Here is a 141,342-nt window from a genome sequence, read left to right as displayed (position 1 = left end):
CCCCTGTGAAGGGCATTTGTACGTGTGGGAGTTTATCCCTTGGAAACCACTGCATTATTTTCAGATGGTATTTCCAAATTTAAAGTTAGCTGAATCACCAGGGACCTTTAAGGAAGAATTCACTGTATTTTTGGGAACACATCCTTCAATCTTTCTCTGGACTGAAGCTGGTGACACTTTTATCTGAGAAAGGCAAGGCTTGAGATAAACGTTTCAAAGCATTTTACAAATGAGCTAAAGCTGGTTTTTGAAAGGTGGATACTTTTGTCTGCACTACATTGTAGAACCATTCAGAGGTTCCCATTAGTGAGATCTGTACAAAAGTGCTATAAAAGATTTTTCTCCACCAAGATTTCTGCCAGAAGATAAAAGGGAAGGAGGAAAGTGGAGGCAAACTCACCATTTGGGTTTTAAATACCACTTGCTTCTTGGCATTTAGAGTCCCATTGTGCCTTTAGCTTGGTTTACTACCTTGCTATTTACCAAAAAGGACGTTAAAATGTATATTTATGGTCTGTGCATTGCACTGTAATTATCTGCCAGGTCCACTTGAGCACTGCCTCGTGAATCTAACAGCATATGCAAATGAGAGTTGATTTGCATGATGATTTGCATGTGCGTGCACAGTTTCTGGATGCAAACTGCTTGACACAGAGGTGGCTGCGATCCACATAGCTTGCACTGTGCCCTGGCTGCTGGGGGTAAAGGAGCAGATGTGGCTCTTCGCTGCATGGCCCCAGTGTCCCTCTGGGGAGTCCCTGGGCCCTGATGGGGTGGGGGGGCTCAGCTACAACCCCAGGATGGGGGACACATGGGGACAAGTATATCCTCGGAGACTGCTCTGCAGATCCAGTGCTCCCCACGTCACACGTGAGCTTCATGAGCAGCTTCACAAGCAGGCAGCCACGTTTTGGTCCGGGTCTGGGGGGGTCGGGGATGTGTGTGGGTGCCTCACAGCTCTGGGGCGTGGTGGCAGCAGGGCGATGCCTTGTCGGTGCACCTTCCTGAGGCCTCGCATACAGAATAACTGTGTTTTAAAAACATCTAGTTTGGCTACTTCTGAGTATTTTGCAGTGTGTTTCTGTCCTGATGCCAGGGTCAGTTATTGCATTGCACAAGAACTGAACTTTCTCCAGAATTCTTTTCTCAGCACTTCTTAATAATGAGATTTGGGTATTTTATTAGAAGGGAAAACCAGCAAAGATGATACAAAGCGCATGATAGCAAACAAATGATTTCTAAATAATTTTTCCTCAAGATTGACTCTAAATCTTATCCAAGACAGTTATTACAGCTGAAATTCACTGACTTTGTGCCCAAGATCAGAGATTTGATGCATTTTCACAGAAACTAGTCAAACAATGGTGACAATGGAGGAATGAAGCTGATCTGTAATCTGGGGCCCTCAACATCAGAAGGACATTGGACCAGCTCAAGCGGGTCCAGAGGAGGCCACAAAGATGATGGCAGGGCTGGAGCACCTCCCAGTGAGGACAGGCTGAGAGAGTTGGGGGTGTTCAGCCTGGAGAAGAGAAGGCTCCGGGGAGACCTTAGAGCGGCCTCCCAGTACTGAAAGGGGCTACAGGAAAGGGGGAGGGACTATTTATCAGGTGTGTAGGGTTAGGAGGAGAGCTAAGGGTTTTAAACTGAAGGAGGGCAGATTTAGATTAGCTATAAGGAAGAAATTCTTCCCTGTGAGGGTGGTGAGGCCCTGGCACAGGTTGCCCAGAGAAGCTGTGGCTGCCCCCTCCCTGGAAGGGTTCAAGGCCAGGTTGGACGGGGCTTTGGGCAACCTGGGCTAGTGGAAGGTGTCCCTGCCCAGGGCAGGGGGTGGGACTGGATGGGCTTTAAGGTCCCTTCCAACCCAAACCAGTCTATGATTTTTGTAGTATCATGTATCTTTAATAAGATAGATAATGTAGACATCTATAAATAGATCTAGATATCCAGAGAGAGAGAATATAGAATTGGTGTCCTTTCTGCAATTTAGAGCCTTCATCTGGCGTGGGCTGTAACTTCCGGCAATCCCTTGGGGCTGTTTTCTGCCATTATTTCTGGGCCAATATTTTCTTTGGGAAAACCAAGATTAAAAAGGCTCTTTTTCACCTGCTGAAACTGTTTTTGGCTTGATCTGGCACCATGGGGGATGCTGGTGTGATGCACGAGGCAGAGATCCCGGCGGCTTCGCAGCCACATCTTGGACTCAGTGGCGAATGTGCTCCTTCATTCCCCAGCCCCTCTTTTTAATGGGCTGCGGGCAGAGAATTTTTTTGTTAAGTGCAAACCCAAAGAAGACAAAGAGAGGGCTGGGTGGAAAACACTGAACTAACTGGCCCTGGTCTTCCCTGGTGAAGAGAAATAGCACCGCACTTACTTTAAACTTTGCAAATGCTTCTGGCGCTGGGAGCGTGGCAGTGCCTCGAGGACCTGACAGTTTACACGAGACTGCTCTGAAGTGCTGAAACGAAACCTTGGCCTCCTCCAGTCATCTTTCTGGTAATTAATTGTCAAATGTTCAGGGGGTAATTTGCTTTTTATTTAGGTAGATCCAATAATTCAATGCTTAGATGGATTCAACAACCATTCACTGTATGTGCTAAAGATGCACCTAAGGGCAGTCTGTCATTTGTCGTGCTTATAGCTAATGAATGAAAAAATGTCATAGAAAAGAAACGTAAAGGCAACAGTGGCAGAATTTAGAGTGATTAATGCTTTGAACCCAGACTTGAAGTGCAGCAAGTGCTTTCAGTCTTGCTGACTGAATTAAATAATCCAAATTAGTAATGCATTTTAATATTTCTTTTTTCCTGTGTAAAGACATTAGAGTGCTTTTAGCAAATGAAGTAAAGATTTTTCATCCATGTTTGAAACAAAAATGAGCACTGTGCCATGGCATGCCCAAAGCCTGCAGCAAGCTCATGGGGTGGGTCGTGCGTGGCCATCCCGGCAGCCTCTCCCGTACCGCCTGTGGGTCTGACTGCCCTGAAAAGGGCTCTGGGTGCTCCGGGTGACAGCGGCCATCTGCACACACCCGCGAGTGGTGCTGTGGAGCCAGTGTTGAACTTGGGGTCGTTATCTGTCCCTCAGAGAGAGGAGCATCCCTTCCCGCTGAGAGCCAGGGCCGTGTGGGGTGGTCTGGGAGTTTTTCCTCCCGGGTGCCCTCAGCTCTGGCCTCTACAGGGTTTGCTGCTGCCGGGGGAGCAAACGTGGCCCACGTCACGAGCGGAGGTTTTCCTGAGTGGGTGCACATGTGTTTTGGGGACATTCTCTATGAGCATGTGTTTCATTTCCTCTGGAGAAGGGAAAGGATTTGCTAGTTGAGATTGATTCTTGAAACTGGCAAAGTGTTTTTTTGAAAAGTAAATTCCCCCGGATCTGCCTGGTGACAGCTAGTCAGCGGCGGGGGGGGGGACGGGGGGGGGGGGGGACGGGGACGGGGGACGGGACTGGGACCAGTTAGTGCTGCTGCAGTATGTGCTGGGTTTCAGGCCATGACATCCTCCTGCATCGGGATGTCTGTGAGGCAGGAGGGGTTTTGCAGAGCCACCCCCAGCACCTACAGGACAGGTTTCAGTGCTGGATGGCAGCTGCAGAAGCGCCTGCAGCCTCAGACTGCTCCACTGGGAATGCTGTACTGTGTCCTGTGCCTAAGCAAGCCTCTGTCACAGAGGGAAAAATAAGAGTATTTCTCCAACTTTTGTTAGGTTTTTGTTTGTTTTTTTTTTTTTAAACTTCTTAATATATACCTACAGGCTCACTCTCTATGGAAACATTGGAAACCAGATTTTAGCAGGCCTTGGGGACTGCAGCATTACCCATCTTCTGTAAATACTGTAGAGCTGTGTGGAGTTGGAAACCCTTTTATGATTGCAGCTCAGCTGAACAACAGCGCTGCCCTCCTGGTGTGCTTCAGGATCACTTCACTTGTCAGCTGGGTGGAAGGCAACAGCTGTTGGAGCATTTTGCTGTAAGTGTTTCTTGAGAACAAAATGCAGGAAATGGAATGTACTGGATTTTAAATACATCTCATGCATCGAGATCAGAGTGAGTGTTGCAGGGAAACTAGTATTGCTCCATACCACAGAGATGCTTCTTTCCTCCCCAGAGATCTTCCAGAGACTTAGGCTTGGAGTACTTGACGCTACAGAATTAATGGAAGTCTGTGTCTTGGAAATGAAGCTCCAGCAGTGGAGCAAAACTTACCCCAGCCCTTTAAATCTGATAATGCCAGTTGTCAGCATCCAAAGGCCAGACACTCTCTTGACAGCTCTTAATTCCACCCGAGTGGCCATCAGTATGAATAAGACACGTCTCTGTGGACATGCAAATGTGTTTGGTCCTATTTAACGAAGATAAATGTCTTAATTAAGATAACCAACCGCCTGGGGGATATTGAAAATTAGATGAGCGTGAGCTCCACAGTGAGAGCTTGGCGCAGATGCTCTGGCGGCTCTTCCAGAGAACCGCAGTCTCTGACGGCCCTGACGGGATGCGGCTCTGCAGCTCTTGCCAAGGCCCTCTGCTACCCAGGGTGCTCCCCATGGGGAAGGATGGCGTTGGCCACCAACCCAAGCCTTCGTACCCTGGTTCAAAGCAAACATGCTCATTTCCCACCCTGATCTGTCTCAGCCAGCGAGCTGTTAAGTGTTCTTGACAGAGCAGCTTTAACTGTCCTCGGTGGAGACTGACAAAACTTTGATGAGTTTCTGTCTTCAAACTGTCATTGCATCCATTTTTTCATTCCCTTCATAAAAGCCTTCTTAAAAATCATATTTTTAATAATGACTAGGCAAGTGCTGTGGCCTGTCAGAGCTGTGGAGGTGCTGGGCTTGTGGGGGGCCATGGCTGAGCAGCTCAGAGGCAGGAGCCAGACACCGGAGATGATGAGCCCCTCTGGGGTGGGCCACTGTCTGAGCCTGCACAGAGCTGCAGAGCCATAATAATGGGATTATTAACATCCTTTGGTTTATTACTTGGCTTTTGGGTGCTCCATGGAGCTTGCAGAGAAGAGTGCCTCGGGCTCTTGGGCCAGCAGCAGCTTTTCCCTGTAGCAGACTTTGTGTCTCAGCATTTCTGTGCAGTGTTTTTTGCACAGGAGGTGTGAGCTGGCTGTGAGCTGAGGAGGTGTGCTCGGCAGCAGCTCCCTGTGGGCACCGCAGGCAGAGCCCTCTGGCCTGTCCCTCCTGGGGAGGTGGCAGCTAGTGATGGCTGTAGACTTCCTGGATGGTCCCTGACACTGGAGGAGCTGAAGGAAGGAGAAGGAGAGGGAGAGTAGGCTGTTGCTCGGCGTGTTTCAGCACACGCTGTTGGGACTGAGGAATGGTGAGCAGGGCTGGGACGCAGTGCTAAAGGCAGGGGACACCGAGGCGGAATGGCTGTTTCACATTGGAGTGATGGAATGGGAAGGCACGTGAAGTCGTGTCTGTGTCTGCTGCGTGGTCAAGGGAGAGACACCGACATGCGCCGAGGTGGAAGCTGCCTCCTTTTTGCTCCCCTCACCATAGTGAATCTTGAACGCATTTCATGCAGTGTAACTAGTGCGCAGTTGCAGGGTGCCCTGTGCCTCTCTGAACATGGCTCTCGCCTCCTGAGCCCAAACTGCAGCAGAAAGCGCGGCTTCTCGGGGGGATGCTCACCTGGGTCCCTGGCGCCAAGTGTGCTCAGCCACTGAGACAGGGACTGGCGTTCTTGGCTGTGGTTTAGAAAGCTCTGCACCTTTCCTCTGAAGCAGCTCACTCTGCTACTTGGCAAAAGAGACTCAACTGTTCCTTGAGGGAGCAGAGCCCCAGCTTAGCAGCCTTTTCTGCAGTCCTGAGATCCTCTGAACTGCCCCACCACTGAAATGACTGAGTGTGAGGGGGCTTTCAAGAAGCCTCCAGGTTGACATGCAGCCTTTTTTTTTTTAAAGAAACAAACAAACAAAAAAGTCTTACGTAAGTCAAAACATTTGCTAGTGCATGACTAATGCCTTCCCTTCTCTCCCCTCCCCTGGACTGGTAACAGAAGTTCACAGGAATTATATAAATGATTGTTTCCTGTAAAATGTTATACATTGTTCATAGGTCTTTTGGGGACAAACCTCGCATTCTGAAGTCCATTACCCTGCCGTGTTTACTAATAGCTTTGGATCCGGCTGACGAATTTGCTCAGCTGCCCCACTGCATTTCTGAAATGAGCTGGTAACAACAGAAGTCCAAACCTATTGTTCATGGCCTGGCTGGTGCAGGGTGGCTTTAGGCCTGCCAAAGTCAACTTAATGGGGACAATTATCTACGTTTTAAAGCAGAGGTTATTGATGTACAGCGCTGACAGCTGAATGCTGGTGCTGGGGTGCAGCAGCCTCCGGTGGCACTGGCTGTGCCCCCCAGACCCCGTGACCCCCGTGGGGACGTGCACACTGGCAGCAACCACAGTGACAGCACCGAGGATATGCAGCTTTTTGGTTTAAGGATATGTATTGGCGAGCTCCTGGAAAATTATGTTATGGTTGGTTTGTCTTATGAAAAGCACAAGGAAATGTTTTAAAGACCTGACAGTGAAACCGGCCTCCAGACATTATTTCATTCAAGCCGTACTTCCCCATTCTGGCAGTGCTTCTCTGCAATAGCTTTCTAACTTCTTTGCTCACTTGTTCGTCTCTGGCTGGTTTAAAGCCTTGGTGGGTGCTGTGCAGTGGACCAGCACAGGAGGGCAGCGGCCAGGGGGAGGATGAGGTGCTCCCTGCCCATCGTTGGGTGCTGGCAGTAGCCCCAGCACCTGGCTCCACAGCGGGGGACCCACAAAGCCAGGTGCAGGCAGCTGCCCTCTGCCCAGCTGAAGGCTGCCAGCCTCCCCTCCTGCAGCCCGGCGGGAGCAGTGCTGCTGCCAGTCTGCCCAGTACCCCCAGCGGGGAACAGGGCTGAATCACTTCTATGCTGAATTTTTAATGATACCTCTTGCGTGACTTTGGTTCTTGTTTGCCTGCGTGTATCTCTCAATTCTGGACATTTTGGGACTGTGTCTCTGTTTAGACTCGTGTCATTATACAGTCTACAGCAGAAAGGCTCTGGGTGCCAGCAAGGGTTCCTCAGCCTGAGGATTTCAGGATCTTTTTTGAAACCGAGCTTCTTTGCACAAGAATCTGAGGAGAGTGGGGTGCGTATATACTGACTGCTGCTGTTTTTCCAGACAGTGGTTCCACAAATCTGCATGATGTGGAGCACATGCAGGTGAGACCTCTCCCTTGGGCCCCAGCCCGATGCACAGCAGTGCTGTAGGCCGCAGTGTCCCTGCCTCCAGCTGCCCCGTGCTGCTGGCCGTGAGGCTGGCACCCCTGCCAGGGACAGCAGAGCCAAGTGCTCCAGGCAGAAGGAGCTGGGGCCTGAGCGCCCAGAGCTCCCCAGGTCCTGGGGGAACTGGAACGGAGACCCCGCTGCCACTGCAGCCGGGCTCAGGCAGTGCTGGGGAGACAGGGCTGGTTTGTTTCTTGTGGCCGATGCCTTTCCCCTGAGCACTTGTCTTCCCTCAGCTGTGGCTGAAGCAGCTGGATGGGCGCAGTGTGTCTCTCGGGTTTCCAAATACCCCACCACTACAGGACCTGCTCTGGGTTTCTGCCTTTCTGTGGTGCTGGTGTTACTAATGGACTTCTGCTTTTAGCTGGAGTGCTGCAGGCTTCTGTGCCAAGGTAGAAGCTATGGAGTTAATTAAGCAATTACCTGGTGTTTCAGTTGTCAACAGATGAGACTTTCTGGTTTTTACTGTTGGCGTCAAACCCTACATGCATCTCACCTCAGACTCATCGGCAATAATTTGTCCAAACTTCTCTGCCCAGCGGGCCAGGGGTGGGTGCATGAGGTGACGCGAGGGAGCTGGGGCACCCTCCTGCCCTTCGGGGCTCTCCCTGCCCCTGTACCCGGGGTTCAGAGGTGGCACAGGGCACTGTGGCGGCCCCTGACCGCTGTCTGGTGCGAGCCAGCACAGCCAGGGCCGTGCTCACTGCTGGTGCAGAGCGTCTTCCTTTGGACAGCAGAACTCCAGCTCCTGAGTGTCTCCAGCAATGATCTGTGCCTGTGGTGGGGAGTCAGAAGTTATTTTGGGGAGGGGAATAGCTTTTGTACTGTGGCTGCTGGAAAATTGCGCTGTGTTTGGTTTGCATGGGCTGTGGCATGAGACCCTGGAGAAATAAGTCCCTTCTGCTGAGTAAGATGTATCATAAATGAATAAATGTCATACTGTCCTGCTCCTGATTTCTCTATTTCTTATTGTAATGGCTCTTGAGATGGATCTCTGCGAGCTGACTCGTGCTGGATCTGAGTAAAATGTCTGCTTTCGGCTTGCACCCCTGTGAAAATAAGGAGGAAGCAAACAAATGGCTTGCAGACAGCAGAGCAGGTATGGTCAGCCTGTGCACAGGTGATGTAGTTTTCAGAGCCTTCCCTGTCAGAAAAGGGGCCACAGAACGTATCCAACCATCCAGCAGTGTAAATCTGTCCATGTGGAAGGGACTTTATCTTCCCCCACCTCCTCAATGCTAACTTCAGTGTGTCTCTTGCCATTTTTCAGCGGCTGCTGCTTGACATCCCTCTGCCCTTATCCCATTAGATGTTTGCCAGAGAACTGTGATTTACTCCAAATGAAATTTTAGTAGTAAAAAGAATAGAGTCACTCTATTTTGTTTTTTACTTTGAAAGCAGGACAGTGAGCAATACTGTTTACCAGGCTCCGGTTAATTTGGCTTTTACTCTATTTTGCAGTTATTCACCCGCATTTCTTAACTGTGCTGTTCACTGCAGGCATGGATAATGGAAGAAATCACAAATCTTGCTGCACACTATTAAGCTAAGGGAAACGCCATGAATCAGCAGCATCGGCTGGGATGCTCTGAAGAGTTCTCTGATTCCACATAACCCCCTGTGCACCAGGACCCCACCGCCTGCTTCCGCACATCCTCAGCACGAGCTGGTGTTTGCCGAGCAGAGGGGTTTAAATCCCAGTAGCGTAGTGTGGGCTGAAAACCCTCGTGTTGGGAGTGAGGTGGGAAAGGGACTTTCAGCTTTTTTGGGAACAGCTTAAAGAGCTGAGGTTTCCACAAAATCAAATGTGCTATTTCTTCCTTGAAGTTAGATGGAAAAAGAAAATATCACTAACCATTGCTAAGGAGGAGGAACTTGCTTTCCCATTTTTATTGTCTCAATACCTCACTTCTCCAGAAGAGACTTTCAGTACAGTAACAAAGTGTTTTATAGCAGACAACATTTTCTGACTACTACCAGTGAGCAGATGTATAAGAAAAGAAGCGGCAGTAGTGAGGCTGATTAGCCACGATAAATTATGCAATCTAGAAAACATGTCAGCCACTGAGTGTACAGGATGTCTGATGGGCAGAAAATCTCATTACTGAGCTGGGGAGAGCGGCCAGGCACCATTTTATTCAAAATACAAATGTGCAAATTTGCCACGATGAAAGGCCAAGCTGTCGGAAAACGCTTGCTGTTTACATCTCGTTGCAAATTTGAAAGTAGAGCCCATTTCAATATAAAAGATGTCACAGGCTGGGATTTGTACTTGAAGACAGTCTTACTTTCCCTATGGGAAATTCAGGTTTGTGGCAGTGACATCCAACAGTGCGGAGCCTGGATCTGAATCCCTGCAAGCATGGCCAGCCCTCTGCAGAGCCAGGCTAAGAAAAGCCACAGGGGCCAACAACAGAAATGGTTTTCCTGCAGAAGATGGTGGAGAAATTTTCCATATTGTGATAATAATTCCTCTCCTCTAGAGCTGGTGCTAACGGACTGGTGGAAACCACTGGTTTTGTCCTTTTTTTCTATGGATTCTGGCATCTGCAGTGACCCTGGTACAATTTACAGCCAGTTTCAAGTACTTCATAGAATCCTATCACAGAATGGTTCGGGTTGGAAGGGACCTTAAAGCCCATCCAGTCCCACCCCCTGCCCTGGGCAGGGACACCTTCCACTAGCCCAGGTTGCCCAAAGCCCCGTCCAACCTGTCCCTGAACCCTTCCAGGGAGGGGGCAGCCACAGCTGCTCTGGGCAACCTGTGCCAGTGTCCCACCCCCCTCACAGGGAAGAATTTCTTCCTTATAGCTAATCTAAATCTGCCCTCCTTCAGTTTAAAACCCTTAGCTCTCCTCTTACCCCTACACCCCTGATGCAGAGTCCCTCCCCCTTTCCTGTAGCCCCTTTCAGTACTGGGAGGCCGCTCTAAGGTCTCCCCGGAGCCTTCTCTTCTCCAGGCTGAACACCCCCAACTCTCTCAGCCTGTCCTCACAGGGAGGTGCTCCAGCCCCCCCATCATCTTTGTGGCCTCCTCTGGACCTGCTTGAGCTGGTCCAATGTCCTTCTGATGTTGGTGCCTCCAGAGCTGGACACAGCACTGCAGGGGGGTCTCATGAGAGCAGAGCAGAGGGGGAGAATCCCCTCCCTCGACCTGCTGGCCACACTTCTCTTGATGCAGCCCAGGACACAGCTGGCTTTCTGGGCTGCAAGTGCACATTGCTGGGTCATGTTGAGCTTATTGTCAAACAGCTTAATAAGAAGTGTTATAAAAAACCACGTGGGTTTTCAGGACTTGGGTCTCTTTAGCAAATAATAGCTTCACCCAGAATCAGTTTTTATCAGCGTCAAATTAGTTGTGAATTCATTTCAAATGACCCAGACAGCATTGGTTGGGAAAAAAAAAAAAAAAAGAGAAACTGTCTGTGGGGATGCTCACTGCTGATTCAGCATTTCAGAGGCTTTACACAGAGCACTGAACACTGTGCTTGGCTCCCTGCCCTGCCCTGGGGCTGCTGGGTCCTCTTGGTCCTCTTCCTCCTCCTCCTCCTCCTCCTCCTCCTCCTCCTCCTCCTCCTCCTCCCCAGGCCGTGCTGTGGGCACTTGCTGCTCCACAGTGCTCCTTGGGCCACACAGCCTTCACCCACCCAGTGGGTGCCCAGTTGGTTTGTGCACTGCAAAGCAAACCCCCCAACTCTTCTTCTACTTCTGGTTTAAGCCAGATTCATGCCTCTTGTTCCTTTTTGCATGTGGCTGGTTGGCAGTTGACCAGAGAAGAGCTTTGCGCATCCCAGTTGTTGCCACTTTTCCATTCATTCCAAGCTATTAAATACTTGTACGCTGTTTTTAAGCAGTTACTCTATTTCTCCCCTGAGACAGCTGAATTTCAGAGCTGGGAGAAGGATGACCCCAATGTAAAGTTTCCATATTCAGTTAAATTCACCAAGGAAGCCTCTGTATAAATGTAATTGAGATCTAGCAGTAACGCAGGAGTTTGTGCCTTCAGGTCTGCTCTACGGGAAGGAACTGAATGGTTTCTTGGAGGCTTGAACAGTTGTCTGTTGAGGAGCAGCCACAGGAATAGATTTTCCTTTTAGTGAGCAATATGGAGAAAACTAGCTTAAGTAAAAATTCAATTTTTCTTACCCTATATTCATGTAGAGAAGGAAAGACGGTTTAGGAGGTGCAAATTTATGGTGAAATTATTTACAGAACAAGAAAACTTGAGCATGACCTCTGTGACCATCTGCCACACTGAACTTCCACTGATTTATGCTTTCAGTGGATTTTGAATTAATACCATTATTTTCTTTCTTTTTTCTTCAGCAATTACAAGCAGAGCATCAGCTGTCAGTGAGTTCTTCAGAGTGCCACGACTGCGGGAGGAGCTGCACTGCCCAGTCAGTATGGCTCTGTGGTGGGGAACAAACATTCATGTTAGGGTTTTTGGATGAGAAAGGTAAACATGCAGAAAGAAATCATGCAGAAAGGTAGTAATGAGAAAGAAATAATGCAAGAGCTAGCTATGCTTGATGGCTGGCAATGACGACAACAAGCCCTTTTTGCCTGTTAAATGATTTCTGGGAGTACCAGACAGCATGAGAGTGGAGGAGAAAACAGATGATTCTGGGACTGTATTGGAATTTGTACTAGGAAATTAATTTAAAATGATCTGGAGAGGGTTTTGATGGGAAAAGTTATGAGAAAGGCTCTTGCTCATCTGGTTGCTTCTTTATGGCGCCATTTAAAAGTTTATGGTCTCTTTGCCAAAGCCTCTGAGGGACAATGCAACTCCCTTCACTTGTGCCGCCAACAGACTGGCATCACGCAGAGACACTGGGCCAGGAATTGGATCTCAAGGTGCAGCTTCCAAGGAAAAGGACATTTTGGCCACAGCCCTGTTGCTGCTCTTGGCATTGGCAGGGGGACCCCTGTTCCAGCCAAGGGGAGCAGATCCCCCTGGCCCATGAGATGGAGAAGGGGAGCAGTGCTACCCCAGCACTGCCAAGGCTGAGGGCCTCTCAGTGTTCAAGAACAGGGGAAGGCACCAATGACGTGATAAATACAGCAGCAGAATAAACCAAACGTGATCTTTAGCAAAAAAACAGTCCTGTGGATGAGTGTTTCAGTGGCAAATCAGCAGATGTCTGGCACAAGAGGCTCAGAACAATTTGTATCTGAACTCTGCTCCCAAGTCCTTTGGCTGAAAAGGCTAAATCTGTGCAGGAGAGCTGAAATACCACCTGAGAATGTCAATTATTGTATTGACATTTTTGCCTTCGTGTTTCACCTATTTTACCCATTTTTCCTCTGCATGGGAATGCAAAATGTTGTTTCCTGTTTGATAGCTACTGTCTGCTACCTTAATTGCAGCTCTCACTGGGGGTGAATACAGAGGACTGAATGTCCTGCACACCCAGAGACACGGAATAACTGCATAGGAAATTAATAAAAGAAATTTAGCACTGAAAAGTAAAGTAATCTCATGCTGAGAAACAAAGGGTCTTGGCACTGCCTTTCCTGGTGCTTGGATGCTAATTACAGGGTCTTTTTGCTGGTGCTGTTTCTCAAAAGCACACAGCATCCTTGCTTTTCTCTAAGTAGCTGAATTAATTTTGTTCAGATTTTTTTGAGGAGAAAAAAAGAAAGGAATTGCACCCAGGCTGAGAACGAAGCAGCCAAACAGGGAGTCTCAAAAAGCTGGCAAAAGAATAAGCTGTTGGAGATGATCAAATAGAATGGAAAATATTACAGACCTGCCAGTGCATCTAACTGTGCACTGCTTATCAGTACGGTAGTTTTTATATTGGCATAACTCAGAGCTAGTGAGATTACTCATGATTTTCATAACACTTATTGGATCAGCATCCGTGTCCAAATGGGAGGTATCTCCATGTGCTAGAACAACGGCTCTCTAACGTCAACAAGCATCTGCTGTGGCAGAAGACCAAAATCAGCAAAGGCTAATTCATCGATGGCTTATTATTTGAATTTGTGTCTCTGTCTTGAGTCAGGGCTGCGATGGGTTCGTCTGCTGCTTCCTCCTCCCAAGCTGCCTGTCAAGCACTTGCTGGCATTTCATGCTGCCCTTAGGTCAGGTCCAACTTGATCCGCATCGGTTTATTAAGAAATGCCCAGAGTGATTTTACTCATCGTGTCTGTCTCAAAACAGTTCAAGACAAAGTTTAAATATTATTTCTGGCTCCTTCAGCCACTAACTCCAACAGCTTTTTCATGGAAGTTTCCATGCTTCCCTGTAAAACTGTAAAATTTTTTTCCACTGATTTACATTGGCCTAGAAACACTGAAAAAAAAAAAAGAAAATATTTTGTTTCTGCTTTCAAGGCATTTCTGTGTGAAACAACAAGCTACTCACAGACCTGTGGCACAGATAAATAGTGGCAGAAGGGAGCTGACTGCAGTTCGGCGTGGTGTTGCCTGTCAGGATAACCTCCACCGGGGGTGATAAATACATTTCAGCACACGTTGTGAACATTTTGACTAATGAAAGGTTATTAGCATTTCTCTGTTGTCTTTTGTGCTTGGAAGGCACTGACCGAAGCTCTCGGTATCACTGGCTGTGCTTTGCTCATCAAGAAAATGGTCGTGGGGTGGTGGGACCATCATTACACTGGAGGCTTTTAGCCAACAAATAATGACATGAAGGAAAACATAGCACCTCTGAATTGGCCTCTGCTGTCCATGGGCTTTGAATCTCACAGTGATTTATACATGTTTGAAAACATAACGGACACTACAGGGTGGCCCTGGAAGGGGGCTCAGGCCTTGGGTTCCCTCCCAGCGACGTCCCGTTCACGCGATGGGGCTCGAGCCGAGCCTGCACAACATCATTGCCTCCCAGAGCAGGGTGCTGCTCCTGTGCCCCCCATGCTGCCCCACTGCTGGGCCAGCACCTGCAGCATCCCTGATGGCACAATTAGTCTAATTGCAGAGAATGTTTAAGGCATAAAAGTTAAGGCCAGGCTTTGAGTGGAAGGTACTCTTTGTCTTGCGAAAGCTTATTTCATGGCTGCTGAGGTCTGTTTATCTAATGTCTCTTCAAATAGTTCCTGGTTTCTCTGTTCAGCAGACTCAGACTTCCCTGTTCCATCAAGGAAGAGTTAAGAATGGGTTGCAAACACCAGAGCCTAATTAACGGTGCTTTTAAATCCCATTTGGTAATGGCTGCCTGGCCTGATGAAGCTCGGGGAGGTTTGATGCTGTGCTGAGATGATCAGGATGAACTCACCCATTTTGAGGGGGAGGGAGAGCCCCGGGTGGAAATGTGGACGGTCAGCCAACATGGCTGCTGTCACCTGTGCTGGCAGAGCCACGGCAGGAGGGAGTGGGACAGCAGCTTTGCTGAGGGCAGAGGTGAAGGCAGCCGGTGGGACATGATGCCAGGAGAGGGTGATGTCCTTCAACTGCAGCATGGGGCGAGCCCAGGCTGCTAACGGCACAGCTGTCCTGTCTTCAGCTCACTCCCTTAAATACACCTAAACAATTGCAAGGTGTGTGAGGGACGTTCTCGCCAGCACATTTACCCAAGGAAGGATTGTGTTGGTACTTAGAGCCTCTGAGGAACCTCCCTGAGCTCTGCTGCAGGCAGACCTGCTCCCCATAGCAGCTACAGGGAAACCTGCCTGGTGAGGCACGGGAATTGCCGCAGATCCTGACCTTTTCAAAGCCCTGTCGCAGATGGCTGCTCCCCTCCTAAGCTGGCACAGTGAGGTCAGCTGGAACATGCTGCCCGCTCTTGCCCAGCATGGGCTGGAAAAGGGAATTTATCATTGCGTGATGCTTTGTCTGTCCTGCAATGAGAAGGTGAGGTATAATTAAAAGGAACTTCCCTAGATTTTGGGCCTTTGTGTCTTACACAGAAAAGGGACTCTGTGTGAGTGGACTATGATATGGATCACAATCCAAATATAAAATTTGCCCCATCTCAACTTTGAAGATCATATTTTTGACATCTCGAAGAGATGCTACAGCATTACAACAAATTTTATTCCTTTTGAAAACAAAAAATACACCTCAGGAGAACTTTTCACATGAGGGCAATGTATGAAATGTGTAATGCAATGGTTTTGTTCTGGTTGTGTGTTCAGGCGTGGCAAAAGTGGCAATATAAATTGTAGACACTAAAGCAGTCATCCACATTCACAGCTTTACAGCCATCATGCAAAGCCCCTGATCAGCCTGACAGCTGAGGAACAGGGGTGGTCCTTGTCTGAAGTTGAACAAGTGGGTTTTAAAGCTGGGAATAGGCCTGAACTCTCTAGAGAGCCAACTCTGAGCAGAGCCAGCACTGTTAACCCACCAGGGAACAAGGAGTGGAGCAACAAACACCAGCAGTGGTGCTTTGGCAGCAGCTGGTGCCGTGGGTGCTTCGGGTAGAACATCGAGTCCACTGGAACCGTGTCAGGAGGCAGAAGGTCCTGGTGTTGGGCCGGTGCATGTGCAGGGTGCCTGGTGGTGCTGACCACGAGTGAGAGCTGGGGATGCTGATGGCGTCCACAGCTTGGGCACCAGAGCAGGGTCATCACTGTGCAGAAACCCCGAGGAAGGGAGAGAGGCTGTAAAGTGCATGAGTGTCTTTCAGGACCCCAGTGTCAGCTGGAAATGCTGATCATTGATTTGGAAACTGCCACTAAAGATGAATTGCAGTTTAAATTGCATTTTGTAAAAGCAGCCATAAAACATCTTGCCGCGCAGTGCCATCTCCTTTATAAAGTGTCTTATTGTGCAAAATACCCTCGATACTGTGTGCTTCAAAGTGGTGTGGATCGTTGCTATCTGGTGATTCTGTTTGCTTGCAGTGCTCTAACTTGCTGGGTTCAGGGATCTCTGAGGAAATGCTGGGAACACAGAATCAAATGCCCTGGTGCCAGCAGTGCCCGGGCTCCGCTTGTGTGTTCCTCTGAGGTGAAGCACAGAGAATGCAGTGGGTTTTGGTCAGGTTAGTATACTGAACCAAATAGCATCAAAGTCATAGGACAGAAGTGTTTCCTGACAGCCACTGCAAGGAATCAAATAAGTAGCATTCACAAAGTTTAACTTTCCATTCTGCTTCCAAGCTCAGTTACACCACCCAGGACATCAGGTCGATGGTAGGAGCAAACAGCAGCATCGCTTATCCACCAGAACAGCCCCTTCTCTGTCTCTGCCACACTAAATAGCCTTTTTTGTCAAGCCCTTTGCCAAGCGAGTGGTATAGGGAGAACTAAAGTATTTAATCAACAGTTAGAGGCTGTGAACGTTTAGTGGAAAGGCTTGTAATTTTTGCTCTAATGTATTATCTCATTACAAGTCATCTATTAATTTCAGGAGGCATTTCATATACTGCTTGTTTAAAAAACAGGAGGTCCATATTAGAGAAATGCCTGTGGAACTGAAGGCCTGTCTGTGTTTTGTGTGTTTCATTCCCTTGCCCTTTGCTGGGCTGCCAGAAACATTGTTAATGGAAAATGTTCCTGGCTCTCTCCTCCAGCTCAGCTGACTCCTCTGAGATGAACTTCCAGCGCCACAGGTCTGACTCCCTCCCGCCACTCAGCCTGTCCCGCATTTCGTTGTTTGTGCTACAAACTGGTGCTCTTTCCCAGGTGAAAAGCACCACATGAGCTCATTTTATGTTTGCTAAGGACAAAGCATCTCAAATTCACAGTAATGTACATCAACCTCCAGATTTGCTATTTATGTATTTCTTATGGGGTTTTTTAGCCGTTCTTTAAATTAAAAAGATTGAGCAGGGTCTTTTATACCCTTGTAGGCAGATTTTATTCCATGCTATTCTTCACTACCTGCTGTTCTCAGCTAAACCACTCAACAATTAAATGGCATGCACAGACCGGACAGTGGGTCCTTTCCTTAAGGTGCTGGTGAGCCAAGCGCTGCCGTGGTGCCGGTCTGCCCAAGCTGACCCATTCCATTCGTGTTCTGTTCACTGGTCCCACGAGCTGCTAATGGCCAGGCAGTGCTGGGCATCCCTGCTGGGCTGACAAGATCTGGTCCCAGTACTAAAACTGCATCATCTTCCTGCCATGAAAAATCCTTGAAGCAGAAACGTTAAATTTCTTCGGTGCCTCCTGTCTCTGAAAAGGATATGACAGAAAACAAATGTGGATAATCTTGTTAGAGTAATGCTATTATTTTTTAATGAACTGTTTCAGATTATGCCTTGAAGTAAGAAGGGGAAAAAGCGTAAAATTTCCTGTTTCTGATGGTTCTTTCTGTCTCAGAAAAGAGAACTTTGGCACAAGTACTAGACATTTGCTAGGAATTGGATGCTGACAGTGAGCATTGGAATGTCCTGGTTTTCCTGCCTGTGAAAACAGAAAATGCCATCATGCTGGAATATTAAGAGGATAAATACATTGAAATTAGCGCAGTACTTCAAATATTTATGTCCTGGTCTTGCAAGGTGTAATGCACTGGTGGTCTGCACCAGATCCTGGGAAGGTCACAGAAGAGCGTTTGTACCCCTCGAGGATGTGTGAAGGAAGAACCAAGCATTGCTGCACTGGCAGGAGTTTCATTCTTACCCTGTCCCAGGCCAGTCCTAATGCTGAGCACCCCACTGCAGGATGTGAAAGAAGAAAGATTTATCTTTGCAAAATAATACCATACTTCCAGAGTGAACTTTTGTGTGAAGTAATTTATGTCTCATTTAAACTCTTCTCTTCAGCTTCATGTCTGAGAAGTCTGTCTGCATTTTTTTCTAATAGTCAATAGAAGTTCTTAAATGACAATCTGGGTAATAGTGGCTATTATTAGAAGATTAAGGCAGCCAAATTGAGTACACTCTAGAGGGACTTTTGATCCCAGCTTTACGCACTTCTTTCCCTATAAAACACTAAGAGCAGACCTTTCAAGCAATGGTGGTGTGCTTCGAAAAGGGGGGGGGGGGGGGGCTGAAATACCACTGCAGCTCCCAGCCAGAGTTTCTCTGCTAACTCCTTCTGACTCTGACGCCGTAGTGTGAATAGACAGGTTCTCCCCTGATATCATCAAAAATGAGAAGATGAGCAGTGAGTCACTCTCGTGGGTAGTTCACCCTTAGCTTGCTCCTGGCAGCTTTCCTGTGGCTCCTGGGCCTGTGCCTGCCCCAGGGCAAGAACCCTGCTCCCCACCCCCGACAGGCTCTCCTTTCTTCAAAAGGCCGCAGGAAGCATTGGTGGAGGAGGAGGGAACGATGTGATTTCTTCTGCTTCTTAAAGGTCTGATTTAGCGGGAAACTGACTGAAAACAGGTTCCTGAAGAAAAAAAAAAAATGCTTAGTGCTACCAGTTACTAATAAAATAAATGTCACAGCTGGATACTTGAAGCATAAAACTAGGGTAGAAACATCTTACTGGACATGTTCATACACCCCTCTGCCTCTGCAATGACTTTATTTAAGCCCCTGTGTTTGAACCCTTGTGACTTGCTAAATGACAAAGGTTGTATGTATTGACTAAAATATGTATATATTTATAGTTCTTAATCTTGACTGCTTACAAATCTTTAAAAGTAGAAACAAGACCAAATATAAATTACTGGTATGTTCAGGTGGTATTGGTTTTTAGCTAAAACTATTTATTACAAAAAGATGATGCCTGTTGATGTGCCAGCTATCACGTAAGTGACCTTGGACACTAAACTGTAAGCTCCCGCTGCGGTGCTAGGCCTTCTTGCACGCCCATGACTTACCCAACAGCTGCCACGTGCTACGTCTTTGCTGTGTTGCTGCAGGCTTTTGGCTGATGGTCTGCCTTCAGTTCAGTCCAGGGAAGAATGAGTAAAGCTCTTGGACAAGCGCTGGGTCTTGGCTGTATTTTTGGGCCAAACCTTGTCTTGGTTAACTTGTGTTGGTGTGATGGGCTGTTCAGGCTATCTGCACTGGCAGATGTTAGATCTGAAATGCCGTTATTTTGGTTGGCATGGTGAATATTTAATTCAGATTGCTCTTGAAAGGATTGCTTTGACAGGGACTTCATATAGTCCCATCTCAAGAATTAGTACTTCACGGTGGGGTTTTTTTTGTTCTAAAATTCTCAACATCAAACTAAATTTAGTCATGTAGAAATCAATAAATTACTGCCAACTTTAACATAAGGGCAGAGTTAGGTCAATGTTAAATGTTTTTGAACAATCTTATTCATGGTATTTAGGCTCTTCTCCTCTTTAGTTGGGAATGACATGACGAAAAACTTTCCACTGCTTTAAATGTTAAGGAATCTCTGAAAATATTTAGAAACAATCAATTCAAAATGTTCTATGGTTTGGGTTTTGATATTTTTTTTTAAAGTACAGTATGTTCTTTTGCAGATTTTCATCCAAGCTACATGTTCGTGTCCCAGAGGCTTGTTTCCATGGTGCATTTGTATTTCTATCGCAGAGTATGTCCAGTGACACAAACATATGAGAGGCAGATCTTAGTGGAGTATTTGGTTTTAAGAGCACTCTACTAAGGGCAGCTGAAGACAAGCCCTTTGTCTGTCAGAGCATGGAGAAAAAAAACAGTTCTGTAAGCAGTGCTGGAGCTGGAGCACCGTTTGGGAACAATCACTTTTCACATTATTAAGTTGTGTGCAACCAGCTGGGAACTATGTAAAACTCCACTTAGAGATTTCCTTTGTCTTAACAGTACATATGAAAATAAGGAGCTTTTGGAGATTTGTTTCATGTATTCCACCTCCTACTAAACTTTTCCATACATTTCTCTCTGCTAACAGAACAGGGCAATAAGCTTACAGAAGTGCAGGTTGGTACCTACTGCTATTTTAATTTAAATTAATATTTCAGGGGGTTGGAAGGAGGATATATGTTCTCTGTTTTGATGTTCTGTGTATAATAACAAGTTGTAACTTGGTAGTTCAGAAAAATAAACCAGTTCAGTACTGCTACACCAAAGTCCAAAGTGCCAATAAAACAGTGGGAAGCATTCTTATGGAGGAGGATAACTGTCCTCACGCTGCAGGAGTCCTTGGGTTTAAATCTGCTCCCGGGGACCCGCCATGCTCAAGCAGGCTCCAACTGAGCAGGCGGGAGCATTTTCCCTGACTGAATTCTCCTGGTGGCCCAGTATGACTTGGGGGGGGCAAGAGGTTCTCGTGCTGCTCCCCGTGGTGGGAGCGCAGCTGTGGGACAGCCTGTGTGTTTGTGCCTCGTGGAGAAAATGCTGGCAAAAACCGTGCTCCTTTAGCTGCCAAGGCTGGGAGAGACATCCACGGCTCCTCCGGACAGAGCTCCAACTGAAACGTCCTTTGCTGCCTATACAGGGTGACTGCCCCTTTGTGGGGTGAGAGCCCGGGCGAGACAGCCCCTGCTCCGTCCCTGCCACACCAGTGTCTTGCCAGATTCCCCAGTACTGGCCACCGCAAACCAGAGGCATGGTGAGACAGCTCTGCTAAACACTGCCTGTGGGACAGAGCGAGCCCCAGCCCTGAGCTCAGCCCTTGCTGCAGGCTACAGGGAACATTTGGCCACGCTGCTTAGCAAGGTGGATGCTCCCTGACTTCTGAGTCATACAGGTGTTTTTGGTATAATGGAGACGTATTCAGGTGAAAGCACAGGTTTTCCAGTTCTTTTTATATGGTGCTTTTACTGTGGAAATCATTTAAGTTCCTTTTTATTCCATAGCAGCCTGTTGATGGTGCTCAGCTATAAACTGATTGCCCTTTGCTGTTCATCAGTCTACTAAAATAAAAAAACAAACATGCTGTAGTAATGAAACCCTTGTGTCCGTTCCTAGAGAGGATGAGTTAATTGCCAACCAATAAGCTCATGTCAGAAAGTGTGTGAACCTGGAACAAGATCTGCAGAGTGTGGAAGGGAAGAGAAAGAACAGGAAATTGAAAAAGAACCATAAGGGATTGATACATTAATTTTTCACAGCTCACAGAGAAAGCAGAAGAAATGGATTCCTTAAGGTGAAAAGAATGGGCACTTAAATGGCAATGAAATTATTCTGTAAATGCTAGCACTTTTGGCAAGTACCAGACAGTAATCAGATCCATTCAAATATATAAATTCAGAGATTAATAACGTGTAAGGCCAGCAGAGACCATGATAAGTTCTTCTGACCTTCTCCCTCATGTGGGTCATGGAGTACCTTTTATATATATATATATATGTGTAAGAATTATCGAGTGCCAGTTCATGGAGCTTGACTTTAGTTTATCTGATTTAAAAATCAGACTAGCACAAATCAGGAGTAAGACCATGGAAATTACACTGCTACAAAACCCCATCTTACAGGAAAAATCAGGCATGCCCTGGTAAATGGCTGGCTTCTGACATTTGGATTGTACTGAGACAGTGCAGTTTGGTTTGCAGTTTTATCCTGTGTGACTCTGGCAATGTGCTAACTTCCCCCAGACTCCCAGGCAATTATTGAACCTTCTGAAAACACACCGGCAGTACTCAGCCATGACCATTGCTACCTGCCATTTTTTTTGTTTTTCATCCGTAAGGCCATGTATTTTTAACCTGGATTTTGCACTGTCCCCTCTGTGGAAATCAAAGAGCCAGATCTCTGCCCAGGACAGAGGTGATGGTGATGATGCCCGTTCCCATGGCAACCCAGCACAGCCCTGTGCACGCCTATGCAGAAGGTCATTCCCATAGCAAAGGGCTGACGTACACCTGTACATAATTGGAAACCAGGACTGATTGTGCGGTAGTAGAGTAGGTTGATGGTTGAAGAGAAGTCACCTACTGGGCCATTTTTCCACATCTCATTGACACGGGGCCTTAGATGTTTCTTAAATGCACACCTCCTGGAAGATTCGACTGAAGACTCTCATCTCACGGAATCACTCAATAACACACCTCATTTGTCACCCGAGTAAACAGCTTATCACGGTGGTTGAGACTTGTGTTGCCTCCATAAGCTGTCCACGGGAGTTCAGTGAACAGACAAACACGTAGAAAGCAGTGCCATTATTTCAGCTGCTTTGGAGTTGTCCAAGTTATGAGGTAACTTCTGCAGGTGTGTGAAAAAAGGGGAGAGGATGGTATTGAAAATTCCTGGTAGATGATGGATGTGGTGCTGAAAAACTACATCTGTTAATACTCATTCATAGTGCTGAAGAAAGATGCTCTTTGCTATGTAAAGCCAAAGGCATCCCCCATCAGCAGAAGTAGGTAGCCTTCTTTAAGCAAGGATATCCCGGAGCCATTAGACCTTGAAGAGAGCACATTGCCACCTTGGTAAGCAAACTCAAGGTTCATGTATCCTTTAGCGGAACTACCCTCATTAGGATACTAAAAATCACACCTGTATGTCAAGAAGATCCTTGCCCAGGTGAAGATCCTTCCCCTGAGCATGTGTAGAAGTATTGTGTCAGCAGTATTATAATCGTAACCACTCATCATAGAGTGGATGGACTTGGAAAATTACTAACTCTGCAAGTTTTGTGTATAGTGTGGCAAGTTCTGTTGGTGTGCTTGATTTGTGGGAAACCACTGAGCACCGAGGCTTGCACAACCCTGAAATGAGTAGGCAATGTCTCTCCTGAGTGCGGGGTTATTGCACACTGGGTGATGAATCCGCTTTTCAGACAACAATAGGGTTTTAAAATTTCCCAAGTAGGTGTTTTATAAAACATCACCAGAGAATGAAAAGTTACCATGTTCTGGCTGCGACACGCGCATTTACAGTTCAAAAGGCCTCTCTGGTGCTGAGCCGGGAGCTGGGCCGTGCCGGGGCCGCGCTGGGCACCTGCGGATGGTCGCCCCTGGCCCGGGTTTCGTGTTGACAGCTCCGCTCCCCGCCGCTCTCTGGGGGCTCGGACCCGCGGCCGAGCGGCCCCGGGGCTCGGCCTCAACCCGCTGGGGAGGGCGGGGAACGGTCACTGCGGAGGGCGGCCTGGGTGCCTGTTGGAAAGCGACGGGCACCGGGGCGGGCAGTCGCAGCCGAGGCGCCGCCGGGCGGCCTGGCCGCGGGCCGGCCCAGCCTGGGCCCCGCGCGCCCGACTACAGCTCCCGGCTGCCGCGGCGCGGCCGGAAGCGCGGCCCGCTGGCGGCGCGCGCGGCTCAGCGCGCGGGATTTGGACCCGTTGGCGGCGGGGCCGGGCCGGGCCGGGCCGGGCCGGGCCGGGCCGGGCCGGGGAGGGGAGGGGAGGGGAGGAGGAGGGTGTGAGGGGAGCGCCGCGCCGCCATGGCCCTGGCGCTGCCGGTGCCCGAGCCGCCGTGGCCGCAGAGCCTGTCCCCGCTGAAGGTGCGTGAGGCGCGGCGGGGCCTGCGGGAGGGCGGCCGGGGGACCTTGGTCCGCGGGTGCGGGGCCCCGCCGGCAGCGGTGGGTGAGCTGGGCTTTCCCTTGCAGGCGGTGGATGACCTGCTGCGGTGCGGGATATGCTTCGATTACTTCAGCATCGCCATGATCATTCCACAGTGTTCGCATAACTGTGAGTACGGCCGCGCGTAAAGATCTTCTTCATCCCATCCTCCCCTCTCGTGTGCTGAGTTCATCAGTGCCAGCTGCGATCGTAGAGGTCGACACAAAACTGTTATTTCCTTTTCACTGTAAATCGGCCTTCTCTCCTGTGAATGATGTATTTTACAGAGGGTCAGTTAATGCCTCACTATTGGCCCGTTGGTTGCAGTTTAAATTTTCTTGAGTTTTAATAAAAAGTGCACAGAAACAGCAGTTTAAAGAAAAATTGCTCGAGTAGGAGCAAAGGTAAGTGGGGCATTTGTGGTAAGTCAATAAATGGGTGGTGAGGTTGCTCCTTATTCTATCCTGTGACTTTGTGGAATTTAGAATTAATGTATTTCACATAAATGCCCCTTGCCATACATTCCAGGGAGTACTGGGGTGGCAGTGATGGGAGTGTGTCTTGGCCCTGTGGCTCCGTTTAAGCCTGACGTCGTTCATTTGGCAGATTAAGGCAGACAGGTAGGGTTGAAGAAGGTGTACTCAGAGAAATTAGGAGTGAATGGTTTTGTTTTCATACATCTTGCCCAGGAAACACAACGACCTTATGGGCCCTATGGGCTTGCAAAATCCTTTTGCACCTGAGATGAGTGACAAAACTATTGAAAAATGTTCTCTGAAAAGGGTTTTATCCTTTAGTTTCAGAGACAAGTCATCATTTGACCATTTATTATTTACTGGCATGTAGAGCAGAGGTTACCAATCTTTTACTTCCTTTATAAAATACGTAGCTCTTATACTTGCAGCTTAGCCAGCGAGGACACTTACCTCTGAGAAGCTCTTTTGGATGAAAGCTGTGAAGCAGCCAGCAACCCTTCCTCATGGTTATGGTTGCAACTTTCTGACAGGACAAACACATGTTGTCTGGATTAATGCATTTAAACACCCCCTATTCCTACAATTCTTCATTTAATAGCTTTCATAATATCTTGAGGGGGGAACAAAATGCAAAGCCATATGGCAGAGAACATTAAGTGTTACGAGCTAAAATTTTCCATGCTGCTCTGTGTGCCTCAGGCTGGTATCTGCTGGAATGTGGTAGCAAAGCAGTTTATTGAAAGCTAGATTAGGGGGAAGTACGTTGCCTTTTCTTGTGTTAAAATCTTATACTTGTTTTGTTCAGAAACTACAGCACTTCCTCTTCCTTACATGAAGGAGGACATTGTAGTTTGGCAATGAAATTTAGTTTAGCTTGGCAAAACTATCACTATTGAAAAGAGCATATTTATGATGGGGGGCACTGGAAGTTCTCTACAGTAGCTGGTGTTACAGCCTGCTTGTGACACAGCTGGGCTCAGAGGCCCTTAACTTTGAAAAGAAACTGTCTACCTTATTTTTTTTTTTTTTTAACAGATTACACGTCTAATTTCTCCCTGCAAATTGCAGAAAGCCTAAGTCTTCTACAATAAATCAAGATTTCTTGAAGTATTTTCTACTCAGTTGTCTCTGTGTAATCTCTTCAGACCACTGGGATTGTACAATTGAAGGAAAAAGCCCTCTGCCATTAGTGAGAAATTATTTGTGAATAGATGAAAATGAAACACGTTTGTTTGCAAAATTTTTTTCTGTTTCTCCTTTTCTTAATGATGTTAATAATCTATTACAGGGCTTCTAAACATTCCTATAATGGTTGCATCTACAGCAAGTTAAAAATTCCTCCTCTGCTTATTCTTGGGTGGCTGGTAGCATTCAGTAGCTGTCTTGACAGTAGTTGTTTAACTTTCACAGTGCTTTAGGTTTTATTGATGTGTCTGTGGCTATAGCTGTTGGAGGGAGCTCTTTTTGTCATCCAGGATTTTCCTTTCTTTAAATCTCTGAAGTTACTACTATGCTTCCAGCTAAGCAGGTTTCAGAATTACTTCCTCATTTAAAAAAACACCTATGGTCTTCGAAGTGTGGTGTGTAAATTGTGGCACTATTGATTTTTCTTGTGCCAAGCTTGTTTTATTCCTCTTTCTTACAACCTTGCTACTTCCAGGTTAAACTCAGTAGAGATTTTTTATTTACTGGCAGTGACTTGTATGCTTTCATTCTGTCATTGTCATTAAGTATCCAGTGATGGTTGTCGGCTTAAATTCATACTTGGGGATTCTCTTCTGTATACTGAAATACGGGGCTGCGGTTGTGTCTTAGAATTAGTTTGGTAGATGCAGTTTTACAGGTGTCTTTGGTCTGTTGGTGCAGGTGGAAGTGACCTCAGTGGCACCATTCAACTCTTGGTGTGTGTACCATCTACAGTAGACAAGAGACCTGTTTTGTTACCCCAGGAATGGCAGGCTGAGACCTGAGCCATGGCAGGGCTATTTCTGCCACAGGAAGAGGAGGCAAGGGGGAGAGAAGAGACGAGGACAGAGAATTTTGAGGCCGTTGTCTTCTCCGCACTGGCCCAGAGCCAGCCCTAGGCACAACCATTAAAGCAAAGAGTTTGTGATTTATTATCCTTCAGCTACCCTGGCTGTGAGCAGCGATGGCTGCAAACGTAGGTCGGCCCCATTGCCTACTGAATGTGGTGGGGTGTCGGATGCTGGTTCAGTTGATTCACATTCATACAGTCAAAGTTTATTTATTTATTTTTTTTTAAATGAATTTCTCCCCCCATATCACATTTTACTATTGGGATGGTTTAGGCCCTGCCGGGACCGGAGACCACGTTGCCGTTGTCCCTCCCCCACCCTCAGCCGGTCAGAGTTGGAAGTTAGGCACAAACTCTGAGGTTGAAATAAGCAAAATATTTAATACAACAGTGTAATAAACAATCTGAACAACAACAATAGCAATAATAACAACAATAAACAGTAATGACAGTAAACAAGACAAAAGATATACAGAGAAATATCGCAGTGAACACAGCCAGCCCGCTGCGCGTGCTCCCCGCGACCAAAGCCACAAAGGAAAGCTTCCCCCGCGCCGGACCTGACCTCAGCATGGTGTGAATAACACGGCTGGAGATCCCTTCCCTCTCTCTGCTGGGGAAACTTAACCCTATCCTAGCTGAACCAGGACAACTATATAATGTAATCTTTGGATAATTAGATGGATTTGCGTTTTTAAGCGTTGAATTAGTGCATTAATGCTCCTGCTGCTTTCCAGACTACACAGAGAGTTTGAAATACATCTGCTTAGGTAGCTGTGGCTAAACGGGTTAAGTGCTGAGACTGACCATAATGATCTAGTAAGCAAATGTCTGTGTTGCTGGAGAGTGATGAAACCTTTTATATCTTGATGTAGTTATGAAAGCTCATAGATAAGTAGAGAAAGTAGAATAATTGCAGGAATTTACTGTGACAAAATGAAGTTTATGGCATATTTCACCAGAGTCTACTGAAACATCCTGTGCTGATGATACAACTTGCTTTTCCTGAGAAACATTTAAGTTGTTTCTCAGTTAGTACTCCAGTGCTGTTTTCCCTCCTTTTTAGCCTTTTCCCTCAACAACAGGTTGGTATTGTTTTGGAAAGGGGAAGAAACACCTGGGAAAAAGAGGGGATAGAGAGTTTGTCTGGGGCCATGCAGGAAGATGGAAGTGATCCAGCATCAGTCATGTTAAAAGAAAGCAGTGGTGGGGGAGTGAGCAGTGCAAACACACTGCTTTTATGGTGGTAGCAGACTAAGGTTTTCTTATCTTGCATTAAAGAAACAAAAGTAAACACCTGCTTTTGACAGAGGGACTGAGATTAAATCTTGAAAGATGCTTGCGTAAAATATGGATTTTTTTTGCTACAATGGTAATCTTAATTCCATGGGAAAATGGTGTATTTTCAATATTGGGGTATTGTGGAATAATTTACATATATTGTACACAAATCGGATATACTAGTAAAGATGTTGAACTGCATTTGGAAGAATGCCTGTTTAAAAATTACGTATTTCCTTTTTCCAGATTGTTCCCTTTGTATACGCAAGTTTTTGTCCTATAAAACTCAGTGTCCTACATGCTTTGTGGTAAGTGTTTTACTTCCCGTCAGCTAATTTTTTTGTTTATTTTTTGGCAAATCTTAGGAGCTTTCCCTTTGGACTATACTAAATAATTAATTCTCGTCATATATTACCACCTTTCCTTCTGGTGAGCAGCTCTTTGGACAAAGTGTGCTCTGACAACTGGAATTCTCCAGTTTCAGAGCTACTCTTCTGTCAGCACAGGCAGAAGTAGATGGAGCATCAAACCTGGCTCAGAGCTTTGTATACAACCTGGCATGAAATATTTAACATTGTCTCCTAATTTGTTAAAATACACCATCATTTAAAACACGAGTGCTGAAATATAAGCAGTTAAATTTTCCGTGATTGAGTGGCCTCACTTCATCTTTCAAGGGATCTTTAGAAGTGTCCACAGGCGACCTAGTCCTGAAAGTCATCAACTGCACTGTGTAGCCTGTTTGGGGATGAGAGGACTATGTTATGTGCCAGGGAGGCGTTTGCCATGAGAATTAGGTTAAATATGAAAAGCACTAGAGGCAGGTTCGGCCTGCTCTGCAGGTGGGTGATTATTATCATCTGACTTGAAGGCCTTTTTTGATTAAAGAACACAGAATGCAATTTATTCTAAGCCTTAATCAGATTTTTCATCTTAAGCCATTTGGGCTTTACTGAACTCCTAAAAATGGTAAGCTGCCTAAAAACAATGAAAGGCGCTTCAGGAATATTGGCAAAATAGAAGTAATTTTCCTCTGTGTTTTTAAAGCATGAACCAGACTAGACTTTTCAAGACTGGAAAACAGAGCTATTTGTAGCTTTGCCAGTTTTTAAGAGTTCAGACAAGCGCAGACTGCTTCATGGTGTACGTTTTACTACTGCATTCGTAAAAATCATAGGTATTGATGTGAGCAAGACTAATAAAAGCTTTGTAAAAAAGAATAGCAGAGAGAGACAGCCAGAGAGATAGAAATCAGAAATTATTTAAAAAGCATGAATTGAATGCACAGAGCCGTCTCATAATTAATATTTTCATTCCATAATCAGAAGATTAACATTTTCCTTCATCCATTTTCATGCCTTGTTGCTTAAGGTTCTTATCACATTCATGGGATCCTTGGTTTGGTTTTCAAAATAATTTGAACTGGGCTACAATGAAGCATTGTTGGAGACTGGATACACTGGGTTTTGTTGCTTTAGCTTTATGCTTCATTTTTATCTATTACCTATAACTTTGCAGACTTACATTTCTCAGGCAGTTATTTTAGTTTGAGATATTTTTCAAGAAAAAATGCATCTTCATTCGCATAGCAATTTAGTGGGGGGTAGTTGAGGCATTGATCCAAGAAACAAATTATTGATCACTTGAACATCTTCTGGGTACTTGTTTTAGTTGCATTTGAATGTTTGGTTTTTTTCCCTTTTCTTTCTTTCTTTTCTTAATAGGCAGCCTCGGAATCTGACCTGAAAAATAACCGGATGTTAGATGAACTAGTAAAGAGCTTTAATTCTGCAAGGTATAGTGTAATTTTATGAATGCTCTCTCTGGTTTGGCAGCTGGAAAGGCAGGTGTGGTTACTTTGCATGACCAGGCTAGAAGTCCTTGTAGAGAAGCAGAGTGAGGAGCAGTGTGAGGACTGAGGGGAAAAAAACTGCCCTGTCACAGAAATGTTGTCACAGATGAATGTTTATGTTTTTGGAAAAATCCTGCAGTTTTCTGGCTGAAGGTTGTGTAAGCTTGTTTTGGTTTTGTTTCTGGTTAGCTGCTGTGTAAGTTACAGTCTCTTCTAACATGTAGGAAGTCAAGCAGATGTGTCGAGATTCTACAGGGAAAATAATGATAATAAAGGTTTTCTTCTAAGATCTTTCCTATGTGTGCTGGGGAAATTCTAAACAGAAAGATTTTGTCCAGTGTAATAGTCTGCTTGCAAGAGATTTCTCTTTGTGAAGTCATTGGATAGGAAAAATTTAAGTATTCAGGGACCACAGAAGTGAGTTTTCCTGGATAAGAGAAGTAATGGAGTATTGTGCTTTCACCTGGATTTCTTACCTACTTTTTACTTCATTTTTTGATCTCCTCATCCCTTTGAAAGACAGGAACAACAGAATAAGCAAGTAAATGCTTACTACAGTAGATACATGAGATTTTTTTTGTATTATCTCTCTGTTTTCTTTTGATTAGAAGCAGCTCAGTGATTTGCTAGGTATTCTGTAGGTATTCCCGTGTCTATGGGAGATAAATACACTGTCATCTTTTTCTCTGAAATTAACTTGGAGCTTGAAATCAATGAGATTCTTGGTTTCATAAGTGATAGCAATATAGTTCAGTTTATGGCTTTGTTTCTTGAGAGAGTTTCTCTGTGATGAAGATCTAATCTTCTGTATGACCACTATTAGATTGAATTGATTTTATTTGAAGAATTGAAATTCTACACTTCCATTATTTTAGCTTGAACTCTGGTGTTTCCTAGTGATAAATGGATTACTTTTTTTTTTTTTTTTATTGGTAATGCCCAATTTTGCAGGGAACAAGCAGTGCTGACTTGGATCCATTATGATATTGGATCTTAAATGTTAAATTCTTTTGACTGCTTTAATGGATTGGTATAAATCTTACCAATCAGAGTAGTTTAATCTTTCTTTTTGTGACTTGGAGTTCAGTCAATTTCTTAACATAAAGTTAGATCAGTCAGACAAAAACTGTGGTGTTGTGTTGTGCACTGGTTGGGGGGTGAGGGGGGGGGAGATCCCGTGCAAGGTTCTTCCTGGATCTCGGTAAGAAAGGCCCAACAACAAATAGGTTACTAATGGAACTGCTTTAATAAGACAGACCCATAAGTGGAATATAGATAGTGAGTAAATCTCACATTGCCTCTGATGCTGGGTACCTTGCATTCGTGCCTCTCAGCCTGGGATTGTGCTTACTCTGCTGATGGCCCTGAGTGTGAGGGGAACAACACTTGCCTGGGGAGTGTTACATGATATCAGTTTCATTAAATCATAAGAGCACTGTTGGTTTCTGCCCTGGCGATATTGGTACAGAACAGATCTTCTGTCTCCCCCCACTCCTTCCCCACCTACTTTGTTTCCTTTTGGCTCTCCCCAAAACAAATCCAAAGTCCAGGGGTTGATTTTTGGAACGTGCTAAGCTCTTCGAGTCCATCCTGACTTGACTTTGAGCCTCAGGTAGTTTTGCGTTTATGGGAATTAGGCCTTAAATCTTTTCAGCAGTTCACAAAATGCAAACACATTTCTTAAGCCTGTAGGGAAAGAATATGTTAATGTTAGTAGCACTTAGCAAAGTGAGCTGTGCTCCAAGGTCAGTGTGTTCGTGGAATGGAAATCAGTCTAAATAGACCTGAGTGCTGATCCCATTTATACTTCTGCTCAACATTCAGCTTGTGCATAAGTGTTTGCAGAATTGGAGCCTTCACAATCGTTCGTACTAAGGGAGCGTTGCCTTGGGAGTCCTGCTTCCTCCCTGTAGAAGTGGTGGACTGATGTTTCACAATAAAAGTGAAGATGTTTCATTGTTCGTTACGTCCATTAATGTTGTGTTCTGTGTGAAAAGGTAGAGGAGCAGTTTTGAATAGGCTGTAACAGGTCTGGATTTGCATTACTCTGCCCTTGTGCTCAGGTACAGGCCAAGGTTCTGAGCAGTGAAGGAGAGAAGGGAGCATGTTGCTCTGACCCATCACACCCACGGTCTGCTGTGAGGGGAGAGCAGCCTTTGCTTAGCAATCTGTGCTGTGCAGGCAGAGTTCATCTCTGCTCAGGCCAGGAGAGCAAGGTGGGCACTGCTATTTGTGCCATCTTTCCTTTATGAACAGTATTTTTGTCAGCTGCAATGAGGCCAGTGTCTTCACAAATAAGTTTTGGGGTTGTTTTGAAATTAATTTCATTGTCCTCTAATAAAGAGATTCTTTTGATAGAATTGTCAGTTTCTGCATCACCCAATTAGAAAATATAGTAATAGAAATTAGAGCTACACTTGCATAAGTAGAAAACTAGTCCTTGCTGAATATGATCTGTGACAGGGAAGAAAAATATGTTTTTACTTTCAAGTTTCTATCTTAGTTTCTTAGTCAGGGTTACTTGACAGCCAGTGAGACAGAGGAATACACACATCCACTCTGAGTGCTTGAGAGAGCAGGTACTGTCGTTTCTAATACACTGATTGAACTTCCCAGCGGAGTGCAGAAGGAATTTCAAGGAGAGAGATTGTCCTTTAGTACAGTCAGGACTGTCTTGTGTGAGCTGTTCATAGGAAGATTCACAACCTCATCTCTTCCCTGGAATTTATTTATGTGGAAGCACTAGATTCCCACCTGCTTTCCCTGCTTCATAGCTGCTTTGGCAAGAGAGAAGTAAATGGACCATAAAATGGGAACTATGATCTCAATGAAGGAGGACATGGAGATTTTTTTTTTTTGTGGGACTTGAAGATCTGAAGAGAAAAAAATTTTGCAAGATGTTTATACTGTTACTAAAGCATGCCTGGCAGGGAGAGGGTGCTGTGTACAGCATGTTAAAATGACCATCCATTTTTAGTTAAACTACAAGAAGCATAACACCCTGTCCTAACCCAAACCAGTGATTAAAGAGGATGGGGCTCAGAGAAGGGTTTGGGTATTGGTTATAACAGTGCATGTTAGGACTCACTAACATCTTGTTGATCTATCTTTCAGCCTGGTGCTGCTTGTGCTCTTAAACCAAAGTCAGCTCTGATGCATTTACAGCTTTTGTGCCAGGAAGGTGAAATTGTATCTGCTAAAACCTTTCAGAACTGAAGGTAGTTTGTGTGAAATTCTTACGAGTGTAACAGATAATGTTGAAAACTGCATGCAGAACCAGAGCTTTTTGTGGCCCCGAGGTTTACCAGTAGAATTAGTTTCTAGCGGAGCTGGACAGTCTGGTGGTGGTAGAGGGTGTACCTCTCTGTAGGCTGCATCCTTTATCTTGGCTCTGCTGTCTGCCTCTGAACTGACCGAATCACTCCCATAACAACTCTCAGAATTTCTGTGATTAATGAGAAATTTGAGTACTACTTCTCTCTGGCATTGAGGGAGGGGAGTAGCAGTTGATAAAGGTACCATGGGAGAGCCCAGGGCCGTGTGAGGAGCACTCTGGCTCTTCCATCCCCGGGGGGGGGCACTGAGTTTGGGGGGCCATGGGTTTGGGGGTCCAGTTGGTGGGGTGCACATCTGGTGGGGCCACTAGATGTCATCACGCAGCCAGTGTAGCTGCTCAGCAGGCCCAAATTACCATATTCTGGGAAAAAACAGGCTGGGACTTTTCTCTCCTCTTTTGAATTTAGTACTAGCATTTTCTGTATTTTCCCACCAAAAGAAAAAAAAAAAAGGACATACGGAGATTTCATGTGTGTTTTGGCAAACAAGTTTTCATATTCTTGTCCGAGTGTTCTTTCCGTTGATTCTGTGCCAAGATCAGATCCCTTCGGAAAGTCTGTTCCTAAGTCTTTATCCTTCAATACGAGGAAAAACTCTGTATGATTATTTGCAGACCAGTGGTGTAATTAAAGCAACCTTTATTGTCAAATTATTGTTAGGATGGATTTTGGGTTTTGTAGTTTTTCCAATTTCTCTCTCTCTATTTTATACCAGATCTTATTTTATTGAGACAACTGTTATTACAGAATCTGAAACTTCTGTTCAGACGATTTCTCCATTCTGGCTGCCTTCATGCAAGTATTAACAACTTGCATTTGAAGTGAGATGGCTTTCTGTTTGGGTAGTCCATCCTGGCAGCTCTGGAGCAGCTCTCCCAAGTTTGAAAGTCTACCCTTTTGTACAGGACACATGGCAGAAATGCTGTGCTTTGTGCTCTGAGCCTGTGGCTGTGCGTCTGCCACTGGCTTCTGCTGCCCATGGGGCTGGCTCCCTCCTTCCAGCCTTTATCAGTATTGCTCAGCTGCCCCTTGTGTGGGCTGGCAGCTGTGTGGATCCAGGCCCACCCCCAAACGGGTGTTTTGGCCGGGTAGCCTTCCCCAGGGAGAGATCAGACTGCTAAAGCCTCTGCTTCAGAGAATTCGAGGCACTGTAAGCTGTGCTATTGTGATACTTCCTGAGAAGGAAAGGCTGAGAAAAAGATACACTAATCCATCTTAAGTCTGGTGAAAAGATAAACTGATGTGAAGTTTGAATTTTAGGAGTATTGTCAGCTAGTATGAACACACTGGGAAATACGTTTTAGGCAGTGAATGCACGTTGTGGAAAAATAAACAGACATAATTGGTGTCTGCAAATAGTAGAAGGTGTTACTTTGTCAGGAGCTCTCAAAAGCAGTAGAAAATACACTGAAAAGATGAGGGAGATCAGTTGTGCTCTCTCGGTGAAGACGAATATAGGCAACCAGCTAATTGTTCTGATATTTTTGCCTTTTGGGGCTGCATCCTCCTTTATTTTATGGGAAAACTAAACTGATACAGGAAATAAACTGATATGATGCCAAATGCATTTATGGATCTGGTTTATGTTATCTGAGCCGTGCAGAATGCTCCTGTGCTGTAGCATAGGATGCTGGGCTTTTGTGTAAAAATGGTTGTTTAACAGCCAAAAGAGTAATATGATAAGACTATGTGTTAACTTTGATTAGCTAATTTAATGGTAGGCTGCCAGTATGAGAACCTGGGGTAGTCTGAAGAAATAGACTTTTTTGCATAACCAAAAAATAAATTCCATGTTCAAAGAGGGGAAAAAACATTTTTAAAAAAGTACATCTTTGGTAGAACACCCAGCTGCATCCTTTTGAGGATTAAGATTTGCCTAAGTGTATTAAGAATAAAAGGCAACTAATTTATTTGCTTTTGAACCTGATTGTAGAATAGAACCATCTGTGATGTGACAAGTCTTCTGAGGCTGTAGTTTGTTACCTTTAAGTTGAAGAATACTGTGTGCTTATTTGCGGTAAAATGAAATACTTTGCCAATTACTGCTGCTTATGGCCATGTTGAGCAGTGATATGCTGTCAGACCTTTCCAATACTTCTGGATGAAATACACCCCGTGTAAACAGCAAATGTGAAGGAGGAGTGGGGCAGGGTTATTTATGTGCCCATTAACAAGCCCCTGCATTCTCGTGAAGTTGATCCTATGCCAACAGTAGCTAGACCACTCTGAGTCTGTGTCAGCCAGGGAATTAACCTCCTTAAAAACTTCCAGTCCATATCTAGGCATGAGCAGACAGAAAAGCATAGCTTTGCTGCGCCATTTAAGTGCACTTGTGTGCACTGCAGAAGGTTGGAGTCCTGGGATGGATGTGAGTTTACACTGACAGTGGTCATATCATCCAGTAATCCAGGCAGTTTAAACTCCAAATCAGGCTTCCGAATCTGGCTGGAATATAACTGCTGCAGAGCGTTGGCTGTGCTGAGCTGGTTGCTAAGGTTGTTCACCAGGAATGTATCTTAAACTGGTGTAATTGTGGGGCTGCCTGGTGCCTTATATGAACTTGCTCTTAAAAGATATATGTACAGACAATTCTTAATTATTTGTCCTTTAGACATGAAAAATTTTTACCTTAAAAGACTGAAAGTTTTTTAAGTAGTTATCCAATACTGCAAAGTCTTTAACTATAAAACCTGAGAGCATAGCTGCATTTCAGACTTCTTATGGGCCTTGTGTCTTCATGAAAGTGCTGTAAGAAATAATTTTATGGCAGTGCACATTCTACAGGTACATCACCCACAGTGTGTCCTGTCCCCCTCCCCCCCCCCTTTTTTTTTTTTTTTTTAAATAGTAATCCAAATTAGTTCAGCTGTTATTTATTCTTCTTGAGTTAAAAACTTTGCAAGTTGAGAACCCACAGCTGTTTTACTTTCACAGGCTTTGTCACCTCAGGTGCACCTCAGGTGCAGTGACTTGTGTTACAGTCAAAGTGTAAAGCTGTGCCATTTAAATAAAGAGCATGTATTTGCTGAGCAGTGGCAGGAGTGAATATCCTAGTGCTTGAAAAAGTTAATGTGTAACAGCTGGGAAGGAGGAGGACTCTTTGGTGGTGTTTGTGGTCTTTGGGGGCTATGCATTCTCATCTGAGGGATACCAAGTGTCTTGGGCAGTTGTAACTTGTCTCCTGGTAGAAGTTAACATCACTGTGTGCCCTGAAGCAGAGCTCTGGGCCTGCAGCTCTGCGGCTGCTACAGTAACAGTGAACACAGTGGTGTGGATTGGAGAGCTGGACGCACAGGGGTGCAGCAAGGCTCTTAGACTCCTTGGCATCCTCAAAAGCTATCCATATTCCTCTCCCTCTGTTGTCCTGATATAAAGAGCAGTGAAGGGAAGGTCCCTCTACCCCACTTAGCAAGTGGGGACAGAGTACCACTTAGGGATGAACCAGTCTCCTCCATTCGTTGTTAGAGACATGCTGCCTTTCCTTTAAGATCTTCCATTTTTTGTAAGCTGCCCCAGTTTGTCAGAGCTTGTAAATGGTGATTTTTTTTTTTTTTTTTTGCAATGGCCTTTTTTTTTTTGGTAGTACCACTGATGATACAGCAGGCTGGGGCTTGGCAGGTGGTGGTTGTGAGGGTGGCAAGTCAGGGAGAAAGTTTGGGAGCACTGGGCAGCTGTGCAGGGTTTGTGCTCCTGGGAAGCTCGATGGGTCACTGGTGTGCAGGTTGCTGAGGGACCATGGAGTGATGAGTTAAAGGATAATGACTGCACGTGTACTTCTGCTGGCTGTTCTTGGCTGGATGACAGGAACTTCACTGTGACTCCCAGGATCTGGAGGACTCTTGTCAAAGTAGTAGTGGGTAAGAGTGAGATGTGGTTTGTCCATTGTTGATGTCAGTTGGAAAGCTGTCCCTCTGCCTGTGGTGATACAGGAGTGGGAGTGAACCACAAGTATGTGGGCAGGCTGTGCCATCTCCCTGCCAAGGATGCCATCTCTGGCTTAACTTACTTTAGATCAAGCTGTATAAAATACATGGTAAAATAAACAGGATTCTGCAAAAAGCCCTGGGTCAGGAGTAGGAATAAAACATATTTTTAAGATCTTACGTAACTGCCTGTGTAGGACAACTGTGACTTTATAATTCCCTGTATTACCTCAAAGCTTTGAAAGTACTAATGTGGGACGGGAGAATAAGCCTTCTGCTGCTACTGTGTTCCTACCAGTAAAATACAAGTTTATTTATTGGAAAAGAGACTTTTGTTTAACTTGCACTTGTACGTGGATTGTAAGCATTCTGGTGGAGACTGAAGTGGGCTGTGCTTTAGGGCAGTGATGTTTCCCCCTTATTTTATATGAGAAAAGAATGGTGGGTTTGTGCTCTTTGGCTGATAATTGATGAAATGTGAATGAAATCCGGGTTGCCTGACACTAAATCTCAAGACCTGACAAGCACGCACTTTCTTGGTGGGGTTCTGCGTGGCTGGGTGGGAGGGAGCAGCTGTGTTAGGGGGACCTACAGTAAGAAGGGGCAGAAGGAATATGGCAGTGCTTTCTGCTAAGCTCTTTGGTTTCAGGAGCCTCTGTCACAGCTGTGTGACACGGTGCTTGAAAATGAATCATCTACCATCTTAAAGTAAGGGGGAAGACTTCTTGTTCTTTATTGCATTCTGTCTCATGTTTTGAGAGGCATTTTATTACATTTGCAAAAGGTAATTTATTTTGTTTGAAAATCAGGCAGATAATTCCTAGGTTCTTTCAAGTGTGGTGAGGCTCAGCTGGTGTGCTCCTGGTTTGTGTGGGCTAGCCAGTTCCTGAGTGCTGCGTGCGAGCAAGGGGGAGAGGGAGGAAGGAATGGAGGAAAAGCTCCATCTGTTTTCATTCTGGTTTCTTCTGAAAGAAAAAGCTAATACTGTCCAATGTAGCTAACTTCATGTTGTCTCCTGGATGCTTCTAGACAACAGCTGTTCAAGCTGGTCTTGGATACTCCACTGATTTCATCTCCATTGGCCTGTAGCAGGCATTCGGCTGGCAAAAGCCACGTTAGGAGTCCTGTTTCTTGGCCTATTTTAAAAGAAGAGGTGCCAGCGATTGACAGTTTCTTGAGTGAGGAAAAAGTTTGTACCTTGACAAAGGCAGACGGCCTGGCAGGAACAGGTCAGAAGATTTTCAAAACTGAGGAACACCATAACCTTTACAGCAGTTTTGCAGAGGATGATGGTAAAGATAATGAAGTGGGATCACAGGAGAGTCCTGAGTGCACCAGAAGTCATGAAAAGCCTTCTACATCTGTGGCAAAAGTAGTCAAGAAAGGTGAGATGCTGAATTTTTGTTTTTGTGTTGTTCTCTTCCCCATGTCTGTGGCTGTGGTTGGCTGTATGCATTAGAGTACCTTCAGTACTCAGCACTCCTCTCTGCACTGCTCTCATCTGCACTGGCATGTTCAGATGCTTCCCATTTAACGGGCTGTGCTTCATTCAGATTAGTGCTTGTGTGGAACAGCTCTGTTACAGGCATATTCTTGATGAGGAAGCTTGGGCTGATGCCAAGTAATTAAGAGTTCAGTGCCTACAGATTCCTTTGCTTTGAGTAACAACTCTGAAAAACAATAGTTGCACAACAGACTTACTCAGTAAGAAATGAAGTCATTTTTTCTTCTCCTTCCCCTTAATGGGTAGACATACAACACTGACATTAATTCTGCTCTCGTATCCTTAAGTGAGCAGAAGCAAAGTATTTTATAATGTGTTTGTTATTTGAGAGTGCACTCACAATCAAAATGATCATGGCCTCACTTTTTGTTAATATTCCTATTCATACGCCCTCCAGAAGAAAGTAATCTGCTTTATTCTTCTGTAATTCTATAGTGATAATATTAATTTATTTTGAAGCATGAAAATGCCCATTTATACTAATCAACTGCAATGAAACGACAGTCCTTTTAGTTTTGACATGATGCAGCCATCCCAATTGACTCAATTAAAAACCTAAATTAAAAAAAAGAGACCATGTAGGAGTACAGCACTGATTCTTACTAGTTTTGTATTTATCTGTTCTTTTGTTTAAAAATTTATTTAGCTGGAACTCTGAAGTTTATACTTATTCTTTAGCTGGGTAAATACTGCTTAAAGATGTAATACAGCCAGAAAAGTAGCCATCTGAAAACGGCATCAACTTAGCCAGATGTTACACTTCCTATTTTTATGCATCAGACTTGCTTGCGTTAGTAATTTGAGACTCATATGAAATGTTACTGCTCATTTATTCTTGAGCAATTGAAATTTTCACTTGCTTACCATTTTATGACCTTATTAAATGGTCAAGCATGCATTACATTGAAATTATTTCCACAAATGCAAAGTAGTTGGTCAAACAATATAAATTAAACTCTTGAAATGAGGCAATGCTGAAGTGGTTTTAGTAAGTATTATTTGTTCCTGTGTTAAGAGTTGAAATGTTAATTTCAAATACATGATAGACTGCTCAGAACTATTGTGTTATGTTACTGTCTCAACTCTTTTTTTTTTTTTTTTTTTTTAAAAAAAAAACCCTTTGACTAGAATAGGATGTCATGGGAGTCAGGAATTGCAAAGCAGTGTTACCAGATAACTCTCAATTCCCACATCATTTTAAAGTGTTTTTCATAGGTGGTTTTTTGGTTTGTCTTTTAAATCAAAACTGACTTCCTTCATACTAATGCAGAGGATGTCAGCTGAAGTCTTTCTTGTTCATTTAAAGTTAGCCTTTTGGTTTTGACCTAATGTGACTGCTAAAGATGAATATTTTAAGTTTGTAGTTTTTGACTGTTTTACAGGTAATGTTTATGGGTGGTTCTTGAAAATGTGATGCAAGAAGAATTCTGAGTTGTGTGGGACCATGCTGTAGGGCATTTGTGAGCCTCTGAGCCCAAGTCACAGAATCTAGTTATCCGTCCTAAGAAATGAGTATGAGGCATGGTTGGATCTCAGGATTCCTGTGAGGCTGAGTTAACTCATTTATTGATAGTCCTGTTGAGAGCCAGAGATTGGGATCATTATGTTAATATGAATAAAGTTCGTGCTATACTGTTTTATGAAAATGAAGCAGCTTCCTTTATTTAGGAGTGAAATACTGCAAAAGTGAAAAACATTCGCATGGCAATATGCTTATGTTTATATTACCCATAGGTTTATGTGTAGTATGTATGTTATAGATTTTTATTATAGATTCCTTTCCTTCTGACTGCAGGGAAGATGTGAGCCATTCTGATGTTACATAGGGAGGGAAAGTGTTCTGGAATGAAAATGAGAGCTAAAAATGAAGAGTCTGGATAGACATGCCAGATCCCTTAAAAAAAGAAACCTGGAATTCTGAATTTTCATTTCCTTCAGTTAACCATTAGTTTTTCAGATGGAAACATTTGTTTGCTGTAATATACATGCTAGTAACTGCCTTCTCCCTTTCCTTCAGTGGAATGTCCTGTTTGTGAGGTTGCTATTCCCGAGCACTACATAAACAAACATCTGGATAGCTGCCTGACAAGAGAAGAGAAGAAGGACAGCCTCAGAAGGTAAGAAACAACTTTAAGAACTTTTATATGTATGTAGCCATTTTTCTTCACTGCTCAAATAAGAAATACTAGTTGATGGGTTATAATACAGTGGATTGTGTTTGTTTCTTGGTTATCTGCTGGATAGATCACTCTAAAATTACTGTATAAATATGATAGTGGTGATTTTCCCCTCTCAAGGAACTATGTGGATTGCCAGCAGAACTACTTTTTGGCTTTTAGTGGCAAGAAAACACTGAGCAATGTTTTAAAGAGTTCAACGCAGGCAGTAAAACAGTCTGTACACTATTCTCATCACATTTCTGTTCACTAGCATTAGAATTCCATTCAGATAATACTTATTCCCATCTTTTACTTGGTGAATGAATTGCTTCCCTCAATTCAGGTGGGCCAAAAGACAATTGCTTCACTAGCTGTCAAGATAAAAAAAAAAAAAAAAGCACCTCACTCTGCTCACTGTGGTTCTTTTCAAGTTGCCTCAGTCAAGGCTGTTGTTACTTTAAGATCTCAATTAAGATCAATGTGTGCCTTTGACTTTATGCCTCCGCCTTAGAATTTGTCACGGTCACCACATTCACTTCAGAAGTGTGGATTTCAGTTTGTTTTACTTACTATCATAAATTTAGGCCATTATTATTTCTAACTGATCAGACTTAAAGAACTGTGAGGGACTTTTACTGCATGCAGTTTTACTGCATGCTTGTATTTCTAATTCCTCTGAACCTTGTATTAGAAAGTAATTTCATGTTAAAGCTTTTATTTTGCCCAGGTGTGCTTAGAATGACATTTGTAAGCTAAAGGACTTTGAAGATGAATAAATGGTAAATTAATATTGAAATCTGATGTTACATTTTAATTTTCATTTGGGATGTTTGTAGTGCTTTCTCTGTTCTTGATGAATGGAAATAAAAGCCAGATCTTTATTTTGTGTCAAGCCCATGTCCCTAACAGAATTTAAAATTTTGCTTATTTTATCTAGACTGCTTGGATCTCAAGAAAGTATCATGCAAGATACTTCTCTGGGACTGGCTATGGTGTGTTAAATGCTGGCTTTTTGACAATGTGCTTGTTTCATGGAAGTGTTGGTCAGGTTTCAGTAACAGCACCTCTCTAGTTCGTCTCAGAGGAATTTTAGCCCTGTTTATTCTCAGATTAGGAACACGTCATGCTATGTTAACAGTTGAGCAGTATTTCAGTGGAACTGATAATTTAATGCACCAAACTTGCTCAGGACTAATGACAACAGGTAAGTGTGGTTTCAAAGAACACTGCATTTCTCAAGGATGGGAAAAAAACCCCACAAACTTTTAAGATTCAAAACTGTTGTGAACTGTTTTCATGTATCTGTCTGCTCGCAAAACTGTCATCACTTTTCTAGGTCATGCTGCTGGTGAATTATAATACATACAAAGCTTTTTTAGGACTTATAAAAGATTTAATTATTCAATGAAATTTTTTATATTACCCAAAAGAATCTGAAAAAAGTCTTTTCCTGAAAAGTTTGTTGTTTTAATACATCTTTTTTTTTGCCAGCTATGCTACAGGGCCTATATATGAATAAATTAATTAACGACAATTTTTGTGTAAGCCTTTTTTTTAAAAACTTTGATATTTATTTTCAATGTGATAAGTGAAAGTGCTGAATACAGTTTTCAAATGCCGCTTGCTTTCACAGTGGAAAGCTGTAATTCGGAGCAGTGTAGCTGAATTTTATTTTGCTGCAGGAAGAAGAGCGTCTAACTAAATGCTGTTCTTCTGTAACTAATAGATTAAGTTGATGAAGATGAGCGAGGCAGTAGATGGATTTCGGTCCCTTTGCTAGCTAGCTTGTATTTTGCTGGGAGGTGTAGGGAAGACTGAGCACATTTGTGCAGGAGGAAACTGTTCTGCTAGTTTCAGATGACAAAAGTTGTATTAGGGCTTGAATTTTCTATGGCAGTTTCCTGTAATTAAGATGTTTTCTCTAGCTATGCCAGGAACATTGAGTTCTTCTAACATAAAGCATTATGAAGGAGTAAGTTTTGGGTTTAGATGTTATTTATCTGAGAGCACTATTAATTCTGTTTAATGCCACTTTCTCTGTTACCAAACTACCCTTCTGTTAGATGGGAACTACAGATTACAGATTGGCTTTCAGGTACATGACTGTCTTTGTTGAAGTAATATTCCCAGAAAGCTGAAAAATCTCATCATTCAAGTTTTGGTTTGCAGTTTTAATGCTTTTAAAGCTTCACCAGCTGATTCAGGTAAGTCATGGCCAGTATTTGGGTAGAAAAACCTGTGTTTCCATAGTCGGAATGCATTACAATTCCTTTCAGGGCAAATGTAAGGCTTGATCCTAATGAAGATGAACAATACTGTGTTTGCTGATGTGGTTCTGAAGCCTTTGATGTAAACATTAAAAACTGAGCTGCAGTACTTGTTACATGAGTAGTGTTTGCATCATTGACTGAAGAAAATCAGACTAGACCTATTGCTTCCTGCACGTTTGAAATTTTCTTTCTGGTGGGTGGAAAAAGTGTTCTGGCTTCCTAGAGCTTGTTCTGTCTTGAGATACACGGTGTAATTGGTTGTGTGTCTGTCATGGCTGAAATGATTCTTTCAGGTATTTCTTAGCAAGAGTGGGTGAAATACCCTGTAAAAATGTGACTCAGTATTTTGATTTTCATAGGAGTAAAGAAAGTTTGTCTCCTTTTCCTTTTGCAGTTCTGCTCACAAAAGGAAGCCTATGTCTAAACTTGTTTACAACTTGCTCTCTGATCGTGATTTGAAGAAGAGACTAAAGGAACATGGTCTGTGTACCCATGGGACCCGACAACAGCTTATTAAAAGACACCAAGAGTTTGTGCACATGTATAATGCTCAGTGTGATTCTCTAAATCCCAAATCAGGTAAGTTAGAAATTCTAGGAATGTTGTTACCATTGCAAACTATTTATATGCATTTCTCCTTCTCTTAGCTCTCAGGGTAGGGATAATGTTGGTTTGATTATTTGAGAAAACTGGAGCTGGAAGAATTAATTTTATAGAAAACAAGATTAATGCAAAAAAGGGAGACTTAGTGAAAACCAGGAATGTGTTGCAATACTCTGGAAGTATCCAGGAAGGATGTACATTTGTTGAAATTCTTTGATACTTCTTGGTTTACTAACCCTGTTCTGAAAATGTTCTATATTTTTAGTGACTTTGCATTTTAACTAGCACCTCCAAATTAGACTCTTGAGGCTTTAGTAAAAAGCCTGGAAATACCTGAGGTTTTTCGTAAGTGAATGGATTATTAATTTATTTTCTGTTGTGAATTTGTTCTCTTCCTCCTATACCCTGAGATTTTTATATTCTTATTGGATTTCATTTCAAAATTAGATTTCTTTTTGGAGATGATAGGTAAGGGTAGAATGAATTAATAAGAAAGTGTTAAAGTTTTGCTGGAGTTTATATCAATTTAGGTGTTTGGCAGCAATTTTATACAATTGATCTCAGACTCTATATAGCATGAAATGGCTGTATGGGATAAGGAGAATGTGTTTTAGCCTCTAATGTGAGTGCAGTATAAACTTCCTTAAACAGCAGTCTATTGTTTGCATGTGCTCAGGCTTAATGCTTGGGAAATGCCCAGGCTGGAACAGGGAGGATGAGATGTGGGTCAGGTTATTTGTGCTGCCTGGCTTTGTAGGCAGTGTGACCATTTTAAAAATCTTGAATAGCATGTATGAGCTAGAGGGAGAATGGTCCCAGCTCATCTTGTTATATTCTATTTTATACAAGATGACAACATGCATCTTTAAAAAAGATGTGTCATTTGTCACCTCTCAATTCAGTTCTGCAAGTGGGACAAGTAACAGCACAAATACACTGACGTGCGTGGGTGAGAGACATCAGATTTATAGCTATATTATTATTTGATTAGAAGCTTATGGCAAACAGTCCCTTTAAAGGAATTTCTGACAGGATTGTCTTCCAATACTACTCTTCTGGGAGCTGCACAGCTGTTAGTGTCCTGGGAATTCTCCTGTAGCGGGTATTGCATGCTCTGCACTAGTTTCAGGATGCAGCTTGACGTCTGCTAGGTCTGTAGTGTAGGTCAGTCCTGCTGCTGGCAAGAGCTGGTTTGTTACCTCAGAGGTAGAGAGATGAGAAATACTGTTCCTCACCCTCAGTGTGATCTCCTTAATTTCCATGTTACTAGAGAGACTCAAGTCCTGAAGCACAAGTTCACAATTTCTTCCAGAAGTTGTAAATAATACTGAATGTCTTTTTGTGTATTGAAGGGCTCAGAAACTGTTTGGGCCAGATAAATTTTTGGTCTCACTGGCAGTGGGACTACTGGGCACTGAGTGAGCGGACAGTGCAGGTAGGGCGGTGAGCTGGCAGCTGAGGAGCCGGTCATGCACCGCTGGGCTCAGCATCTCTGTGGGTCAGACAGCACTGCTGGAGGTGCACAGCTAAACGTTACCTTTGCCATTTGTTGCTTGTCTGTAACAGCAATAATCTGGGGCCAGGGGTGAGAAGTACCCTTTGAGAAGGCTGCCAAACTTAAAACACTGTAAAACCTGCTTAATTCATCAGTTATCCTTTCACAAATTTGACAGTATAGGGGAGTGTTTATTTCAAGTGAATGTTAAAAGCTTGTATGTTGACTCCATGTACGTGTGGTTTTATATGTGATCAGACTGTTGGAAATGCTGAATATCCACAACTACTACTGTGGCATTTCAAAAATATAGTTTGTATATTTCAAAAGTATGTTTTTGGTGTTCAACTTTGTTATTAAACAGGCAGAATCACCAGATGCAGTGCTTTTTGAAAAACAATGTCAGTCACTGAGGAGTATAAATATGAATTTAGCAGCCAAACTTCAGGCTTCTGCTTTTTGAAATCTTGATTTCACTTGCCAGCTCTTGGCCTTGATTGTGGGAGCAGGTGTGTGAGAGAAGCAAGTTTGCAACCAACATTATTTACTTCTTCATTTTGCTCCTTTAACCATTTTAAGAACTTGACTAAGAAGGTTGAGTGTCAAAGTGATTTAGGTGCCAAGTATCACTGCTTAGTTTGTGCCTAAGCACTTCTGAAAATAAGCATAAATGCTTTGAAAAATTGTTTTCTAGGACTTCAGAAAATCTCTGGGATGAGAACCAGCACACAGAGTTAAGATTGTGTTTGACTTGAGCAATACGAGATGTTTAGGACATTTAAGTGTGTAAGAACAGCACTTCTATCAGAATTTCAGTTGCGCTGTGATTTGTGTTAGTTGTAAAAATGTAATGAATCGCTGAGCCCCGCTCCGAGCTCCCCTGGCAGCAGGAGGAGATGTGAAGCTGCTGTAGGTGGTGGGGGGACACTTGTCCATTGGCTGAACAGGAGCAGAGCAGTTCCGAACCACAGTGAGGAGTGGGCTGGCTGGGAGCCGAGGCGGGTCCCGGTGAGGGAGAGGGCGGCTCGCGGGGCTGGGGCTGCACCGCTGCTGTTGCAACAGTGTGGTTGGTGGGAGAGGTGGGTGCTGGTTTGACTGGAGCCTTGTGTCTGTGTGAGGCATGCTAGAATGGATGCAGCACAGAACGGATGGCTCTGTTAGTCCTTGGACGTGCTGGTGGTACTTGGCTCTTGGGGCCATTCTTCGCTCGATGCTGGTGATGAAGTAGCACCAAGTCCCTGTCTATGCTGTTCATCAAGCCAGCTAAATGGAGAGCTTCACAAGGTGTTACAGTCTGCTTTAGTGACTCTGCCCTAAATAGTGAAAAACTTAAAAGTTCTGGCTCAATACCTATTTATAAAGGGTAAATTATTAAACTCACACTTAAGATGCAGACATGCGTTTTCAGTGGTAGCAGTGAACCTGAGGCCACTATATAATGTGAATAGCCGAGCTTCTGAGGAAGCATAGGTGCCTAATTCCTGATTTTGCTTAAACCAGTTTTGAACAGGTTTTGTTCCTTTACAGCTTAATAAGCTTCTGTTCTCAGGCTACTTTACTGTCTAGTGAAAGTGTTTGTTTTAATAAATACCCATAGCTATGTAGTAGCTCTGTGAAAATGAGTAAGTGTAGAAACAGGTTTGTGAAAGTCAATGTCAGAATAAACTGTGCAGGGTCCTGCATAGCTGTAGTTTAAAATCTTAACAAACACAGTGATGTCTGTTCATACGCTTTTGAAGTGTTGAACTTAATCATTAGAGTAGGTTGTCACACACCTTTGGACTGAAGGTTTTGGATATAGGCCTGCAGAGTTTGGTGTTGCCTTGGAAGGTAGTCCTTGGAGGTGAAAGTAAGGTAAACAGTAGATGCCATTATTTTATCTTCCATTGTAAGATACATTAGAAAATGGAAACACTATATAAAAGGAGAGGCCTGTGCACCACAGAAACGCTACAGTGTGCTAGACTAAGGTTCAAAGATGATTTGAAAAGACTGCATTTTCTCACGAGTTAATACAAAGGAGGTGACAGTACTGGCTGGGGAGGTGGCTGAGAGCCTGCTGATGGCAAACACTGCGGGGCTTGCAGCGAGGATCCTCAGCCTGCAGCTCCTGACCTTGCCCCCAGTCCCGAGTGTCAGGCACTGCCTGTACTGCCGAGGTGCCATGGATGGGAGCCCTTCCCCTGTGTGAGCAGACACCTGCCAAGCACTGGTGTAAAACCATCCCCTTTGGATTTGCTTGTGATCGGGCTCCGAGTTTTCGCTGTTGGAGAGCTAATTCCCGTTTGTATCTTGTGATTGAGATTCATGGCAGTTTCATTCAGTGCTGTTATATGTTTTCATTTAACAGCTCCTGTTTTAGTCATCCCTTCTTTGTATTTTCAAACAGTTGCAGAAGTTGTTAAAGAGCTGGAGAAGAATGAGAAGATTCGGGTTCAGCTTGAATGTAATAAACCAGGTGAAAATGTAAGCTAATTGTCTTTGTTCTCAAAGAGGGGGGTGGCTAGGAGAAATTGCAGAGTGGGCACTGAACATGTTTGCCTATCATTTTATTATGGGAATTCCCAGGTTGCATGTTGGAATTTGCATATACCATCTTATAATCTACATGATTTTCTCATGCCACTCATTTGTTGTGGGCAGTTCTTTGTGTACTGCTGATGTTTCTGTGCCCAAACTATTTAATGTATTTTTGATTGCAGTAAAAATTCTTGAGAAATGTTCACCTTGGTCATGTTGGAGGATTTTGACCCTCCATGGCAGTGTGGGGAGTATTTTGCTTCCTAGAATTCTCTAGGATTTAGCTAGCAAATTCCTTGCTTCCATATCAGCAATAGTTCCTGTTCTTTTCCCATGACATATGATATTTTTGTGACTTTTGGAGCGTGTTTGTTGCACAGTATTAGGAAATACTTTATGGTTCACACATGCTGGGTGTTATATGAAGTGGCCTGGCTTAGTCCTGTTGACTTTGTGAAAGCAAAGCAAGACAGCATGTATACATTAAATACACATTACTGTCTGGATGAGGTGGTAAGAGCAGGTGTGGGGAAAAACAGACAGCTGATCCTTCTTCCAGTTTTAATTCTCTGGTTTTAAAGTATGTAGTTTTATCATCTTTCTGTGAATAAATATTTGTGTGATTTTTGTAGAACTTGACCTTCACAAAGGACCAGACAGAGGAAGAAATAGATGAGATCCACACTGTTTATCGTAAGTAATATGCAAGTTTCACTTTATTTAGTTTTTAAATTCACCTTATTTTCCTTTGTAATAAAATGTGCACGCAAAAGTGACACTTTCCATGTGTGTGTGCTCCCCCTGCCTCCCGTTTAATAAATCAAAGCTGGAAGTTCTCTGTTTGGGCTGAAACTTCCTCTTTGAAACTCAGTCTCTGTTAAGTTCTGCTGTTTGACAAAACTCACTGCCTGGGCTGGGTAAGATTGAGATGGAAGCTGATGTCCTCCTTAGCACATCTCCACTTATGCGCTTTCTACTTAACCTTCTTCATGGTCCTCCCATGTCTGTTAGACATAAAGAACAGCAAAGTGGAGTTTTTCTGTCTCCTGCACTTGATGGCTTCCCTGGGAACCCTCAGGGAGAAATAAGAACCAGAACTTCTCTGAGGGGACTCCCTGGGACCCCGGCAGCGCTGGGTGTGTATGCCAGCACTGTCCTGTTGAGTGGTTGGGTGCTGGCTGGCACGTGGAGGGTGAGCTCTGTTTCAGCATCCTGCACTGCCTGAGACTCTCCCTGCAATTCTTACGATGCTGGCTTTGAAGAACAGAAGAGCAGTTGTGACTGCAGTGAAGGCTGATGATGCTTTGCTTTGTGAGACTTCATCCTTCCTTGCTCCAGGTTTTTTGGCACGTTCTCTGAGAATAATCTGAATTATTCAGAGGTTCATGTAAATTGGTTAGTTAGTTTGTCAGTTCTATACTTTGCTAAAACTTGGGCTTGCAGCATATGAATCTGCATGTATCAAGTCACTCACTGATTGTAAAAAAAAAAAAAAAAAAAAAAAAAAAAAAGAACCTTATTACCCCCTGTGGTGCCCCTGTGAACAATGGCATGCACTCCTGAGTGTTCTTAGATATACAAAATTTTCTCAGCCTCAGGTTTGATGCTGTTTTCTCCCTTTTTTGGTTTCTGGGCACTGTATGGCTGCTGCTCTGCAGGCAGTTCTGCCTGCACCAGCCTGGCCTGGGCATAGCTGGACCACCACAGCAGGAGGCATCTCTGCCAGCAAAGGAGCCTGCAGAGCTGGCAAGGTGGTGTGAATGCTGGCTGTCTCGGGCCTGTGCTCACCGGTATACCCAGTATACAGATACTGGGTTTTCCTATTACTCAGGATATTCCCTCCTCCCCTACACATTTAATGATTGGACATTGGCTTTATTTAAAATGCACTTGTATCCTGGGTGGTGGTTGGTCTTCCCAAGTCCTCTAACTCATCCTGTAGCAGATAAGTTTGCATGAATATACTCTTAATATACCTTATTTTTCAGGTTTGCTGTCCAGTGCAGAGTGACATTAAATGACAAGCAATGTAGCCTGAAATACTTGATGGCTGCATGTTTCTTCAACCATGTGTTTTTTACACTTCTGCAGTTGTCAGTGGCCCTTACTGCTAAAAAGTATGTTTTAGCTGAGCCAAAAATGCTTTTTTCCATATTTTATTTGTATGCTATGATTCTCAAGTCATCTAGGGTTTCAGAGTCTACTCACATTTGCTCCCTTCCTTCATACCCCTCTCCACAAGCACTCGGACGTTCATGTCTCCTTCCTGCATCCTCTTCTACTTTCCACCCCTGTCCAGCCCTGTGATTCTGAAGCAATCTCTTAGAAAGAATACTCTGCTCGTTTGGTTGACCTCTTGCCCTCCATCCTGTGCATGCAGCTGGGATTCAGTGCAAACTGGGTGATTTTTTTTTTCTGGTTTTGTTGTTGCTGTTTGTTTCATTTTTATTTACACCGTGTTCCCTCTGTTTCTGCAGGAGACCAGTGCCTGTGTTGGTTGTTAAACCTGCTTTTGCCCTGACAGAGTAGCAGCAGTTGTTTCAGGAAGTGTAATTGGAATAAATATTTAAGGAAAAGATGAGAAGAGACAAAAGATAAGAAAAATATCATAAGGAGAGCTATAGGTTAATGATACAATTTTGTTTGGGTATTTTTTGTGCAGGATCGGATTTGTTTTGGTTTTGTGTTGTTTGTTGTTGTTTGTTTTTTCACCAGAGAACTGATTCCCGCTTAACTTGATCTTGGGGAAACAGTATTTTAAACTTTTTCCTTACTCTGTGGTCAAATTTGAGAATAACGTTTTCTCTCTTCGTGAAACCATCTAACCACCTGAAATGCTGGGGTTTCAACCCCAAGCCCCACATTAAGGTTGACATATGGGTGATTCCCACAGCCCTTCACAAAGGGGGGGTGAGTTTGCCTTTGGGCTTCCCTCCAGGGAGCAGCCGGCCTTGCATGGAGAGCCATTGGGTAAAGGAGCCCCAGGTGTCCTGCAGTAAGTAAACAAAGGTCAGGTGTCCCACTTGGGGATAAAAGCTGGGACCACTTGCAGAAGGGGCAGTGTCTGTGTGTGAGGTGGATGCACTTTGCTGAGTTCCCTGTTGGGGAAGGACCTCCTGCCTCCCTGGGACTGGGCTCCAGTTAGGTCTGGCCTTTGTAAACGTGGGCTGTGTAGAGATTCAGTATGTGGCTTCCTTGGTCTTATGTGTTTGGTTTGTTGACTCGGTTGTCTCCCATCCCTTCTATGGGAGACTGCATGTCACCATTTATTCCACCCATTGTTGGTCGTGCGGTGTCGTTGTTGGGGTCAGTGGGATTGATGTCGATTATGTATAATCTGACTTGTTTGTACCCCCAGCGCTCACCCATGTACTGACCCTTTTGTATCAAATACAATTTGGTTATTGGTTCATCTTTATGCTGGCTGTGTCCTTTATACTAGGCCTAATAATTGGCAAAACACCATCTTTGTGGTTAGTTCAGAAGCAAATATTCTTGTGAGAGTTAAAGATTGCAGGACTTCCATCCTGTTGTAGTACTTTAGTAAAGAAATGGCTAATGATTTTTTTGTAAGTGATTTTTACAGATTTCTTCTTTTACAGATGATTTCCTGACCCTTCTTTGTGTGTTTGTACATCAGGTTTGAAATAATATTACTTTGTACTTAGTTCCCTAGTGGTGTTTTCTTAGTCACAATTTCTTGCCTGTTGTTTACTTCTCATTTTGCTTCACCTGTGCTCTGCTTGCACCCTCAGACAGAGTAGTTAGTCATGTAATGTTAAAACTCTATTCAATGAACATTAAACTTCTCTGTTTTCAGCCACAGAAGAGCAAAGCAATGAAGGGACAACTTGTTCTGATTATATTTAAGGGTGTATTTAAATCTGCAATATGGTCATATTTCCTGTGTTTCCTTGCGTTGCTTCAGGCGTATAAATTACTACATAATGCAGCTAGATTTAGCCTTGTTGATTTTAGCTGGGTTTCTGTGAAGGCTAAATAAGGGCCTAAATCTTCAGTAAATTTTCCCATTGCTTTTTGTTGTTGTTCCTGAGAATATATATATTTTAAGTATACATGCACTGTTTGTGGTTTTTAACCTTAAACATTCTTCTCTAATTCTGAGTAACTGGTTAATAATTATTCTCCTGCCATGAAGAAATCTCTTAACAATAAAAAGAAGTAAAGAAAAACCCAACAAACCAAACAGAAAGTAAGCTACTTTAAAAAGTATTAGTTCCAAATGGGATCTCTTTCCCCGTGAGGCTGTAGTAGCTCTGTAATGAACAGATCCAAAGTTTAGTGAGTGTGGGAAGCTCCCAGAGCAGTGTACATGCCTTGTCACCAACCGTTACTGCTCTGCTCCTTGGTGTTCTGCTCATCATGGAAGGTGGGTCTGACCAAAAACTCTTTGAGAAAGGCACCTGAATTTGGTCAGCTGGAGCGGGTTCACTCCGATCCCTCTCCCCGCAGGTGGGGAGCATCTGGGGGTGGAAGGGCTGGTGTGGAGTAACCCTGGAGCGAAGGAGCTGCTGAGGGGATGTGCTGATTTGTAGGGCAGCGCTGTTGCCAGAGCTGATGCTATGCAAGAAACCCACTTAACTTGCTTTTTAATAATTTTGGATGTGCACAGATCCCTTGCAGAGCTGAATCCCTGCTCGTGTTCCCTTTGTAACTTTGCAGTCAGTTGTGCTGGGTGACTGGGGAGGGTGTGCAAAGAGGAGCCCCTGGGCCAGGTCTGCTCCAGGCTGCTCTGTGCTGGGGGCAGTGGCTCCTGGGGACTGGCACTGCCCATCCTTCCTTTTGTGTTCTTGAGCTGTTATAAGCATTTTAGAACAAGAAGATACTAAGTGCTGTCTTAATTTTCTAGAAGCAGGTATTTTATCGAGTTTACAATGTTAAAAGGGTAGGGTTTCAAAATTGCCAGGATCTTCAAGTGAATAAATAAGCCTCAGGCAGCTTAATTGAACATTTAAAGGTCTTTAAAAGAAAAAAAAAAAAAGGAAAAAAGACAAGGTAGAAAAATATTTTAATGGGATCATATGGTTTTAAAATTAATAAAAAGTGATGACCAAAGAGGTAAATGTTAACTAGTGTCAGCAAATTATTTCTCATAAAAGCAATAGGGAAGAAATTATATGCGTGAAAAAAGAATTGTACATTAAAATTAGAGGACAGATTAAAAAACTTTTATCATATGCCATTTTTTTCACTGTAGCACAGGCAGACTTAGAAAAGCTTTGTTATACAATTAAGGGTTTTTTTTCTTTCAATTTACAACATTTGCACCTAGGTCCCTAATTCATGGCTGAATTAATGAATTAATTAGCTCTGGCATAAGTTCTGAATAAAAAACCCTATCCATATACTTTTTGTTCTGTATGAACATATTTCCATATGAAACACACTGGAGCTGTGTAACAGCCTTGTTGAAAAGGAAGATAAAACAGCTGTGATAAAACTTTTTTTCTTCTTTACAATTTCCCAGGCTCTTGGCAAATTGCAAATTATACTGTTGTTGGGGTTTTTTTTTGCTTTTTTGTGTGTGTGAAGTGTATTTGAAATACCAGTTAATATTTTTGGCTTGATGAACTTGAGGATGGTTTATATGCTGGCTGGAAGCTCTGCTTGAGCAACCGCCCGAGTCTGTGCCTGGAAGGTACAATTAAATGCGCTGTGCCCTGCAGTAGCTTCCTTCTGCTCCTCTGGAGCTCAGCAACACCCTCAACCTGCTGTCATCCTCATTGTACTTTATTTATGGTCAGGCTTCTATTTAAGTTAAAAAATATACAAGAAAATAAATACATTTGTTAAAAAAATGTATTCTCTTGCTTTTTCTGCTTATAAATCTTTTAATTTGCAATGTTATTCGGAGACTTACTGATTTATGTCTTGTGTTTTAAATATTTGTAACTATATGTGCGGTTGTTTTATTATTGAAGTGCCTGTAGCTTTATGAAAAGTGTGTGGTATGTCATTTCAGCACAGTGGTGATTTACAGTGTATTTGAATAGTCCCTTGTTTTGCCCAGACATTTATTTTTCACTTGCAAAGCTTTGTAGTTACACCATAAAACAAAACAACAAAAAATAATAATACTGGAAAAACTGAAGCGCCAGAGGGATGATGTAATAAATGTGCAGCGATTCAAACACAAGCATCTGGGACGAGAACTTTCTTTTTATTAAAGGAGTTGTTGACCTTATGTGGTGTTTTCAACTATGCAGGGAGAGGGAGTTGGTTTTAAATCTGTTTCCTTCTGTGGGGCAGAACTTGATAGGGTTTTATCTTGGCTTTTTCCCTCTCCTGTCACCACATTAGGACATAAAAGTGGGTTAGATGCAGTGATTATTTGCACATTGGTGCTCGGCGAGGGGTGTCCACTCCTTGGGGCACTGCCTGTGCTGAGCAGGATGCTGAGGCTGAGTGGTGCTGTGAGAAGATGTGTGATGGTCAGGGAGGAGGTTGGGGTGTTTGTGGGGGAAGTCAGACCCTGCCACTGAGCCAGGATTGGGAAGGATGGGAGAGCATGGGCAGCAGGAAGGGTTTGGAAACCCAGGGAGTGCCCACACTGCAGCTGCAGGGAAGGTTGGTGTTGTTCCTGCCTCTCCCCACCCTGCAGAGGAAGAAGAGGCTGATTCAAAAAAAGAAAACAAAAGCAAACAAGTTATGAGGGAGTTCTTTGTTTCAGCTGGGCTCAGAATTGGTTTTGAAGTACCCCGGTTCACCAGGACATCTGCTTTGCTGTCATCGGTTCAGGGTGGCTCTGGGCGCTTGTGGGGTGGTGCGGGCTGGGCCAGGCTGCAGTGCCAGCGGGCTGGAAGGAAGGGGGCCCTCTTCACCTGTCGCTAGCCCTTGGCTCTCATCTGTCCTGGGCACTTGGGCTCACAGCTGAGATTTCATCGGGTCTTGGGCCTCTGAAAGTGTCTGGACCCTGCTGGGAGAGGCAGTACGGAGCCAGAGCAAGGGTTGCGTGTGCTTCACCTTCTCGTGCTGTTAAAAACAGCTGCTCTGCCCCAAGGAGGCTTTGGATCTGCGTCGGGCCTTCCTGCCTCTGATGTGGAAAACGGTTTGAATACTTTTTCCGTAGGCAAAAAATTAGGCTAAAGGTTTTAGCTGAAGTACTTTATTTGTCTCAGAAGGACAGATCCATTTCTCAGAGTGACTTTTTGTTGGAAGTCCTTTCAAATAAAGGAAACTAATTTGCTACCTTCACTGTAACATACAAAGCTACACATATGGGCTGGTGGACTTCCATGGTGTATTAGCTGCAGTCAAATACACTGTTTCAGTAGAAGTTGGTGCATTCTGTAGGGAAAACGGCGTGTTCCCTTCCTGCCCAGTGAGGGCTAGGTAATCCGGATCATCTATCTGAGGAGACTGGGTATTTTCCCAGCCTCTGAGTAAAGAATTTGAAGTATCTAGTTCAAAAACAACATTGCTTTGACTGAATACCAGAGGATTGTTTAAAACATACTTAGTGATTGAAAGTGCAGAGTATGCCAGTGAGCAACTAAGTGTGATTTAGACGATTTGAATCAAACCAGTATAATAAGCTTGACACAAAAGCTTTTGACATTGCTTTACTACAGGAACGGGGGAAACCCCAAAGCAACATCAAAGCAATTTGTGTGGTCCTGAGATTTTACTCTTTCTCTGGCAGAGTGCTCCTTGCAGGATTACCTATAACTAGACTGTATGACTAAGAGCATCATCCAGATGCTCCTTGAGCTCTGATAGGCTTGGTGCCGTGACTACAATATTAACTGTTGTCACAATGGTAATTGCAATACTTAACAAGTTTAAGGAGAAAAAATATAGATAAAGAAGAAACAAACACATTTCTGTGCAAAAATTAAGTTTTCATCTGTGCAATTGTTTTTGACAACTGGGTAACTGTAAAAGCATAGACAAGGATTTATATCATTAATAGAATATGGAACATTGCAGTGATGAGTTGGTTTTCATTTGCTGTAACAAAAACGTTTTGAATTCAGTATTTTCTGTTTATTTCTGTTCACATTCTTTTCACCTTTTATGGTGTAGCTCAGAGTCTTGTGGCAATGCTCAGTAACACACTGTTACATTTCAGGAAACAAACACAGAAGTGAATTTCGGGTTTTGGTGGATCAAGTAAATAGTCGGTGGAAGAAAAGTGGTAAGAGGAAAACAGGAAATGCTCAAAACAAAGAAGAAGTCACTGTCAAAGAATTGCCAGTGGCCACAGGTTAGTAACGTTGTTTAATTTCCCCTTCTTTGATCCACACTAACAAGTGGGGGGTTTCCCAAAGACATGTTCTTTCCTCCCATTGTTCTTCAGCCCTTAAGGGGAAAAAAAAAAGCATAAAAATCAAACAGACCCTAGAAGGACTGACTGCCATTGATTTTTAGTGTGATACGTAAGCACAACCCATAATAAATATATATTTGCTTGATTTTAGTGGGGTTGTGTATAGATGTGCTATATTTAGGTGCATATTTTAATGAGTTGCTTGAAGTGGGATCTTAGGTTCCAGTCCAGATCTACTGAAGCTGCTGAGAGTGGGCATGTGATGATCCACATCTTTGAAATGAAGGTGATCATGGGTATTGCTGACCGGGTTTCAGCTTTTCTGTACCGTTAACATGATAGGGAGCTGGTAACTGGGAACTGCAAAGATATTTGTGTGGATTGGAACAAGTATTTGTCCTGAGGTTGACGCAATAAAATACTTCAGCTTCTTTTACACTGTTCATACAGTATGTTGCCTCTTTTTTTAAATTCTCTTTATTTTCAGTTTATATACTTCAACACAGTGAAAAGTGGGAATGCACAACTGCAGTTACTCAGTCCTTTATGAGTCAGGAGCAACATCTAGCATGTGTTTGTTATCCTTGCTACCCGCAACATCAAAGAAATACCCACGTGTGCTTTAACTTGTTCCCTGTAGGTTTGTGCAGTTTCGTTTGGTTTATGTTACTGGTCTCTTTGGCAGTGTACATATATCTTTGAATGTGTGATTTAGAAGAGCATTCCTCACCTAATATAACTTGTGGAGTTATAATTAGTCAAGATACTGAATTTTGGAGAGAATTCCATTGGCCAGACTTGGATGCGCTGTTTGTATCTATGGAAAATACGGCAGTTTCGTTTGCATCAGTTCTCACAAATCCCTGCTCTCTTCAGTTGAGCTGAACTCATCTTTGGCTGTCTCCTGCACTGCCCCCTCTTGCAGAGCTCTCAAGAACAAAAATAAAATACCATTGTAATAGTATGAATTTTATCCTTATAATGTCATACCAGACCTTTGATGCAATTCATAATCCTTTTCATGTGAAGGGTAAAAAGAAATTAAGGAATCTGAAGGTAAAGTTGATCTTGTTTGACATAATTTACAGTGGTGTTCTTTTTCCATAGTGGTGTCAGAAGCAATGTGTTACTAGATAATGGAATCGTAGACTTTGAAATACTAATTTCTAGCTATGCTCTGTGTAGAGATTGGCTACTATGAATTATGGGGTTTTGATCTTCCGTGTAAGCTTTTTCTTTGTGTGCTGAACTGCGGACTTTGAGAAGCTGAGGTAAAGCTATATAGGTTTTCTAAAAGAGTGCTCAGGTAGAAAATAACATATCAGGTGTATCATCCTGTATCATGTTAAGGACATGATACTTCCCTATCTGGTTCTGACAAACCTAAAGAACTCTCGTTGATGACTTGCCATTTAAAAGCATAACTGCTGAGAAGAGCAGAGGCTTAGTCTGCATTCCTTACCCGCTTCATTCACATTCTCATGAGGGTAATGGAATTGTACACAATTAGAGCACACCTTTTTTCTTTTTTTTTAAACCCTTCTTATCTCTCATTGTCCTCTGTTGTAGTATTGTTTGATTTAACTTAAATCACTGAAAATCTCACTCTGTGGTGATGTTTTAATCAGTTCCTGATTTACATAATTTTGGTTTGCATGTTTAAACTTCAAATGTCTTTATATTTTGTAACTTTTAAACATAGGGTTTTGCTTTGCCCTAAGAGGAAGCACCATAAGAATTTGAAAAATATTTGTGATACACCTCTTCTGGGTTTCATTATTGCACAGGGCCTTTGCTATTTTTAACCTGTTAATTTCAGACTAATGTTTCATTAGTTGGACAACTGCCTCACTGTAATCTGCCAGTTGTTTTCAACAGACAAAAATGTGCTCCTGGTAATTTAATTATGCACTTTAGTGTAAGGGAAAGGGCATGCTGTAGCTGAATTCAAAGATGGTATAGCTCCTCCACACTCTAATTACACTTCTGTTTGCCATTTCTGGAGGGCTAGAAAAGTCAAAGTGGTTTGAGTGGAAATACTTCTGTGAATGGCCTTAATAAGGGTTATTAATGAGTTGAGTCTCAGTATGGTTTTAATGTCCTGTGCAATTTTCTAGGTAAATAACTAATTTGAAAATATTTGTGGGTTGTACTTTACATACCATACTTTCTAGTCTAGATTTGTTTTCCCTTTGAGATGTAGAAGGTATCTTTTCAGATAACCGTTCATCTTTTTATAGATAAAAATAATGGAATGGTTTTACAATTTGGGTCTGATACATGTTGTCTAGAAATGATGTTTCCTGTTAAAAAATGGGAATGTCAGTTATCTAAATTGATAGTGTCTTTCTTAGATGCATAGGGAAATAAATTGTAATGATTCTCTTACTGAAATCAGGCCTGTTAATTTGACCTGTAAAACTTTAAAGCTGTTAAGCTGTCTCATGCAGCGGGTGAAGTGAATTGGTGTCAACAAGCAGTGACTAGTGCTGTCTCATTAAGGGTTTGCTAATTTCTGAAATACAGTTTCATCTTATGAAAAATGATAAATAGCCTTACCCTTTGTTCCTTGCCTTGTTTGTATTTGAAACTCATAACAAGGAAACATTTCTGTTTCAGTCTTTGGTTCTTAGAGGGTGGGTTAGTTGTTTGTTTTGTTTTTTTTACTATGCAGGAAAAGAAATTAAACCTTTGAAGCTGAGAGAGTTTTGGGAAGAATCTGAGTGGGAATGAGGTGTTGGTATTTAAATTTTTGTAACTTCATTTTTTCTTAAAAGCTATCTACAGGCTGCAAAAATTTAAGTAATAGTATTTAACTGTCATTCTTGCTAATCTCTGCCTTTCTTCTTGGTAGAACATAAGGAAGAACATCACACAGCTGTCATCCTTGGAAAAGCCCAGATAGTCAAATCAGAAACTCCTGATGGCAAAAGAAGTGAATCTCATTCCTTGGAGGAAGGCCAGAGATCAGTCTCACTGTCGTCTGAATCAACAAGCAGGTTGGTGAAGAAGAGTCTGTTCTGCCTGGTTGTATCATATTAGACCAAACATGGGAAAACTTTGCGAGTAACCTCAAGCAATACATATATCCCACTTCATAGGATGAGTATAGGAGCTGGTTACTGAGTCATTCTCCTCCATGTTTCTGGCTGTATCAGTTGCTTGAGGGATGGAGCTGAAATGCATTCAGAATTCACTTAATAGTTCTGTAATGACTTGATAGAGGGGTGCTAGTGTAAGTGTTCCTTTTGAGTCAGAAACAGTGACTGCGGTGTCTGTGGAACCAGAAGGTTTGGCGTTTCTCTTCCACTGCGTCATCTTCCCTTCTGTTTGAAGTTTTATTTAGAAAGGTCCAAAAATTGATATAGCCTAAGTCTTTTAATATCTCTTTAAGTTGAGTATTTCTGTAAGAAACAGAGTTTAAGCAATCCATATTGCAGTGGTAGAATGCCACTGAACCTTGAAGTCCTGACAGGCATTCACTTTTCTTTCTTAATGCATTTAGCTTTGCTTCCTGAAATTGCCTTATTTGGTTTCAGACAATGAAGGATTTATAAATAATGCAAGATTTTATGCTTTTGATAGTTCATTGATAATCTTATTGGAAGGAGACTCAGCTGTTATTGCTGATAAGATCTATCTAGTTTTTGAAGGTAGTGTTTGTATCTAATATCTTAATGGATCATAATTTGCTGTCTACTGCTGATCAGTTGTCAAAGGTGACAACGATGAATACTTAGATACACATTTTACTGCAATACTGGTTGCTGTGGCCCCAGTTTATGGAGGAAAAGTGAAAAAGTCACTGAAGACAAATACAGAATAACTGTTTTTTGGTATGAGCCTAAAAGCAGGAGAGCTAATCTTGAAAATAATCTTGCTATCTTGTTGATGACAGAAATGAGAGGAGAAGGCACCCTTTGTGGGTCTGCATTACTAGGAAGAAAAAGGTTTCCTATGTTTAGAAGTGGGAGATAATCAGAGGAAGTAGGTGAAGGTTGACAGCTGAGCTAGGAATGACATTTCTTAATTTCCCACACATTACACCCATAGTATGTGCCTCTTCCTCCTTGTTCTGCAAATATTGAGAATAATATACTGCTTGGCCTCATCATCTTTTATTAACAATTTAGTTGTTGAAAAATTTAACTGAATCAAGTTTTTTCCAAATTCATTTTGGTTCACAAAGAGTTGTTAAAAGTCAGCATGGGGGTTAAAGATGGAGCCTTTCACAAAAGTAAATATTAAACAGTGAATGAAAACCTAGGGAGACCTAGGAAAGCAGAGATCAACTCGGGGGATTAGAGAGCATCAAATGTTAAATGTCTTTGTTTTATATGATCAGGTTTTGCTGCCTCTTTCCATTTACTTGAGCTAAATGGGAGCATATAGTAAACATTTGTCTGTAAACAGCAATATGCTGGCAGGGCAGATCACTTATGTGGAGGCAGAAAGGGTCTTTACTATTTAAAAATATCACTACATTTTTGTTTGGCTTCAAGTCTGTGTTATATACTAGTAAAATCGTTCCCCTCCTGGTGGCCTTTCCCCTCTTTACTGTACGTGTCTTTCTGCCTGAATTGTTACTGTCAAATCAATAAATATAGCATTTCATTGTATTTGCTGTTTAATGTGTAACAAACCTATTAAGATTACTGAGGTACTAGTTTTATCTAAGTTTCTCAGGATGTCATGCAAATGATGATAGCTTTTTCTTCCCTGTGATGCTGGCAACTTATCTCAGTAATTTCTTTACTTTTAAGATAGGGTCCAGTTTGCTGGACTCAAAGAGACTTGCACGTTGTAATACCCAATATTTGAATATCTTATTTTCAAGTCTGTGGCCTTCAGAGCAGAATCCACAGGTCTCAGCAGGACACTCTGAATCACAGAGGCTGTGTGACCCTCTGGAGATCGTCTAGTCCATCCCTGCGTGGAGCAGGGTCAGCTGGAGCAGGCTGCTCAGGACTGTGTCTAGGCTGGTTTTAGTATCTCCAGGGATAGAGAGTCCATACCCTCCCTGAGCAATCTACTATGATGTTTGACCACAGTACATAGGTTTTTTCTTACATTTTGTGGGAATTTCCTGTGTTTCAGTCTGTGTCTGTTTTCTCTTGTTCTGTCACTGGACACCACTGAGAATAGACTGTTGTCTTTGCTCCCTCTCATCAGGTGTTGCTGCACATTGGTAAGATCCCCTTGAGCTTTTTCTGCAGAAGACTAAACAGTCCCAGCTCTCCAGCCTCTTCTCTTAAATCTTAAGAATTAAGTGTGTCAGAATTGGCTTTGTGTGAAGCAGCAATGCTGAGCAGCAAGTTCTAAGGACTTAGCAGTGGACACTACAGACCAGAGTGTCTGAATCCTGCCCTTGGCAGCGTGCAGGTGCCTGGCTTAGCAGCACTGCCTTGTGATTCACAGCCAGAGCCCTCCTGATTTTAAGCACTGAAGCCCTTTTAGAAATGGACTAAGAACTAAGCCCTAAACTGGAGGGCGAGATACTCCTCCTAAAAGACTCTTGCAGGTCACGCAGCTCTGGGTTGTGACTGTCTCTTCTTAAAGCTGCTCAGCTCAGGATCTGTACTGAAAGATGAAACGGGCCAGGGAAAACAAGTCTTCAGTGCTTACGTAGATGGGAAGAAACTGGCCCTGTAGCTTTGTTCTGGAGACTGGTTTTGTGTGCCTGACGCCTCAGCTTTCCAGTTTGCAGCTTGGGCCGTGGCTGCTCTGCTGCTGGCGGGCAGTTCTGGAGAGGTGCCTGGCAGCAGGATTCTGACGTTTGGTTTGGATAGTGGTGGGAAGGAACCCAGGCAGAAGCTCTACCCCAGGGTGACTACAAGGCCAACTCTTGCAGATCTGTGCGAGCCGTCAAGTGTGCCAGGCGCAGAGATGATAGATGGACCCACTTCATCCTCACGGTGCCTGCTGCTGCGGTTGCCCTTGAGCTCCGGTTGTTATTTTAGTCCCACAAAATAAATGCCTTCAGCTTAGGTCTTCATCCAGAGTTTAAATGAGGTGTTCCTGTTCTTCCCTATTTTAATTTTTTTTTTTGATTGCAAATTAACCTTTTGACATTAAGGACCTTGGAAACTTGGAATTTTAATCTTACAGAGTAAGTTCTTGGGAGGTAGAAAGGGCTTGATTTAGCTCATCTAAAGTATTATTAAATCCCTGCCAATTTCATGTGTGCATGACGTTATGAATGATTCTCCCCATGGCCTTTGACATCAAAATTAAACTTTTATTATTTACCTTTTTCTGTCTGCAGGCTTGTGTATATCAACTTAAAGTCTGGATGAAAGTGTGTCTAAGAGACTGTAAGAACGTTTGCTGAAGGATATTAGCACAGGGCAGTTACTAATGATCTGAATGTGCTTTCATGAACCAAGTTGCCAGATTTTGTTGGAAAGTGTGCATTTGTTTGCATTATGTCTGGCTCAAAGCAGAGTTGTTTATTCTTTTTATGCATTTGGTCTCCAAATGAAATATTTCCATAGACTTCTTGAATCAAACACGGAATCTCTCACTTGTACAGACCAGTGAGTATGTATCACAGATATTTGGACCTTCTTCTAAAAAAACATGCTTAATAGCTCCCTGTGGTTTACTCTTAAATTCAGCTCCTGTGGAACAGGAGCAGAATTACTAGAGTCTGCACAGAATTGTTTTTTCAGAATCTCTCTGGGATTTTCTCTTCACTTTCCTACTTTGTGCATATCCCCTGGTTTGTAAGTGTGGTTTCTGTTTATTTTTCTTTAAATATAGGGCAGTTTGCTTAACCTTGGAAGCTAGCTACTACACTGGTCAAGAAGTTCAACAAAGTGGTGGGGCTTTTGGGGGCTTTTTGGGGTGTTTTTTTGGTGGTGCTTTTTTTTGTTGTTGCCTCTTCCCCCCTATTGTGTATTAGACTTGGCTGATGGGCAGTTGGGCTCTGGGGCATGCCTTAGGGCATTATACACTGTAGATTCTCATCCTTTACATCCAAACCTCTGGTTGTATACTCTGCTCAGAGAGGTAAAAACAGCGATAATAATACAGTGAAAGCTCAGCTGATGTGACCGGTGATCCCTTGTGACACATGGACGACCCCTTTTGTTTGACCACAGTGTTCCCTGTGCCAAACTGTACCTTTCTGAAGAACAATTCAGTGTGTTTTCTGGGAAACAAACAGAGGTTACAGGGATCACCCCTCCCCAAAGACTGATATGAAGGACCGCTTATAAAAAAAAAATTAAATGTATTTTTCATCTTTACTGTTTTTGCTCCTGATAGCTGCTCTGAAAAAACCAGCAGCTCTGAGGTGGCAGTGCAATACCCAGGTCTTTGGCCCTTTGAGACCTGTTATGTTCTGCTGTGTCCATGGACTGGCTTTGGGCTGCAGAGCTCTGGGTGTTCAGCTGTGGCTCACGCTCCCAGTACACTGCTCACACATTTCTGGTATAATCAGAATGGACTTGGATTGTGGCAAGATCTGCAGGGATTATAAAAAGTAGGTGTAGTCAGATAAACTGCATGAAAGAGAGAGATGTGTTTTGTTACTCTGTGGTTGCCATAGGGTTAATGTTTTGTTAATTGTAGTGAAATAAATATAGCATGAATCAAAAACGAATGATTTAGATTTTGAGGGTTTAAGTAGCATTGTGCTATTGTACCAAGTAATGATTTTCTGAAGGCTTGTATTTTATTTCTGATAATAAGAGGATATCCTTTGACAAGGGTAAATGCTTTTCACATTGAAATGTCAAAACTTGAAATATATTTGGAAGTACAAATCTACATGCTGTGTTTTTATGAAGAGAGCACTTCTAAATGGAGGGCTGATGTTATGATGGATTAAAAGAAAATTAGGATTTTTGAGCAGCATATAGAATATACAAAACAATCTTGAAGCTGGATAGTTGAAATGATTGGTCTGTAAAAAGATGCTACCAATAAATTAACAATTTTTATGTTTTCTCCTTCATAAAACCTTCTGGTTTTTGTCAGTCTCATATCAATATTTGCTAAGGGAGCAGTTGGTCAATATTAGAAATTCATACCTTGTACAGTAATCACTGATGTACTGATATTATTCAAAAGTTGATACTTCAATTGATAAAACTAGAATTTTACACCTGCTGGGAAAAAGGAACAGGCCATGCATGGAGGCTATGCCATTGACCCAGACACGTTTGGTCTTTTCATAAACTGATGATCCCACCAGGAGAGCAAAATGTGTATAGCAGATAAACACCAAAACAAAGCCATCGCTTTTAGAGGGTAATTCTTTGAAGCTATGAAGTCATACATAAAGCTTTCATAGAACTTTAGTTCTCCAGATAAGTAGTCCCATTGCATTCTTTTACTTTCTGGGACTGAAGCCAAATTTTATGCAACTACTTAAACAATAGGAAAATTAGAAAAGAAACTAGGTGGGACAATGATAAGCCTGTTAATGAACTATGCAGAGGAAATAGTCTATTAAAAGTATTTTATATAATGGGGATAATCAGTTTTTAAAACAAATTATTTCTTTAAAACTTTGTGTTAGAAAAAAAGTCAGTTCTTGATGACTAGAGTGGAAGACTTAAAACAGTAGACAGTATATATTGTTGCCTTTGTCTGAGGTATTAAGGTGTACACTGAAACACGGTGACTTAATTTTGTAAATCCCGGTGGCAAAGTGCTGTATCTGCAGCTCGTATAAATCTCTCTGCTGTTGGAATACTCAGAGCGACTGCAGCGTCTGCCGGCTGAGATTCATGCCCAAGTAAGGGGCCTTATTTGCAATAAGTGGGGTTTTTTGGCTCTTGATTGGGATCTAAGATCTGGATTTAGCTGGTCACTTATTCTCAGATTTATGTGCATTGCAGAATTTGGGCTTTTGTTCATCAGTGGAAGAGGTAGAAATAGGGAGTTGTGCTTCAGTTAGTCTGGAGTTCACTGGATGGCAGCAATCCTCTGAAAACCTCTCAGTAGGCATCAATCTGTCAAAGAGACCGTTGACAGGACAGAGCAGTTGAAAAAGCTGTGTAAGCTCTTCCCTGGCAGTTGCTTCAGTCTGAGTTTAAAGCAAGCGTTGTCCTGATCCTGAGGCTGGCCATCGCTGTGAAATGAGAGAAGTATATGAAACTCTGTTGATCACGGGAATAACTGCCTTTTTCAGTTCTTTAGTACATTTTCGAGTTAATAAATCTTGAACTACTTTGACTCAGAAATGATAGATATTACAATGTTAGGAGTGTTTTATCTTTGATTTTTGGCCTGAAATACGGGTTCGTTGTGGAAGGATGATGACACTTCTCTGCTATGCTGCTGATTGATACCTTTCTTCCAAAAAACTGTGAGCCACAACAAATAGCCAAGAACTGTGAGGCATGGTGAAGACAGTCCCGGAGAAGTCATTTCAAACGGTAACAGCTGGTGACCTCAGACAGAAAAAGTGATGATATACGACATGTATCGGGGAGGACATCAGTCCCTAGTCTAGAGCCACGGGGTCTTTATGTCTTTGAGACCTGAAAACAGAAGTGATTGTACACCAGTGCTCTGTAGTGTGTTAGCCTGGATGACCCAGCTGTCAGCAGACTCCTAAGGAAAGCAGTTAAGGTAGATTCAGCAGGCCTTTTCCCTGTTCTAAAGGCGGAGGCTCAATGACATGCTCTGGAGCCTCGGAAGAGGCCACAGAAAGCCTGGAAAGAGTCAAGAAAAACAGTGAAACAGTGGAACCTATGTGAGGTTTAGTATAGATGAGAGCTCTCCAAGGGGAGTCCTGGGGAAGGTCTAAGACCAGCAAACTTGCTGTCCTCCAAAGGCAGGAAGGGGAAGCCATGCTCGGTGGTGCCAGAGGTGCGTGATTTGGGAAGATACTGGGAAGCCAGGAAGACTTTATGGTAGAGGGTTGTTACCCAGGACTTGCAGCCACCTCAGCACCAAGATCATACTAAATGAAAGCTGGATTGCAAGGTGGAGAAAACCATTTTTCTTCACTCTTTGCAACTGGGCATTCACCTTCAAATGACATTGGTAAAATGAGACAGGCTGCAGCTTGTTTCTGATGGCAGCATTGAGGAAAAAAAATGCAGAATGCATGTGCCAAAGCTAAATACATCATGAGCAGCAAGATGGCCTGATTAAAGGCTGTTCACCATGAAGCCAAGAAGGAACTTAATCTGCCTTAAAATAAACAAATTCAAAGAGACATTTGCTCCCCTCATATTTAGAACAAGATGTGTTCTTCACACTTACGTCAGCTTTTTTCTCTCTATTTTAAGGTGGTGTGTTTATCTTAACAAAAAAAAAGGCGAGGGGGGGGAGCGAGTGGAAGTCAAATCCAAATGATGGTCAAGAAAGGAATAGTTTACTCTTGGTTGATTGTCTATAAGTGCTCAGAAGAAACTAGTCCTGTGGAAGAGTGAGGCAGAGTTAGGGAGTTGCCCAAGTCACTGGAGCTGCACTTTTCTCACTGTGGAGACATGAAGTCCAGGAAAGGAAAGCTCTTCACACCCTGTCACCTTGTCTGTCAGCCTGTGGCATCTTGAGCAGTTATGTTTCAGAACTTTAATGGTTTTGCCATACAGATTTACTCATCTGGAACTGATATGTAAAATCTTAAGGTAGCATAATGACTTTTATTACAGAAAAGGACAGAAAACCTCTTGTGGGAAATAGTGTTGGATTTGGAGTCTGAATAAAGTCTGAAGATGTGTTTTGTTTTGTCTGGCTTCATTGTAGGTAGGTATCTACAGGGCATCAAAAGTACTGAAGAAATTAACAAAAATATATTAAATTCTGTGATGTCTTTGGGTCCCCTAGGCAGAAATTTATAGAAAAAACATACATAATGAGGTAGCTGCTTATTTAATTTTCTTCAGTTTAAGACCTAATTATTCAATGATAAGAAGAGCTTAGGAGTTTTCTTCTGGGGGAAAAAAGATTTATTTTAAAATTAATTCAGTTGGTGGTCAAAATTTCTTTTGCTTAGTTAAAATTGTTTTTTGATAATTGTTTTTCAGCTGTTTGCCATATTTAAGGGTTGTTCTTTTTAAATTTTCAATTCTTTTCCCCTGCATGTGAAAAAAAGGTGTATAATTACTTCAATTCAAAATTGAGCAATTGCTTGGTCTTTGTAAAATAAATTGATATTTAAGAGAGACTAGATGCAGAGAACTGTTTTGTTGAGTGACTGGTATGGAACAAGGGATTGTTTGAAGAAATCCTGAAACAAGGGGCTTTTAGCTACAGTTAAAAAATTCATAACCCTGCAGCTTGGTTTTGTAGTTACGTACACGTATATCCTCAGTCTCTCAACGCAAGTACAGACTAAGAGTTGATTTGGTTCGCTGGAGGACTTGGGTTACTCTTGAGTTGATAGCCTAGTCACATCTACACGTATTGGCTAAGGTGGGAACTCACTGTAGTACATTTTGTGCTTGGTTTAAAAATCATTTTGTAGTCACAGACTGAATTACACATGCAAGTTGTGAACTTGCATTATTGTTCTGAGCGTTAGCCAGATTTTTTTACTTTTATTGTTTTGCTTGTGACAAACAGTGATAAATGATAATAATGCTACATTTTTCAAGGCAAGGAAGTACATCATGTTCAGGCATCAAACCTGTTCTTTTTCTATTTTAGGAGACTAAAAGCACGCAAATAGCCCCTTGTCATCCTCCCCCCTTTTTTTAAATGTAACTGGAACATCGGAGTAGGATTTAGAAGTATGATAATAGCTCATTCCTTGGGCATCCAGTTTGCGTGCTGAAAATGAGTTTTTGATGGACTTATGGTTTTGACAGTAAAAAAAAAAAAATGCTGGACTTCAAATCTTTCCCCATTTACCATTGTTTTATATCATGTTTTACCATGTTTTTCATTTGAATATTTCATATTCAATTGGGAGCTGAAATAAAAAATTTAAATGGTTGCCTGAGCCCAGGCCATGGGAGGAGGCAAGCTCGGTAACGGAGGAGCGCAGTCAGTTGTAACAGGTCCAGCAGACGGCTGCCTTGCCAAGACATAGCCCTGTTGAGCTCATGCTTTGAGGAAGCCACAGTGACCTTTGCCCTGCCATTGACCATGTCCCGGGGCTTCCTCGCCTCCACCCCAGCACTCACGTGTGCTGCTGGGGCTTGGGCTCTGCTGGTTCCTCTGCCAGTTACTGTAAGCAGTGGTATTGCTGATTGGTGCAGGGATAAAACATTTCTCCCAAATGCAGTCACTGCTTTTAATTTCAGGTGTCTTTGTTTCCATATTAAAATAGTTTTAGTTGTAATTTATTCAACAGTTCATGGAAGTTCCTGGGGGATCACTGAAGAGTTTCTAAAATTGCACACAAAACTTAAATCCATTTTGTTTCAAAATAATTTTCTCCATATGGCACTAGTGCTTTTTGTATATTTCTGGTATATTTTTCCTTTTTATCTTTATGACTAAAAGTACATGTGTTAAAGGTTTCTCTAATCCAATCTGATGGTGTTTTGCCTCCTTGAAATCCTGTTGATGATTCTGTACTCATCACTGCAGAAACATCTGGTGAATCTGACTGCAGAGAGGGGAACAGGAAACAGGAGGAGACAAAATGGTAACGGATCAAAAAAATCCTGCCACCTTATAAAAATTGCGTGCCATTTATTTATGAAAAGCTTTTTTTAAAAAAAAGGGGCTATGTTTGCATGTGATTTCTGGTGTGTGCTAGGAGCCGGTGTTTTCTGGTGCGTTACACTGAGGGTGTGGAGATCTCTGCGGCTGAGCCCTGGCTCCATGTTGGGTGCATTCCAATGGTGGAAATGCTGCTCCGTTCCCAGTGCAAGGACACTCTGGCTGGTGTCTCCTTCTCCCATTTGAATTATTATCTTCTCTGTAATTATGCCATATGTTACGAATATTAAGTGTTTGGTGAACTTCTGACTCCTGTTCTCAAAAATCTGTGAACTTGGTAATGAGCCAAGATGTTAGACTTCTGTCCTGCACCTGGGACGTGGAAGTTGTGTGCAAAGTGGTTCTTGCTTTTTAATTTGTGACTCTCCAACAGAGATGGTGCAGTCAGTCACCTGCAGTTCGTGGTAAGGAGCGCTGTTTACCGTGTGTTTGCACACAGTGGGCTCCAGCCAGCACAAACGGTGCTGAGATAGCAGAAGCGGGCAGTGGCCGTGGTACCCACACAGTGAGCAGCTCTCACCTTCCCCTGTCCCAGGGACTGGAAATGTGGCTCTGCCTTTGAAAACCACCCGGTAAAATCACTAGGTAGGTCTTCTAGACAAAGACAGTCTCTCTAGTATGAGACATGTTTGTTAAAACTGTTTTTTTCTAGCAGAAATACCATTTGTAAACTTCAGCAGCAGTCTGTATTATCAGGACTCTGCTTTGCCATGCTGGAATCTGTCCTGTGAGAATGAGTATTTTTGGGCTGTTTTCCTTGATATGTGTTTTGAACAAACATATAAACACACTGATATCTGTGTATGAAGGTCTGGCTTGAGGGATGTATCTTTACAATTTATGTCTGCTCTCCTCAAGAAACAGGAGATTAATTTTATTGTGAAACTTTAAAGTAAATCCAAGAGAACTGGTATCCAACTGCTGTCCCATAGTTTAAAATCTCCCAGATGTTTGTGTAACATAGTCTGATATGTAATTTCTGCAATAACATACAGACTGTTGGAGCTGACAGGCATCTTTTAAAAAGATAGTTTTTAGAAAACAACATTTTCCAACTTTTTAGTTGATTTCTGTACTCCTGCAATTTGGCATATACTTGAGAACTTTGCAATAGTTTATATCACAGAGCCTAAATGTGCAGTGAAAGTTAGTTGTCAATAACTGACCAGCGTTCAGATTTTATTGAAATTTGAGAAATGTTTCTTATTTAAAATACAGGCTGAAGTAATCTGTGTAGTTATTTGTTTGGGTTTTTTTGACTTTGAGCATGTGAAGAGGTCTGACTGACATCACAGCTCATACTTGTAGTTGATTAAATATGTGTGTATGTGCACGCGTGCATATATCTACACACACGGATTCTTCCGAAGTTGATGCAATAGTGATAGCTGAATTTAACAACACCCTGATTCAAGTTGTCTGTGTGACTACTGTGAAATACAAACAGATGTAGCAAGACAAGTTCTCATCTGTTATTGCTGAGGGCATGGCTGGTAAGCACCTGTGTCATATTAGTGGCTCGAGAAGATGCATGAGACGGCTCCTTTAGGAGCTGATGTGAACCCTGATTTTGTGATAGGAGCTGTTTCTCAGCTTTGCAGCTGGGTCCTTAGCCCCTAGTCCAGTGAGCATTGAACATCTCTGCACTACAAGAAAGCATAAATTTTATATAGGCCTAAGTGTTTAAAAGAAACAGAATAAACATAAAGATTTTGTGGAGCTGCTTGGTTCCATTGTTAACCAGCTTGGTAGCTTATTGACATAACACTCATGATGTATAATTCTTATTTATTAATTTATTTATTCTGAGCTACCATCTTAAATCCTTTATACTGAAGCTTCTCACCTGTCCACCACTGGTACTGAGTTTTTGACCTATTATGTTCTGTATGGAGAAAAGCCATTTTACTTCAGGGGCAGATAGCAGCTGAAGATTGTTATAACCCTGTGCAGTGTATGCTTTTGTCTCTTTTCTAATTGTGCCTTTTCCTCAGAAGGTTTGACAAGGTAAACTTGCTTCAAGCAGCTCAGCATGAGCCACATCTGTTCGTGTGATGAGTTACTGTGGTGACTGGCAAAGTTTCACTTGGCTTTTATCTGGATGCGCTGACAGTCTTGGCAGTTTGGATTTTTGTCACCAACAATTTCCATGTGAAGGTTTATTCTTTGATGTTGATTTGGTTTTTTTTGTTGTTGTCAAAACATGAGCTCACACTAAAGCCTTGAGTTTTGAGGTTGAAAGTGCTTTACTCTTTGAAATGTTGTATTTGTACTTTACCCACTGAAGTATCTTGCATATCCTCTCTGGCAAAATTGTCTGGTTCCTGTGAATATAAAGCTATTGTAGTTACCAACAAGCAGATATGAACAGAGAGATTTGTCTTGTGTGTTAAATAATGAAAATGAGACCCAGTAATAACTCTGAAAATGATGTGATGCAGAGACAAAGCTTTCTGGACTGTGGTGTTGATTTGAAGTGATTTCTCATTGCCAGTACTGGGGGGGGGTGTCTGTCTCCTGTATGGATTGTACTGCCTTTGCAAAGTAGAGCCTTACTTTGCTGCAGATGTTGCTAAAGTAACTTACATCTGGTTTTATTTTCCCCTTCAGCTCCTGCTCAGACATTTTGAGAGATCTGCAAGGGCTTGAAACATGTTCAGCATCCTCTGACAAGTAAGTTCAGAGTGAATATATGAGTGATAAAGTCATTGCGACTGATTTAGGTCAGTATTTTCCAGTTTGTGGAATCCTATGTGTTTTCTGCAAATGCCTCCAAAAAGTCAGGTTCTTCGAGAATCTCCACAGTTGTAGGAGACAAATTCGGTCAGCGTTTTTGGATCCTTGGAAAATAATGCCTGGGTGCTCTAAGGATCCACAGATGACTAGTTGAAAATCATTGTTCTAAGGTATATTTTATTACAAAATTTTATTTTAAATAGAAAGAGAATGAGGGAACTGATTTTTGTGGAAAATGGAAAGAATCTGATCTTGTGTTGTATTTAAAGTTATATTGTTGTCAGTGTCATCTACATCTCTGTCAAGTTGAACGTGCTGGAATTGCAGCATCTGTTTGGATTTACTACTTCTCAAAGTAAACAAGAAGAGAGAAGACTACTTTCCTATTTTTGAAATCTTAACATCTTATTTCTTAAAACCAGAAATCGCCTTCTATTATATAATGGCAATATTTAGGTCTAGCTGTGCAAGGTGGTGTACAAAGAAGTACTAAGAAACCGTCCAAGGATTCCTGAACCAAATGAAATACATGAAGATGGAGAGGAAATATGGGGATCTATGTGGGTGCTGGAGGTGGGCAGTTATAGTGAAATTTGGAATAGCTTTGTGTTAAATCAGCTGAAAAGCTCTGTAGTTATACAAAGAAAGAGAAATAAAGACTGCTGGAGTCTGCAAAAGTAGTACAGTTTACCCTTGCAGCTGAAACTGGCTTGATCTGGGATCTGTCTTCAGATATCATGTCTACTTTAGTAGTTGATCTCAGGGGCGTGATGAGAACCATACTGCATTTAATTCTCGTAGTCTGTTTTTTGAAGAGTATTTATGACCCAATGTTCTCTATTATCCATTACATACATATGTGGTCAATAGATTGTGACAGCTCTTAAAATTCATGATTAATGTCAGAAGTAACATTTGAAACTCTTAAAATGTGTGTTTAGGTAACCTAATGGCTTTTAAGGAGCTTTAATGGAAGCACTGATAAGGCCTTGATTACAGTGGTGTCAGAGGTCAGTGGTGGAGTGCACCACTGGATAACCAGAAAGTAGGCAGAAAGGCTTTCTTGTAGAGGGAGGCCTCACTTTGGGAAGGTAAGAGGTGTTTACTAGAAGGATGCTCACAAGTGCACATTATTTTGTGGTATCTGCAAGCGAATCCTTGAGATGGGCAGTAAAGTAAAAAATACTTGGTTGTATGTTTTGCAGGTACTAGTCTCTGCTCCCCTGGTGATGATCTTCTGGTGCTGCTGCCATGTATCAAGGACTAAGCAGCCACAGCTACCCTGTACAGATATTTTTAGATCTTTTACAAGATTTATGCGTGACCGTGATAAACAGGGGTCAGGCATCATGAGATCAAGGATCATCTAAAGTCCTTGGTAACCACCTCATTATGTAATTATCGGTTACCTCTGAAGTGTTATATCTCAGCTGGCTATTTCTCAGTGAGTTGGATTGCTAGGAATTGGGCTCTTGAATAAAAGCCAGTCCATAAGGATTTGTGGCTGTGAATCGTGGTCAGAACAGGAAAGGTGGAGCTCTGGCTACCAGAGCTGGAGAACTCGTGAGTGAGGGAGCCAGCAACTTGCAGCTCCCTGTTTTGTCTTGACTAGATGCTTGGAGTGTGAAAATGCACAGCAGGACGTGATAAAAATGGGTGTCTGTCCCATTGTGTGTCCTCTTCTGTTTGGAGAGGGGTGGAAGTCATGAGTGGAGAGGCCAAGACAACCAAGAGCCGCCCCTGGCAGCTGCAGGAGAGAGTTGTCATGTATGTGCCTCTGCCTCTCTCTGGGGCTGTAGGCACGTGGTACCGCAGCTGCCTCTGGCTGACTTGGTGGGGAACTGGGGTAGGAGGCACAGTAGCTGGACAGCAGTCAGGAGGTGAGGATGGCAACAGAAGTTAAAAGAAGTTTCTTGATTTCTTCTTGGTTGCGGTTGGGAGTTAATTGTATTTATGGAGCTTGGTAATGTCCGTTGTTATCAGTTGCTGCAAATGCTTCTGAGCTCACTCTCTCTCGCAGTCTACGAACACATTGAGGCGATGTCTAGATTGCCGGACAGGTACTTTTGGCCATGTTTCCTGTGCTCTGGGTTCCCTGCTCATCGTGTCTGTGCTAACTTTTGCTGAGGGGGATTGTGCTGCGGCTCTGAGCCAGCCTGGTCAGGGCTGGTCGCAGCAGGACATGCTCCTGGGGTGAGCAGTGTGGCTCCTCCACGGGGCCAGCAGATGTTCATCTGGCAGGAAATGGGTGGCATTGCTGTTCCTGGCTATCCAACAACAGAATATTTTTCATTTTTTAAATTGTTTTTAAGTGCTTTACCTTCATTGTACTTCTGTACCTGCCCTGAGTTAGGATATTAAATGTGTATGTTCTTCTAAAATTACAATTCAGTCAGTGCTGTTTGTCTGCTTCGCTATTTGTTTAAATGGGAAAAATCCACCTGGTCAGGTCTTAAGACATTTTGTTAAAATCAGTTTGGATCGAAAAAGTGGAAGAAACAGAGCTATGGGAAGTTTCTGAGCTGTAAATTTTAGGGCCCCAAGCAAAGAAACTAGAACTGCAGCTGTAATGAAATTCAGATCACTGGTCTAAGAAGGCTATTGAGAATAACACAGGGTTTTGTTAGATGATTTGGGACTATATGCCACATCAGTATTGTAGAATTAATACACCTGGTTAATTTTTGGAGGAGCTTAGATTTAGAAAGAACACTAGTCAACTCAAACTGTAACAGAAATGACAGGTGCTCCCTTTGTCAGGACTGGGGTGTTTACCCGAGATGGCTGGAAACCCCAAGTGTAGAGGAGGCAGCTTTCAGAAGGTCTGTTGAAGGACTTGATTCCTGCTTGTGCTCGCTGGCAGAGGTCAGGAACACATTTTTCTGGTTATGTGGAAGAATGGCATGTGGCGTATGCTGCCAGAAGCGGTTTTGCTGGCCAGCCTTAGGAGGAGGAAGGAGACCTTGTCTGTCCCACAGTGATGCGCTGCGTGGAGTGGTGGTTCATGAGGCTGGCAGCAGAGCACCACGCGAATGTCTGTTCTCATGGCTGATGTAGCAAGCATCCTGCTTTATCCGTGACACACCAGGACTTCATAGCAACCTAAAAAATCTGGCTTCCAGTTTTTAAAACTGTACCTGTTAAAATTATTTCACCTGATGAGAGTGAAGATGTGAGGGTGTCCAGTGCTGGTTGGTGTGATAAGCTTGTGTGCTTTTGCTTTTAAAGCCAGTGACTTTTACTGGGATGCAAACATTGGCATAAAGGTGTACCCAGTCAGATCAGCTTCAGAGTATGTGGAGTGACTGGGGCTGGAAGTTGTGTCCTGTGGGTGTTGTGGGACTCTGCTAGTTTGTGCAAGGAAGCAGTCACAGAATGACAGAATCATCAAGGTTGGAACAGACCTTGAAGATCATCCAGTCCAACCATTAACCTCACACTGACAGTTCCCGACTACACCAGATCCCTCAGCGCTATGTCAATGCGACTCTTAAACACCTCCAGGGATGGGGACTCCACCACCTCCCTGGGCAGCCCATTCCAAAGCCCAATAGCCCCTTCTGGAAAGAAATGCTTCCTGATATCCAATCTAAACCTTCCCTGGGGCAACTTGAGGCCATCACCTCTTGTCCTGTTGCTTATTACTTGGTTAAAGAGGCTCATCCCCATCTCTCTGCACCCTCCTTTCAGGTAACTGTAGAGGGCGATGAGGTCTCCCCTCAGCCTCCTCTTCTCCAGACTAAACCCCCCCAGTTCCCTCAGCCGCTCCCCGTATGACCTGTGCTCCAGACCCTGCACCAGCTTCGTTGCCCTTCTCTGGACACGCTCGAGTCATTCAATGTCCTTTTTGTAGTGAGGGGCCCAAAACTGAACCCGGTAATTGAGGTGCAGCCTCACCAGTGCCGAGTACATGGGCAAGATCCCTTCCCTGTCCCTGCTGGCCACGCTATTGCTGACACAAGCCAGGATGCCATTGGCCTTCTTGGCCACCTGGGCACACTGCTGGCTCATATTCAGCCGGCTGTCAATCAATACCCCCAGGTCCCTCTCTGACTGGCAGCTCTCCAGCCACTCCTCCCCAAGCCTGTAGCGCTGCTGGGGGTTGTTGTGGCCCAAGGGCAGCCCCCGGCATTTGGCCTTATGGAAACTCCTCCAGTTGGGCTCAGCCCATGGCTCCAGCCTGTCCAGGTCTCTCTGCAGAGCCTCCCTACCCTGAGCAGATCAACACTCCCACCCAACTTGATGTCATCTGCAAACTGAGGGTGCACTCGATCCCCTCATCTAGATCATCCATAAAGATGTTAAACAGGAGTGGCCCCAAAACCCAGCCCTGGGGGACACCACTCGTGACCAGCCACCAACCACATTTAACTCCACCGCAACTTTTTGGGCCCGGCCATCCAGACAGTTTTTTACACAGCGAAGCGTGTGCCCGTCCAAGCCATGAGCAGCCAGTTTCACCAGGAGAATGCAGTGGGAAGCAATGTCAAAGGCCTTCCAAAAGTCAAGGTAGACAACATCCACAGCCTGTCCCTCATCCAATAAGCAGGTTGCCCTGTCATAGAAGGAGATCAGGTTTGTCAGGCAGGACCTGTCTTTCATAACCCCATGCTGACTGGGCCTGAGCATCTGGCTGTCCCACATGTGTTGTGTGATGGTACTCAGGATGAGCTGCTCCATCAGCTACCCAGGCACCAAAGTCAAGCTGACAGGCCTGTAATTTCCCGGACCATCCTTCCAATCCTTCTTATAGATGGGCGTCACATTGGCCAATTTCCAAACAGTCGGGACCTCCCCGGTCAGCCAGGACTGCTGGTAAATGATGGAAAGCAGGTTGGCGAGCACCCCAGCCAGCTCCTTCAGCACCCTCGGGTGTATCCCATCTGGTCCCATAGACCTGTCAGTGTCTGTGTGATGCAGCAGGTCACTGACTGTCTCCTCCTGGATTGCGGGAGGGTCGTTCTCGCAGTCTCTGTCTTCTGGCTGAGGAGGCTGGATTCCCTCAGTACAACTGGTCTTGTTATTAAAGACTGAGGCAAAGAAGGCATTAAGCACCTCAGCCTTTTCCTCATCACCTGTTACCATGTTTCCTCCTGTGTCTAGCAGGGGATGGAGGCTCTCCCTGGTCTTTCTTTTGCTGTTGACATAGTTATAGATGCATTTCTTTTTATCCTTGATTGCTGAAGCCCTTCTGACCCACCGCGCCCTGTTTGCCCGCCCTGTTGCCGCGCTCCTGGTCGCTCGCACTCCCTGGGGCTGCTCTTGTACGTGGGGGCCGTTGGGCGTCGTCACTCCAGGCTCTGCCCACTCTGGGTCCCCGCTGCCCTCGTTCCCAGCTCACTCTCCCCGCTCAGGGGGAGCGGCTTGAGGCTCTCCCTCTTCCCTGGGCTTCTGCCTTCTCGGCTTGTGGTTTTGCTGTGGGTTTTTTGATGCTTTCAGAAGGGTCCCCCACCACTATCCTCCTCTTTGGAGTTCCTCTCCTCAGCAACTCTCCAGAAGATCACAGCCATGGAATGAGTTGCTCTGCAACAGCACTAGCATGAAGAATGATAGCAAGAGGTATATATTTTTAAAACAAGCTTGTGCTTAATGGTAGAACTGTAATTAATTATCATGGGAAACTGTACACTTCCTCATTATTTTCTATAAGAATTAATTACAGCCTCTTTTATGAGGGAAAACTTAGGTTTTGATGATTCTGTGCTTCCTGTAGGAGGATAATTAACATACTTTTGATGAGATTTTAATTATCCATGTAGTGCCTGGAATATATGACTTCTATATTACATCTAGCTTTAAATTTGTAGGTAGTAGCTAGTCTACCATACATGTTAAAAACATGCAGTTTAAAAGTATTTTTGAGAAATTTTGTAAAAGTGAATGGTAAGGCTAATAGTCTTCACCTTCCCAGTCATATTTTCCGTATCTTTGGAGACTGCCAGCTCCAAACTTGCAGATGGTGCACTATAGTTTTTTTATCAGCAGAGAGTGATTTGCAGTTAATTTTGGTGATGGTACAATCAAATTATTGTCTATTCTTTTTTCGTACTCCCTGAGCTCCATTCTGGAGATGCCAATTGGCAGAATTTTCTCTGTGGTACAGGAGATAATATGCTATGGCTTAAGGGTTTGGCATCGACACCTTCTTGCATGAGTTGGAAAAACATGTTCTTTAGTGGAAAAAGAAATGGGAATGTCAATAATGAAAACAGTACTAGAGTTCGTTAATGGAGCGTTTCTGCCTAGCAGTAATGGATGTTAACGTTAGTTATGATATGTATCTGTAGCAAAATCATTTGTACCTGTGGTAATTTCCTTCACACAGGAAACTTCTCAGTCATTCAGTGGGTTTGTTTATGTTGAGTGGTAATAAGCCTTGGCCAGGTTGATAAGTGCAGGAGGGTGTTAAGAAAAGCAGAGGTACAACTTTCACCAAAGATACTCTTTCTGTTTGTTGCAGAACAGCATCCTGCGGGATGCTGAGGGGCATGGCAGGCCAGACAAGGGCTCTGCTTTGGCAAATGTGCCATGAGGAGGCTCAGGCCAGTGTACCAAAGAATGGACAGATGGGATCTTTCATAATCAGCTCAGGTTTTATAAAAGCTGAGTTATGCCAGAAGGATATAATCTCTCTTACTTTAATTTTATGAGTTAATAACCAGATATTGCAAAACAAGAGAACCAAGTGATATAGAAGCTCCAGTTTTTGGCTTTGTGTTTTAATACACTTTTGAACATAAGGTAATTACCATTCTGCTCTGGAAAAATGCAGGCATCAAAGCCAGAGATGGGCAGAATACAAAACAGTAAAGCTAGCCTTAAACTAAATGAGATTTCTGCTTCATCCTGTGTCCTAAATAATTTATTCTTGCAAGGGTAGTTGTATTTTGCAAATTCTTGAAAACAAACAAAAAACTAAAAATGGAGGGGAAGGTGCAGCTGCTGGTGGATGCTCTTTGTAAAGTGACACATTAGCAAAATTGGTAGCTTGAATGTTGTTTATCTTTGCAGTATGTTGTGTTCTAGTTTAGCCTTCCAGATACTTAAACTATCAGCTTTGAGTTATATTGCTGCCTTGCCTCTGGAGTACATTAAACGTTTGCCAGTGGTTGAGTATTATCAGAAGTAGGTTTTTCCATGTAGCACGAAAGCCTGTAGCTAACGGCCAACATGAATTCCTGGGCTAGATACGCCTTTTCATTAGCTGAAACTTGAAAGATGTAGTGATGTTCTGTGTGTAACTTCGGCTCAAGTGCACATTTTGTACTGATAAGAATACTTTTAAATAGTCCATATTCAGACTTCTATGTATTTTAGTGTCTAGAAATCCCAGATAGCATTATGTGATATTGGAGCACGAGGGCTGAACATTTCAAAGCGTTACTGTGTGCTGCCCTACAGAATCTCACTTCTGAGGTATGTAGGTGCCCGCTCTGGTGATGGGTCTAATGATGGAACTGGCTGAGGCTCCCTGCAGAGCAAGACCAAGGGAAAGGGTCTTCATGTAGATCAGGGAGAAAATACGTCTTTGTACTTTCTTTGTCTTTTAGATGCAAATCCTTATTATTGCTCTTAGGTTTATGTACTAAAGGACAAGTCAATATTGTTCTAGAGTGTGATCCTTAAAAGCATGATTGTTTTGTTAGCTGAGACTTTATGTAAATGACTAATTTTTGTCAAGTATGATTTTCAGTCCTTCTAAAAAATACCTACCTTTTGTGCTTTTCAACAGTTTGTATTTGGGGTTTCTTGTGTCTCTTTAAGGGTTCAATTCAAACTAAAGCTTCAGTGGAAGGAATAAGAACAGGCTGCTCTTTGCTCAGGAGTGAAAATGTGGCTCAATAATTTCAGTTTACTTCATTCAGGGAGCATTCCTGGGAGAGGGAATGATCAATGCGTTTTAACTCCCCCCCTCCCTCCCTCCCTCCCCGGGGGGAGCAGTGAGCATCCTCTGCAGTGTGCCTGGCTGGTGCATGGGTGCCCAGCACGTGGTTGGGCCAGAGGGAACACTCCGTTCAGTGTTCCTGCCTGGAACCCGGGGTGGTCTCTGTGGTGCTGTTGGGAGACACGAGCAGGGCTGGGTCTTTCTGCTACCCATTTTGTGAGCTTTTTGTTTTTGCCAGTGTTCTTAGCAGGAGAGTTGCAGGTTTTGTACAATGGCGGACTGAAGGTCTCTGAAGGAGAATGAGATCATGTAAAACAAGCTGAAAACTCATGCTGACCCTTTATGTGCCCTGAACAGATGAAAAAATGTCAAAAGTGTGATGGAAGGGCTGGGTCTCAGTTGAAATCTGTAGCTTCGATTTCTGAGAGCAGCCTTCTCATCTGTTCGGGTGTTAAGCTGAAGAGGGTCTGACCTACCAGCTTCTCTAGGTGCAGTTGTGTCCTAGCGGACAGCAAGAGACTCGTGAACAGAGGAAGTCCTGAACCAGGCTATTGCACGTTTTTCAGTGAGAATGGTGTTTTGTTGAGCATTTTCATTTATGTGACAGATCTAATAAAGAAGCACTAAACATTTATATTCTGCATCTAGAAAAAAATAGTATTTTTTAAGATTTTAATGAGAATTGAGACATTATATAAACTCCCTGGAGTCTTTTTTCATTTCTACTAATAGTGTCATTTTGACACAGATTAGAAGATAATACTCAAAAATAAACTCAAATATTTGTATATGACATCTTTTAGTATCTATTTGCAAAAGTGCACAAATGGAGCAGTGTAGGGATATTTTAGTGGCAAATTGGAGTTCATTTTTAGGAAGATGTCATTCCTTTCCTGAAACTTACTTAAGCACAACTTCAGTGTTCTCTGAGCTTTCAAAAGCATTTATTTTCTTGTTTTTCTCACCTGTTAAGTAACAAAACCAGTGGCTGTGGAGTAACATAGTTGGGATGACATAAGTTTGTATCACTCTGTATCTGATGAATTTGAGGCAGCCCTTCAGGCTCTTAGTAACCCCTTATGAAAGGTGTCATGGTTCTCTGATGCAGGTATCAAAAGGTGGTTGATGATGCCAACTTAACTGCAGGTTTTAGTCAGTTCCTTGGGCAGTGTCAGATCTGAATGCCTAAAAATTAATGTGGGGTTTGATGAAAGGTTGTTATAGTGACTTTGCCATTCAGTCATGGCTGAGTTTAACTCCTAAATATAGTTGCAGACTTTCTGTAAAGCATTTAATGAAATTCTGAAAATGGTACCTGGTGGATATATTTCCTATGCAACTTTATTGTGTGGAGAAAATGAATATAAAAAAAAGGGACAAAAAGGACAATCAATCCTTAATTGTGCACTGTTGCAATTCAAGATCCCTGCCTACTTGAAAGTGTGCTTTGGTGTTGTGAGAAACAACTTCATTTCATCCCTAAGGTAAGGCAGGGTGCTAGAAATGTCATCTCAACTCCTCTGTAGCTGACTTGACCCGAGATGGGGATAAGTGACTGTGTAGTGTATAGTCAGGATCTTCTTGTCCCCGGACAAGCAAACCTCATTGTTACAAAATGCACCATAAGATGTGGGAAGGGATCTGACTTGCACGTTTCTGTAGAAGGTCAAGTACATTTGCTTTGTGTTTTTAATATTGATGGCACTATGCCATGCAACCAGTGGATCAAAGTCTAGGAGTACAGAAATGTTCTTACCCTAATTAAAATTAACCTAACGCAAAGTTGAGTCTATTTTAAAACCCCTGAAGTAATCAGTCTTGTGTCCTTATTGCTCAAGGAGATGTGTGAGGAGGGGCCATGGGGCTCCCAGGAGCTTCCTGAGGCTCAGGACATGCTGCAGCGTGGGCTCCTTGCCGCGCTGCACCACCGCTTGTCCCTTCTGCTTGCCGGGTGTCCCGGTCGGGTTTGGGCACTGGCTGTGCCATGCCAGAGTCTCTGCAGCACGGACACAGTGCCACTGAGTACCTTCCTCTGCCTGTGATGCTCAGATCTTCTGAAATGCCTAACAATGCCGTGCAGAGCTCAGAAGGCTGCTGAATACTGCCTTCATTCTTAAAAAGAAAGCTCCTGGGTACGGAAAGCATTCCCAAGATCAGAACACACTTATTTTTGCCATAGTTCAGTGTGTTTTTTCAGCCATGCAGTGGAGAAATGTTTTTTTCCATGTGCTTTTAAAGTATTCTGCTGTAAACCAGTTTGGATTTAAATGCTCCTTTGCTCTTCTGTAGTTAGTTATTGAAATAGTTGGCTTCCTTCTTTTTTGGGTGAAGAACATCCTTAACTCAATCAAAATCACCTTTAACTCTTAACTTTCTGGAGACTATTTAAGCACCGGTCCCACATTAGCAAGATACTGTGTATTAATTAACCAGATTCATTTGTCACTTGATCCCTGACAGTTGACTTGCTGCTTGCAGAAGAGTGCATTTACTTCAACCCTGTCTGGATCCACAAACCAAGTCCTTCAGCCATTTCAACCAGGTCTTTTTTTTCTATGGTTTCTGCCTCCCATTCCCTGAGTTGAATATGTATACCTGAATCATTGCCTGTTTTTCCCCACAAACCATACTTATTTATCAGTCTGTGCTGTTGGTGACTTATTTTTTATTGGCAGACAAGTGGTTTTAAATTCCGGTTCAGAAAAAGAGTAAGGTTTTAATCCTTTGGATATAACTTAAGTTCCTGATCCTGAGCGAGCATCTTTGTGCAGGTAAGTGTTAATAGGTGAGGTATAAAAATGTGAATCATATGTGGCCTGCTCCTGGCAACAGCTATATATCTGCGTAGTGTTCTTGACTCCAGTATGTTGCTGACATACCAGATTATACACATGGCTAAGACTTTGCAGGTTCATGGCTTGATGAGCATTTAGTATTACACTGACAAGGACCCTCTGTTCAGAAATTGCCTTATTAAACAAAACCTCCAGGCAACAATTGCTTGTTTAACCCATTTTTGTGTATCAGTCTGCTTAGTGATGGTTTAGGAAGAAGTGCAAATCTCTGAATCATATTTTTGTGAATGTGATTACATATTTTGAAATCAAAAGATTTTTTTTTTTAGTTGGATTTTTTTTTTTTTTTAATCTTGTACCCTTTACACTTCAGGAGAGTGAGTCAGGTCACTGGGTTCAAAAAAATTGCTGCTCCATAGGAAGGGCCCTCTGCTCCAGATGGAGCAGTGGAGGAGGCTGCCTGCCAAAGAAGGGAGTTGGGCCAACGAGATGAGCATGTGTCTGCGGGGTGCAACCACTGCTAGAGTGGAAAATATATAGAGAAGACAATCTGGAGATTGATTTTAGAAGACAAAGTTAATTTTCTGTGTCATTTTGGTGTCTATATTACACTTTCTGGAGTAGTTGGGATTGGCAATGCTCCTTGTTTTTCCCCAGACTTTGAGGGTATGTGTGTTCTTGTCTGAAGGTGTTAGCTGACATCTGGCATGCTTAAGTTCGGGTCAAGACAAACCCACAGAGGTGTTGGATGAATAAGAAAATATTTTTCTCTCTGAAGCTTTGCAGGTGCAGTCATTTGTATTCCTTGTAACTATAGTAAAAGTAATACCAGATGGAGTTTGGGAACTCTTAATAAATCCTCATAAATCCTGTACGTGAAATGATGAGAGAGGGGCTGCCGGGCCTTTATTTAATGGGTTGATGTAGATGCCCAGTGATGAGGATTCCACAGTTTCCTAGCATTAATTTGCTTAGCTATTGCCATCATTAAAAGGGTGGTTAAGATTAATTTGCTGTGGCGGCTGGGACAAGTACCCCTGGGGAGGTGCCTTGTCTGGGGGAAACTCCATGTCAAGGCCATGGCCGCTGGGTACCAAGTGGGTACAGCCGAAGGGCTCCAGCTGGTTTGGAGGATGTAATGAGCCAGCAGAGCCCCAGGGTGGGAAGAGCAAAGGGGATTAAGAGGTGATTGTTGATTCTTAATGAGGTTGTCCACCCATCTTGGGATTCTTCATTCACCAGTGGCCAAAGCCATGTGCTCTGGAGGAGGGTTAGTGTGTCGCTTCCATGTCTTACTCTGTCCCAAAGGAGCACGCTGATCTAGTATCATTCATCAGCGGCTGATACCGACCTAACGGTTGAGGTTAATTATCCTTTGCTGTTATACAACTGCAGAGCTGGATGGAGATGGGCAAATTCTTCTTGACCTAGAATGGAAGATACAGCCCACGTACAAGAGTTGGGTATGATGGATACAAAGCACAACAGATCCCTTGGGTTTGGTTGAAAATGGCTTCTTTAGAGCTTAATTTAAATGAAAAAAAAATATTTGTATCGTGGCACTCGTAAAACATCTGTGTAGCCGTTTATGAATCCTTTCATCAGTTAGCCTGTGCATTTTGGTTCAGCGTGGGACTGACTGCCTTTGGCAGTGTGTTACTGTACTAGGAGATTTCACAAAACTCTGCCTCAGCATTTGCCTTGAATTCAAATAATGCAAAATTGTGAACAGCAGAGAAAAAGATGACACACAGAAAGAGGTTCTGTTAATATCTAATTTCACTAACTTTTAAAACCTTAGCTGCTTCTCGGTTAAAATGAGTGATCCTCTCCACTGGGTGGGTGCAGGGGATGGAAACCAGGAGCAGAGGGTGCAGCTGGGAGGGAAAGACCTTGGCCTTCAGCTGTCATGTGTAATGGAAATCACACATGTAAGGTTTGTAGCATTGAGGACTGGGGTGGGTTGGATAGGGTGATGCATATGCATCACCTCTTCCTCCTGTGCTCTGCAGGTATGTGTGTTTAATCACACCGCTGTCTCTGGCGGGACAGACTAAACCTGATGGTGTTGGGATTTGTGCTGACCCTCCTGCACATGGTTAATGGTCTTGGACGCAGGAGCTCTGTTTCCAGCATGGTGCTGAACTGAGCTTTGAAATACGAGTCGTTCCTGTTAATCTCTTTTAGTATATATCTTGTGGTAGTAAACAGATACATGGACTTTGGCATTTGAGAGTTTTCCATTGTTGTTTTCAGTTGTGAATTCCCAGTTTAAGCCAAATGAATAGTCCCTGCAGGATGGATTCATCCTAGCAAATGGTAAAAAAAAAAAAAAAAAAGAGTGCATTTATAAGGAATGTTTAATTAGTAATAGTTATTGATGGATGAGCAATATCTTTCATGTCAACACTACGTGGAATTTTAAGCTTCAAGGCTGGGTGATGGAAACGAGCTGCTTAATTTAAATATGGCTGGTTTAACAATTTTTTTCTTTAAAATTAACTCTATGACTAAAAAGAAAACACTTCTTTGAATTTCCAGTGGAAAATTCTTTGTCCATAAATGAGAAGAGCCTCTGGCAAAGAGAGCCTGTTTCCTTCTCGGGTAACTGTGACCAAAACCACTTGTCCTTTTCCTTGGTGGCTGTGCCACTGAGGTGACTCTGTTTCAAGTCAACCTTTTCTGATAGAACATAATCATGGTTTTATCAGCACCAGGGGCTCTTCTCATTTATGGACAAGGAATTTGAAAGGTTGCTGCTGCCCTTTACTGCTCCAAAGTGGTCCTTGGTGATGGGAGGAGAGGCACCACCACTCCCCCGTCCCTGCGGGCTCGGGGTGAGTGGGATGGCTCGTGGGTGCTGTCATCTTCATGGAACAAGAAGACTGAGCAGGATTTCTCTTCACCATTGCCAGTAACACACACATCTGTGTGCCCACATACTGCTTACAGCACTTTAATACACCCTTCAGAATTTGCTGTGTTTAGAGCATCTTCAAAATCCCAATTTTTTTTAATCTTTTTTTTTTTTTTTTTTCCAGTGACAGTTTTCTGGATCTGAGAGTTAACAAAAGAAAGTTGCATCTGCGTGGAATGTCAGAAATCAATCAACTGCTTCCCAAGAGCAAGCGGAAGAAGAGCTAATGCTGCAGCGGTGTGAAGCTTAAAACTGTGCAACAGGCTTAGCGCTGAGAAATACTTAGTTTTTCCCACTTTTCGGTGTATGTGGGTACTTAATGAAAAGCTGAAGTTTTGCATAGCTGTCATTCAGACTGCCTTAAAATAATCAAATTGGTGTGCGGATGCGTTTTGTTTACAGCACTGTTGGCTGCCTAGCTCTGGGATGGGACATGAAGTGCCGGAGTCCTGCGGGAGCTCTGGGCGGGCTCCCGTGTGGCGGCAGGATTTGGGTCTGTGTGGAATCGCGCTCTGGGAGCAGCCGCAGGATGACGTTTTGTTTGGGGTCGGGCACATGCTGATGAACTGGTTCCTGGCTCAGCTCCAGGGGAGGTGTGGGGGGAGCTGAGAGATGGGGTAGACTTATGTTCTACAGGAATTAGCTTTTTTTTTAAAAAAAAAAAAAAAAAACAACATGTAAACTTACTCATTAGTATATGCCATTATTTCAGTTTAAAGTCCTGAAATTTGAAAGAAATTGGAAGATTGATGGACATTAATTATTCTAGCTTTAAAATCAATATTAGCATGGAAAAATCTTGTCTGTCTTAGAAGATGATGGAGTTTTGTAATGTAATACAGCAATGCAGTAAAATTAAAGTAAACTTGAACAACAGGGTAGGTTTTTAAAAATACAGCTTGTAAGCAAAATACTCAAAGTTGTTCTTACCAAGCCCTGAAGCTTTGGTCATAGCCTTTCATTGGGAACACCACAAAGAAAGCACAAAATCTTTTCAAGATTGAAGGTTGCATGTCTTTTGACTTCAGACTATAGCTGTTTATTGGGACTGTACATTGTGCTTCCAAAAATATTCCTCCTCAAACCATGGTAGCAGGCAGTGGTTTTGTTTAGAATGGGCTAAATCTGTGGTAAATATAAACTGTAGTGAGTCCATTGAGGTAAGTTAGATGCAGAGGAATAACAGGAAGCTGATTTCGTTTGGTTGTTTTTTTACTGAAAGTAAACCTTTTGAAAGAGAGTAATTCTTGACTTCTGCTTTTAGTCTGCCTTATAATTACAGCAATTAATAAAAGACAGATTTACATTTTGTGCAGTTAGCCAGAGAAGATTAAAAATGTTTGCATGCATAATGGTCAATGTGTCTGAAATTCGTGTACATCAGTTTACATCAGCTGTTGAGCATCTCCTGGAGGTTTTTATTGCTATGTTTTAATTATATTTGAGTTAGCAGCACTTCATTTTCTTCACTATGGTAATGCTATCCACTGTCATACATAGGAAATAGCCTCAAAAAACTCTGTCAATACTATTAGAACATAATACTTGAGATCTAGCTATAAAGAGGAATGTGATAAATAACAAAACCTGAGGAGGTGCCCGTTCTGGTTTGCTTTGTTGTGGTTTGGAGCAGTGCTGGTGTGTGGGGGCCTGGGCAGCACAGGGGGGCTGCACAGCAGAATCACTGTCTTGGCTTTAAAGCACAATTACAGGTTTTGTGCAGGGGGCTGTAGGGCTGACATGCTCATTCACTGCACGATGGTCACCTGGCTAAAGGTCAGCCTGGACATGGTGGTCCAGGGGCCGTGTACTGACCCGAGGTCCTCAACTCTGCTGGATCGGCAGGAAAATTAGGATCCTGCAATACTTAACTACCTGTGAGCTTTCCCTTTTGATACAGTGAATGGGCTGTAAATGTGCTGTATCAATAGCAGATAGTTGTGATAGATTTAAATTTGTAGTTAATTACAGTAACCACTGATGTGAGATGAAAATGTATTTCAGTACCCAGTAAGGAGAAATAGTCTAATTTGTTAAGTCAGTATGGGCTAGAAAGTACTTAGAAAAAATCAATATAGAAGGTGAATAGCAACATCTGAATTGTGAAATACCTGTTCTGTCTGTGTTGGTGCTGCAGCGGCTGGTGCAAGCCGGGTCCTGGGAGGCTGGAGGCTGTCAGGAGGGGAGGGCCGGAGGCCCTGCGGAGCGAAGCGAGGAGCTGCTGGGCTGCGAAGGTTCTGTACAGCAGCGCTGCAGTCCTGAGCCTCATGGGGGCTTCAGGATGTGTCCCCTGACACTTGAAGAATGCAAGAAAAAGTGTCATCCTTGAAGCTATACTCCTTAATGTATAAACAGTCATGAGCTTTGGAAATGACTTTTCTTTCCGTTCATTCAATCAGATTGTTATTTCTCCAAGCAGAAAGCCAGAGCTTGGTCCCTCTTTGTGGTGTGCTTTGAGGGATTCCCTTCCTGTCAGCCTGGGCAGAATGTGAGAAGACATTAACCTTCCTAACAGTGTTTTAATGTTTTGCAAATGTTTGGAGTATAAACCCTTCTGTTGTCATTTGCAGTGAACCACAGATCTTGGTGCTATCTTGGATCTGTGGTGGGCTTTCCCCAAGGAGCTGTTCGCAGTTAAAATAAACCCCAAAATGTTTATTTCTTATGTGCATCTGCCTTGTTTTCTGCAAATACAAGCCTCAGATGTTTATTTTTTTGTATTGATTTTGTCATTTAAAGCTGCCCTTTCATCGTCAGTGTGGCCGTTCAGCTGGTGCTGGTGCTGGGCTGTACCATGTGGGATGCCAGATCTGAAAATCGCATCTGCGGCTCCATGCCAGGCTCTTGTCTGTCACCTCTGGGGGCCCATGGAGATGGGATGGTGTGAATCCCCCCACCTTTGGTTCGGCTGCCGTGGGTTGCATTGGCCTTGGCATGGGCCTTGGCAGCAGCTGAGCCAGGCAGCCCTGTTGGTAGCTCCTTCTCTGGGGTGGGAACATGTTTTGGGCTGTGTTGGACAGAGGTCGAGTTACAGGAAGTCTAAGGAAATGGTTCTCAAGGCTGCACTGTGTCTATATACATTTTTTGGTATAATTTTTATAGTTGGTTTTATATAAATAAGTGATGAAGTTAAGTGTAATGCTCCTGCCCCTTTGTCCTGCATGGTGCCGTGACTCTCCCCAGTGCTGCCATGGGGAAGGACAAGCAGAAAGGAGGAATTCAGAGGATGTACTCTCTCCTTTGCTAGAGGAACAGAGTCTTGAGGGGACAGATAACACCAAGGACAAATCGTGGTGGCCCTTTCATCCTCACAAATGTCTTAGACCTTCCCGTGAAAAGGAAGCCAAGTCACCAAGAGAGTGAGAGCACCACAGGCATGGGCAGGATTTTGGAAAGGGCTTTGTGCTGGTTTTGCAGGTCTTCGGGAACAGCACAGGATTAGAGGCATGTCGGGGATACAGCACGTTGCCTTCTGCAGAACCTGCAGCAGAATCTCTAGGGATGCTGGAAATGTGGTGAGTTTGGGTGGGAGCGGGCTGAGGGGGCTGGAGCAGATCCCAACCCCTCTGCTCCTCCTGCCCAGCAAGAGCTGCCCGGCTGGGATTTCCATCCTGCCTTAGAGCTGCTTGGTGTAATAAATGGAATGAAACTGATCCATCTGATCTTCTGCTTGCAATAAGCAGAATTTAATTAAGATTTCTGTTTCTTTAACCATTTTATTTGTCAAAACTCGTTATTCAGGGACAACACTGTAACGCAACATTCCATTCCCTACATAAGCTTCCTAACTTTCCAGTATAGGCAGCTTTAAATCAAGTATTTTAATGATCTGATAAAATACAATTTCATATATAAATTCCAGGATATTAACTTTGAGTGAAAGACTCCATTGTGAGATGATCCTTCAAGTCTGGGTTTGTTTATTTTTTTACCCCTGTGAATTCTGTTACTTTAGGTTGTGTTAGGATCTTAAAGGAACAAGAACCATTTCTGGGCTTCTGTTGACCCACCCACCACACAACCCAACCATCTTTTTGTCTTGAGTTAATGTGTCTTGGTTTGCATTCACAGCTGACATCTGCTAGTTGGTGTGATGCATCTTTGCAGTTCATAAAGCCCCTTCTGGAAAGGGGGATCTGGGTGAAACACTGGCTTGTGAACACTGAAAATGAGACTAGAACGTGCTGCCAATGTTTTTTTAGGGAACTGTGCCGCAGTGATTTTGGGAGGGTTTGGGTCAAATGTGGAGCCATTTTGGGGCTGTTGCCTCAGGCGTGCGATGGCCGTGGAGAGCGGCTGTGCCCGGTGCTGCTGGGCCTGGGTTGGTGTTTTCACAGCCGCGCTGCAGTGCCGGCTGCCTGCAGTTTGTGTCCGGGGCGCGGTGGGCGGTGGGATGCTGAGGTGCAATACTGTGATCAGTGTTTGGGTTTAGTGAGCTCCCAAATACTCCCCTGTTGGTGTATTTGCTGTTCAGTTTGCAAAAATCCATTACTGATTTTAGTCTGTGGTTTAATGAATTCAACCTGTGCCTGCACCGTGTATTTGGACTGATGTAAAGCCAAATTCAGCCACGTCCTATTTTCTGGAAGGTGACCTTTGATGCATCTATTGGAAAATGCTTGGATTTTCACTGGGATATTTCGTGCCTGCTTAGAATACAGCTCAGAAAAAGGGAAACCTTGAAACTCAATCTCCTTCCAAACCAGCTCAAAAGGTGCGTTTAAAGATAAAAAAACACCAAAAAAAAAAAAAAAGCCTGAAACGTTTCTCAAAGTTTGACCTTTTAAATAACTCCTTGAGGGTTTTGGATCCTAAATGCCAGCCCTGCTATCAGACAGTAAAAGCAGAAACACCCCCACTCCGGCACCTTCCCCAGCACTGCTATCGGCTGCCTCCGGCTACTGGCAGACACCAGGAGCGCCCGGGGATGGGGACACGGGGATGGGAGGGCAGCGGCGCTTGCTGCCAGGTCTGGCCCGTACATGTCGCTCTGCCAGGCACCGTACCTGTGCCCAGCGGTGAGCACGGAGAGCAGCCCTGCTCCCTCTCTTGTGGAAACACTGAGTCTCCTCAGGCTCTGGGCAACCTCCCCACTGTGTCAGCAGCTTCTCTGAAACCCCTGGGGAGCATCGTTATAATTTCCAGCCTCTGGCACAGCAGATGTGACACTGAGCGATGGCTCAGCAATGTACCCACAGATGCTGAGTAAGCCTCTTGTTGGAAAGTACTTGCAATTCTGCACTTACAGGCAAATGCAGACAAAACTACTCCAATGGTTTTGGTATATGAGAATTGCTTAGTGAGTCCGAGAGGCTGAGTGCTGCCTAAATACGATGTTGTGCCACAGTTAGTTGCACAGACACTGGGTTTTCTACCAACCTTGTAATTTCTCTAAGAAAAGTATGGATTTATGCCAGAACAGCAGAAATGAGCTGAAAACTGCATCATTTTATGGAGAAGACTAAAGTGTGGGAGTTGCAATTGATGAATCACAAAAGGAATGTGTGTGTTTTCCTGTATTATTTGTCCTGTCTGTTCCTCTGTGCGTGCAGAGCTGGGTTAGCGTCGCCAGCGTTAGCGCTGGGAACGGGGCAGCTGCTGCTGAAGGGACCTAACTTGGGCGCTGGGTTAATTTCATTAAATCATCGCAATGATAACTTTAGGTGAATATTTGGATACCTTCCCATCTCTGCTGCCAACAGGTTTGAAATGTTTTATGGTTCATTTCCCCTTATGCTCCCAATCAAACAGGCTGTATGTGAAGCACAGTTTTGCCTGACGTTTCCATAGCTCAACCCAATTTTGAGTACAGCAACGGGCTTTGCTAGTGAGCACGTTGTGTTCTCAATAGCAGCTCCTGGGAACTTCTGTGCCCATGGATGGCAAAGGCCTCTGACTCATGCGGGCATGCAAAGACTCTGTCGACAGCTCCTCCTGCTCAGGGTGGGTATTTCTTATTAACAATTTCCCTGGCCTATTCAGATAGAAAATTACATCTTGGATCGATCCTGCAGCTCAAAGACCGTATCAAGTGTCACTGCTCCCTTGCTAGAGCATTTGCACAGCTGTAAGTCACCGCAGGCGGGTGGCTGTAATCTCTCTTTTTAGGACATCTTTTGATATAAGATATAGATTTGAGTCTTCCTGGAAAAATCTCTGCATCCTTCATTGTGCCACAGTTTTATTGCTGGCAATTTTAGAAGTTGAAATTTCCAGCAAATAATAGTGTGTCAGTGGCAACGCTGCTAACAAGAAAAATTCTTTGCACAAAATCGTGTGAAGGCAGAGACATAAACTACAAACCAAAAAAACATCAGGAACACTTTAAGAAGTGAAATTAAATCTTCAGCCTGTAGGAAGAAAAGTGATTGTCTAGGTTACCACTGGAGAAATGGAAAGGTCTCCAGGTACAGCACAGTCCAAATAAATAAAGCTTCCATTTCTATGTGAGTAATGCTATTTATAGACATGTATGAGAATGTGCACCCAGAAAGGCCCTGAGGAATGTTCTCTTTCAGGCTGGAGTGTGAGATTAAATGAGCTCCTAAATGACAGTTGGTTTCTTAATTTTACCTTATGATTTTTTCTTGTTGCTAACTGTGTTTGCACGTGTGCCGGCTTCAGGTGAACAGCTGTGTAATGCTCCCATTTACCCCATAATTATAAATCACTTGTACAGTTCTGCAGTCCTAAGCCAGAGGCAGAATTTCAGGACTCAGCCTGGGTTATGAGGTTGAGCCGGAGTTCTGCATTCACACGCATGGAAGATGGTTGTGGCAAACAGAGTTCGGGATGGCGTCAGCTGCCTCCATTCCTGCTGAGCGCACACACGGCTGTTGCTTTGTACGGGTGAGTGGGAGCTACCCTTGAGCGGGCTCCTGAAGGAAAGCCCCTCTCAGTAAATGAGACATTTGTGAATGTGTTTTAAATAATTATTGTGATATTATGTGCAGCCAGTTGGAGATCGCTTCTAAAATGCATTGCCCCACTTGGGCAGGCTGTGCATCTGAAAACAACCCGTTGCTTTTTTCACCAAACCTTGAGTACTGCTTCCCTCCAGCATCCGCTCTGCCCCGTCTTTTGTTGAAAGGACGAGGTTTAGTAGCTGTCTGGAGATGGGTGAATGTCAGGCAAGTTTATTTGATGTGAAGGTGCGCTTTATGTCACTGTTTTATGCAGCTGAAGTGCCCCAGCAGCAGAGCATCACAAAGCCTTCGGGAGCTTCTCCTCCCCGGGTAATCCCATGTGTATCTGCAAGCACAGGCTGTTGTATGAGGCCGTTGCCTTGCAGGGAGCTGTGGTGCCGGTGACGTTCCAAACTGCTGCTGTGATGCTGCTGAGGAGCTGCAGGAACAAAAAATCCCGAGTGATTTGGCAGGGTTCAGGGTGTCCGTGTCCCCCTGGCCCCTGAGGGTGGCTGTGGATGGCAGTGGCAGTTCGGTCCCATGCAAAGGGCCCCAGGACCACCCGTCCAAAGGCGAGCAGGGCCTTCCCTCCACCCAGTAAGGTGACCTGCAGCATCTCCTCTGCCATCACAGGCATTTGGGAAGTCATTGCACGTTATTTAGAAATAAAATATTTCACTTTCCTAGGGGGTTTGATCGCTGGTATGGGCTGCGTGGGAAGTCCTTCTTCATACAGTAACAGAGAGTGCTGCAGTCATAAAACAAGTTCATTAAAAATAATGTTTCCCCCAAATGGCACAGAACTGCCTGGCCACCCTCCTCCCTGACTGCTGGAGTCCCCGCTTATGTGCTAAATCTTCACCAAAGCCTTTTAAAATATCTTTCAAATAATTGCATTATTAAACACTTAATGCACCTGATCACAGCTGAGCAAATAATTCACAAAGAGTATTTAGGGAGATTTAACCATGTTTTTTCTCACAGAACTTCAATGTCTATCTCATAAGTAATTAACAGTTATTAATTGTTCATGTTGGTTCTCTGGGTTTTTAAATGTTATATTAGCTTTTTCTGTGATGATCAGTCCTTAGGTCCTTGAAACTAATTCACTGTGATATTGAAATCTGAGCTCTGCTTTTGTGCTCCTAGAGGCACTTCTTCCTGTAAATACTATCAACAGCAAATTTACAGTTTATCTGCTGGAGATTTTTGTTTGCTCTCTGTGACTGGTGTCTGCTCTTCTCCCTCTTGTGCTTTCCAGAAATAAGAGTGAAAGACCCTGATTGCAGCTGAAGGGTTTTCAGTGGAGCCTGAAATGTGGGAGGGATGCTGAAGAAAACAACCTGCAGGATTTTCCATCTCCTCTCTGCTACATGTGAGCATCACTGGGGGAGCAGTGGGTACGGTCAGTGAGGCTTCCCCTGCCCTTGTGCAACAGCATCTGCTCAGCAGAAGGGAGAAAACTCATGGAAAAAATGCATCCTAATGCTGCTAAGTATCTGCATTTTAGAGGGTGAGCAGGGTCCCCATGATGCACCATGATAATTACTGCTTTTACGTGCCAGACATGCCTCTCAGCATCATGATTTTGCTGCTGCAGACAGTGCAATTTATAACACAAATTACTGAAAATTACAGAAAAAAGGCCAATTTACAGTAGCTGGGCATGGATCAAAGTTGAAACCACAGCAGGTTGTTTCTACCACGAATTATTTAAACCTTTCAAAACTGCCAGGGCCTTGAGTGCATTCCTGTGGGTGCTGTAGTCGGGGCACCTGCGTGTTGCGGGAGCAGGAGTGGCTTGTTCCAGCCTCCCATGTGCTGCATTCACAGAAGGGGCACTTGGAGCACACAGCTCCGAGGATGGAGGTTGCTGACCACTTCCCTGGACCTGCATCCACACCGCTGGCTCCTGCCAAAATCTGGTGCTTCGGTACTTTGGAGGCATCTGGAGGGATGCTGTTGTGCCATGGTAGCAACGGATGATGCTGAGCTGGGGCAAAACTCCCGGTTCATTTTTGGGCGTTCACATAATTGCTTCTCCAACCTCTACAAGTGGGATGGACGTTGTGATCTGAGCAGTGGATAGGTCATTGCCTCTGGAGTCAGTCATGAATGTGTGTGAGTTTATTTTCTTATCAATATGGCAAACATCAGTGCTATAAAGTTGCACAGATTTAATTTTTGCCCCAGCTAGCTGGGTGTGATCTGTTTTTCATAGCACACTCTGGTCCCTGCAAGTGAGCAAATGCACTGAGAAAGTCTGTCTGATGGGTGATGAGAAACAGCTCTCGGGAGAGAGGCAGGAGTTGCCAGGGTCTGTGCCCAGGGCTGTGCTGGCCCACGGGCTTTGCTGGTCCAGGTGAGCCCAGCCCTGGCCTGGCAGCTCGCTGGTCCCATGTATGGCATGAGGAGAGGACTGAAAAGATTGTGGTTCATCACCACATTCATTTGCAAGCTCCCTGAACTGTCTGGAAGTTGGCCCAAGAAGTCTGTTTTCTCTTGGAGCACGTTAAGCAAATTTTCTAGGTGCTCAGGTATCCAGCATGCTACTGAGAAAATGACTTCACAGGGTTATCACTTTGAAAATCCTTCCTGTGCCTCCCTCCCCTGCTTCTTCCCCTCCCTCCCTATGCTTCTCCCCTCCACCAGGTACCCCATGTGATATATGTAGTCACCTACACAATTCTCCGTGGCTTGTCTCCTGGACACCACCCCTTAAATGATAACAGACAGCTACTCGAAATACAAGCAGTATGAACGTGAAAATACTGCCACTAGACCATGGTTCAGCGGAATGGAGTTGGCTGCCTTGTTCTTCCTAGGTGAAGAGGGAGCAGTGACCCACTCAGGTCCCTCATTTTGAGAGTGCCACTGGGACAACTCTCCCAGCAGATAAACTGGTGCTGAGCATCTCTGCAGGAGATCTGTCTTCACAAGGAAATCAGGAACTTCAGCAGAAGAGGGGCTGGCAGGGACAGACCAGAAACTGAGCCATGCTCCATAAACACCCGAGGCCACAATGAAGGGCTTAAATAAAAGCAGCAAGATGTGAATCCTTGAGTATGCCAGCAGCAGTGTCACCGGGGTGTTGTGCTGGGAAACCCTGGGCTGTTTGTGGGGAGCTGGGTTTCCTACACCTGCTTCTCACAAAACTCTGTTAATTATCACCAGTATTGCAGCATCACCATATCCAGCACGAATTTGGGATTTTTTTGAGTGATTTTAATTTTTTTAGTGCTGCTGGAAAAAATGTTTGACTGCTTTATTTGATGCCACTCATAACAGCAGCTGAGCAAAGGGTATTTATTTCCGTGAAGCTCTTATTGACTGTAAAGGAAATGCGAGTAGTTTATAAATAGCTGCAAAGCTAAGGACATTTCATAGATTCATTCACTGCTGAGATACGATATTTTTTCTCATGAAAATGTCATCTTGTTCTTCAGAGAGATTTGTTAAAACACCTTGTCAGTGAGAAGACCCGCACAGTGCCCAGGTACTGCCCCAGCTCTCCTTGTGATGAAGGCTCTGGGGCAGGCGGTGTTGCAGAGGCTCAAGGGGATCCGAGGGCATCACCACTGCTCCATCTCCACAGCAGCTCGCTGTGGCCTTGGTCCCATTTTGGCTTTGGTGGGAGCCCAAAGCCAGGCTGTCACTGGTGGTGGGATGAGCCGGGTCCCGGGTGTCTGTGGGGGCCAGTTACCACAAAGGAAATAATTTATTAGCAAATGTGCTCGTAAAGAAGCTGAATTGGCAAACCAGACAAATCGTATTTTCGGCTGAGGAGCAGCCGCGTGGCAGTGACTCACTAGTACTTAGTGGTAGATACGAGCCACTGAGAGCTCATAAAATCATCGCCGGGCAGTTTAACGGCACCGCGGTGCTGTCGGCCGCCTCCCGGGGCTGCTGGGGCGGCCGTCCCACCAACAGCTGCTCCTGCTCCCGGGGCCAGGACCCGTGCATCGGGGAAACGCTCCTGAAATGAGGAGCCTTTATTCTTTTCCTTCTTGTGGTACCCCCACTTGGTTTTCTGCATGAAACAGTGCATTGTGCTGTAGGAAATGCCTTTCAAGGCATTTTTCTGTAGGAAATTGGAGCTTCCAAGGCCTGACTCCAGCTTTGCAGACTGAGTAAATTGAGGTGTTTTTACTGTGTTTGCACTTGGTTGTGTTTCCAGCAGAGACCCTTGGCTGAGCTCTGCTGAGCCGGTCCCACCCTCACCGGTTTGGTGTTGATGGACCATAAAACATGGGTGCAGGGATCCAGCCCATTGCTCCCGGCAGGGGAACAGGAAATTTATTTCTGAGTGAGAGATGAGTGGGGCAGTGAAGAATTCGCATTCTTTCTCAGCAGTGGTGGTTTCTGCTACCAAATCCCAGCCCTTAGTGGGCCAGGACAAGGACTCGGCGTGGGCAGTCCTTCCCCAGCGTTCTCATCCCTCTCCTCCAGAGCTTCCAGTTTGGGTTTTGTGATCAGAAATAGAGGATCTGCCTGAGAAAAGGGTTTCTAGAAATATTTTTTACAAAATCTCATTTATAGAAACTTAAACAAGGCTGTTTTGAATGGCTTTTGCAGGCTTAAATGAAGTTTTAGCATACCAATGAAATTAGAAAAATATGTTTGAAGATATTTATAGATCCAGCATATCTTTGGGTCTATGAAATAGTATTTCTCACTATCAATTATTATCTTATTCAAAAGGGAGACTGCCACATTATGTTTAGCTTAAGATTTAAATTAACTGAAATTCTTAAACCTCAAGATGCCATGCTTTTGATCCACATGCTTGCAAAATAAACACTTGAGCAACAGGATTTCAGGTTGAAAACCCTTTGAATGTTGGAATTGTCTTTTCCTCAACCTGTGTGTGGGATCTGAGCACTCAGTGTGTAAAGGTAGAAAGTGAGTTTGATTATTAAAATTATTTTGCATCCTGTGATCCATCTTGCTTATGATAAAGTCACTCTGGTGGCTGTTTGGCAGGGAGCTGTTTTTCAGTGCTGTTGTTTCTCTGTCATTGCTAAATGTCTGGTGTTGTGAAACATTCTTTTGTTTCAGAAGTTACTAAAACCTATTTTATTAAATCAAGAATATAACTCAGTGACTGGGAAAGCACAAGCTGAAAGTACCCACAAACCTGATTTCCAACAGAGAGAGACCAGCATTATAGTGAAGACTAGACCTTGCTGAGTGATCTAATGCCCCAAATCCCATCGTCTTCAAAATGTGGATAATCTTTTTTACATCTGCATCTTGCATTTCATTTAGTGTTTTCCCTTGCACCATACAACTTCTTCCCCTTAGCACTGCCAAAACAGCTTGCTAGTTGGTTTCTAAGGGTGAAGTTGATATCATACGTTTAATACAAGGCCCCTGAGAGGGACAGCAGTGCCAAGCAGCCACCTGCTGCTGTTGGGTGACGAGAAGGTTGGCACCTGACTCTTCCTGTGAAATGTGGAGCATCTCCCCATGTGTTCCTGGTGATGCCTGGAAATGTGATGAGCAAGGGAGGTGTGGAGGAAAGCAGGATGCAGCACGGTGGATGCAGCAGACGAGGTCCAGTCTGGCAGGAGGCAGCTGCCCAGGCTGGAATTTGGCAAGGACAGCTGGGTTCACAGCTGCAAGCAGGGCTGTGGGAACCACAGAGATTGCCACAGCAGGTCAGGACCTTGTCTTTGTGTCCTCTCTGAAAGTACAGGGAGTGGAGAAAATTAAATGTAGCTATAGGGTGTGTGATGTGCACAGCTGCTTGCTTTCAAGGGCAAGAGCAAGTGTCTGATGAGACAAAAGAGAGCAAATGTGCAAGTGAAATGAACGCAAAATGGGATGGGTGAAAACCTAAATAAATGGGTTTAAAAGAAATAATTTAACAGAACAAATATAAGGGTGAGATGGCTGGAAGGGGCACAATGTGAGGACCAGGAGTGGTGGAGACCTGGGTGGAAGGTGTGAGCCAGCCCTGGAATGGGGCAGCGGCTCCCTGCGGGGGCAGGCAGGGCGGTGACCGTTTTCCAGGGGCTGACCACCAAAATCCTTAAAATGGCTTCAGCAATTTTTGCATGTGGCAGGGCAGTGCTGAAGGGGTGCAGGTTAGGCAGCACTTGGACTGTTCCCCTGTGAAGGCGCATGTCTGTACTGATGCGTTGCCCGTGGGTTGCATCCCAGATGTGGGGACACTTGTTCTGTGGAAGTGTTTAGGAGAATGGCTCCAAACTGGCTGCAGTTAATCATGCAAATCCAGCTTGGAAATGAATGTCCAGAAAACACATTTGATGGCAATTACAAGGCAAGGATGGAGGTGGTTTCCCGGTGCATGACAGTATGTTTCCTTTTTCCTTCTCTTGGCTGCTGGAGGAAGAAGTACCCAGACCCACCTTTCCTTCTTGGTGCCCTCTGGTATGACTGTGCCTAGAAAATGTGGTTTTCAGCCACACTTCTCATCCTGCATTAGGTCTCAGTTAGAATAACAAACAGCGTTTAATTTGAGCACGCAGAGCAGAGGCTCACTAGGCCTGTGGTTTGCTATTCTGGGCAGGGCTCGGTATTTTGGCTCTGAAGAGACAAAAGGGAGGATTACCGTGGGAAGCAGCTCATAAAACTGACGAAGCGTTTTCCATCTCAGGCCGTAACGTTGCACCTCGAGGAGCTGCCGTCGCTGGGCTGTGAGGCTCCTGGGGATCCGTGTCTCTTCGGAGCTTGGCAGCACCAGCCTGAGCCTGGAGCTCTTCCTCCTGCTCCGTGCTCCCGCAGCGGCTGGAGATGCTGTTGGGGCAGCTGCCAGCACGCAGCCCCGGCTGGGGACTGCGCTCCCCGGGATGCCACTGACCCGTGCCCCAGCAAAGGAGGCGTGCAGGCACCACCGTACCCCTTCCCTGAGGTGACTGTGTTTTCAAAATGAAATGGAAAGGCACATTTTGAGGCATTTTGCAATGCGTTGAGGACTCACAGAAGGGAAGACCCACTAGTAGGGGAGAGGCTGGGATGTGGTTCTCCTCGGGTGTCTCGGCCCCTTTGCATTCTTCTGGAGGTGCAGTGCTTGTCTGTCCAGGGAGCGGATGGGCTGAGCCCTGGCACAGACCTGGGAGAGAAATGGGAGCCAGCGTGGGGGCCCTGGCCTGGCTGATAGCAGCCGGGGGGTTGCCCTGGCTCGGGGGGATGCCTCAGCAGCAGGTTAAGCTGAGGGATGTGGCTGTGGAGTGACAGGGTCCTGAGGGGCAGAGGATGAAACAGGGAGTGAAGGTCTGCGGGATGGAAAGGCTGTGGCGTTTCTGAACTGCAAAAGACTGGTACTATTTCAGTTCTTCTGCTGAGGCCCCTCAGCTGGTACCGATTTTCAGTGTGCTGTTGATTTCCAGTAAGGTGATCATCCCTGCCTCTCCAGGTACAGTCAAAATCAATTGACTACCACTTTGTATTCTCTGGGAAAAGCCTTTCTTTTTAAATCCCTTGCTGGAATAGCCCTGCAGACAACAGTTTATTTGGAATTCACATCGGATCTTGGCTCGCAAATGCAGATGATTTAGCTAAAGCACAGCTTCTGGATGGTGCTAGCCTAAATAAACACAGAAGTCTCACCGCAGTGTGTTTGATCTGAACACACAGCTACCGAAAGTAAACACATCTGCATTCTAGGAGCGTCCCCCAGAAGAACAAATTATTTCTCTGCAGTATAGGTGTGTTGCGTAGGTGACTCGTAGATATTGGCTCTGCTTTAGACAAAATTTTGGGTTTCTATCCCACTTTAAATTTCATAATCTCTAATCTGGAAGCTGCTGCATCGAAGTACCTGTATGCCAGAATTGCCACCTTCCCATCAGGTCAGGTTCTGCAGGTCTTGCTGGTGCAGTTCCTGGAGGCAGGACTCACTCCTGGCAAGGTTTTGGAGCAGCAGGAGGGTATGGAAGGAAGGAAGATTTTGCTTTTGTTGGAAAATGACTGTTTCCTCCATGCCATTAAAACCTGTGCACGTGTTAAAAACTGCAGTCTTGATCAAAATGTTTCATTTTCCATAAAAACATGTGGCTTGTTTAACAGGCTGTAGAGCCCCCACAAAAGCCTGTTTGGTTGTGGTGACTCAGCTCCTCAGAAGTGCCTTGCCCGAGTTTGAACCAAGTTTCACGTACGAGTTGGGAAAGGATTTCATAAAGGGTGAATTTCAGTTTTCTACTGCTGCAAGTTGGAGTCAGAGCACAAGGAGGAATTTTTCAACCCCATGAGACAGATTCCCCCTTGAATGTCTGCTCTGCCAGAGAGCTCAGTGACAAATGGTGTTGCAGGTGGTGGAAACAGTAAATAAATTCCCAAAGAGGGCACAGGTGGGTGCATGGGGGCATTTGAGAGCAGGAGATGTGTATGAAAATATATACGAGAATACGACTAAAGCACTGTGTTTTGTTGTTTGGTTTGGTTTTTTTTTTCAAGTGGAGCAAGCTCAATTCCATCAAGGGCAAACTGAGTTACTCTGACTTTTACCAACCAGGGATCTGGTTTATTGTGTTCAGTGGTGAAATGAGGAAAAACTGAAACTAATCTGACCATTACGAGTACTTATTAAAAAAAAAAAAAAAAAAGGGTGATAATTGCTGCAAAACTGATGGGGGTTTTCACACATACATCCTGTACCTGCTGAGCTTCCAAGGTACCATGCTCCTGACCCAGCAAAACCAGAGAGTATTTTCAAACGCTGGAATAACATCAGGCTTTTTCCCCTTTCTCTTTCCAAAGCCTGATGATGCAGGTTGGTGACGCAACCCAGCACGCCGTGTGCCTGACCAGCAGTATCCCAGAGCAGCGCTCTGAAACGGGGCTTGGCACCGTGTCCTCTGTAAGTGCTGATTATTATTATTATCGCTGTGTTATGCTTCTGCAGGTGTTATATCTAAGTTTAAAATTGCTGCGTTATGTTAGAGAGCCTCTGGGCCCCGTGTTTAATTTTTATGGCAACACCGGCAGCCTTCTCTGAGGAGGATTTTGCACAGAAGAGCTGTTCAGCTGGCTCTCTCCAGACACAGAAACCTCTGAGATTTCAGCTCTGACATCCTTGTGCCTGAGTACCATGGGATTAACAAGCGAGTTAGAAATCTGCTCTGACATGAGCTGTCATTCCCTCCTTGCAGCCGCCTGATGCTGATCTGGTTTGGGCTTTAAAATAATTTGGCGGAGATTAGCATAAATAAATTGTGCTTCATGATGTAGTCTTGAGTCAAAGCAGAGATCCCAGCGAGCAAGAGTACATCTCATGTGCCTCATTCGGTGCCAGTGTCAGGCAATTAAACAAGCCTGCAAACAAAGAGGCAAATCAGATGCATTTGTTTCAGGGTGAGACCATGGGCCTGGGAAGTTATTGCAGCTCATCTGAAGCTGGATGGTCTGTTGGTGAGCCTGGGCATTACGATGACATCCCGCGGGTGGGACATCTGTGGGAGAGGCACTGGTGCTCCCGGGTAACGTGGGTCCTTGCACTCAAACCTCTGAGTAAGCCCCATGGGGAGCAAGCGTCTGCCTTGCTCTGCCCGTAACTGCTGTCCTGGAAAGATGAGTTTCCTCCTCAGAGAGCTTTTCCACAGCGCAGGAGCATCTAGCAAAGCCTGGCCTTGCAGCCTGCAGACTCTGGTGTGATGGTAGTGATCCTTTCATGCAAATTTACCTGTTACTGACTCCTTGCCATGCACCATTGGGTAAATTGCTTAAACCTTTTGTGTTGGAGGAGCAATAATATTGTAAAGAGCTTTCTCTGAGCAACAGCAAACAAGCCAGGTTGTTGCTGGGTGGTGACTTGGAAAGATGTTTGTACACAGGGATGAAGCAGGTTATCAGTTCTGCAACATCTTTGATCAGTGAACTGAACTGGCATGGCTGCAGATAATTACATTTCCATTGAAAATAAGCTAAAGAGCCATGCTACCACAGTAATTGGAGTGTTAAAATAATGAAGCAATTACTTGGTGCAATAGAAGAGAGATGGAATGGCTATGACACGTTAAATACAGGCATAAATCAAACTGTTTTGCTGACAACCTGTTGAGATTCATTTTTTTTATATCACTTGTTGTTGAAGTCACTATTTAAAGTCTGGTTATCTTTGCTGAAGATAGAGATTTTGTATTCATTTAATATACCTGTTGTAAGCATCTTCACTGTCGTACTTACAGACCTCTGAGTTCAAGAAACTGTTTTGGGATCTTTTGCAGGCAATCAGTGTGTCATGTCCTCCCACAGTTGTCACCTCTCGGGGCTGTGTCACCTCCGGGGGCTGCGTCACCTTCTCCTGGAGCTGTGTCACCTCCTCCCGTGTGTCACCCCTGCAGGGCTGGTGTGCAGCATGTGGGGCAGGAACAGCCGCGGTCCTGAGCTGCGATCCCATGCTCCTGTGTGATGATGAGCACGACAAGTGGAGGTAAGCAGAACATCAGTAGGGGCCTGAGACAGTTTAGATTTTTTGTCCCTTTTGTAATGAATTGTGAGTCAGCGCCAAAGGTGGCGGTTTGCTTTGGACATGTGACAAACCCGAGTGGGGTGTTTGGCTGCGTGAAGCGGTGGCAGGTGGAGGCTGTACAGAGCAGGCATCCCTGACAATGTGGATGCTTAGGAAAACATGGGTTTGATGTCCCAGTGCCTCTCGTTTCCATCTCAAGGCCATGGCAGGGGCTGTGGCAGCCTTGCCTGCATGCTGCCAGCCTCTGTGCCAGGGCCATCATCTGGTGAATGCTGCTGGGTACAGCCTTTGCCACGGGTGTCCATCAGTCCCTGGGGTGCCATAAATGACTCCTCCAGGGCTGTTTGCTGTGCATTTCTCACCAGACCTAAATTCACATAAATTGGATAACGTAAGGGAAAAAACAACAACAGCGAAGGAAACGCGGTGTCCTCACCATGCTGTCCTGTCCCCTCGCTCCCTTGGGCAGCTCTGCTCCTCCGTCACTGAGTCAAGGGGCAACTGGGGGAGCAGGCAGGGACTTGTGAACAACTGGGCTGGGGACAAAAGTCACAGCAAAGAGAAGCAAAGGCAGCACTTAAAAGTAGTGTTGAGCAGGAAGATGTTGATATGCTTCCTGCCGCCTGAGCAGTGCTTGCTGAGCATTGCCCTCGTTTCAGCGGAGTCGAGCTGTGTCCCAGCCCTCCACCCGAATGAGGGTGGTAAAGGCTGAAAAAACCACAATTGTGTTTCTCAAGTGATTAATCATGAAGCGGGTTACTTCATCCTCTGTTTGCCTTTTCACGGGGTTGATTTTGAACAGCGTTAAATCGCATTTTATAATCACCCACAGCTAACACTGGGCTTGTTAGCACAGGGGGATGTGGGGTCCCTGGGGACCCTCCACCCTGCCCCACTGCAGATTCAGACTCTCTTCAGACACCCCCAGGTCGGTGGAACCCAAGCCAGAGCTCCGGCTGCTGCGGCTCGCTCGGGGCTGGGGGAACTGCAAGCAGGGCAGAAGCTCCAGGGCAGCCAGGGCGATGATGGGCTACGCAGCGAGTCATTACCAGAAAGCTTTGGGAAAGGCTGCTTTAGGCAGAAAATCCATGCAGGAGGAAATTAATTTAGTCACGGAGCAGTCTTTCAGGCCAGGGCAAGAGGGCAAAACTCGAAACAAAATAATCACAGACACAGTAAAAATGTACCCCCGCTCCAGACCGTTACTGGGAGCCGTGTGAAAGGCAGTGGTTCCCGGGAGTGGTGGAGCAGTGGTAATGGAGGTCGGCTCTGATGGGGCCCGGGCCTCCTGCCTGCTCCCACTGCCTGTCCCCCTCCAAGACACAGCAGCTGCGGGGTTTAAACAGGGTTTGGGAGGGCTGGGGTGATCTGGGTTTGCTTTGCTTTGCAGATGGCAGGGAGTTCCTATCAGATTGCTTTTGTCAGGCAGGAATGCCTTTGGAAAGGAAAGGAATTGCCCCAGACTGTGACACCCATCACTGTTAGCTAAACCCATCTCCATGCCCCTGTGCATGCCCAGGGGCTGGACATCCCAGGAAAGGGGGTGCCAGCTGACTTGGAAAAAATGCAAATGTTGTTTTTGTATCTGCTTTACATGTTGAAAAGAGCAGTGGGCTTGTTCTCTATTGTTCTTGGCCCCCAGGAAGGCTGGTGTTTGGGAGGAAATAATAAGGAATTCACTTCTCTTGCACCACGTCTCGCTCTTTCCCAGAGCGGACCCTGTGCCTGCGGTTGGAGGGATGTGCTGCAGTTACCATTGTTTTCCTGAAAGGTCTGATTTTGAAAGAGAACTAGGCTGACAGTCGAATTCCTCCTGTCTTTGTTTTGATGTTCTGTATCAGAAATAATAGGATAGCAGCTGTGTTTTGAAGATACTTTTGAGTCTGAACAAGACGAAAAATGGTTTCATTTTCTGAAAATTTTTATAGGATTGGGTGATTTCAAAATTTTCCATCTCAACTTTTCTCACAGGGGAAAATTCATTTTCCCAGTTAATGAAAGCTCTTACAGAAATTACTTTGCTTTCTTTAACTGATGCTGACTTATTTTTTTCTTTGACTTTCCAGATATAATATTTGGTTGAATTTTTTATATTTTGGACACTTGAACTAGATGCTCTTAAAGATCTTTTCCAACCTGAACGATTCTGTGATTCATATTTCTTAAGACAAAAAGCCGTTATTTTCTGTGGCAAAAGCATATTTATTCAGCAGTATTACAGTTGGCCTTTCAGCAAAGGTCTGAAATGCTTTGGTTAAGTGTTAAGCAGTGAATATATTTCCTGTTTCTTGTGACTGGCTCATGGTGAAAGCTCAGGTTAAATGCAGGTTCCTCTGTAACTCAATCATCAGACAGAGGGCTAAATATCCAAAACATTCATTTGTCCTGGGAAAAACAAAATTATCTGCAAATGAAGCAGAAACAGTTTACCTGCAGGGAAGGGAATCTAACAGCACGTACCAAAGAGAAGAGGAGCTGCAAAGAGACAAATGTGTGTCTGTGGGTACAGCTTCTTTCTCCCTTCTCACTCAGCTGAAATAGCTGAGAGTGATAGGATTACATTAAAATGCTAATGAAGAAACCAGCTGGCTAAATTACAACATTAGATACAACATAGCTTGCATGAAATCGGAATTCAGCGGTTTGGGTTTGGGTGAGGAGGCTGGGCTGGGTGGCCACCCCTCTGCCAGGCAGGCGCATGCCGGGCCCACACGAGAGGCTTTGTGCTCCGAGCAGCAGCTTGTGTGGGGAGCGGATGAAGCCAAAAGGGAAGTTTTTGATGCTGGCAGGAGGAGGGAATGTTCCCGCAGAGCGGTCCAGCTCAGCGTGTCTCTGATGGGTGAAGCTCGTCCTCGCCGCAGGCCCGCAGCCCGTCCTCCCCCGCCCCAGCGGAGCCACCCCCGCGCTGCGCAGCCGTTGTTCCACCTCTGAGGTGCAGCATTAATGATAATTACTCACTCTGCTCTGAAACTCGAAAGGTTTCTAATCACCTTTAGTCAGTTTTAAAACTGGTACCTGATTCCTCACTTCGCCCTCGCTTGCTTTGGAATATTTGATTCACTGTTGGAAGATGAAACAATGCAGGGGGTGAAGCTGTGCACATGGGAAGACTTTTTGGCAAAACCTTTGGTTCCCCCAGCACTGCAACTGGGAAAAAGGGCTGTAGCTGGGCAATGTTGAGGGTCTGTGCTTGGGATTTCAACGCCCATGGTCTTTTTGTCCCTGGTTCATCATGTTGTTCTGGGTCACTCCCCTTTGGCTGTATGTGTTGGGCAGTTACGTTTATGCATATGATGTGGTGTGAGGAAATTTCATTGAAGTTTTTTTGTTAGTAAGTAATTTTCCACTAAAAAATATAGCAACAATTTTTTTTTTTTTGTGATGCAGGTGGGTTGCAGGTATGTGTCTTTTGGGCAGCGGAGAGAGAGGGTCAGTGGCTATAAGTTCACTGGGCTCCCTGAGCCAGGCTATGATCCCCACCAATCCGCCCGACATGGGCACATGGGATCTCCAGGTGTAGGATTGGGCTGTTGGCATCCCCAGGGAGCACAGAGCTGTGCTCGGTTTTGGTCCAGCAGTTCAGGCTGGCACACCAGCCCCTCACATCTTATCACTGGGGGATCTGGAAATACTCCGGTAATGTTGTGAGCTCAGTGGTTAAAGAACCTTTTTTTTTTTTTTCCTTACGTTGACATCTGAATCATGTCTCTTTTTATAGCCAGATGGTGGGGTTGCTGTGATTGCAGCTCCCAGCCCAAGCCCAGTGCTTGCTTGGGTTAACAACCATCGTCACGCGGGACACAAGAGAACATATTTTGTTCATTTCCCAGAAAAGCGAACCTCTCTCTGGGGATGCTCTCTGTGTGCTGGCTCTGCTCTCCCAACGGGATCCTGTGAGCAGCCCTTGCTGCTGGCTGGAGATGGGCTCCAGCCTGTGCCGCGCTGTGCCGTAGCCACACACACTGTGCCTGCGCCGGCGGCAGCAGCTTCAGATGCCCGAAAAAAGGCAGCAAGGACAAGATCTTGCACAGTTGTGTCTTCTAGGATGCTGCATCCCACCACTCACAACAGCTTCCAAAGTTCATGAGGATCAGGTTGAGCTTTTGATTGGGTCTAGGAAGGCCCCGCTGCCCTGTGAGTGAGGGTTTCTGTGGCTTGGGTCTGTGTGGCAAACTCACACGTGACTGTCCCCAGGGTCTGTCACTGACAGCCAAGCTCCCAGTTTCTGTGTTTCTTGGTGGATTGGCCGTTCCTCCCCCCTGTGCTCTGGAAAGCCTTTGACAGGGGACTGCAACATGCTGCACTCCAGTTCACACTAGTGACAATTCATTAAGGAGCTGGCTGCTTTCCCTTTACCTTGATAGTGAACGACAAATCACAGCTTGGTTTTCCGGTTTGCTCATTAATTGCTACGTTTGTTTGTTTAGTTTTCATTCACACCTGTTAAGACACTTTTGGCTGTTAGCTCCTTTTATCAGCAATGGGCTGGATTCATCTGAGGACAACCCCATTGCTGACTCTGGTAGAAAGGGTGTGATGTAAAAGCCAGCCGAATATGTCTAGATGCATAAAGAATAATCAGTTAAAAAAAAAAAAAGTACTTCATTTGGACTTAGTTTGCATAAGGGAAAATTGCTGTACATGTAACATTAGGGCTTTTTAGAAAAAGTTGCTGCTCTCGTACTCTGTTGTGTTGACTTTTAAAGTGATGGTCATACATGAGAAAATTTAATTTGAAGGGTTTTTTTTAAAAAAAAAAACAAACCCACATAAAACAGCATGGAAAAAAATATGATTACCTAGCTGATCTGTTGGAAGGATCACTGTGACTGGGACCCCTTTGTTTGTACATGCTGTCATGCCTCTGTGGGGATCTGTGGATCGCCAACACACATTTTAAATTGAAATGTTTAATCAGCAGAAGTATTAATTTTGCTATTAGAAATTTTCCCAGTCAATGGCTTTCTTTATAAAGCAGCTATTTAACTCCTGATGTTAAAAAAATGTCAGAGTGAAAATAGTCCCTGGCGGTAGGCGTTTCAGTGGGATCTCTCCATTTTGCCATTTTCAGTACAATTGGTTGAATGCAGAAGTGCTGATATTTTAACAGGACCAGCGCCATGCATACAGCCTTGCGAAGCAGGGACCGACCCTGCTGTTGAGGGCTGAGACCAAGCGAGGTGACCAGTGTGTGAGGTGTGAAAATGGAGTGTAGAACTGTGCGAACACACAGAGCGTGAAGCATGCAATGACTGGGGGGGGAATGTGTGTCATCTTGAAAATTTAATGCAATAATATTGAAAAATGACTTTAAATCTCTCTGCTCAGTGCACGCTGTGGTTTTGGGCTTTTTTGTGTGTGTTTGCATAAGTGGTTTACACACCTCTTCATGCAGGGTTTCAGATGAGAAGTTTCATAATAAATTATTCTCTCCTGATTAGTTTAGACATGGTAGAAGTATTGAGTAGTGCCTGGAGTAATAAAGGCTGAGCAAAGATAGCCCACAGTTCTGCATATTCCCAGGAGGTTTGAGCTGTATCTGTTCTTATCAAGTCTTGCAGTCCCTGCCCCCGGCTTTGTGGTGTTCTCACAGAGCTGCTGAGCCCTGTCCTGCAGACCTGGTGTTGGGCACAGGTGTGTGGGGCAGCTGCAGACCTGCTTCCACCAGACGGCTAAAAAGCAGCACCCAGCGTCCTGCATCCAGCATCCTGCCTCCAATGTCCCGTGTCAGGTGTTTGGGGCACCTGGAGCACCAGTGCTGAGTGGGCCGTGTGTGTGTGCACGGTGTTGGCCCATCAATGGCTGAATTTCCATCTCGGCCCGGGTGGTGGTGGCCAGGAGCACACACAAACGCTCCGTGTTCTTCTTGAAGGTGGTTTCTTAATGCTGCTGTAAAAAGGACAGCCAAGAACAAGCAGTCAGGGAGCTTTTCTGCTCTAGAAGCCAGATGTTACTTTATTCCCTAAAAGCTGTCTGCAGTAACTGGGTACTTGATCCTCAGGGACGCTGGCCTCTGTGCTGGTGGGTTGGGCTGGCTGGTCTGATTGCAGGTTCTGCTCTGTGCCTGAGAGGGCTCCATCCCAGCCGGGACTGGGTGACCACAGCCAGTGAGTGGCCTGTGGGTCCCTGCCACGGACCCGCCGAGGCTGGAGATAGGCAGGGAACGGGCAGGGTCTGGGGTGTCTCCGGAGCGTTTCTCCAGGGGTGGCATGAGTTTATAATAATAAACAATATTTGGTTTAAGGAGAGTCTGTTCTGTTAGTAGAACAGATATTCTGGAATTTGAATGCCTTACCCAGGTGCAGGAATTTAAGCTAAATCATCACCGCTGCCTGCTGGGCAAGGCTACCACCAGCCATTTTCTGTTCAGAAGAAAGTAAATAATGGTGTTTTTTCACACTCCAGCGGTGAAGGAGTTGCTGCGAGCGTTCTGAAGGAGAGGACCTGAATTCAAAATGGTTCTAACAAATTGGTGAGTTGGCTCAAAATCAACCACCTAAAATTAAATAAAGGGAAGGACAAATTACTAACTTCAGGAAGGAGAAAGTAAACACATTACTGCAAATGGGGCATAATTAGCGAGGCAGAAAAGTTTATATAAATGTAGCTGGGCTTCATTTTCAGAGTGAAAACTTGCTGCCCTGGTTAATTATTTGACCCCACAGATGCATTCCTGGAGCCTGGGCTGGTGTTTGTATGGTAGGTATTCGGTGTGGGAGAAATGGTGTATGAGTCATGGAGAGGGATATATGTAAACACACACTCACACACACCTGTATGGACATTTCTAGACATATGCTCACACATATATATACATACACACGTATATGCTATCCTGGGAAGGACTGCAGTCCCTTTCGCGTCACTCAGCATAGATTCTTGCTGAAGTGATGAGCTGCAAAGCTGATTCACTTTCCTCTACATATATATTAATTGTATAATTTACATACGAATATGTAAATAGGCAGAGATATAATTTTGGTTTTGTTCAGGCTCCTCTGTCTTTACTGTAACATGGTAAGATGTTATGCTCTGACAGCAATGCACCTCATTTTAATGGCCAAAAGCATTCTTCTATAGCTATTGTGTGCCCAAACTGAAGCCTGCAGCATGGGGCCAGTGCCTGCACATCAGGTATTAAAGGAACGATTCACACCTAGGTGGATGGAAATATTTAGTTAATATCTGAAGTGCCAGGAGGTGATGCTCAATAATATGTCACTTTGTACCTTGGTTTTGCAGGTGCCATAAAACTTGTTATTGTTGCAGATGTGTTTTTCTGATCCTGTTCATCAGTGCCTTGGCCAGGTCAGAGACCACGGTTGCATGCCCAGCGTGGCCGTGGGCACCAGCCCTGTCCCCACAGGTACAGCTGTGCCCTCCTGAGCCAGAGCAGCCGCAGATTTCTCCTTGTTGACAAGTGAGCATCCAGGGCAACCAAAATAAATAGCATGCAGTTACACTGAAGTACAGTAAAAACCAAAGTAGTAAAATTATGGTATAATCTCACAACAGCTTGAAATTGAAGTCTCTTTGCTGAAAACCATATATATATATATATACGTACATACACATTTCCACCACCCTGTACTAGGCCAGCTTGTTATTCCCAGGGTCTGTGCAGGCTCCATTGATTTTTATGGGCTTTGAGGCTGTAATGGGATGAAGCAAGAAACATTTTAGCATGAACAATGTCATTATGGAGCCATGTACAAAACCCACAGGCAGGCAGGTTCAGTTCCTGCAGGGGGGTGCATGGAGAGAGCCTCCGTTACCCTGTGCAGAGGTTATATATGTTGGGCACAGCCCGTGTAACCCGCTGCCACCCTCTGGGGTGAAACGCCCTGCGGTCCCTCAGGCCTGGCAGGGTCCCCGTGGCAGTTTTGAGGGGGCTGTGCTGCACAGCACGGACAGCACCCTGCCGGCACTGCGCTCCTCGGGGTTCCGCAGCACAGCCCTGCCTGGGCGACCCCGTGCAGCCCTTGCTCCCGGGTGCCTGCGGCTCCCGTCCCCTCCCCGCCTGCGACAGGCAGAAGGTGGGAGCGTGTAGGTTTCCCTAGAGAGGCCATGGATGTCTACCTCGTCAGGGTCTGCCACGGCCTAAATAGGACTTTCCGGGTGATCAGTGTGATTCATAGCCTGCTCTCGTTTAATTAGGTTTAAACTGGCTTGAACAGAGCATTGCTGCTGCGTCCCAGCAGGAATTGGGCCCTGGAGCAGGAGGTAGGATCCTTCCATGTTTCTTGGCACTGAGCAAAAACTTTGTGTATCTTCAGTGGCTCTGGTGGGGGAAAAGAAGAAATGGTCTTGATACATGGCATGAACTCATGCAAATTCTCTTTTTCTACTGCAGGTACTTTATAAAACTCGAGACTGCAGCATTCAAGTTGTTTCTCCCTTCTTCGTTTGTCTGTGTGCAAGCCAGCTTTTCTGGCCCTTTTTTCCCTTCCCAGTAATGCTTTGATGATGCAGTTTCCAAAACAAAACAACAACTACCCCAACAGCTCTCTGCAGAGCCCCGACAACAAGCCTGTTTATGAGCTAGAGCAGGAATGCTTGAAATGACAATGGGCTTCAGCTGTATTTTTCCATGAGTTTATTTACTACAGTCAATCTGAGGACTAGTTTTTGTGTTTGTTTTTTCTTTTAACTAGTGAAAAGAAATACCACGGCCAAGAGCATGGTTTAGGCAGTCAGGTGATGTAACTGGCAGCATGACATTACCTACAAGTTTAACAGCATTTTACGTGCATCTTCAGACAATGTGTAGCACTCTTACGTTACCACTAATCAGTGAACTCATTAACACAGTCAGTTTTAAATAATTTTAATTTGGGACCAAATAATTTTGTGCACCGCTTATATTTACATGTTTTGTCTCCAAGGACTTGTTGACTTCAGTATGGTGCATTTTACAGTATTTACTCTTGGTGTGTATTCCTCTGAAAATCAGCACAGCAGATGGATAGCTACATAGGGATTTTATGTCATACTTGGGGATTTACTCATGTGCACATTTAAGAAACACAGGGAAGCACTCATAATTTTCACTACCCTTAGTATATTCCCGAGCCTTATCTAAAACCCACAACATTTATCAGTTTTTTATTGAAGCACTGACATGTTTTTTCCAGGGAGGTGTGTGCATGGGACCACACATCCCTGTGTTTTTAGTAAATTTACCAAAGTTGGGCTTCTTGCAGACAGAGTGCAGGGGGTGAAGACTAGGAAAAAATTCTAGGATAAAGAGAATTTCCCATGCAAAAGCAGCCAGATAAAATATCCTGGCTTTCTAGCTTGCAATGCCTGCTATGGGCCACATCCATACAAGAGAATTCATGAGCGGCTGCAAACTCCATCTGTAAAACAGTGGCCTGGACTTGAAGTTTTGCCAGACCTCTTGTATCATGGGGACTGTAAAGTTGGGATTCAAGATAGCTATTGGAAAAACAGCTATTTCAGATGCAGCAGTAAACTGAAAGGCAATTAAATTTAGCTTTACATAGCATTTGTGCTTTTGATTATTCCAAAGCGTGTATTTTTAAAATTAAATTGTTTCCAACTCTATGGCATCATTGAATTTTTAAAGCTTGAAGGAGATGGAGTGACTTAGAAAACCCTTTCATTCTCACAAGATTCTTTGCTTTAAAATCACGTGTGTTTGTTGTTTAATTGTGGGGCAGCCACAGCTTTGCCTGACTAAGGATGGAGGGATCTTAGCTCCAGCGTGGGGCTGCTCCTTCACTGCAGCTGTGCCCGGGGCTATGCCAGCACAGCAATGACCTTGTCTTCAGCAAGGGCTTCTTTCACTGAGCCCCTCGTGGGATTTTACTCTTGGTAATTTATGTGAGAAAACTGACGTATGGCTAGAATGATGAAACCTTATATTTGACTCTCACGCCTCTAGGAAGGGGAACCCCCAGCAGTGCTCTCTGCCAGTAATACAGTTCTCAGTTGCAGAACCAAAACTCTTCCCCCACTGCACAGACACACAGCAGGCTGTGACCCCACACAGTTAGCAGCGAATCATTTTAATTTCATGCCGTGACAGCGTTATTGTCTTCATGGGTCGAGGGGTTGGACTCGCTGGGCAGCCCCCGAGCTGTGTCCACCCACCCAAGTGGAAATTTTCCTTTAACAGAAACTGAGGAAAAGAAAATAAGCAAGGGAAGGTTGAAAGGAAAAAAAAGCCCGAATTTTCTGCTTATTGCATCTCATGCTCCCTGTGCCCCAAGCACCCTCAGCAGCTGTGCTCATCGCCCCTGCACCACGCAGGGCTGGGTGCTGCCTGGGGCCAGGGGCACTGGGGAGCTCGGGAAGGGGCAGGAAGGGGGAAGGTTTTATCCGCAGCTCCTGGAGACACCCTGAGGGAGCCTGGGCAAGCTTCTGTGCCTCCTGTGCAATCTTGGACTCCAAGGGACAGCTCAAAATTGGGCAGTTCTCATGCAGAGTGTGAACGTGAGCACAGTGGCTGCCCTGGTGAGCTCTGCTGCCGCCAGGCTGCTCTGGGAGCTTGAACCTCTGCTCCTGGAGCTGCTGAAAAGCTTGTTTGTTGGTCTAGTAAAGTAGCAATTTCCTCTACGAGCCTTGCCCTCGCCCTGGCACCCGTCAGTTAGCACTGGGACTCTGTCAAAGGCTAATGGCCAAACCCAGGGCCAGGCAGCGGGGAATGTGACGGTGCCTGCACAGGCAGCCCATGGCAGGGGAGCGGGCACCCATCTGGGGCTTGGTTTGGGTTTTTTCATTTTTTATCGAAGTGTTAGTGCTGTGTCAGCCATGATGTCTGCTGTGAGCCCAAGTGATGGGCATGCACGTGTGTCAGAGCTGATTCAAGCCATTTAGCGGTTTTGGGCTCTGGGATGAAATAAGCCAGGCAGAGCCTGCTGGGAACACTGTGGGAGGGGGATTTCTGGGACCTGGCAGCCTGCCTGGCCATGCTGCCGATCCCCAGGGGGGGCACCACGGTGAAGCACAGCCCTGCACCTGGACCCCCTCCATCAGGTGGGGACCTGGAGCTGGTGGGGACCAGGGTGACCCTCATCCCCGCAGGGTCCCTTTGCTTCTGCTTTGGGAGCAGCCTGGCACCAGGTGCACATGGGGATGAAGCAGCCTGTGGCAGGGCAGGAACCTGCTACTGAATTTGTTTTCATAGAGGTTTCTTTTTTTTTTTTTTCTCCCCTTTGGTGAATTTTTTGGGCTTACTAAAACAAACATTTTAGCTGCCAAAGCATGACAGCCAAAACACAGGGTCACAGATGAGAAAATACATGGAAGACTTGGATGTTGCATAACTGGTGAGGTCGATGCCAAACCCCAGTGAATGATTTCTGTATCCAGGCTGCCCAGGAGGGAAGCAAAACTTTGTGGGGATGGGGATGCTGCCGGTCTTGGTTTCCCTGGGCATGTCTTCATGGCTGAGCTGCGGGAGCACTTTGGCTGTCTTGGCAAGTGGCAAACAAATTGAAGCTGCACACAAAGCTCTGACTGAAGCTTGTCCAGCCAGAAATCCAAGGGAAATGGCTGCTGGGGAGGTTGCAGGCTGGGAGGAGATGAGAGGAAAGTGACGGCCACGGGGAGCTGCCTGAACACTGAGTGTGGTGTGGGGCCAAGGGCACTCGAGCAGCACCCAAGGTACACGGCGGCACCTGCACTTCTTGAAATTTGGTCCCCTCTTTGGATGGGGAGGGGTAACACTGCTGCCCCCTTTCATGGGAAAGGGCAGATGCTCCCTCCTGCTGCTCTCGATGTGGGGCTTGGCCATGCCTCATATGACCAGCCCCTGGCACCATGCCTCAGTGCTCCAGTCCGGGCTCTGCTGCCAGCAAGGCAGGGAGGATCCTGCCTCTGCAAGTGTGGCGTGAGCAAAGAGCTTAGACTGTAGCCAAGATGCTTAAAGTAAAGCTAATGAAAACCTTCCACAACTTTGCCTCTTAAATCCAAAGTTCAGCCCTCGAGGCTTATGATCCTTCACCTCGACAGCACGCGCCTCACTGAGCTGCTCCTGCGCTTCTGAATCAGAGCAGAGCACTGGAAAACGCAGCCCTGGGAACAGTTTGGCATTGGCAAGGGGACAAACAGGATGAATCCTAGGAGAGCTCTTTCACAGCTTAGCATTTATGATTCACTGTTGAAATAAAATGTGTTCTGCAATTACACACCACTCTTCGAGGCGTTCGGCTGCCGCACGTCTGAGCAACACAACTGGCACAAGAATCCTTCCTGCATTTGAGGCAGTTCAGTTCTAGTCTGTGGAGAAATTTGTGTCTGTGTAGTTACAAATGACACCCCTTCTGAGGGCAAAGAGGAACAGTGGCTGCTCTGTCTCGCCTGAAGCACGTGCCTCGCCAGCGCTGCCTTTCCAGCTGAGTCCTGAAGCAGATTTACTATCTCTGTGCCCTGCAAGATGCTAAAGGAGCCATGCAGAAGCCAAGGGCAAACCTCTCCTTGACTCCACTGCAGCCAGGATTTCACCCATGGTCAGTCCCTCCTACGGAACTCTCCCGACAAAGGCAGAGCAATGAAAAAAAAGCATTGCACATGGTGAGTTGTTATCCCCAGCGATTCCCACAGCCGTTTTATTGCCTGAAGGAGGAAGAACGTGAACCCTGGAGGGAAGAACTTGCCAAAGTATTTAACATTTCTACATCTTGCATGGAGCTAAAGGTTCCCAAAAAATCTTTAAAAATAACTGTAGGGATGTTTATTCAATGCCTAATGCTAGGCTAAGTAGGGTTTGAGATGTGGCTTCTAGGGGAAGGCAGCACAGGGGAGTGAGCACCAGCTTTGGCCTGGAGCTGGGGGCTGTGGTGGCCAGGCTGGGTGGGCTCCTGCTGGATCCACCTTTTTGATTCAGTGGCCCAGGAATGACTTGGTGGCTGCTGGAGGGGAGCTGGGGTGGCTCGGTTGCTCTTCCGAGCACTCCTGCCTGCACTCAGGCCCCCACTTCCCTTGCAGGGGCCTGAGTCCCAGGAAAACCAGAAAATGTGCTGCCGAGCTAGCGGCACTGATGGTGAAGGGTGTCCAACACAGCCACCTTTTCTTCTTTGGTAGAAATGCTTTAATAATACTCTAAAATAATCCACCCAAAAGGAAAATAAAAAGGTTCTCGGTGGTTGTTTCACCTGCCGAGTAAGGAAAGGGTGAGCCTCCTCGCTGGGTGCTGCTGGTAGATGCAGTGAGAGCTTTGCTGAGGGTGCCTGCTGGAATCCAGCTCCCCCAGAATCCCCGGGCCAAGGGGGCACCCACGGCTCCCTCCTCAGCGCCGAAAGGCCCTTCTGACACCTGGCCCACCATCTGCCACTCAGAAAGACCATCTCACCCACCGCCTTGAGTGGCCTTCCCAGGGTCCTGCTGCCATCCCACGCTGCTGTCCTGAGAAAATGGCCCCTCGCCCCACTACGCTGTGCCTGCCCGGGGGGGTTCTGCTCTCCCCGACCCCCGGAGGCTGCAGACACCGAGGGGTCAGGGCCGCGCTTGAGCAGGCTGCCCGACGCCATGACCCGGGGGGGGTTCGCCTTCCCTATCGGGGTTGAGAGCTCCCCGCTGCTCCCCGCCAGCCCCCGCCCATCACCGTGGGACCCGCCGGCAGCCTCCGCTCCGCCGCTCCCTCTCGCGGCGGCCGTTCCGAGCGCAGGATCCGGCCCCCGGCCCGCCCCGCCGGGGCTGCTGCCGGCAGCGGGGCGGGGGGGACCGGCGGCAGCCCCGGCAGGGGCCGGAGCAGGGGAGCGGGACCCCGGCGCTGCTGCGGGGACCTGCCCGGGGCACGTCGCAGGTGGGTGAGCGGGGAGGCAGGGATGCCTGGCGGGGGGGGGGGAGAGGGGCGGCAGGGATGCCCGGAGGGAAGTGGGAGAGGGGCGGCAGGGATGCCCGGTGCGGGGAGAGGGGCGGCAGGGATGCCCGGAGGGGTGGGTGGGAGAACTGGCCGCTCTCCGGAGATGGACAGGGCACGGGGAGAAGATGCTGAAGCGAGGTTTGAGTGTGGGCTGGGGCAGCTCTGGGGGGAGCCTCGGAGGAGCTGGGGGGGCTGGAGCGGGGACGCGGCGTCTCTCTGCCGGCCCTTAATCCTTCTTCCTGCGCTTTGGTTTTGTCTGGGGGCAGGAGCCTGCGGAAACGTCGGGTGCCCTGGGAGGGGACGGGGTGGAGCCGCCCCCCAGCCCTCCAGCCCCGGGGCCGGGGCCAGCCGGGCTGCTCCCCGGGGAAGGCAGCGGCGGGGCGGCAGAGCCCGGCCGGGGGAACGCCGGCAGCGGGGAGGCGGCTGCCGCAAACCGGGACGCGCCTGCGGAGGATCTGCCGCCCGCCCTGGCAGCCCCCGGGCTCTATGCGGGACGAGGGTGGCCATGGAGAAGTTGTACTTCGTGGGGAGCGGCGGATGGACGGTCAACAGCTCTCTGGGGAACGGCAGCCTCCGCCTGGAGAACCAGACCTCCGGCAGGAACAGCACCACGGACCCCCTGAAGAGGAACGAGGACATGGCCAAGGTGGAGGTGACAGTCCTCTGCCTCATCCTGTTCCTCGCCCTGACCGGCAACCTCTGCGTGCTGCTGGCCATCCACACCACCCGGCAGAAGCACTCCCGCATGTACTTCTTCATGAAGCACTTGAGCATCGCTGACCTGGTCGTGGCCATTTTCCAGGTGCTGCCCCAGCTCATCTGGGACATCACCTTCAGGTTTTATGGACCAGATTTCCTTTGCCGGTTGATCAAGTACTTGCAGGTAGTGGGGATGTTTGCTTCCACCTACATGCTCTTGCTGATGTCGCTGGACCGGTGCTTGGCTATCTGTCAGCCACTGAGGTCTCTGCACAGGAGAGCGGACCGGGTCTCTGTCCTCCTCACCTGGCTGCTATGCCTCCTGGTCAGCATCCCTCAGATCCACATATTTTCTCTGAGGGATGTGGGGAACGGGGTTTACGACTGTTGGGCAGATTTCATCCAGCCCTGGGGACCTAAAGCCTATGTCACCTGGATAACCCTCATGGTCTACATCATACCCGTGTTGATGTTGAGCATCTGCTATGGCTTAATCAGCTTCAAAATCTGGCAGAACGTGAAGCTGAAGACGGCTCACGGGCCCAACATGGGGCTGAGCTCCAGCTCCCGCAGCGGGACGGCATTTGCCAGGGTCAGCAGCACCAGGCTCATCTCTAAAGCCAAGATCCGGACAGTCAAAATGACCTTCATCATAGTGTTGGCTTTCATAGTGTGCTGGGCTCCCTTTTTCTTTGTGCAGATGTGGTCTGTGTGGGACACGAATGCTCCGCAGGAAGGTACGTCCTCTCCCCTCCTGTAGCCCCCCATCTGCACAGAGGGACACCCACAGCAGCCTCGCGGGCTGCGAGCGACAGCAGAAACTCTGCTCCGAGCTGAGTCTCAGGGGGCTGGGAGGGAGACGGGAGAGAGTCCTCAATGTGAAAAAAACACCCAACAGGCAGCAGTGGCCATGCCCGAGCCTCTCAGGTGCAGAGGGGGCTAGCTTAGCCCCTGGCAAATCCAGGGCCACCGCAACTCAGGGCTCTGGCTGGGCGGATGGTGGCTCAGGAGGTTTTTGCTGTCCCTGGGTGTGTGAGCTCAGCCCTCCCGGGGCTGCTCTGGGGTCCTCGGGTGTGTCGATTGCCCACCCTGGGTGCTGGGGGGTGCCGGGGCTGGGTGGGAGCTCTGCCCCCACCGGTGCCCAGGGCTGGGGTGACCACAGAAGACTACTCGGTCTCATTGTCCGACTTCTTTTCCTTTGCTGTATTATTTTGTCCTCACTGAGTTCTTTGCTTTCTACTCTTTTGCCTTCCTTTCCCTCTCCTCTCCTCCCAATTCCACCCACCCCAGGACTGTGCTGCTGTTATTTTATCTCTGACTGGAGCATGGTTCCTGCAGAAAGCCGCTGATTTATGAGAAAAGGCTTTTCCTAAAGGACCTGGTGTCACTGATTTGCCATTTTTTATACTTGGCACTGGCTGATCCTGTCATCACAAAGGTTGCAGACAGAGTAAAATATATTACACTCCTTGGTCTTGAACACTTGTAGCTGGGGCAAGTCTGTGTTGTCCCCAGGAGAAGGTGGTTGATGGTCCCTCTGCACCCACAGGGAGAACCACCTGGGAAAGCTTAAAAGAAAAACTCTGCGCAAGTTTGTGAGGCTGGAGAAAGGGCACAAAAGTGGTTCCAGGGACAACTCTTCCTTGGACAGACTGACCCAACTAAACAGAAATGCTGAGTCTGGGGATGTCACAGACTGATGAGGAGCTGAAACCCTGTCCCAGCCCCCTGGCAGCCCTGCCACAGCAGGGGCTTTGCAGCGGAGGGCATGGGCTTGCTCACACCATGTGCTCTTTTCCCTTCTTTAACCCTGTTCCAGCTATACATTGCTCTGTGGAAAACCTGGTGTCTCCAGCAGCCTGTGTACATCTGTCCTCCCATAGACCGAAGCTGGTAGCCTGGCTCCAGCTCTCCTATCCTGCCTTTATTGCTTCTCTCTGCTCCTTTTATTTCAGGGGAGAAGTGAAGCACAGCTTTTTAAACCTCCCTAGGTGCTCCAGGCAGCCATCTCTTAGTTTTCCACCTGATTTAGGCTGGTCAAAACTTCTCGTTTTTAAATACAGCCTGGGATGAAGCAGGGTCTCTCCTTTTTGCTGTATTTCAAATCTGCAATCTCCAGGCCTTCCACCTGACTCATGGGCAAACAAACCTCTGCTGCTCTGCTGATTCCTGCAGCGAGGAGCAGGGGGACGGCAGGGCTGTTCACTGATCGCACCCTGCCTGCTGCTCCGGGAAACTTTCCCTCGCTCACCCTGTGCAGTCGGCCCTGTGATGCTTTGCCTTTTCTGCTTTGCTTTGCTTTTACCTAGCACCTTAAGCTCCGGCTGTGCTGAGTTGTAGCAAACTCCCCCTTCCTTCACATTTCTGTTGCTCAGGGGCTGCAGTAAAGGGTGGGAGTTTTACCAGAGCATTTGCTGAAGGCTGTCTTGGCATGGGGAGGAAAAACCTCAGATGGGTTATTGAAGATAGCTAATGCTGGGTGACCCCAGCCCTTCTTCCCAGGCCCACCTTCCTCCTCGCTGGCTGCCCAGAGGCACAAGTGGGGCGGCAGGGTCAGACCTCTCTGCAGGAGAAACGGGCTTTGCTGCTGCGTTCCTGCTTTCCTGCTGCGATCCTGCCCTGACTCCCAGATTTCTTTCCCTTCGCAGCCAGGCTCGGGCTGCCTTGGCTGAGCAGCATTGCGGGGCACCTGGCAGAGGCAAACCCCAGAGCAGAAAGGGGATTTGGCCGTTTCTCATCCTGCAGGCTTTGCAGCCTGCGTGGGCATGGCAGCAGAGGAGGAAGAGGAGCAGGCAGGCAGGGTGCTCCTGTGCAGCACCGGCCACCAAGGGCCTGCACCCTGGGAGGTGACGAGCAGATCACAAGGGCTCTGTGAGGGGGGTCACCTCCTTAAGAAAATGTTCAGTTTTCTCTGCATACGATGTCATAAAGATGTTCCCCTGGCAAGAGAAAGGCTGTTAATACCTACCTGAATCCTAATGAATCCTGAGCAGGCACGCTGAAGTTTTCTGGCTGTGCGTTGCGTCCCGCATCGTGGTGAGACACAGATCTTGGGTGTTTGCAGAGGGACATGCAGTTGTGAGTAAAACCCTAATGCTGCTCCCATCTGCCACGGGTTGTGCTTTCACTGTCCCAGGGTGCAAAGTCTGCTGTGGTTTGGCATGTGTCAGGAGTAAGAGATAAGGCTGTAAAGAAAACAAACTAGAGAAGCTGTCTTTTCTTAGTATAGTGATAATCAGGGAGGTCTTACCCTGCTACCACTGATACACCTCAGTAGTGTTCTACACGGGCTTTCCTCGTTTCATAAACCAGCTTCAGGGAAATAAGGTGAGTGAAGTGCTGAAGCTGCACCCCTGCACTGAGCAGTGCCAGGTGGAGTGGCAGGATGGGGCTGGGGTTCCACACTGCTGTCTGCTCACCTGGCCCTGCTCTCCCTCTCCCCAGCCCTGCTATCACCTTGTCCCACACCCCGGGTGCCTGCAGTGTCAGGGCCAGGCAGCCCCTGTTTTGTCCCTTCCCTGTGGCTGCCATGGAGCAGCTGAAAGTGCCAAAATGCGAGTGCTGAGCACGTTGGAGAGCAGCTGTGGTGCCGGGCTCGTCGGGCTGCTGCGTGTCTGGAGAGGGGCTGGGGATGTCAGCCTGGTCCTGCATACCCAGGCCCATCAGTGGGGATCCCCAAATGCTGGCCACACAAACCTACAGCCTCTGGAAGTGCGGGTGGGAGCTATGGGTTGTGATTCAGGTGCCAGCTAAGCACTGGGGGTCCTTCGCAGGCTGTTGGTCAGAACAAGGTTTCTGCTGCACACACCTTACAGATAATATATGTTACAGGTGGCATTTTGAGCTTTGAGTCAGAGTTGGCTTCAAGCATCTCTGAAGATACTGGGGAGGCTGTGAAGCAGCACAGCTCTGATACATTGGTCCCTTAATCTTGGGAGCTGGTGCCCTGGATCATGGATGGTGAGCGACAGCATCTCTGGATGTGGGAATCAGTGACAGTCCTCGTTTCATTTCAGTTCTGTAGTGGTGTTCACAGCAGAGCTCCCTTCCCTGGGCACAGCCTCCTGCCTCTGCTGACCCCTCCTGCCAGGGCAACATCCCCAGCCCCACGCTGAGGGGGTCTTCCAGAGCCCAGGGAATGCAAACGTTCCTGCGGAACAGAGCTGTGCTTTGCAGCGCCTCTGGGGGGTCTCTGGCAGTCCCGCCAGAGAGGGGACAGACCCACGCTTCAGATCTGCCCTGCAGTAAGCTCCACCAAATTCAATTTATCTCCCACAGACAGTAGAGCTGAGTCAGCCCTTGGAAGGTTTTTTTAAGTGGATAGAAATGCTATGATGTATTTCAGGTCTTGCGCTGGGATTTGTAAGCCATTCCCTGTGGATTTCTTTTAGTGTATGCTTGAAATTAAAAGCAGTTGGACTGCACATCACTAGAGCAGGAATTATGGATGAGTTGGCTAAAGGTGAATTTGGAAACTGGTATTCATTATTCACACTTCTTTTCTAGTTTAAAAACTGTGAGTGGATTTTTGCAGAGACAGAAAAGGACCAGAAGCAGCCAAACCCACGTGCATATCCTTACTGCTGGCACGTCTCCTCAGAGCATGAGACTAGAAGATGGGCTGAAAACACAGGGAGCAGAATAAAAACTCTGTCCCTCCCCACAGCCACTTCACAGAAGTGCTGCCCCACGGCTTCCCCACAGCCCTAGAGGATGAAAGCCACTAGTCCACCCCATACTGGCTGCTGGGGGGGAAAAATGAGCAACCCATCTCTTTTTGTTCCAGGTCCCGCTCTCTACCATGGCAACTCCAAGAGGCTGCGCTCCCTCCTCCCTGCTTTGGGCAGGATAAAGGCAAATTGTGTCGGTGATGCTGGGGGCAGCTCTGCCTCTTGGCAAGGCAATTCTTGGTAACGCTGAGCAGGCAGCAGCGCAGGACCTGAGCAGGGGACATGCAGCTCTTTGGGGGTGGGGGAAAAAAACCTAAGCCCAAGTTGTTTAAACCCAGACTGGCTTCCCACCAGCTCCTCTTTACCGATGTACTGACAGTGGTGTTCCCGCAGCCAGGGCAGCCCATCCCCGGCGGGGGACAAGGTGTCGCGGTGCCGGCAGAGCCCACTGTGGTCTGTGCCTGGTGCCCACCACCTCCCCGGGTGCTGGTTCTTGCTGCCCACGCCGTGCCCTGACGCTGCCTTGCTTTCTGCCTTGCAGCCTCCCCCTTCATCATCGCCATGCTCCTGGCCAGCCTCAACAGCTGCTGCAACCCCTGGATCTACATGCTGTACACGGGGCACCTCTTCCACGACCTGATGCGGCGCTTTCTCTGCTGCTCCGCACACTACCTGAAGTCACGGCCAGCGTGTGACCTGAGCGTCGGCAAGAAGAGCAACTCCTCCTCCTTCGTCCTCAGCTGCAAGAGCACGAGCCAGAGGAGCTTCATGCAGCCGTCCATGACGTGAAGGCATCTCCAGCTGGGACTCCACCGCTCTGCCTCTGGCGCTTCCCTGTGAAAAGCTGGACCCAAGCAAGGCAGAGTCTCTATACATAGGTGTATATATGTCTGTGCGCCTGTAAGCATGTACAGCGATCCTTATTTAACTGAGGTGGGAGTGGGGGGAGGACTTCTGTGGTCCAAATGTCAGTGCAGCCTGGGACTGGGCACCAGGAACCTGCTTCTCAGCCCCCAAACCACTGCCATCGGTGGCTTTGAGATACCACTGGGAGGGACAGGTTTTGCCCTGAACAATGCCACACTGCTGAGGTGGGCATGCTATGTTCCTGTTGGATGCAGGGGGCTGGAGCACAGGGTGATAGGTGCCACCCTGGGCACACAGGCTTCAGGCACTGGCCCTGTCTCCACTCTCTGCAGGAATCCTGGGGGATGCCAGCACCTGGCACGCTTGCTTTGCTTGAAGATGCCCCATCCCTGCATCTCTGCGTGGTGCCAGCCCGGTGTCCCCCAGCCCAGGCTTACCGGTGGCACCACTGGCACAGGGCAGGGCAGTCCTGCTGCCATGGGCTGGGGGGACAGCAGGGACAAGGCTGGGGACAGCACACTAATGTCCGGGCATCCCTGCACCCCCCAGCGCTGCCCCGTGTGCGGTGTGAGGCTGCGTGCAGGTCAGCAGGAGCCAGGAGACTGGACATGGCTGCAGGCCCAGGGGATCTGTGCAATAGTATGTTTGCTGAGCAGGCTCAAAAGCTTCTCTGAAGGCAGGCATGTGGGGTGGCAGCGGGGCTCCGTGGGGTTTAACAGAGAAACCCCTGCTGTGTCCCCTGAGGACAAGCTTTTGCTTTGGGTTTACCACAGATCGCATTTAATCTTTTACACCGATACAGTCTTACTGCTCTGTAACGCACAAGGTCATGCTTATGGCATGGATTTTTTATTGTTAATAAACAGCTGTAAATAAAGTTTTCTGACCATGTCTTGATGGAAGGTGAGAGGGGAAGTGCAGAAGGAGCATCAGACTAAGAAAATGAAGGAAACCTATGGGAAACAGTGCTCTAAACACAAGACCCAAGTATGCTCAGCATAACGATGCTTTTGTTTGTTGAGTACTGCACCATGCACCAGGACCCGCACGCTGCTTTATGCCATGGCACGAGGCTTGCCGTGACGTGCCCGCTGGGGGTGGCACAGCCAGGGGGACGTGCAGCTCTGGCTGAAGACAGTGGGAGCTTTCCCAGGAATCTGGTGGCACTTGGATCCAGCGGGAGCAGGCGCTGCTCCGGCCTTTGCTCCTGCTCCCACCCGGGTCTGCGGCTGGGGGGGTGTGCATGCAGACAAAGGGTGATATGATTTGGCCTTACTTGTTGGGAATGAATATGAAAAATGCGTTTAAATGTGTACTTTAGTTTTTCACTGTCAGCAACAGGTACATTTTCACCTTTCATATCCTGGAATTCCTGATTTTTTTTTTTTTTTTTGTAGTAGCTTCAAGGGATCTATGAGCACTTTTGCTGAATATGATGACCAGGCACGTTCAGTCTCATCACATTTTACCAGACTGGTTTCACTCCTTGGGAAAGCATGTAGTGTTTTCCTCCCATGTTCACCTTCTTTCTCCTTGAGAATAATTATCTCCGGCACAACACAAGGCAGGGGGTTCCCATTTTATGGTAAACCTGGGGTCCTGGCGCATCCTCTGTCTGCCAGGAAGGGAATGTGATACGGTGATAGATTTTACCAGGATTGCTGGACGGAGGAAGATGGAAGGTTTGGGGGAGGCAGGACATTGCTTCGCAAGCTCTGGCTGCAATTCCTGGCTGTGGTGGTGGGGTCAGGCCGTGCCTTCACTAGTGATGCTGCAGCCCATGGCCAAGCTCCTGCACCATCCCCGGGCTGCAACAAGATGGGGATGTGGAGAGGAGTGCCAGGTTCATCGCAGCGGAAGGATGTCGAACGTGCTGCCAAAAAGCTTTTCATAAGGGTCAAAAGTGAAATAGAGGTGCTGACACCTGAGCAGCGTGTGCTCCATGTGGGGGGAGCCCACAGATCACTGTGGTGGGGAGATCAGGTTTCTGGAGGTTTTTTGGGGTTCAGGCTGTGAACTACTAGAACAAAAAACAATTAAAAAGAATATAATCCCAGTATTGGTTTTAATAATTTTTATTCCCACAGAAAGCTTTAAAAAATGTTCATGATAAAGTATTTTTGGAGACTTTTTCCCCCTACAAATTTTTTTTTTTTTTTTTTTTTAATCACTCCATCCATCTCAAGGCCTGGTGTTGTTAGAGCATGGGGGCTATATCTCCACAGAATAATGGAAGTCCACAATCCCAAGCCATTGGAAGAGCACCAATAGAAAATCTGGCTTGCTCTTGTCCTTGGCATGGCACTAGAAAAGATTTTTGGCTCTGAGTCTTTGTTGGAAGCCAAGGGAAAAAAGCACATGAATACAATTGAGAATAACCTTTGAACAACGAGACCTCCTGGGCCCTGATTCAGCAAAGCACTTAAGGCCAGAGCAAAAAAAACGTTTAAGTGCCTCAAAGTTAAAGTACGGTTTCAGGGAAGATGGACTAAAGAAATTAATTGACAATACAGGGGAGGAAGTGGGGCTGAACTGGACTTTTTTTTCCTCTCGCCCCTGTCTTTTCGCTGGAGCCAGAGTGGCTGGGAGCGGGCAGTGTCCTGGAGGAGGCTCCTTCCTCCGCTCCCTGAGATGCGATGGGAAGGTGATGGTCTGGAGGGAAGGTGCTGGGCAGCGCACTGGATGGGGGTCTGCCCAAGGGTCCGCAAGGTCCTACCCCCTCAGCCTCAGTCACTCCATCCCAGCCTGGGCCATAAGTGCATTACTGTTGGCTGGAGCTTACCCAGCACCACACAAGCAAGCATGTATTCTGCCCTAGAAATGAGCCAAAGCTTTAATTAAAGCCAAGCTTTGTCATTTCTCAAGCAAAATTATCAAGAGCCATCGGTTCTCGCTGCTGCTGCGGTGCTGCCCAGCTGCCCACTCTGCTGCCCAGCGTGCTCGGGGTGATGCGCAGGGCTGCTGCCTGCCTGTGCTTTGCTCCCCGTGGAATCCTCACCACAAAGCAGGACAATTCCCCATGATTAAGTAGTGGGTGTCAAACTGCCACAGAGGTTTTTGCAATTGCTGATGGCCCCGGCTCAGCATGTACTCCCAAAAAGCAGATACAACAGTTCATGCACTGATTGAGCTGGATTGCAAAGCTTTGCTGAAATGTAAACACACGTGAAAAAAAAAGGTTTTTTTCACTATTCTATCCATAAAATTTTTGTGCAGCGTGATTTAATACAGAAGCTTCCACAACAACAATTATTTGCAATAGTAATTGCAAATAGTAATTCATATGCAAGTATTTCTCTTAGTGTCATGCTCGAGCGAAGGGATGCAGAAGCAGGCGGGGTTTGGTCTGTTGTCCAGCAGCATCTCTGCACCCCTCGCTCTGCCGCTGCAGGTCGTGGCCCAAGGCTGTGGCCCAGGAGATGCTGGGGTCCCTCCTGCAGGAGCAGGAGTCCAGGAGGGCAGGGAGCTCTCCCTGGGCTGCTTGCTGAGCCTCCATGGGCTTCTCTTCTCCTAAAGCTGCTGGCTTTGGGATGGAGGAAGGGGCAGCCCAGCATGCCTCAGTCTGCAGGGAGCATCCACGGCGGCGCTGGCACCGTGCGTGTCTCTGGGCACGGGTGTCCGTGTGCCCAAGGGCAGGGCACGCTGCGCAGTGGGTGGTTGTGTGCGAGGGCCAGTTGGGATGGCTGGAGGGACCTAGATCTCCTTCCGGAGAGCAACTCTGACGTTGCTGCAGATCTTGGAGAGTGCCTCAAAGAGCGGGTCGCAGAAGGTGTGGATGCAGAGGGAGTAGATTCGGCTGACACACTGGATCTCTATCAGGTAGCTCTTGATGCAGGGCACCACTGCCCAGATGTGGCAGAAGGAGATGAGGGCGAAGAGGAAGCCCCAGACGACTGCCAGGGGGATGCCCAGGATGGCAGAGAGCAGCCGGTAGCACCAGTACTTGCTGACGGTGAAGGTGGTGTAGCTGGTTTTCCAGACGCCGTCAAAGCTGTATGTTCCCACAGGCTCGGCTATCACATCCTCAAAATCCACCTGGGAGAAGTGTGAGAGATAACTTGTAACCCCCCGAAACAGGGCCTGAGAGAAGCAGGCCTGTGAGAAAAAACAGCCTGAGAGAGATAAAGGATGGGGAGAGCAAGGTCTCTCTGAAACAAGGAATTTCTGAAACACTTGCAAGTAACAAAACTATCTATAGACAGCTATACATATATATATATATAGGATAATAAAGCTGCCTGGATAGCACAGGGTGGGCTGCAGGAGGGAGCCCTGTGAAGGCTCTGGGGCATTGTGTAAAGTTTCAAGGACCATCTGTAATGTGAATGACCTTTGCTTCATTATCCATGAAATGCATATTAAAGTTGACACCCTGCATATGCTAATGAAGATTAACAATATCATGCTAATTACATCATCCCATGAAGCACCTTACCCTTCCCCATCCATGGGATACGTAGGTATGTAGGTCTACCTAGGGGTCGGACCCAAGGAAAGTGTGTATAAATTGAGGGGAGGGAGTGAGAAGTGAAATCTAGAAAGAGAAAAGGAAGACATGAAGAAGTGAAGAAGATGGATGCATCCTGGACAGACTCTGATGGGACCAATGAAGGAACCTGGACCAGTGATCTCTACTTCTCTATTCTCTCTCTATCTCTTTTATTTTTCCCCTTTTCCCTCACTACCATGAAGTAACACAAGGCATACTGTATCACCTGCCATAACTTGTTATATATTTAGCCAATTATCATGTATCCAGTTAGTACATTGTGGGAAATTATTAAATGTCTGCGCATGGATTTTGAGACTTGTCTCACCGTTGTCCGCGTGGCTGGGGATTTATGAATCTAAGTCACTTGTCTCCCTCGTCTGAGCAGGATGTGGCAAGAAGATGGAGGTTTGGGGGGGTTGTCCCTAGTGCAAGGAGGAGGATCTGCTGCAATGTGAGAGGAGAGCCAGAATGGAGGGGGCTGGGGAGAACAAGGGCTGTGGGGGAAGGACAGATCAACCCCCTGAGCAAGGACAAGCCCTGGTGCAGCCCTGGTTCGCAGGGGTCCAAGCGGGGGGTGGCACAGGGCCCCCGGCAGTGCCTGGCCCCAGCCCATGGGCAGCACAGCGCACAGGCTTAACCTCCAGCACAAGAGCTCAGGCTTGGCCTCTCCTGGACACGTTCCCAGTGCCAGTGCCCGAGCTGTGGCTGGTGCTTCCCAGTGCCAGGGCTGGGCACAGGCCCTCGGAACGGGAGCTGTGCATGGGAGTGTTTACTCTGGAGGAGGCCAGAGCCTGTTCCTACCCTTTTTTAGCATTCAGGGACATGGGCTGCCTGCTCATCAAGAAGGTGGTTTGTGCTGATAATAATCCAACAGCCCTCCTGATTTACGATTTATTTATTTCTATATGCGGAGGCGAGGTGCTCCATTCTGTCTGTCTGTGTTCTGTCTGAAGAGGGAGAGACCGGCTGGGCTGTACCCTTACAGGGAGAGCGTTGTTATGTGCAGGCACTGGGAGTGTCTCTGAATGACAAATACTCTTAAAAGCCTCTGAACTACACTTAAAGATCTCATTATGGTGTAGCTCATTCCTAGGGAGTATGTGAACCAAGCTCTTTGCCTTGAAAAATAACGTGGCCTTTCCTTGGGAAGCTGATGTGTCTCTTTGTACTTTTATGTTAAATTGCAATATCCATTCTGGTTTCAGAAGCACTTTGATCATAAAATCATTCTGCATCACCTTTAATTTCCTGGAGTGGGCAGGAGGTGCTGGGAGAGATACTGATGTGAGTTAGGGTGCAGCAGGTCACTGATCCTGGGGTTCCGGATGGCAGCTCCCAGGAGAGCCCCGGCAGGCTGGAGCAGCAGGTCTCTGCACAGCTGCCTGATGAGCTAATCAGGGGGCAATTAACGAAGGGAGCAGCAGGCTATAAGGAGAGTGAGTCTCTACCTTGCTGCTCCTTTTGCTAACAGGGCACAAGAAGTGGGTCTAGAAGAGCAGTGGAGGCAGAGGCTGAGCCCTGGGCACTGCCCCGAGGTGTTTGGGGACCAGCAATAGCAGCTATTGTGCTGTTGCTCTCTATTTTACCTGGGACAAGGCTTCCAAAGCTCTGCAAAGCCTCTGTGGGTGCTGTTCCTGCTCTAGCTGTAACATGGTCCCAAATTCTGGCTGTGGCACCGTAATGCTGGGGGTGGGTTTATCTATGGCCATGTGAACCCTTCAGCCTGCAAAGAGCCCTGCTCCTCCCTGGTGGGTGCCTCTCTACCTGTTGTACATTTAGAGCATCCCACACTTTAATGCCCAGGGTGTTTTCCAGGGTATTGCTGTCCACTGGAGAGTGGGGAGGCTTTGGCTTTCCCTTCAGGATGCTGTCTGGTGGCAGTGGGGTGAGTTGTGCTCCCCATCCCAGGGGTGGCTCTGCTCTCCCTCCCCAGCCTTATCTGCTGTGCTATTTTTAAGGTGGGAGGAATGTTAGGTAGCTTGAGCAAACGCTCTGAAAGCTTCCAAAGCTGATGAAGGAGCAGTGCGGCCATGTAAGTGGGTGAGCTTGAAAATCCTATTACAGGCTTTTGGGAATGGGCCTGGCACGAGGGGTTAGGGATGGCCTGGAAGGTGCTGGAATTACCCCCCAATGGTAGACATATCTGAGCTGGCAAGCAGGTAGGTGCTGTCTGGCACAGGGGTGAGCAGGCTGTCCCGGTCCTTGCCGTGCCAGCAGCGTGGTCGATGGCAGGGATGAGCCCCGAGCCAGGGCTCTTGGGATGCGCTGTCATGGCACGGCACAGATGTGGGACGCACTTGAGGTACCGAGGTGCCTGGCAGCTGTGACAGCATGTCTCGCTGTGCTAGAGGGGTGCCCAGCTAAGGCTGTCACTGTCACAGCATATCTGGGGACTTTTAAACTGACCATGCAGTGGTTTTAGCTGTAATAGTGTTTTAATGCACAAATGCAGGCTTGCATTTCAGCACTATGATCGAGGTCATGGCCCGTTACAAAGCCTTTGTGAGCAGGCTCGGTTCATGCTGTCCCTTCTGGCACATCATCAATTTTGATCTCTCAAATACAATTTTAACAAAAGCCTTCCATCTCCTTTTATTCTCCTTTGGGCCAAAATTATTTTTGGCATAATGCTAACAAAGCTTAGAGTAACCGTGTTTCAGTGGTCAGCATTCAGGAAAATGTTTCCCTGTTCAGCTAGACTGAAAGTCCTCTTGATCAAAAATAGACTGAGGAGGCTTGCTGCACCCTCCTGCTGCCGTGTGAGAGAAACACCCTTCTTCCAAAGAGCACAATGTGTATCTGCATGCTCTGGTGCTCAGGTTGTCAGGTCTTGAGGATTAGCCTTTTTCCAAGGTTCCCTGTAAATCAGTGATATGGGCTGACCCTGTTTAATTTTTGGCTCCCTCCTTACTGGTACAAAGGAAGGCATCTCCATAAATTTTCAAGCTACAGCCCGTGAAGTTGGAGAGTGCATTCAAGGAATGGGAGATATGGCATTAAATGGAGCCATGCATGCCGCCCAGGGGGCTCCTGGATGCGCCAGGCAGCAGGGTGGTGGCTTGTGGCAGGTCATCTCCCTGCACCTGAGACAGGGTCACCTCTTCAGGCACGTGCACCAGGGACTTACAGCCCTGGCTGAGCTCAAGCCAAGTGCACAAGGATGATACCAATATGCTAATCGCATTAAGGAGACAGCGATGCTTCTGAAACACAGTGCTGAGAAAGTCCTACCTTGACAACGTCCTCGTTTATATGCTTTGGGTCTCTGTTCACCAGGTCGATCTCCTTGGTGTGCTGGTCCTTGATGATGATCCTCTCCTCCAGCTCAGTACGTTCCTCTGCCATGGCTGCTCTGCTGCCAGCTTGGCTCTCGATGGTGCCGGAACAGGGAATGGGGTCTCTGCTGGAGGAGGACCTGGGGGAGGGCAGGGTGTGGAGGCACTGCCCCCCCCCAAGCCTCCGCAGCAGCTGCCCTGCACCCCTGGCAGCGCTCCAGGCTAAAATTAATGTTGTGCCTCCTGTGACCGCCCTGAAGTGTCCCTTAAAGGGGCTTTGCTGGGGACAGCCCCCATGGTGTCACCTCTGGGTCAGGGGGGCATGTGTATGGGTGGCTGTTGGCCCTTGAGCTGGGGCAAGGGTGGCACAGAGGGGTGGGTGTGCAGCCCCCCCAGCCCACCTGTGCAGGTGGGGTTTTCTCTTCATGAGGGAAGGCAGTGTGGGAGAAATGATGCCCAAACTGGGCAGTCCTCAAAAGCCTGAGAGAAATAGTTGTTTACTAGGGAAATTATTGTTTATGAATCTGCAAGTGAAGTGGCTCAGGAAAGACAGGAATTGTGTCTATAAATAACACCCAGAGAAGCCACATTGTCCTGGGATGGCCATCGAGCCTCAGGGTCCTTCTGGGAACTCAGAGGGCAGCTCATGGTATTGTCTTGGATTTCTTCTATTCCAGCTGTTTTCATACAGAGAAACTTGAGGAAATCCAACAGACCAACCCACAGATCTATAATGGTTGGGATATCTCCACAAACACTGGGCACAGTGACATTTAGCATATTAATGAAGATTCATTTAACTCGTGCTGTGTTTTGATAATCTTCATCAACGTTTTCAGTGCTCTCCTGGTTTTCGTAAACTGAAGGTTTGTTTGAAATTAATGGTTTTGTGGAAAAAAAAAATCACCAACAAACCAACCACCAAACAAACCAACCACCCAAAGCTTCTGCCTAATCACTTGTTTATAGACATGTTCATTTGAAGTAGTGTTGGGATAACAGAGCTCTATTCTCCCATCGTGTGTCCCGTTGGTAAAGGTTGCCCCTACGGGTGCTCTGAAGCCTTTCTGTGCGGTGCTGGGGATGCCCTTGGTGAGGACAGTGATGTCAGGGTGACACAGCCGGTGGCTGTGACTTACCACCAGCAAGCCTCATGTTGGTACCACACGCTGCAGCATTTGGGGGCAAAACCTCTCAAGGGGGCAATGGTGTATTTACCCTGTTAATGTTAAGTGTTCATGAGGTGCGTGTGTCTGAGCGGTTCTTGAGCCATTTCAGGTGTGAACTGGCACAGGCATGGGGTACTGCTGGCTGGGAAGTACTTTGGGTTTCCTTGTTGAGGTGAAACATCGCCTCTGGCAAACCCTGGCAGGGACACCTGTATTGCTTTGCCACTGCAGAGCTCGTGTGCCTGGCTGGCTTGGTGGGGGGAAGTATTTTAACTGCAAAAGGCTGCTGCCTTCCAAAGCCATCAGTGCCTGTGCACTGCTGTCTTTATCAAACCACATGGCTTGCTGCCTGGAGCTTTCAGCGCTGCGATGGTTTTGTTCCAGCCCTTTGAGTTGATATAATACTGTGCAAAAATGGGATTGTGTTCCTTCATTTGGCTGAGGTGTCGCAGGTCTCTTGGGTGTATTCATTTTCCCTGAGAACTTGTGATGGTGAGGGCTGTGCCTTACTGCAGGTCAAAGACTGCCAGGCTCCTCTAACTCCTGCTGTTGCCTGCAGGATTTTTTCAGTATTTTTTCTGGAGTCAGGGATTTTTCAGTATTTTCTTGGTACCTCAGTCTGGAAACTGTTTTTCTTGATTTCACCTCTAGTGAAAGCGGATGTGGTGATGCCCTGGGTTTTGCTATATCTGTGGCTAAAATTTTGACTGTGGCTTGTCAGGGGACCCCCTGATCCTCCTGTAGGGAGGGAGAGGGCAGAGCTGGGGGTGGGAAAGTAGCCATGCAAACCCATGGGGTATTGCAAGAGCAAAGGAGGCACCTGTGGAGTGGGGAAAAACTCTGTGAAGGTTTATGAGCGTAAGGATGTGGGTTTAGATCTGGGTAGGTTGCTTCTGGAGAGGAGTGCCCACCAGCAACCCTGTCCTGGCTGCATTTTTCAGGGTAAAGGGATGCTGGAAAACCCTTCAGCAGCACTGGTTCCATGTCTCTGGGTCTCTCGCCAGTGGGGTGCCTCAGGCTGGCCCCACTCCTTGGTCTTCCCACAGCATTGGCTGTCTGTGGTAAAACATGCTCAGAGCTGGTCAGCTGTGGGAATACCCCAAGCCTGGGTTAAGACAAGCTGCCTGCTTGTCCTTGACCTTCAGAGGGTCCTTGTCCTTGGACCCTTGGTCAGAGACCTGCCCCCCTGTCTGTGGTGTCAGCACCGGCTCCTCAGGAGCAGCAGCTGGAAGAACCCAAACCCAGCACAGGCTGGTGTTGAAAGTAAAAAATTCTCCGTGCCCCAAAGCTTTGGGCACTGGCTTTAAGGCCGGGGTGGGTCTGTCATGGCTGAATTCCTCTCTAACAAAATTTTGCAGCACCACTGCTGTGATGGCTGAGCAGATTGTGAAGGGTGTTTTTGCAAAATCAGCTGTTTTCCCCTTACTCTGAGCCGAAGGAACACTTTGCTGGGGTGAGTGGGGCTGTGAGCGGAGGTGGCATGCATGAGTAAGAGCAATGCTCGCTTGGCCAGGAACCAGCACCGAATTTAGGAGGCACAGCTGCTCCTGGCAGTGCTGTCCCTTGACAGACGGAGGAGTGCGACATGATATACTTGCTCTGCTGCATTTTCCTTGACCCATCCTGTGTGGAAGGCTTTACACTGGGAAGGGGGGGTTTGATGGTCTGGGGAGCTCAACCAGCTGCCCTGAGCCCCAGGGCTGTGTGAGGGGATGGCAAAGCAGACGTGGGGTGCAACATGTGCTTGTCCCTGCTTTGCTGCACCCTGCCCCACCTCTTGTAGGGGATTTCTAACAGTGTGAGTCATTTTCTGTCTTTAGGCTTGGGCTGGGCTGGTCCATGCTGTCTGCACCCGGGCACGCAGCTTTGGTGTCCCAGGAGTGGGAGTAGGAAAATGTGAACCCGCATAGTAGTTAATGTGCAGATAGTAAGGGTCTCAAGTAGCAACGAGAGAGGATAAATATTCTGTTGCACCGTAGATGCTATAAATAAATCTATTTCGGAGTACTTTAAGACTGTGAATGGGACACCATGTAAAAGCTTCTGGTGTGCAGATGCTACAGTGGACTAACGGTAATATTAGTTTGTTAGTAACTAACGACAACCAGAAGTTTGACTGCCAAGTATAGATGATGAAAGAATAAAAGTTTTGGCAAATAATGCTCCACTGGGGCTGGATATAGATGAGATGCACTGAAAGAATTTGCTGGCCATGGCGTGTCTTGTGGAGACCCTCACTAGTACCAGCTCACACTTCAGCTGTGCAGCAATAAAGTCATTGTGCCTTTCAACACAAAGTTCAGCTTTTGTATAGCAAATGCATTCCTCCTTCCAAACCAGGGGCTTCTCCTTGCAGAGGTTTTCTTGCACCAGCCTGCACAGGCTCTGGGTAAGCCCTAAGCTTCAGCTGGTCCCTTTGTCCCATGAGTGCAGCCACCCTCAGCCAGCCCTTGTCCATACATCTGTCCAGCTCTGAGCATGGATGGAGGGGATTTGAGCTCATGCAAAGAAAGGGGCAGATGGAGTGTTCCTTGCACACATGGAGCACTCTTGAGTGTTTTAAAACCCAGTTCCCCACCCCAGTGCAGGAATCTGGGGTGCCCATTACCAGAGGATGGCTCCTACCCTATAAATATGATATTGCTGGTGGCCACTGCACTGAGAAGCCCCTTTTATTCAGCTCTTTGCTGCTGCCATAATTTCTTCCCATCTTAGGAGCAGCTCCTCTTGAAGCTTTGTCTGCAGCACAGAGGGAGAAGGAGGTGCAGCTTGTCTGCTGCTGGGGTCACTATTTCAGGCTAGAGCTTTCCAGAGAAGCAGGGCTCGGGTGTGTGGCTTGGTCCTCCTCATCTTAAAACCTTTCCAAACCATCAGGTATCCCTTAGGATATGGAGGAGACTCCACTGCTGCTGTTTAGCTTGGAGTGTTTTTCCTATCTCCCTGTACATCAAGTCTTTGAAGGCTTTTTTTCTTGCAGGAAAGTGGAAAGAGTTCCATATGCAGCGGAGGCAGGAGAGGTGATCCAGGAGGAGCGGGGCTCGGCAGTGCAGGCCATGCCTGGTCACCGCTACTCGGGTCAACTTCTTGTTCTCTGATGGACAGACCTCCTCCAAAATGGGTGCCACTGAGGCTTGCTTTGTCCCGATGCCTGGGGCAGGTGCTGCTCCCCTTGCTGCTTCTCAGCATATCCCAGGTGTCTGGGGGCACATGTGGGAGTCGAAGCCCAGTTGCACTGATATTCAAATATTTCACTTTGAGGACGTTTGTCAGAAAACCTTGTGACAAGTTTCCCTCTGCAGAAACAAATAGTTACCGTTGCCCCCCTGAACAGCCTTTTACATGATCGCAAGGGGTGTATTGCTTTTGGTAAATGTGTTATCAATACCTGGGCTGGCTGTGGGCTAGAAGGACTGGTGCTATGAATTGAGAAGCCTTCTAGAGGTCAGATAAATAACCTGCTGCTTGGTCCCAGCAAGTAAAATATATCTCTTGAGCAGAAAAGAATAAAGCAGAAATAAATCTTGCAGAAATCAAAGCTCCTATGAAAACAGACCAGAATTGCAGTGAAGGAATAATAAAGAAGGAGAAGAAATAGGGAGATTTTGCTGTCGAGTCCTCTGATAGCATGCAGTATGCTGTGGGAGAGAGGAGAGCCGGGTACAAAGTGATGTTGGCAAATTAAGTCTTAAGATAAAGCAGGAGGAATAACTCGTTGCATAAATCCTGACCTCAGGGGCTTTTAATCCTTCAGCTCAGTTTAGCATGTGTAGCAAGGCAAGGAAATGAATGAGTATTTTGTGTGAGTGGAAGGTGCTTCCAGATGAGAGCGAGGGTAAAGGATCAGCTCTGCCTTCAGTGCTTGCAGAAGAGCTCTCCTTTAATCTTTTTTTTTTTTAAAAAGCAAAGCAAAACTACTTTCATGTCTCCTTCCCACAAGCACCTTTTATCTCTTCGGATTATCTGTTGCAGGTTAAAGCTCAGTTTTAATGATCCATTCCCTAGTGTAACTTCTCCTTGAGAATGGGAGCCTGCAAGTGGCACTGTTGTGTGACCGCTCCCCCCTCTTTGGTTTCTTTTGCATCTTGCGAAGTGATGCTGCAAGTCAGAAGCTGGAGGCTGGGTCTCCTCTGGTGGCAGGAGAACGCGTGTGCAGGCTTTGTAGCGCTGAGATGAGTTTCTCTTGTTTTGGGTACAAATCTGCAAACCTGGCCAGTGGATCTGCAGACACCTGATCCTCTTCTTGTCTTCCTTTGATGGCTTGAGGGAGCACCAGGATGAACCATGGGCAATGACTGCCGTGAGAGTTTTGCGCTTAACAGCATCTTGAGTTTCATGTACAGAAACCATTTATTATTGAAGTAAGTAAGTTGGATTGAAATACCCAGGAGAAGCAAAAGCCCCAGGTAAGAAAACTGTTAAATGCACAGTTTTCCTTGTCAAATCATGAACAGCTGAGGGAATTATGTGCAATTCCAAGTGAATGGGATGGGTGTTCTCTGTCTGCCTTCAATTCCCTCCCTCTGTTCCTGGTCTCTCTCTTCTCTCACAGGGACTGCAAGTCAGGTCTCTCCTTGATCATAGACAGTACCTTGCCCTTTTCCTGCTCAGATCTCCTCTCTGTTAGTGTGAAAGAGGAATCTGGTCTTGCTGGAGCTATTTGTGTTAGAGACCTTGGGTGAAAAGTCTGGTCCCCATAGGACTGGTCTGGAAACCAGTGCCCTGCCTCCCTACGAGTGGCCCAGGGTCTCCTGTGTTTAGGCTAGTCCTCACTCTTCAGTCCTCAAGTACTGAGCGGTACAGAAGATATAGAGGGTAGGAATTTAATAGCATTACCATTTCAGAGGCAGCTAAAAAAGGTGGCTGGCAAATAAAAGTTTAAATAGAAGCTCTGTCATGTTTAATATCAATTAAAATTAAATTTCACTGAGGATGTACAGAAAAACATTCATTTATCATTCAAGGCTTCTTCTTAGTTTGTTTTGATTTAAAGTGTTTTGCCCTTTAAAAGAGAGAGAAAGTCTATGAATATCAAATTCATGCCCCTGTGGACACACGACTACCTAATCTTTTTGCATTCTTGTCTCTGTAGGAGCTTGAGACCTTTTTCCCAGTGGGATGCAGTGGGCTGTGGATGCTCTGCTGGGCCAGAGAGCGAGTGCTCAGGACAGGCTGGTGCTGTCACTTCTGCAGGTGTGAGCAGGAGGTGACAAGTTTAGGGTCAAACAGAGCAGAAGCTGGACTGTCCTGGTGGAAATCCTTGTCTTTATTTGTAGTGGAGCCCCTCAATGTAGAGTAGGGAGGGCGAGCTCAGCTGTGACACAGCACATGTAAAATTGCATTTCATCCTACGGTCTACAATCAACAGTTCTTTTGTCTTTAATTTGAATTATGAGCTGTTCTTTGCTTTGGGAGTCCTTGTCCTGAGTCTCTAGGATGCCCCAGGGCTGAGTGTGCTCCAGCTGTGGTCAGAGCCCTTGGGTCTGGGCTGTTGGCAGCACAATCTCCCCCATGGCCAAGGGAGATGGGACTGCCCTCCAGAGTGGAGGTAGCAGCTCTGTGGGAGACCCAAGGAGATGGTGTCATGTTAAGACACCCCAGGTACTCAAGAATTTCTGCTTTTTAAGCTGTCTTTAAGTATACCAGTGTGCTGGGGATCACTCAGAGCATCTACATCTTGTTATGCAGCTCATCAGGCGCTAATTGAGCCTGTAAGTAACTGCTAGCTATTTCTTAATTCCCTCTTAATCACATCCTTATGGCTGTGGGCAAAGCTACCTTTGAGATGTTGAAAAATGACTGTGTCCTGTATCAGATTAGAGGGAAAAAAAATTGCATTAGGTGCTGGAGCAGCTGGGATGTTTCAGCGGAGCAGTTGCCCTTCTGCAGCCCCAGCCCAGTGTCTGTCCATGCTGTGGCGGGGAACACCCAGAGCCCCCCTGCACCCAGCCCATCTCGGGGACCCAGTGCCCTGACCCAGCTCTGCGAGCCCCAGCTGACAGGCCAGGCGAGGCTGGGGGGTGACTGGCCAGCCCCCGCTAAGATGGGCTCTTTGCAGCCTTGCCACTGGACCCTGCCAAGTCTGCTATGAGAAAAACCGACTTCGGGTAACTCGTGGGATGTTGTTCCTCCTCTGCTGAAGGCAAAGGAGAACAGTTTTGGAGTGGCCCCCTTTCAGCTTTTGTTTATATCTCCTCTTAATCTCAGCTCTCTTCTCTAGCACCAGCACTCTAAATTCCTTTGGATTTTCATTTTAAAATAGCCTCGCTTGACTTTTCTTTATCAAGTGAGAGCCTTTTCTCGATTTATCACTTGTGACATAACCAGTTGGGTAGTCTGATAATCAGATTTAACTATTTGGTGTGCTGCTGATTAGAACTAGGGTCCAAACTTGTCTTTGGCTATTATTTATCCTGGCATTATTTTTTTCTTTAACCAAAACCCATGCAGCAGCAGTAGAATAATGATTTCCCCTTCAGCAAAGAGAAACAGTGCTCCAAGCTGCAAGCTCAGGAGCCAGGTAATGAGGGGAGGCAGTGCCGGCATGCAGAAGATTGCAGTCGTGACTCGGGAGTGTTTTGCATCAAGCTACAGTGAATGCAGTGGGAAACCTGTTAAAACTGTCTTGTTGGCAAGAAAATGACCACAAACAGGGACTTTGCAACACAGGTTTAAGGTAAGAAGAAAGTGATTGTGTTTGTGTATGCCCAAGAGAGGTGAGGCATGGCTGGGGGGGGCAGACCCCCAGATGCTTCTGAGCTGCCCCTTGGGCCCCCACTCATGTTGAGCTGGTTTAATGATGCTCCAGCACGTAGTCCCAGGCTCAGGCTCTGGGGAGAGCCCCTTGGCTACCACAGTATGAGTTAGAGCTAGCTGCTATCCTAGCCTGGGCTCAGAGCTCAGGTGGGCTCAGCCTGAGCTCCAAAGCCCCCTTCTCTGGGACAAACCTCCCTGCAGTGATGCTCAGCATGGGGATTTGCAAATCTGCTGGGACGCGGGTGGGTTCAGGAGCCAGCTGGGCTCTCTGTAGGAGCAGGGCTGGAGCGGGAACACAGCGAGCCCTGGGAGGCGCGGGGACGGCCAGGTGTGTTTTACCCCAATTACGTTGTTCTGCTTTCCAGACCTCTGCCTGTCCTGGGGTCAGGGCCCATCACCCCTCGCCATCAGGACCTCTCTGCTGCCCAGCAAGCCCTCGGGGAGCCAGGTCGGTGGGGTGTGGCTGCTGCTGCTGCTCCCAGGTGGCTGTGGTCACAGAGGCAACACTAAGAGCAGATGATGGCATGTGACGCCCTGCTATTTTATCACTGTATTTTTAGAAATGGCAAATTTTGCTGTCTGGATTCCCTGTATTGTTTAGCTTTGCTGCACAGCACCTATTGCCAAAATTATGCAGAGCCCAACCAGAGCTGAAGTTGTAAAAATAAACAAATCCTTCTGTGACAGGCCGGGGCAGCCGTTTCGGCAGGAGCTGGCTGACTGCTGGCATAAAGGGGCACTCGGGGACAGCAAGGTTTCCACCAGTTGAAGTGGGAAGAGTGTTCAGCTGGTGTGTATGTAGAGTTGGAGTTGGAACCGCTCAGCTTGTCAACCTTGACGTTGCAGTGGCTGGCTCCTGGCCTGGGTGGCCCTGGGGTCTGTTCTCATTCTGCTGCAGTGCAGAGGAGATCCTGTTGTGCTGTAAGGACAGACCATAAATACACTTTTGGTTCTGCTTCATGCAGCAGCAACAGAACCATGCTGACTGTCTTGGGCTCGATGGAGGAGACTGGGAGAACAGAACTGGAGCATGTGTCCTTGTAGCCTGCCCCTGGGTACAGCAAATCCCTTACTGTTAAAAGGTCTTACTGATGGTTTCAGGACTCTGCTTTCATCCTCCAGACTGACTTGTTTTGACAACATAGAATAGATTTGAGAGGAAGGAGAGCGAATGTTTTACCCTCTGCGAGGTCCAAGGGAGATCAGGGGAAAATTCACCCTGGTGCAATGACACAAGCAGGGCATGTGGTTTGGGATTGCTAGATGTCTGACCTGGTCATCTAGGAGGGCTGCTCTAGTGTCTGGAAAGCCCTTTGCTTCTCCACAAGGAATGGCTGATGTTTTTTCCCCTTTTTCTCATAGGGGGTTTTACAGCGTGCTCTTTATATACTCCAGTGCAGCAGAGAGGTAGCATGGTTCCAAGACTGGGACTCAGAAGCCCAGTCCTTCTTTGAAAGGAACTAGGCTAAGTGGGGCTTTGAATAAAATGCTACATGAAGTGTTTGTGCGAGGTAGCCAAGGCTGAAGTGCAGAAAGTGATGCCTGTTACCACTCATAAATAAGAAAAGATGCTGCTCTTTGGATGATGTCATGGCAAAGATGTGCAGAGGGATTTTTGCAGTGTTGATCGATATTGCTTGGCTGTGGCATGTCCAGAAGGCTTCTAATGCCTGCAAATAAAATACTTTCAAGTCCTGGAATGGGGGTTAGTCTCTTAACCCAGTGCAGAATATAGATGCCTATTTCTAGCACTGGGAGCTTTGCACATGAAAGGTTTCAGCTGCTCTTCCCTGTCCTGTTCTCGTTCTGACCTATTGTGGTGCTCCTCTGTCTGGCAGTGGCTGGCTGAAAGCTAAATACTGGGGTGGACTCAGGCTCCAAAGTGACTGCTGACCATTTTCCCCTCAAAATAGCAATATTAGAACTAAGGCCGACAGCCAAGTGGTGTTGCTGTGACACTGGTGGGCTGGCTGGCAGGGCTGGGGGAGCGGGGGGCGGTCCCCATAGGGACTGTGAGCCCTAAAGTGTCAGTGGGGTTACTTTAAGCCACAAGAAAAGATGACAAGCTTGTGAGCACCTAATATCCCAGCTTAGTATGTGGACAGCTGCTAAAAACCAGTGCTAAAGAGACTGGCAAATATAGTAACATGAAAAGAGAGTTTCCCATCTCCCTCTCCTCCAGGTGAATGTTTCATCTATAGCATTGCACCTGGCAATGTGCAACTAGAAAAATACTGTCTGCTCAGTTAAAAAAAAAAAAAAAAAAAAAAAATATATATAAAACCCGTGGTCCAGTTCTGTAAAGCCAGAATGATCTCTCAACCCTTAAAGTCTTTAACATGATAAAGACTTTCTATTCCATGAAAGATCAGACTGTTAGGAACAGATTGCTCTTTGATTGTGCTCTGGTCTGAGTCACTTTGCTGTTCCCTCCTGGGCTTGAGCAGAGTAATACATATGTTGGGTTTCTTCAGTATAGATACCTCACGTGGACACCTCGAGTCGGTGCACTTGTCTCCAGGGGCCCTGGCCACAGACTGCAGCCACTGGCACCAATTTTGCTACAGAAAGCAGTCGGTGGCTTGACTGGCACTGAGTCCATCTCACCCGTTACTGACACTGCTGCAGGCTCTGGAACCACCAGAGCTAGCAGAGTCATTTTCATCTGGTTTACATTGCTGTTGCCACTCACATTTTAAACCTGAGCATCTCCTGCTGTGCTGCGAAGGTGAGGACTCTGTGGCAAGAGACCCAGGACAGACCTTATCCTGCCACAAGACAGAGTTTTCAGAGCTTTAATGTAGTTCATGATTTTCAGTCTGATTTACAGCTTGGGAAGATGGGTTTCTGAGCAGAAATGAAAACCTGGTGGTTATTGTTAGAACTCCATGTCACTTTTGTTCTCCCTTGATAAATGACAGCATTACAGGTATTTTCTTCCAAATTTTCCCTTTCATCCATCAGTCTGAATGTGATGTACATCCTTGCAGCCTGCCTACCATCTTGCAATCGAAGCAATGTCAACCGATTTGCCCCAAACCCTCCCTATGCTGAGGACAGCACGTGCAGCTGAACAGAGCAGAGACAGGTTTTGGGGGGCAGCTCCCATGGCAGCAGGGGGGCAGAGGTACTTTTGGCAGAGGTAGTTGTTGCTCCAGGTGTGTTGGGGCCTCTGGCTTTCACCATGGGAGCTGCAGGGCTGTGTTTGCAGCTGCCCTAGGTGGTGCCGATGGCTATTCCCTGTGCCTTGGCAATGGTCTAGCATGGGAAGTGTGTGGGGCAGGTTCTCTGAGAGGCTTTTGTTCAAAAATAATGATAATGGGGGAATTAACCCTTGGCAGTATTCCTGTGGGAGTGCATCTGGAGGCTGTGATGTTTTTTGTGGGTTTGCTGTGTGGGTGGAAGTTTGAGCACCAGTTCTGGCTGATGCAAGTCGTGGACTCCTCGGCTGGTCTGAGCACAGGGTGCTGCTCCTGGGCTGCCTGTTCTGGGGCTTTGCTTGGCTTTAATTTTGCAGCATCACCTGGAGAGCTGCACCGAGCCCAGATCTGCTGAGCAGAAGATGGTGCCTTACAGTGCCAAGCTTGATCCTGCCCCAGGGGGGTCCCGGGCACCTTCCTCTTCTACAGCCATCATCAATACAGAGTCTGCTTCCACTAGCAGATACTGAATAACACTGAGAGGAAGCATTACCTCCATTTTTATTTTTTATTTTTCCTGCTAGACCTTATTTATTGAAAGCAAAATAAACCACGTGTCTTGGACAAATATTATGACATTTCATTATTCACACTAAGTGTGATAAGTGAGCTGTTTTAGGGACTGTGGTACATGATTTATTTAGCTTGGATGTTGATATAAATCCAATCTTTGGAGGAAGCACTGTAACTCTGAAGGAATGCGGATGCTCATGTCCATTGGACCATAGCCAGCACCTAGTACCTAATTTGTGTTGTTTTAATGTAAACCAGGCACCCAAGGCCATTTGTAACATGTGATAGGAA

At 45.8% G+C, this 141,342-nt stretch overlaps 3 protein-coding genes across 4 annotated transcripts; 2 read left to right on the top strand and 1 right to left on the bottom strand.

Moving 5' to 3' along the window:
* The first annotated feature begins 23,384 nt into the window (after positions 1–23,384).
* On the top strand, positions 23,385–86,907 carry RAD18 (RAD18 E3 ubiquitin protein ligase). Of its 2 annotated transcripts, XM_074914607.1 has the most exons (13): positions 23,385–23,472; positions 23,578–23,659; positions 27,569–27,630; positions 29,047–29,117; positions 37,462–37,817; positions 39,954–40,053; positions 42,760–42,944; positions 46,853–46,929; positions 47,616–47,676; positions 55,076–55,210; positions 58,128–58,272; positions 70,520–70,582; positions 84,367–86,907. In XM_074914607.1, exons 1-13 carry the CDS (start codon positions 23,413–23,415, stop codon positions 84,467–84,469), a joined length of 1,500 nt encoding a protein of 499 aa, XP_074770708.1. In that variant the 5' UTR covers positions 23,385–23,412; the 3' UTR covers positions 84,470–86,907. The 2 variants fall into 2 exon arrangements, with proteins under 2 accessions (XP_074770708.1, XP_074770709.1); XM_074914608.1 differs by lacking the exon at positions 70,520–70,582.
* Positions 86,908–115,272: 28,365 nt separating this feature from the next.
* On the top strand, positions 115,273–122,540 carry OXTR (oxytocin receptor). The gene is made up of 3 exons (XM_074914118.1): positions 115,273–115,353; positions 115,680–116,849; positions 121,324–122,540. The coding sequence occupies exons 2-3, from the start codon at positions 115,919–115,921 to the stop codon at positions 121,569–121,571; spliced, it is 1,179 nt and encodes a 392-aa protein (XP_074770219.1). The 5' UTR covers positions 115,273–115,353; positions 115,680–115,918; the 3' UTR covers positions 121,572–122,540.
* Positions 122,541–123,573: 1,033 nt separating this feature from the next.
* Positions 123,574–129,586, bottom strand: CAV3 (caveolin 3). The gene is made up of 2 exons (XM_074914497.1): positions 129,373–129,586; positions 123,574–125,684 (listed from the first exon to the last, which is right to left on the bottom strand). Exons 1-2 carry the CDS (start codon positions 129,484–129,486, stop codon positions 125,343–125,345), a joined length of 456 nt encoding a protein of 151 aa, XP_074770598.1. The 5' UTR covers positions 129,487–129,586; the 3' UTR covers positions 123,574–125,342.
* Between the last annotated feature and the right edge of the window lie 11,756 nt (positions 129,587–141,342).

This window comes from Athene noctua, chromosome 10 (assembly GCF_965140245.1).
Source record: "Athene noctua chromosome 10, bAthNoc1.hap1.1, whole genome shotgun sequence".
Classification (NCBI taxonomy): Eukaryota; Metazoa; Chordata; class Aves; order Strigiformes; family Strigidae; genus Athene; species Athene noctua.
The sequence above is the reverse complement of the archived record's forward strand: the minus strand, read 5'-3'. Positions and strand labels throughout refer to the sequence as shown.

What these genes read in the sequence shown, in the direction of transcription:
- RAD18 (XM_074914607.1), top strand. Translation starts at nt 23,413, where the DNA reads ATGGCCCTGGCGCTGCCGGTGCCCGAGCCGCCGTGGCCGCAGAGCCTG. An exon ending in TCCACAGTGTTCGCATAACT is followed by an intron (nt 23,660 to 27,568) that starts GTGAGTACGGCC and finishes TCCTTTTTCCAG; the next exon opens with ATTGTTCCCTTTGTATACGC. An exon ending in TGAGATCCACACTGTTTATC is followed by an intron (nt 47,677 to 55,075) that starts GTAAGTAATATG and finishes GTTACATTTCAG; the next exon opens with GAAACAAACACAGAAGTGAA.
- OXTR (XM_074914118.1), top strand. Translation starts at nt 115,919, where the DNA reads ATGGAGAAGTTGTACTTCGTGGGGAGCGGCGGATGGACGGTCAACAGC. An exon ending in CACGAATGCTCCGCAGGAAG is followed by an intron (nt 116,850 to 121,323) that starts GTACGTCCTCTC and finishes TCTGCCTTGCAG; the next exon opens with CCTCCCCCTTCATCATCGCC.
- CAV3 (XM_074914497.1), bottom strand. Translation starts at nt 129,486, where the DNA reads ATGGCAGAGGAACGTACTGAGCTGGAGGAGAGGATCATCATCAAGGAC. An exon ending in TAAACGAGGACGTTGTCAAG is followed by an intron (nt 125,685 to 129,372) that starts GTAGGACTTTCT and finishes CACTTCTCCCAG; the next exon opens with GTGGATTTTGAGGATGTGAT.